Source organism: Chionomys nivalis, chromosome 18, assembly GCF_950005125.1.
Source record: "Chionomys nivalis chromosome 18, mChiNiv1.1, whole genome shotgun sequence".
In the NCBI taxonomy this organism is placed as follows: domain Eukaryota; kingdom Metazoa; phylum Chordata; class Mammalia; order Rodentia; family Cricetidae; genus Chionomys; species Chionomys nivalis.
The window spans coordinates 5718156-5840297 of NC_080103.1; the positions used below are offsets into that span (position 1 = coordinate 5718156).

At 43.5% G+C, this 122142-nt stretch overlaps 6 protein-coding genes and 1 non-coding gene across 47 annotated transcripts; 4 read left to right on the plus strand and 3 right to left on the minus strand.

Moving 5' to 3' along the window:
* Positions 1-1527: 1527 nt before the first annotated feature.
* Positions 1528-5848, minus strand: Hax1 (HCLS1 associated protein X-1). Of its 2 annotated transcripts, XM_057794101.1 has the most exons (8): positions 5576-5848; positions 5312-5423; positions 4795-5051; positions 4454-4641; positions 2486-2537; positions 2276-2382; positions 1914-2004; positions 1528-1792 (listed from the first exon to the last, which is right to left on the minus strand). In XM_057794101.1, the coding sequence occupies exons 2-8, from the start codon at positions 5317-5319 to the stop codon at positions 1707-1709; spliced, it is 789 nt and encodes a 262-aa protein (XP_057650084.1). In that variant the 5' UTR covers positions 5320-5423; positions 5576-5848; the 3' UTR covers positions 1528-1706. The 2 variants fall into 2 exon arrangements, with proteins under 2 accessions (XP_057650084.1, XP_057650083.1); XM_057794100.1 differs by lacking the exon at positions 5312-5423 and having other exon boundaries at positions 5576-5842.
* A 934-nt stretch (positions 5849-6782) lies between these two features.
* Ubap2l (ubiquitin associated protein 2 like) lies at positions 6783-65785 on the minus strand. Of its 28 annotated transcripts, none has more exons than XM_057794080.1 (29): positions 62219-62312; positions 61296-61425; positions 58315-58392; positions 57199-57309; positions 53072-53273; positions 52610-52705; positions 49327-49372; positions 48758-48870; positions 45107-45166; positions 42432-42484; positions 40529-40614; positions 37575-37746; positions 31042-31240; positions 28789-29066; positions 28438-28610; positions 26673-26862; positions 26001-26055; positions 23972-24146; positions 23496-23568; positions 22029-22224; positions 21856-21944; positions 19178-19231; positions 17077-17158; positions 16429-16646; positions 15648-15753; positions 10493-10560; positions 9173-9370; positions 8714-8764; positions 6783-7229 (listed from the first exon to the last, which is right to left on the minus strand). In XM_057794080.1, the coding sequence occupies exons 2-29, from the start codon at positions 61383-61385 to the stop codon at positions 7191-7193; spliced, it is 3351 nt and encodes a 1116-aa protein (XP_057650063.1). In that variant the 5' UTR covers positions 61386-61425; positions 62219-62312; the 3' UTR covers positions 6783-7190. The 28 variants fall into 28 exon arrangements, with proteins under 28 accessions (XP_057650063.1, XP_057650077.1, XP_057650069.1 ...); XM_057794083.1 differs by having other exon boundaries at positions 6878-7229; positions 53105-53273; XM_057794076.1 differs by lacking the exon at positions 6783-7229 and adding an exon at positions 7272-7905 and having other exon boundaries at positions 9173-9367.
* LOC130890261 (small nucleolar RNA SNORA58) lies at positions 17233-17368 on the minus strand. Its single transcript, XR_009058707.1, has one exon. It is a non-coding gene; the product is annotated as a small nucleolar RNA SNORA58 (small nucleolar RNA).
* Positions 33690-34110, plus strand: LOC130890118 (40S ribosomal protein S25-like). The gene has a single exon (XM_057794102.1). It carries the CDS (start codon positions 33690-33692, stop codon positions 34062-34064), a length of 375 nt encoding a protein of 124 aa, XP_057650085.1. The 3' UTR covers positions 34065-34110.
* Positions 65786-66074: 289 nt separating the features above from the next.
* C18H1orf43 (chromosome 18 C1orf43 homolog) lies at positions 66075-76155 on the plus strand. The gene is made up of 7 exons (XM_057794240.1): positions 66075-66351; positions 66674-66775; positions 70094-70211; positions 70417-70470; positions 72843-73009; positions 73093-73151; positions 75707-76155. The coding sequence occupies exons 1-7, from the start codon at positions 66286-66288 to the stop codon at positions 75900-75902; spliced, it is 762 nt and encodes a 253-aa protein (XP_057650223.1). The 5' UTR covers positions 66075-66285; the 3' UTR covers positions 75903-76155.
* A 1209-nt stretch (positions 76156-77364) lies between these two features.
* On the plus strand, positions 77365-81050 carry Cfap141 (cilia and flagella associated protein 141). Its single transcript, XM_057793813.1, has 4 exons — positions 77365-77462; positions 77918-77958; positions 79181-79310; positions 80737-81050. Exons 1-4 carry the CDS (start codon positions 77418-77420, stop codon positions 80836-80838), a joined length of 318 nt encoding a protein of 105 aa, XP_057649796.1. The 5' UTR covers positions 77365-77417; the 3' UTR covers positions 80839-81050.
* A 6336-nt stretch (positions 81051-87386) lies between these two features.
* On the plus strand, positions 87387-117729 carry Tpm3 (tropomyosin 3). 13 transcript variants are annotated; one of them, XM_057794152.1, is made up of 10 exons: positions 87387-87549; positions 88396-88521; positions 102556-102689; positions 103517-103634; positions 103729-103799; positions 105082-105157; positions 105803-105865; positions 105984-106053; positions 107234-107312; positions 116242-117729. In XM_057794152.1, exons 1-10 carry the CDS (start codon positions 87436-87438, stop codon positions 116243-116245), a joined length of 855 nt encoding a protein of 284 aa, XP_057650135.1. In that variant the 5' UTR covers positions 87387-87435; the 3' UTR covers positions 116246-117729. The 13 variants fall into 13 exon arrangements, with proteins under 13 accessions (XP_057650135.1, XP_057650134.1, XP_057650133.1 ...); XM_057794151.1 differs by lacking the exons at positions 105082-105157; positions 116242-117729 and adding exons at positions 104460-104535; positions 108450-110830; XM_057794150.1 differs by lacking the exons at positions 105082-105157; positions 107234-107312 and adding an exon at positions 104460-104535.
* The last annotated feature ends 4413 nt before the right edge of the window (positions 117730-122142 follow it).

Here is a 122142-nt window from a genome sequence, read left to right on the forward strand (position 1 = left end):
ACCTCATAATGCAGGCACCTTCACCCACACGGTACACAGAAGTTCACACAGGCACACATACACAAAATAAAGCTTTTTTAAAAAAAATTTTTCGAGACAGGGTTATGGGTTTTTTGAGACAGGGTTTCTCTACGCAGCCTTGACTGTCCTGGGATGACATAATTAGTTCTAGGACAGATGGGCCATAGTCTATAATCAGACCCTGTTTCAAAAAAAGTTAACAAGAAAAAGAAAGAAAAACTCAGCTTAGCTGTAACCCACCCAGCAGGTCCAGTTATTCCAGGGTCTTAAGGGGCACTACCTGAGAGAACATGGGCGAGAGAGGGAAAGAAGACCAAGCAAGCAAACAGGATTCTGTTCTCAATTTGTCAAGGTCTTCCTTTATTGAAGCAAGCTTTAGTCTTAAAAATACTCAGGGGGAACTGGGGATGGCAGCTAAGCAGGGCAGTTGCAAGGTCAGTGGCTAGAACACCTGCTGTTAGTGATAAGCAGCAAGCAATGAAGACTTTGTGGTGCTTTCCAGAGCTTGAGTCTCCAAGGTTAGCACGTAATGCTTTGGTTAACTTTAAGTTTTCTGTCTTAAAGTTTTTACTTCAAAGCCCTGTGAGATGTGAGAAAGGAGAAGCCTGAAATGGCTCCTGACACTTAGCTAAAAAGATTTTTTAAATTAAAAAATCTGTTTCTCCTAGTTATATTTTTAACATTAAAACCAATAAATAGTAATTACACAAGAAAAAATAATAAATTAAAACATAAAGAAATAAAAGCAGTCTGGAGAGATTTAAGAGATTTAAGATTTAAGATTGCTCTTCCAGAGGTGCTGAATTCAATTCCCAGCAACCACATGGTGGCTCATGCTCACAATCATCTATAATGAGAGCTGGTGTCCTCTTCTGGAGTGCAAGCATGCATGCAGGCAGAACAGTGCATACATAATAAGTAAATAAATAAATCTTAAAAAAAATTCCTAAGAGAGAGAGAGACAGACAGACAGACGTACACCTTTGATCCCAGCACTCAGGAAACAGCAGAAAATCTGAGTTCAAAGCCAACCTGGTCTACACAGGGCACTCCAGGCTGATCAGAAAAAACACAGTGAGACCTGTCTATCTCCCACAGAGTTGTTCAGCCGGTGGTCTTATACTTAAGGGAGAAGCTACCCTAGTTTCCTGCCAGCGCCTTTTGGCGGTCTGAGACACCGTTCTTCTAGAAATGTTATTGGAATTACCTCTAGTTATTTCCTTAGTCATAAAATCATTTTCTTCTTGCATCTAATTTATTAAGTCTTGATTTGGAAATGGAAAATATTTAAAAAATAATAAGGGCTAGAGAGACACCTCAGTGGGTGAGAATAACTGCTGCCGAGTCTGAGAACATACTGTGGAGAGAACTCAAATCCCACATGTAGTCTTGACTTCTACATGTGCACACCACTCCTGTGTAAACACACAATATAAAATTGTAAGTCAAGATAATTTTGGAAGCCCTGGATGGGTAAAGAAAGCAAAAGAACCTCGACAAAACCAAGACCTTTAGCATAAATAAAGGCTTTATTGGTTAGTTTGGATGAATGACAGACTGGCATGAGCTCAATGCATTGTTTCACTTACAACCCTTAGGATGACATACAAAGCTAAGCTTATTGGCAATGGGCAATTTGAAGGGAGTGGAAAGGACCTGAAGACTTCTGAAGGTTATTAACAAAGCTACCGGGACCGAAACCAACGTCCAAGGAGCAAATCCAGGATGGAAAAGGGATCATCAAGAGCTGAAGATCTTTCAGAAACTGGATCTGAGGAAGAAACCACACATATTGACAGAATAAACAAGACAGAGGAAAAGTATCAGTAAGTAGGCATAGCCTTTCCCCAAGGAGTTAAGAGGTGGGCCTTTCGGAGTCACTCTTAACGTACCACTGCTGGAACTGTCATGTGCTTCGTGGTGGGTCACTGTGGTCTCGTTCCGTCCCTCACTGTCCACCACAGTGCGGCGCTCCTCCACGGCCTGCAAGAAGGTCCGCATATCCACAACACCACTGTTGAGTCCTTCTTTTCAGAGCATTTTCTTTTTTTTTTTTTTTTGGTTTTTCGAGACAGGGTTTCTCTGTAGTTTTGGAGCCTGTCCTGGAACTAGCTCTTGTAGACCAGGCTGGTCTCGAACTCACAGAGATCCGCCTGCCTCTGCCTCCCGAGTGCTGGGATTAAAGGCATGCGCCACCACCGCCCGGCTCAGAGCATTTTCTAACCAGTTTTTTAACTCTTCTCTCTCAACTCACCCCATCTGGCTTAGTGATCTTGGTCACAGAGATGCTCCTGAAATAGGGTTTGGGCTGGGGTTGGAGAAGTGGACCGAGACCCTCCTGGGAAACCTGGGAGTCAAGATCTGAAAAGGCAGAGAGATAACAGCCGGGAGAGAGTGGGAGGAGGAGGCTCCTGAGAGAGCTGGAGGCAGAGGACATGGAAGTGTGCCCTCTCGCCAGACTCACCGTTGTCCTCTCTGGCTCTAGAACGGGGGGTGACAGGCCATATATCATCCAGCTGCAGAAGAATCCACACAGAGTTGGTAAAACTTGAAGGGTCAGAGGCCCAGACTCCTCCTAAGTTCCCAAACCCCAAACACTTCCATCTGGGCAGCATACGTTCACACACCTTCAGCAGTTCCATACGGACTTCTACCAACTGACTTCATGAAATACTTTCCTGCACCTTGCATCTTTAAGATCTTTTTTTTCAAGACAGAATTTCTCATCCTGGAACATACTTGATAGACCAGGCTGGCTTCGAACAAACACAGATCTGCCTGCCTCCACCTCCCTGGTGCTGGGATCAAAGGTGTGCACCACCATGTCCAACTCAAAATTCCTTTTTTTTTTTTAATATTTATTTATTATGTATACAATATTCTGTCTGTGTGCATGTCTGCAGGCCAGAAGAGGGCACCAGACCTCATTACAGATGGTTGTGAGCCACCATGTGGTTGCTGGGAATTGAACTCAGGACCTTTGGAAGAGCAGGCAATGCTCTTAACCACTGAGCTATCTCTCCAGCCCCCAACTCGAAATCCTTTTCCTCTCTTCCGTTCTTCTTCTTTCCTTCCTTCCTCCCTCCCTCCCTCCTTTCTTTCGTGTGTGTGTGTGTGTGTCTGTGTGTTTGTTTTCGAGGCAGGTTTTTTTTCTGTGTAGACCAGGATGGCCTTGAACTCACAGAAACTGGCTTGACTCTGTCTCAAGAGTGCTAGGATTAAAGGCATGCAATATCATGCCCAGCATCAAGACCCCTTTTTAACCAAGAATTAAAGAATTAAAACTAGTAATTAAAAAAAAAAAAAAAAAAACAGAGTCAGGTTCAAGGCCAGCCTGGTCTATAGAGTGAATTTCAGAACAGCCAGAATGACACGGAGAAACCTGTCTGGGGGGGGGGAGGGGGAATGGGCAGAATATTTCCATTTCCCCTTTGTATTCTATTCTCCCCTACCGCAAAAAGAAAATGGAAGCAACAGGCTGGAAAGATGGTCTCCATAGGTTACAGGCTGGAAAGATGGTCTCCATAGGTTAAGAACATTTGCTATTCTTCTACAGGATACCAGGCAGCTCAGAGCTCCAGGGGATTCAACACCTCATAATGCAGGCATCTTCACCCACACGGTACACAGAAGTTCACACAGGCACACATACACAAAATAAATAAAGCTTTTTCTTTTTTCATTTTTCGAGACAGGGTTCTTCAGTAGTTATGACTCCAGTTCTGGAACTCCCTCTGCAGACCAGGCTAGCCTAAAACTCAGAATTACGCCTGCCTCCGCCTTCTGAGAGCTGGGATTAAAGGCGTGCACCACCACCACCCAGCAAAAAAAACAAATCTTCAAAACAACAAACAGCAACAAAAAACCAAACTAACAAACATAAAGGTAGGCACATCCCTGAGTTTGAGTCCAGCATAATCTACACAGCAAGTTCCAGGATAGCTAAGGCTACAGAGAGACCCTGTCTCAAAATACATATATGTACTTACATACATACATATATACATACATAAAATAAAAGAGAGGGTAGGGAACACTCTTGCAGGAAACCACAGTTTATAGCTCCCAGTACCAGTATGGTGGCTCACAACCATCATAACTTGAGTTCCAGGGTATTCAATGCCCTCTTCTGACCTCTGTGAGCACCAGGCATATGTGGTACAAAGACAAACAAGCTGGCAAAACACTCATACGTATAAAACAAAATAAATAAGCCTCAGGCTAGGTGTGCTAGCACATTTTAACGAAGAGGCAGAGGCCAGTCTCTAAAGTTGAGGCCAGTCTAGTCTACACAGTGGGTCCCAAGACTCAAAACAAAAAGCCAACAAAGAAGAAAATTCAGATAAATGCACTAATTAAAGGAGCTAGAATTCCAACTCAGATTCCAGGAAAGGGTCTAGTCACTGCACTTTAGGTGCAGACGAGTACTCACCCAATGAAAAGGTCCCTGAGACCCCCAATCTGGAGCTGGTTTGGGGGATTCAGGTCTTGCATGACTCTCCAAGACCCCCTCAAAGATCCTGGGTTGGTGACTATCAGGGTACTTAAGCATTGAGTCCCGCAGCGTCTGCCCTTCCCGCAGTCTCTCACTAGGTGTTTCTGAGTCGGGACCTGGAAGTTCTGCAGAAAGTTGGGAGGTGATACTGGGATAGGAAAGCACTTAAGACACATTAAACCTTTGTGAAATCAGCTTTTGCACTCTCCATCCCCAACTACTGGGTCTGTATTTCACCCAGTAACCCAGTAAGTTCTCCCTCAGGGAAATCTACACACCAGGAGAGTGGGAAGGCAAGGTCCAGGCCCCCATCTCGCTGAAGATGCTATTGAAATCTCGTACTAGATCATCAAAGCCAAAGTTGTCGTGGAATCGCATCCCTCCTCCTGGGCTGAAGCTGAAACCGAATTCCTCCGGAGGCTGAGAACCATCAAACCTATAGCTCCCTCGACCCCACGTGCCTCTGTCTTCCTCCTCTTCGTCGTCATCATCGTCATCATCTCGAGTCATCCCTCCAAAAAAGGGATCTCTGTGGCTGCGAGTGGAGGCAGACAAGCCTGTCTAAGAAATAAAATCAACCCAAGGCCAGCAAAATGGGACAAGGGTAAGGGTCTAGGCAGTTGAAGAAAAACACCGGAGGGCTGGCTTCCAAGTCAAAACAACGCTGATGAATCTATTCGGGTTTTGTGTGTTTCTAATTAGAGCCTATCCCAACCTCCCGACATCTCGCAAACGCCTCCCTGGTTTTTCTTCAGTGTCCCACTGCCCACTCCTTTGGCCCAAGGTCCTGCTCACTTGCTCATTGTCCTCTTCCCCAGACCCCCATTGTCTTCTCCGCCCAGGTCCCTGTTGCATCACCCCACACTGGAGACTGGCACTGTTCCTCTCTTCAGAACCGCTTTGGTCACTGTGGCGAGGCGAGTACTCAAGGTAGAGATTTTTATCCTCACAGCAGGAGTTGAAGGGGGCGGGGAAGGAAGCTTTCCAAAAATACGGTGAAGGGGTCAAACATCCCCAAAGAACGCCCCTCCCTCATGTTCAGCCCAGAACTATGCTCACCTCCGAGGTCCACGAAAGCCGAAAAAGCCCCGGAAAAGGTCAAAGAAGCTCATTACCGTAGGGGCACTAGAAACTTTAAACTTCTGCAGGACATGAGCGAACACCCTGTCAGATACAGCTCGGGCTCAGCTGTCGCTGCCGGAAACCAAGACTGCGAGGCGGCATTGTCGTAAAAAGGCCGTAACACGGAGGAGGAAGAGGCGGGGTTGACGGCGCTCCTCAGACGCGAAGCTTCTTTCTCATAAGCCACCTTTCAGTTTTGAGTGAAGGTGGGCATGTGGAATCCCTAAGGCCCAAGATCGCATTCCTTCTAGGTGATTCTTCTTCCTGCCCATCTGCCAGGTCCCAACGGATGTTTCTGTTACTCTTTATGGTTCCGAGTAAGCCGCCAGAGGGAGCAGCCTGTCCCGAGCCCTGCCTCAGAAAACACCCCCACTTTGTGTTTCTAGACTGATGTTAAGTGACGTCCAACACTATTTGTTGAGCAGTGTTTTACCAAGCTCCTTCCAGAGCGATTTCCTTACTGCTCAACAGAGAAGAGGAAGGATATCAAGAACCTCTTGAGCTAGTAGGGAATTAGTTTTGGCCATAAAAAATTATTTTAAACGTGTTTATTCGACACACGGTTTCTCTGCGTGGCCCTGGCTGTTGGGAACTCTTTAGACCAGACTGGCCTCAAACTTAAGAGATCTGCCTGCTCTGCCTCCCTCACGCCTAGGCACTCTTTTAAACTTGAAAACAGACTGCAACCAACAAGGTAGGATTTCTACTAGGCAGGGAAGAGAAACTACTGAAGCACCCCCAAAAGGAAAGGAACAAAGAGTGTGTAAGACTCGGCACTACAGAGGCAGGCGGAACTATATGCGGCCTGGTGTACACAATTTCATGCCAGACTGAGTTACCTAGCGAGACCCTCACTCAAACACACACCCTCCCCACCCAAGCCAGGAGGATACTTGCAGTTTGCGAAGTCCGAGGCAGAATCTCTTGAATCCTTGGCAATATGAGTTTCAGGCTCTTATAAAGGAAATAAAACTCCCTTTCCCATGTAATTGAAGTTCCAAACGTTTTACCACACCATGCCCTCACCCCAGGTCTTGCTCTCCATCATCCACCCCTTTCCCAGAAACTGGGCATTTCTAAGCCACGTAAAATAGGCAAGGCAGACAGACCTCTGAAATTGAGACCAGCCTGGTCTCCATACAAGTTAGAGGTCAGTCAGGGTTACACAGTAAGACTGTCTGAAAAACAAAGTTCAGACAAGTACTGTAGTCTACCTCTATAGAGAAAAGGGCCTAAGCTTGAGTCGTGCCAGTCAGCAGCTACTGTTGGCTTCACACTGCAGCATCCTTTAAAAGCACGCTCGGGTTCCCAGTCCTTTCTCCTTTAAATGTTCTTACTCCTCCCGCTTCACTTCCTGAAACTTGCTGTAGATGAGACAGTTTCTAGGAGAAATGAAGATTTGTAGTGGTTCTTTCCAGTCACAGGGTATGAAAGGGAATCCCCTTAAGGGCAAAATGCTAGCACATTAAGGTGAGAGTTCTTAAAGGGAAAGATTTCACTTTATTCCACAGCCTTCGAGCCTGCTAGAGAGGCCCAGTTGGTACGATAATACTTATTCACCAAGCTGGTCATCGACGAGAGTGAGGATATCCTAGACGGAGCAAGAATGGGCAGAGGCTGAAGGTAGAGGTTTGGTTTTTTTTCTCCTTTTTTTTTTTATATATATATGTATATATATACAAGACACATTAATCCATTAAGTTTGAGGACACAGTACAAAAAAAACACTTCAACTAATTCATATGACAATGCTGTTCATATTTATGACGCCATTTTTTGTGTGTTGTTTGGTTTTCCTAATAATAAAGGAGAAGACTTAGGGCCGTTGGGCTGATATATATTTGGGGGGTACCTCCCTACCTCATCCATACACCACCAGGGTGAACAGGAAGAAGTGAAGGAAAGGCAGGGCCCAGAGCAAAGTTTCATAATCTTGAATGCAAAGAGGAAGGGGGTGGGGTGGGGAGAGAAAATACAAATCCTATAATACATACAACAGGGTGGGATGGTATAGGAATGGGACAGACATGAAGCTGAGGTGTGGGATGGGCCGCTGGGGTGTGGAGCAGCGGAATCGCCCCACATTCTTTTCTCTCTTTGATGCTGTTTCCATAGTTTCCAGGCTGAGAAGCCCTCTCAGAAGATGGGACCGGGAGAAGAGGGTCAGGGCCTCAGTTGGCCCCCCAGCTGTAGCTGTTGTAGGCAGACTTGTTGGTCTGGGGCTTCTGCGGGATGGAGCTGGTCTGGCTACGTTGCCCGCTGCCCGTCTGCAGGGATGGGAGGGTTATGGGGGAGGAGAAAGGTGTCTAGTTAGTGGGACCAAACTGTAACATCTTGACGTGGAAATGTGTAAAATAGTTCTACTCTCTCACTTCCTTTACTTAGAGCCGACTATGAAGCCAACATTTCAAGCATAGAAAATTGATTCTACATAGCTTCTTTTACAAGGCGACATTTTTCTTTTTAACCTTAAGGTACAGGAAAAATGAAAAGTGGACAAGAACACTTTGGAGATAATATGGTGAGTTGGTTCCATTTCTGTCAGTTGTCTTCCCCACTACCTATTGTCCTGGTCTAAACAAGGCAACTATGAGAATTCTGGCCTTTTTGAAGTGAGTGATCACAAGATGATTACATTCTCACTCATCTCTGTGAATGCCTCAATATGGAAAGCTTTATCTTTGAGAGCAAGAAAGTTGCCCAGCCACCTATGTTGGAGTTCTTAAGTGGTCTCTTTTACCACCATTCAGATCCACCCACCACCACACATTAATTAATGTGAAACCAATCAAACAAAGGAAAGACCTGAGGCACCAGGCTCCAGATGCTGCCCCTAGAATCTTTTCCATTGTGATAACCAAGTGTTTTCCAGAGTTGGGGAAGGATAGAAAGATAAAGAGGGTGTTGAAGAGGGAAGGAAGAGAGGATGGGGAGGCCAGAGAGCTTAGCATAGTGTTTCTGTTTGTGTATCCCGATTTGTGATTGGGTAGGCTTTTCAAGTTATCTGAGGCTGTGGAGGTGAAATGGGGACTAAAAAGAAGTTGGTTCAAGCATATTATCATTCAGTTTCATTACCTGCTCCTCCTGCTGGCGCTGGCAACAGAGAATCATCTGCAAATATGGTAGCTGAGGCAGAACCAGGATATATGGAAAATAAAGGGACAAACTTTTGACAATAGAACTCCACCATTAGAAGGGAAAGCTATAATGTCAGGGAAGGGAGAAGGCTGGGAGAGGTTACAAGGGAAGGTGTGACCCAGGTCTGACAGGATGAGGACAACTGTGCCACGGGAGGTGGAGAAAGGTACCAAAGGAACTGGGCAAAAGGGTTTCAATCTGGCCCATTCTCTCATGTTTCCTTTGCCAACTGCTCATGTTATGTGCGCTTGTGTCTGTATGTGCTGTGCCCCTGGCTGGCACTGGGAGGGCTGGGTGAAGGTGGTGGTAAGGAAGGGTAAGAAAAGGAAAAGGGAGGCAGTTTTAAGGGATAGGAAGGAAGATGAAGGGAAAGGAGAGAGGGGGAAGGGCTATTACCTGGCCATCCTGCTGTAGGTGATGATGAAGGATCTGAGAATGTGGCTGCTGATGGGGGGTCAGAATATGCATAAAGGGGGCAGGTGGGTAGGCAGCAGCTGTGGCAGGATTGATGGGCCCTCCACTTCCTAGGGCTGAAGGCAAGTTGAAGGAGGCAGCAGGAGTACCGGAATGAAACCCTTGTTTCTCAAAGGACTGCTATCCCAGGAGAACAGGAGGAGAAAGAGTAAAAGGATCATCAGAAAAACTTACTCAGCCCAAGTACCTCTATCCTCAAGAAAGCAGCATGGTCAGAAACAATAGCACACCTCAAGTCAAACATTCAAAAGTCTTAGTCCTAGCTCTTCTTTTTTTCATAGCTCCACGATCCTAGGCTAACTAACCACTCAGCCTCAGTTTCCTCAAAATAAAAGAGATAAATCAGGCAATGGTGGTGCAAACCTTTAATCCAGTACTCAGGAGGCAGAAGCAGGAGAATCTGAGTTCAAAGCCAGCCTAGTCTACAGAGGGAGTTTCTGGACAGCCAAGAACAACTAAAGCTACACAGAGAAAGTCTGCCTCAAAATAAACAAATACAGAGAGAGAGAGAGGGGGGGGGGGGGAGAGAGCGCTACTACTGACCTCTTGTCACAAGGATCAAGCAGAAAGATGACTGTCAAAGCACCCATAAAATCTTACATTAGTCAGGCATGACACTGCACACCTTAAATTATTTGGGAAGCAGATGAATCTCTGCAGTTTGAGACTAGCCTGATCTACACAGTGACTTCCAGGCTAGCCAGGACGAAGGAATAAAACCCTTCCTCAAAATAAATAAATAAAAATAAAATTGTACATTCCTGCCTCTGTGGCTTAGCATAAATTAAAACTTTGTAGATATCTCTGAAGAAATGAATAAAAAACTGAAGAGATATCTTGAGTATGAAAGGTTCTGGGACATAAAAATGAAAACAGACATACCTATAGATAACTCAGTAACAAACTACTCACTTCATTTCCACTCATGGTTATGAACTTACAAAGAATGAAACTAACTAGTTTCCCTTCATTTCCATATTTATTCTCTTGCAAAGTTATGAAAATACTGAGTGGGTAGGTCAAGGGGCCAAGACCATTTGCACAGTAAATAAATGACATTAAATTACAATTTACAACATTTGACCTTCCTATGACATTTCTCATAAAGTCCTAAAGAAACTGAAGTCTACAGATAACTCATTTAGAAAAGGTAGAATGGGTTTCAGACACCTCTCCTGAGGGTTGTTCTAACTACAACTCCACCTCCATCTCTTTCTACTTTCATCCACACCAGGCACCTACCTGGGTTTTGGAGTACACAGAACCCGAGATATCTGGCACGCCCGTGTTACTGGAGGTGACTGATACACCTAGGGGAGGAGGAAACGGAGAGGATTAGCTGTCTGCTATCAGCCTAGTCTCTGTTCCTAGGAAACGTGATGTCTGCAGCCTTTCTAGCTATGGCACTGCAAAAGAATTTTGGTATGTTTTTTCCACCATTACATCAGCTCTGAGATGTTAGAATTCATAACATAAATGCTGCCTAAGAGTTCTTTTGCCCTTTCTAGATAATATGTGTGGAATACATGTGTGAACCTCTTTTTGATGGGAGCACAAGGGGTATGAGCAAAATTTCAGTAGCATGATTTTAAAGCAAAAGGTTATTATAAATTTAATGTCCGCGGTGAATCAGTCTACTCAAACTCCACTTGGTTTTGGCTCTTACTGTTCTACATGACACTTCGGGGCTCAAAATCCTTAAACCTACATTGTTAAGTATTAGGGACAGTTCAATGCAGAGGCCCCAGTGCTTATTCTCAGAGCCTCAATTCACTTCATGAACCTCACTTCTCTGGTCGTACGAATACTAGGCTTATATCCGTGTGACTTAAAGGGCTTGCACAAGATGAATTTCTAGTTCTATAATTCTAGTGGTATGAGGGTGGAGCGGACACCTATATGAAACATAGATGCAATGTCATTTTCATTACTTCAGCTTGCTCACAAATAAGTTTTAATCCATATCTAACTCATGTTTCCTGTTGAAAATTTCCCTGCCACCACAGTTTAAAGTAGCCTATAGTAGTATAATCCATCTTAATTTGTTCTCAGGCTAAAATAAACATACTACTACACTCTTCCTTCCTAACAGTATTGGTCAATGAATCAAGAAGACAGAAGCCATGAGATAATCTAGCATGTCACCAGAGACATTTTAAACAAATGTGGAAAATAAGTTAAACTAGAAATTCACAATTGAAAAAGAAAACATTAGCGCCTATAAAAATAGAAATTATTAGCTCCTGTAAAAATAAAAAAGGAAATCAGAAAACTACATCTTATGCTTTTAGAGTCTTGCCTCCAGAAGTACATTATTCTTTTATTTGAGAAGCACTCTGACGGAGCTTTGTTTGGCTTTTTTTTTTTTTTAAAGAAGCGATATGTTAATAATAAAATCACAAGGAACCTTCCATTCACTCCATACAAATTCTAGAAACTCAAATTCTCCTAACCAATGCCTAAAAGAAAGGCACCCTTTAGGAGTTAAGCTCACAATCACGTTAGAAGATTTAGCCAGTGATTACGTGCTTCTCTAGCTAGCACAAGGATCAGGGTTTGACCACCAGCACCGAGAAAAAAATTAACGTTAAACCCTACCATATCCTAAGTCCAGATAGTACCCTTCAAAAGGAACAAATACAATTCTAGGGGAAGAAAAAGAAGCATAAAAATAAAGCATGAAAAAAATACTTCCTTATCTCCAAAGCCCTAACTGCATACTTCGAAGGCACAAAGTAAACAAAGGGAACAGTATATCAAACTCTTTCGGAGGTAGCAGAGATTTTTCTTCTTTTCAAACCCCAGATGCCTAGCTGAGAGAACAATGGGTTGCAGGCATAACTTTAAGTTCAGATATGGAAAGGACTAATGCTAGTGAGGTTTGATGGGGAAGGGAAATGAGCCAGGTTACAGAATATTTTCAAGACAAAACCAAAGAGACAATGAGTTATCTTTAATAGATAAGTGCCTACAGCTGACTTGGTTACTCTCTTGCCAAGAGAAGCTAGGGTATTTACACAGGGTGGGAGAAACTACTTAACTGGAGCCACGCTGGGTGGTAAGGAGAAATTAGGTTCTAGCAAGCTCCTACCTTGTTAATTTTTACATAAAAAGTTTAGTTCAAGTTTTCAACTGTATAGAAGAACCAGAAATGCAACAGGGAAAAAGAGAATCCTGTATAGTGGCTAAAATAGCCTCTATGTAAGTATTAGAAAACCTAAAAAATAGCAGGCTTTGATTTCCCTATTTTTACTAGCTATTACAGAGATCCTCAGACTAAAGTTTTGCTCTCCTTCCCATCCCACATGTCCTACCTACCCCAATTACCCAACAGTGATAAAAAAAAAAATTACAAAACAATGTAGGTGGTAGGCAGAAGAAAAAAAAACCCATTTCTTACTTAGCGTGGCAGCAACTTGGAAAACTGGTTAAACTCCATAGGACCAGAGGGGTAAGGAACTGTACTAAAGGAAAGTTGAGTATATGGTCTCTGATTAACCAAGGGTGGTTGTCTAATTGTTCAAACTTCTGCTATAAAGCAACAGCTGATGGTGTACTGGTTAGTGAGTGCATGGAGGACAAACTTCCCAACAGGATGTCTGACCAAACATCTCTCACATAGCTTTGGCTACATACACTAGTAAAAAGAAGACTAAAAATTCACAATCTCTGAAAAGCCATCAAAGGACCACGAACAGTGTTCCAGGCTAGCACAGTTTCCACAAAGCCCGAGCCATCAACTAAGTGATCACTAATAACCTGATGAGATATTAATCAGTCAACGTTGAGAACCAGATGTAGAAATTAAGCCTTGGATGATACTTCCCTAACAACAGCTTTAGCCTTTCACTATGACGTGACACTAACTTCTTGTCCCTTGCCCTCAGCTTGAGTCAGAGGCAAGGGGAGGATCTACATGAAAAAGTAAAGACATAAAAGCATGGGAAATCAGTTTTGTTGTTTTTATTTGTAATAGCTTTACCAACCAATCAACAGGCTGGAGACGGGCTGTTTTAACTATACTGAAACACTAACAGCTCTTTGGCTGTACTAGGGACTGACTGAAAAGACCGCCCTCCACCCTTTATCCACAATACAGCATTGGCTCCTAGTGTCCAGAAAGACATGCACGGAAAGAACGCAGAGTTAGCTAAAGAAATACCACAGTTTATTGAAGACTACAAATATTGTTTGTTACAAGTTGGAACTACATGCCTTCCAGAAATCAAAAGCAACAGCAGGCGTGTGCATCGATGCTTCGGGGGGTGCTGCACCACTCGACCTCGAAATGGGTAAGACAGGGTCAGACACATGGGGGGGGAAGGGAGATGGGGAGGGGGCAAGTTCAAAAGCCCAGAAGGTATCCACCAACTCATTTCCCCAAGCCACGCAGGCCATGGCCTCAGCTCAGCAGGCTCTCCTCAGTGGTCTGGTTTCTGAAACAAGACTTCAGTGCAAATTTATACACACACACAAAACATAGCCCCCAGGCTTGGACCAAATTAGCTCTCAGCCGTCCAGAAATGCTTGTAAGGGGGTGGATATTTTCTTCCTAAAAGGAATCAAATACATAAAAATAAATGAATTTAGAGGTTGATGAGGAGCAGAATGACAAGAGCCCTCTGTTGGGGGTTGGCAACTGGGGGTTCTCGAAAAGCTGCTATAGCAGATTTCTGAAATTTTAAGGTAGGTAAGAAGCTAAGAGTTTCAAAATCAGATTCCAATCTGATTCTGGACCACTTAGTACTTAAATCTAATGGTAAATTTGGGAGGTGAAGCCATTCTAAGTCAAAAAGCTTTTATCTCTATACTCAACCAAAGATTAGGGTAGGCCTTGGTCATTAAGAAAAGTTGCCATAAGGAGTATGGGCATTAAATCTCAGAGGTTCCTCAAGATTTTGAAAATGTGTATCATGACCCAGTTTTATAGGTCACAGTTCAAACCTCTATCTGTCTATTAATACCTAAGCCTATTTGTTGTCTTCTGTGCTCAGTTCTCTAATTACTATAAAGCTTGGCTATTTACCCACAGAGTCCACAGAAGAATGAAGAACACTTATTGGTAACTCTAAATCCCATAGAACTGTAACCAGGATGCAAGCTTTTAAAGACAACCCTCAAGTCCAACCCATTAGCAACTGCAGCAATCACCTCCCCAGATTCACCCGAAAGTCATTAAGAAAATTACATGGAATTCTTTCCAGTCCTCTCAGGTATGGTATATACCCCAGTGCTCAACAGTAGCAAAGACTGCTACAAATTAGAGGCAAGCCTGGGCTACATAGAGACCTTGTCTCAAAAGCAAAACAAAACAAGAAAACAAACAAGACAGATGTGATGGTGCACACTCTTAGTCCCAGCACTCTAGAGACAGAGTGGATTCCAGGCCAACCTAGTCTACATACTGAGAGTCAGGACAGATAGGGCTACATAAAGAGACCCTGTTTCAAAAAAACAAAAACAAAATCACATTTTAAAAACCCATAAAGTGGGACGGGAAAAAAAAACCCATAAAGTTAGGCTGGGCGGTGGTGGCACACGTCTTTAATCCTAGCACTCAGGAGGCAGAGGTAGGTGGATCTCTGGGAGTTCGAGACCAGCCTGGTCTACAAGAGCTAGTTCCAGGACAGGCTCCAAAGCCACAGAGAAACCCTGTCTCGAGAAAAGGAAAACAAACAAACAAACAAACAAAAAAAAAAAAACCACCTAAAGTTTAAAAAACCTACAAAAGCAAAATTTTCTCTTCATCTCCATCGTCCAAAAGAAAAGCAACAATGTCAGTTAGAGAAGCAAGGGCTAGGCTACATGTGTCCATAAAATCCCTACACTACTTCCCTGCTATCAGATGTGCGACAGGTCTGTGCAAGAAGACTAGCTAAACAAATGAAGAAGAAACCTAAGGGTTCAAGTCTCACTCCAAAGAGTAGTCAGTCGTGTCTACTCATTTTTCTCCACATTGTATGTAGATCTTCTAGCTAGGGAATTAAAAAAGGAAGTCATGTAACAAAATTAGTACTACAAACTCATGCCAAACCTATCATACATAGTCCGTTAGCTAGAAAGATAGCTAAACCTTCTCTTCAGTACTCTTCCACTCTTGGTGCCATGCATACTACCATTTTCCCCAGTGATATTTCAGTGAAATCTTGGGGCCCCTGCCATTTTTCACTCAAACTCAGATTAGCCGTTTGAGCATTCCCACTGTGAATAGTGGACACATGCCTGCCCTAGTACAAGCTCTTTGTTGGTACTGTTCTTGGACCTCTAAGACAACCAAACAATTAACAATCATGTGGAGGGTTAGCTTATCTCAATGACCCACTTTCAAATACCAAGTCTTTCTCCCACCTAGTAATATCCCACACAGACCACTGAACAAGGGCCAAAGGGAACTTACCAGTGTTGTATCCGTGAGACCCATATCCACTTGGCTGTTGGAAAGGGGTGGCCGAGGCATTCACACTGACATTCACACCATGCTGCTTGGAAGAGGTAGGAGCCACCTGAAGAACAAAAGGACAGAAAAAGAATGAAACAGCAACAGACAATATCTGTCTCACTTGTTCTACTCCAAAGATTGGACATTTAGATAGTTATTATCCTAAAGTATGTTGGCCAGCGGTTGATCCTTACTGATTGTGGTTGAATGAGAAATGCTTGAGAAGGTTATAGAATCTTCAGGAGGTGGAGCCTTACTGAGGGAAGAACATGAGTGGGATAGGATCTGAGAGTGGATCCCATGTTCCTGTTCTCTCCACCTCCTATTCCTGGCACCACGCCATTATGGACTCTCCCCAAAACTTAACTTTTTCTTGTGTGAGTACTTTTGGTCATGTTATTTTAAAATGACAACAAAAAAATAACTAGAACACTAATGTCTTCAGAACTGACCTGAGCAGTTAAGAGATAGTTTGTAGGGGGAAAAAAAAAAGACAATGGTAGCAGAGAAAGGAGGAGGTAGCTAAGATATAATGTATCACAATCCTCCTCTGGCTAACTCTAAGATCAGGTAATCCTTGTTCCAATTAAAATCCCACACCCCTTCTTCCTAAACCAGAAATAGGCCAAAAGTACAAGTTGTTCCTCATTTATTACTAAGGGGTCATTTAGCCTTGAAAGCAGTTAGAATGATGCCCAGAAGTGGGATCCTTCGCAACAAGACCAGTCAGTTTACTCACAGGGAACACAGCAGGCCCATACTGGAAGGTGCTGGGGAGGCCCGGGACCCCTGTATAGTATGGCAGGCTGGTGTAACTGTAGCCAGGAGGCAGCGCCGGGTTCAGGAATGTCTGCTGCGTGGTGTGATGAGTCTGCGTCTGGTTCTGTTGGGGTTGGGCCAAGGTTGTGGCTGGGGCTGGGGAGGAGGCATCCCCGCGGCCGAACTTGGTGAGGTCACCTAAGAAAAGAAGGGCTGGCTGCATACTCTATAATGTGCAAAGGGATCCCCAAATGAAAAATCCCCATCTTCCCCTGCCAACTTGTTTTCTTTAATCTCCATCCCATCCTTTTCCTACACCTTGCTTCTCCAAGGGCTTGAAGGACAACAATAGTTAAGGGAAGATGAGAAGACAATGATCAGTTATACATAAACAAAAAGCTAAGGACTAGCAAGGCAATGAGAGTACCACTGTACATAGGGCAAAGTGGCACAAGGGAATCAGAAGAGCAGTTCAATCAAACTTCCTAGAAAAAGGTGGAGACTAACAGATACCCCACCCCCACAAAAATCACACTTCTGCTAAAAATCTTAATTATGGAACTCTTCTTGCTACTAAACACATTTCTATCTACACATCTCCCTGTATTCAGCTCTATTCCAATCCTACCAGAATAAGGGTTGCTGGCCAGGCTACCATCCCTCCCAGTAAGTGGAGTGGTGGGTGTGGGAAACGGGATACTGTAGTAATCCTAGAACCAAAATAAAAGAGTAGAGATTAAATTCCACTCATTCCCCAGCATGGAAACCACAAGAGGAAGCAAGAGAATGTTTGAGTACTGCAATTTATCACGTTACTGATTAAACAGGTTAGTGATCACATGAACACCAATTAATCTTGCATACACTGTCCCCCCTGCCTGGCCATGAGTAAGAGTCAGACAAGGTCTACGGATATGCTTGTTGGAATACACATCAAGGTCTAGCAGGACAAACATGGTTTAACCTTACACAGATCCTTCTGGCTAATTTTGAGAAAACAGGTTCTTCTTTCTGCCCAAAATGCTTAAGCTGAGTGTGGGGCCAGAGAAATTGGCTTAGTAGGTAAGAGTGCTTGCTACTTTGACCTCCAGCATCTATGAAAAAGCCATGGCTATGATCATGGACATGCCCGTAATACTAACATGGATGGTACATGGATGGGTCAGAACAGAAAGCAGGATATACAAAAGATCCTCCTCTGGCACCTGCATGCACATATACTCTTAAAAAGGTGATGCACAGGCAAGTGGCTCTCTAGAGTTTTTTGAAATCAGCCTCTACATAACAAGTTCTAGGCCAGCTAAGGCTATATAGTCCTAACTACAGAGAATGAATGCTGGGAATAAAAGCATGTGCCAGCACACCCAGCCTACTGTCGAAAAACAAAAGCTGCATGTGGTGGTGCTCCCGTAATTCCAGCATTTGAAGATTTGGAAGGCTGAAGCAGGACAATCACCAAGGCCAGACTAAACTACATAACCTACAGTGAGATTCTGTCTCAAAACAACAAAGCTGGATCTGTTAACACAAGCCTGTAATTTAACTACTTGGAGACACAGTCAAGTCTAGAGCTCAACACCAGCCTGAGCAATTTAGTGAAACTAAAGGCTCCGAAATATAGTATTTGTCAAAATACAAGAGGCCCTAGGTATGATCCCAAGAACTACAAAAAATCTTAAGACATTAAAAATATCCTGACCATCTGAATAAGCTGGTTAGAGCTCCCACTAAATTCCAATTACTCTTGTAAACTGCCTAAGACAATAAATGCTTAAAGTACCCCATTCTGGGGATTCTGGGAAAGTCGTTAGTAAAAAAGAAAAAGAGATGACACAGAGAAACAAAAAAATGAAGAAAAGCCAGGGAGGTTGGGTGTGGTGGTGAATGCCTTTGAGTCCAATACTCCATATACACAGCTAGGACTACGTAGAAAGATCTTGACTCAACACCAAAAACAAAAAAGCCAGGGGTAATGATAGATGTCAGTGACAGTCCTAGATACTTGGGAAATAGAGGCAGGAGAACACGAGGTCCAGTAGTTTGAGGCTAGCCTGAAAAACAGGGTGAGATACTCTTCCATTATTAAAATGAAACAGGAGGAATACAGTTCAGCAGTATTCAGCCTAACACACGTAAAGTATTACTTTCAATCATAAGGGAATCAAACAATTAAAAAAAAGCAGAACAGAAAATTGATGTTGACATAAAGTATGCTAATAGTTTTATTAGTCCATCTGAGCTGCAGCTATGTAGCATGTATTTTAATTCAAATTACCAGTGTGTATGTATATATATGGTAAAGTATATGGGGAAAAAGACTGAGAAAAGGCTAGGATATTGAACATCAGAAAATTCATTTATCAATTTTGTTTGGCTTTTTTTTTCCCCCCAAAGAAAGGAGCTAATGTAGTCAAGCTGGCCTTGAACTCACTATATAGGCAAGCCATGTTTTGAACTCCCAGTTTTCCTGCCTCCACTTCTCATATGCTGGGATTACAGACAAGAGCCACAACTGATTTTAACATTAATTTTAATGTCTTTTGCTGGGCAGTAATGGCATATGCTTTGACTCGCACTCAGGAGGCAGAGGCAGGCAGATCTCTGTGAGTTTGAGGCCAGCCTGGTCTAGGGTGTAAGTTCCAGGACAGGGTAGTCTATATAGTGAAAACCGATCTCAAAAATCCGTAAGTTTAGTGTTCTTTTTCCAGATTTCAATCCCGCATACTCACCAATGGAAATCTTGTCTGGAGCATTTGTAAATCATCATAGCCATATACTTGTGGCTGCAAGAAAGACATTTAACAACATTAAGAGGAACTAGTCATGATGGCATAGTAAAAGACAAGAAAAAATTTAAAATAACATTCTCATTCTCAAGACAGATTATTTCCTTCTGTTTTCTTTATGTGGAAAGCAATAAAGTACAAAGAGATTAAATGATTCATGAAAGGTCTTAAAGCATCCCTTAAACTACATGCTATATATATGTAATGACTAGACTGTCATTAGGGAACTGGTAAGAATTAATAGATTTAAGTACCTGAACAGCGGATTTTTTAGCTTTTTATTTCTATTGAGCAAGTACTATCTCTGGCAGACCTTAAAGCTTAGACTGAAATTTATCTTTTCTAGGACTCACATTTTTTGTTTATTTACCCATATTTCCAGTAAACGTTAAAAAGTATGCCAAAAAAAAATTTTTTTAATAGTTAAGAGCACTGGCTACTCTTCCAGGACCCAGGTTTGATTCCCAGAACCCACAAAGTGGTGTACATTCATCTGTAATACAAGTTCCAGGGAATCCAATGACCTTTTTCTGGCCTCCAGAAGAAAAAGTACCAAGTACACACATAGGAACATAAATACACCCAGGCAAAACATTCATACAAATAAAAATAAACAGACACACAGACACAAACACACTTAAGTATGCAGTGTGGGACTGGAGAGATGGCTCAGTAATTAAGAGCAATAATTGCTCTTCTAGAGGATCTGAGTTCAGTTCCCAGCACCAGCATTACTATGAGTAACTCCTAGTTACAAGGGACCAGATGCTCTCTTTTAACCTCCATAAGTATCTACCTCTGCATGGCACACATATACAAATGTAAGCAAAACATTTATACACCTTAAAAAATGTTTTAAAAGTATACAATGAAGGGGTTAAGTTAAAAGCGCTGTTTGCACTTTCAGAGGTGCTGAGTTCAATTCCGAGCAACCATGTAGTTGCTTACAACTACATTAGAGCTCTACAATGAGATTTGTCATATAGGCATATATGCAAACAGAGCCCTCATATACATAAAATAAATGAATAAATTAAGTATTCTTTAAAAAAGTATACAATGTAAAAAAGATATTTAAGAAGAAGGGGGAAGTGTTGGGAAGAAGGGGAGTTTAAGAAGGAATAATAAGGGGCTAAAAGAGATGGCTCAGCAGTTAAGAACATTGGCAACTCTTTTCAGAGGTTCCAAGTTCAATTCCCAGCAACCATATGGTAGTTCACAAGCATCTATAATGAGATCTGGCGCTCTTCTCTCCTAGCATATAGGCTCTATGCATAGATAGAATAACCACATTTAAAAAAAAAAAGAATGACAATTTAAAAAATGGAAGGGTGGTATGACCGAAATATATTAAACCCATGTATGAAATTGCCAACTAATAAAAGTTATTAAAACAAACAATAAAAGAAAACTTTTAAAAGCAGTCAAGCCTGGAGGCCTTTAAACCAAACACTCAGAAAACAGAGACAGATCTCTAAGAGTTGCAGGCCAGCTACACAGTGAGACTCTAACTCAAAAGACTAAAAAGTTTAAGAGTGCGATTTGGATATATCTATTATCTAAACTTCTTTCCTAAAGTAGAAATAGGTAGGTGGCTTTTTGTTTTGTTGTTTTGAGACAGGGTCTCATTGTATAGTGTTGGCTGGCCTAGAACTCAGATCTACTTGTCTCTACATCCATAATGCTGAGATTAAATGTATTTATTACCACACCCGACCCAAGAATAGGTAGTTTTTTCCTTTGAGTTGATTTAGTTTTTCAAGACAGGGTTCTCTGTGTAACAGTCCTAGCTGTCCTGAAACTCATTATGTGGACCAGGCAGGCCTCAAACTCACAGAGATCCACTTGCTTCTGCCTCCCCAAGTACCAGGATTAAAGGCATTCATCAACACACCCAGAAAAGATAGGTGTTTTTTAATAGAATTTTTATAACTAATTTCCATCTCGGTGAGTACTGACTACTTGAAGGTGACAGAACACACTAGAGAAAATACTACTATTGTCACTCATTTATTTTCAGGTAGTTCTAGATTTGAATTGTAAAAGAAAAGATCAAAGAAAGCAAAGAACTATGGAGGTAGGGAATCAAAAGCATGTGAAATAACATATACTACACATTCTGGCTGTTGATGCTCAAGATCCAGAAACCATATTTCACGTAGAACAAATGATCAGCAAAGGGCCTTGTCAAAGTTCAGCCCTTCCTCTACAAAAACTACTACATTTGGAGGGTAGGGCCTAGAGAAGTATCTCAAAGGATACTTCCAAAGGAGCCAAGTTTGTTTCCCACGGGGGTGCTTACAGCTGCCACTACAGACACCAGGCATACTTTGGTTTATAGACATACATGTAAACAAAAACCCTGTTACTTTTCTTGGCTAGTGATTGCCACCCAACCATGCAAGCCTAACTTGAACCTGCATAAAGGTGAAAAGGAGAACAAACTCCAGTTCCTTCGGATCTTAGCACATAGCAGGTACACACACTAATTAAAAACCTGTTTGCCTGTATGTGGATACCATTTATTCTGCTTTAATTATTGTACTCCATCTGAAACTGAAGCTACAAAGAATAGTCACACCGTCCTGGCTTTGTAGAGAAGATCCTTCAGCCCCACTTACCGGGTAGGCATGTAACAGCCCTGGAGCCATAATATATGGATTAGGCAACAATGGCGGGACTCCAGGAGGAAGGTTGGGTGGAGCTTTTCCTAAAAAAGAACATTTTTATGTTGTCATACAATTTATTATCACCTCCACCCCAGAGGAAATGCCACCCACCTATGCAAAGCTACCTGAAGTTGTAGCAACTGAGCTTCGAGTTGAGGCTGTGACAGTAGAGTTGCTGCCCAGGCTAAGGCCTAGACTACTGCCACTATTCAGACTGGAGGAGACACTGACCACTGGGGGAGGTGCAGAGACAGTGCTGGACGTGGTAGAGAAAGTGCTGGAGGAAGAATGGAGACTCGCTTCACTCTCCACACTTGTGTGCTTCAACGGGGAGCAGTGGGAAGACAGAAGGAAACAACATTAGCAACAGATGGGAAAGATAAGGATCTATGATCTTCTCATCAAATTTGCAATTAAAAAAGCCAACCCAAGGTACAATTCTCTCTGCCAATGCAAAAGGAAATCTCTAGCTACATGCTCCTTGCAACTGCCTGCTGACCAACATCAACCTGTTCAGAAAAACAGCAAAGTAAGTGAGGGCATAAATTCCATAGGGACCAACATCTGTTAGTAGGGGGATAAAGCTTAGAACTAAAAGTGTATCACAGTCTTCTTTTCCACACTTTGATTCACTAGTTCAACTTATAAGACTAATTCATTTGCTAGAAGAAAGTACAGACTCTGACTTAAACTGATATTGTGTAATTTTTAAGACTTGTAAGAAAGTCTGGACTCCTGTAACCCTAGCTCCCTTAGGCTCCCTAGGTAACCCTAGGATAATTCCACACAAAAGAAGTTATAACCATAAAGTAATTCCTTGACCATGAGGTCTCATCTGAATACACTTTGATAACCATGTCCTGCTTCTTTACCACACTTTGATTTTTATATTCAGCATTTCCCAGGCTAAGAATTATTCTACCAATTAAAATAGATGATTTTTTGTGTTATGTTGCTAGCTTTTTTTCTCCCCCACGCTTTTATAGTTCTAGAAATCTAACATAGGGCCTTCTGCATGCTAATGATGTAATTTATCACTGAGTTATACCCCCAAACTGCCCTGCCTGTCTTAGAACTCTCTGCAGACCAGGATATCCTTGAATACAGAGACCCGCCTGCCTCTACCTCCCAAGTGCTGGAATTAAAGGTGTGTGCCACCACTGGCTGTGAGTATACTTCCATTTTTAAAAAAGGTGTATGTTCTTCTACACTTATTAGAGAACACAAAGCCCCAGCCTATTTTCAGTGGAAAAAAAAAATGAGACTTTTAATTATGTTTCATTAGTGCAAAACGTCTGGATTCTTTTGGCTTCTCAATATCCTTTTACTACTTTTCCTACAACCTCAGTTAAGTTCTGAAGAAAATTCCTAGAATTCCCTACTCAGTGAGCCAGGTGCGCTAAACGCAACCCTGTAATCCCAACACTAGGCAAGGGAAACTCCCCATGAATTTGAGGTCACATAGGGCTACATAGCAAGACCTGTCTTGAGAGAGGGAAAATCAATCAAACAAAAAAACTATATAACTTCCTCTTGGGGAAATCTTATGTTTAGAAATCTAAGTTTTTATTTCTCTCAAGCATCATACTTACTAAAAGAGTGGATGTCGAAGTACGCCCAGAAGATGTTGATGAAGAAAGGGTATTCTGCTGTGTAGATAACGCACTATAATGGGAGAAAGGTTGGCATTAACAGAATGCTATGGTTACGCAACCTGGAGCTTGAGTTATGAAACACACACACACAAAGCAGAATATAGAAGCAAGACTGAGACCATATTGACATGTTTAATAGCCAGTTTCTCTCTCTCTCTTACACACACACACACACACACACACACACAAAGCAGAATACAAGAGCAAGATTATTGTAAAATGGCCAGTTTTCAGAGTTGTGAACAATCATAGCAAGAGCAGATGGGAAAAGCAGAAAGTACGTTTCCTTTGTCTTTACTTCCCACAAAAGCAGGACTGTTATAGTCTCGACAAGTTGGGATTAAGATAAGACAAGACAGCTAGCTCAACTACTGAAACTCACAATCCCAACTGAAAATTTCACCCCAAATCACCTGCTGTGTTGTGTGGTGGTAGTATTTGGAATCTCCTCACTGTGGCTCAAGCCACTTAAGGAAGATGAATGTTGATTGGCTGTCGTCAGTAAGGAAGCTGCAGGTACTGTTTCACTGAGAGAGGGTATACTAGAAGTGGAAGGTGAATCGGATTTCACTGCAGAGCCTGTAGCACCTAGAAATAAGAAAAGATTTCCCTTAATCAGAAAACAGGGACACTATCTATGAGTAAAGAAAAACTACAATTTTTACAGCTCTCAATTACGTTAAAAAAAAAAAAAGAGTTATTCACTAAGAATAACTTTTTAATTTCAGGCAATTAACAACACAAACTTCGTTTGCCCAGTGAAGAATATTAGTGGATTTATCTTTTTTTTTAATATTTATTTATTTATTTATTATGTATACAATATTCTCTGTGTGTGTTTATGCCAGTTGGCCAGAAGAGGGCACCAGACCCATTACAGATGGCTGTGAGCCACCATGTGGTTGCTGGGAATTGAACTCAGGACCTTTGGAAGAACAGGCAATGCTCTTAACCACTGAGTCATTCCTCCAGCCCTGGATTTATCATTTTTAAGGGGGAAAGGAAAAAAGTTAACCAAAAACTTTGGGCTGGAGAGATACCTCAGTAGTAGAGTGCTTTCTTAATCATAAATCAGGCCTTGGGTACCATTCTTAGCACCACATAACCATCTGATGGCCCGAGACCCCACTGGGATATGAAGAAAAAAAAAAGACTCCTGAAAGTTATCTGGCATCCACAAGTGCTGTGGCATATGCATGCTTAGGTTCACAACACACTAAAAATAAGTTTAATCCTAGCTTTTTAAAAATACCAAAAGAGAACTTGCTATGTATGGTGGATCATGTCTATAATCTAGCTCATGGCAACCTAACATAGAAGAATCACCATGATTATAAGGATAGTGGTGATTACAGTGTGAAAATGTGTTTCAAAAACCCAAAGACAGCACTTGGGAGGCAGAGGCAGGCGGATCTCTGTGAGTTCGAGACCAGCCTGGTCTACAAGAGCTAGTTCCAGGACAGGCTCCAAAACCACAGAGAAACCCTGTCTCGAAAAAACAAAACAAAACAAAACAAAAAAACCAAAGACAGGGGCTGGAGAGATGGTTCAACAATTAAAAACCAAGGATACTCTTCCAGAGGATCTGGGCTTGATTCCCAGCACCCACATTCAGTTGTGGGGGGATCTGGCACCTTTACACAAACATAAATGCAGGCTAAAAATCCAATGCACATAAAAATTAATTTTAAATCGGGCGGTGGTGGTGCACATCTTTAATCCTAGACCTTGAGAGGCGGAGGCAGGAGGATCTCTGAGTTCAAGGCAAGCACAAAAAGGAAAAGAAACAAAGACATGGGGCTAAAGAGATGGTTCAGTGGTTAAGAGCATTCAGTTCTTGCAGACGAACTATTCCCAACAAGCCACATAGCATCTGCAACCAGTTCCAGGGGCTCTGACACCCTCTTCTGACCTTTTCAGGCACCAGGCAGCTGGTAAACAGTCAGCCATACAGGAAAAAAATCCATATGCATAAAAAAAAAAAAACTCATAGAGAAACTGAAAGCTATGATCCCAGCATTTATGGTACTCAAGGTCAGTTTGTTTTACAGGAAACAAGACTTCATAAATTATAAAAAGGGAATAGAGAAATGGCTCAGAGGGTAACAAGGGTTTCTCTTGGCTTTCATGATGGTTTACAACTGTCTGCAATATCGGGTCTAGAACATCCAATTTCTATTCTGGCATCTTAATAGCAACAGGTACACGTGGTGCACATGTACACATGCCAGGAAAACAATACACACAAGCTGGGTGCAAGTGGCACAAGGTTTTAATCCCAGCACTTAGGAGAAGAGGGTAGATCTCTTGTGAATTAGAGGCCAGCTTGGTCTACACAGCAGGGCCCTGTCTTACCAAAAAACAAAACAAAACAAAACAAATCCACATTAGCATTGAGAAAAACCACCGAAACCAAAACGAAAAAGCCTGGAAAACGCTTACCTTCAACAGATTGCGTGTTCTGCAACTGCGTGGCCTGCACAGAACTGAAACCATTCTGGAGCAAGAAATGAGCAAGAACAGACAAACTTGTAAAAGAGACTTTTTCAGTCAGTTTAATTTTGGTCAAACATATATTAGGGAAACTGGAAAGATAACTCATCTGAGTACCTGAGCTCAATGCCCAGCACACATGCTGGACAGATAACAATCACCTGGAACTCCGGCTCCAGAGGCATTTGCCTCTGGCTTCTGCATTCATAACCACTCCCTTTACCCAGTAATTTAAAATAAACCCTTAAGACCTATCCTGCTGGACAGGTACTCCGCACCACCTTTGATATATGCTATCCCTTTCACCAGAGGAAGGTAGATTTACTAATATATATGCACCCTGAATTCTAGCAATCAGATCTTCCATGAGAAAAGGACAGGTATTTGAGACAGTTTTTGCTATAACCAACAAATCTTTATTGCAAAGACAAATGTTTTGGTTCTTCACTTGCTGAAAGGAACTTTTAGTTTCCCAATCACAGAAATGTGCTTTTGTCAGCATCTCAGTCAGCACCTTCAAGATTTTGTAGCACCATTTCCAGAAAAGTGAAACAGTAATATTCAAGGGACTTTTACCCACTACTTTGCTAACCAAGGCCCAGGGAATCATTAAGCTACTACCTTAGCCTGAGTCAGGTCCTTTTGGGGTGATGAAGAAATGGAGCTGGGATACCGCCGCGTCTGAGTGGATCTCTGTTCATATAGAGGGCCCTGAGCATTATTTTGGGAGGTATAAGTTGTTGACTGAATTGGGCCACTCTGATAGCCAGACTCCTGACTCTGGTTAGATGAAACTGTAGATGAAGACTCACTGTGGGAAATGAAAAGAAAATCCTTAGGAAATGGTGGAGATCTACTACTACTGGAATAAAATAATTTGAATTAAAACAAAACTAGAGAGAGATTAATAAGGAAGTAATAAGTAAGTTAATTTCTAAAATCAGGCACTCCATCTTTTGATAATTTAAGCTATTGTGAGTTTTAGAATCCTCACAACCTTATCAAAGATTATTGGTAGATTTTTTTTCCAGAGGGGAAAATAAACATTATGTTATTATATTTTATGTTTATCAGTGTTTGGCTCACATGCATGCCCAAATGTCATGTGTCTTGGAAGTAGGGTTATGGATGATTGTGGGTGCTGAGCACTGAACGCAGGCCTATATATGACCAACAAGTGATCTTAACCACTAGACCATTCTCCAGACCCCTTTCAGCGGCAGGATGTCACTAGATAGCTCTGGTTGGCTTTAAACTTACAGAGATGAACTTGCCTCCTGAGTGCTGGGATTAAATGTGCACACCACCATGCCCAGCCTTTCTTTCTTGAAAGTTTATTTTCAATTGAATTGTTTTTATTCCAACAGCAGACCTTCACTATTCCCTGTACCATAGCACCTGCTCTATCATAAAACCTCCCCTTCTCCACTTTTTGAACCACAACTGTCTCCCAGAGAAAATTTAAATAAAATTTCACATGCATTATGTGAAATTATGACTCAGTTGATCTGGACCAAAGTCAGATAGTTGTGTTTTTAAATTCCAAGGATTAAGGAAAAAATGTTTGTTCCTTTCATATTCCTCTAAGATTGTGTGTAAGACTGCTTTCCTTTCCTTGATTACTGCCAGGAGATAGAAACGGTCCTTTTTGTTTCCTCTTATGGTTACTTGTAATTTTAAATTAATGCTTCCTGAGTTCATTATTTTTCTTTTCGCAGGCAAAGTCCCATAGTACTTTTCAGTGTGGCATATGCCAAGGTACTGTTAGAGGTGCCCTATCGTATCATTCAAAACCAACAAAGACTGAGGATCTAGGGAGATGGCTCAGTTAGTACAGCATTAGCCATGTAACAGTAAAGGCCTGATCTAATACTGAGCACCCACATAAAAGCTGGGAAGAAGACAGCATATATTCTCAGTACACTGGGTAATTAGAGACATGAAATTTCCTGGCACTTACTAGCCAGCCAATTTGGGCTAGTGAGCTCTAGGTTCAGTGACAGATCCTGATTTAGAAAATAAAGTGGTGAGTTATTGAAGTTATTGAGAGAGACACCTGATGTGGACCCCTAGCCTCTAGGTAGGATGTATGAGTGAGTAAGTGAATGAGTGTGTGTGACAGAGAGAACACATGCACATGAGAGAGTGCACATGCACACATGAAAAAACTTGAGTTTGACCATTCAAGAAGTACCTAAATAGCATTTAGCTAAATGTTTGAAGTCATAGATAATCTTATAGTAAGAATGTATTTCTTTAAAAGCGCACAACAAAATGGTATGATTGACTACTTTTATCCAGTCAAAGAGATATGGCCTCTCCAGATGAAGAAATAAGCACAAAACTAAGCTACCAAAAGAGGTCTTCTGGGTGATGATTCCTCTACCTGGCCGTGCTGGTATACAGGCTACTGGGAGCCTGGCTTGAAGAGGCGCTCGTGGTGGGGGTGGACTCATAATCAGAAAGGACAGGCTCTGACCCAAACTGCAATGCCCCAAACTGCAGATTTAGCCCTGAGATATCTGCTGAGCCAGGCATCTCCACAGCCAGAGCAGGAATCTACAAAGAAAGGTGGGGGGGGAAGGGGGAGGGAGGTGATGTAATTGTTTAATACCATCTTTTTGTAGAATAAAAATTATTTCTTACAATTTTAAATTTCCAAACACACCCTTAGACTGTATTTCCTTAAATCCCATAACTTCCCTGCCTTAAAACAATCTCTGAAAAGCTTAAGTACCTTAGATGTCAAGGAGGTTTTCTTCTTTTGTTGTTTCAGTTTCTGTTGAGCCGGCTGAGGGCTGGAGGATTGGTTGTCTGAAGACCCCGGAGACATCTGTGGAGCCGAGGTGGATTTGCTTGGCAGAGGAGAAGAGGGAGGGGGAGGTGCAGCTGTGGAGGTAGCCACTGCAGGTGGCTTCTCCTGAAGGAACACCTCCATCATGGTTGAAGATGGGGTGAATGCCTGGCGTTTTGAAAAAGGGCTGTGCACTGTTGAATCACTTGCACTCTTCAAATCTGCAAGAAGAAATCCAAATAAGAGGCCAGAGATATTGTTCTATACTAGTTCTAGGAATAAGACCTTCAGGTTTCAAGACTCCAGCTAGCAAAATGGCTCAGTTCAAAAAGAGTCTAGCCACTTGACATAAGCTAGAGTTATGTTGGAAGAACCTCAGTTGAGAAAATATCTCCATCAGACTGACTGTTGGCAAGTCTGTAGAGCATTTTCTTAAAAACCAAAAATAAGGATTTACTTATTGTATGCGTATAGATACATGTCTATGGTTTCCTCTGAGACCCTGGGGCTGCAATTACCTATTGTTGTGAGCCACTATGTGGGTGCTAGAATTGAATTTAGATCATCTGAAACAGTCACTGTTCTTAGTTACTGAGCCACCTCTCCAGACAATGCATTTTCTCTCATGCGCTCTCCTTTTCTTCTTCTTTTTGAGACTGGGTCTCTTTGTAGCACTGACTGTCCTAAAACTCCTAGTATAGACCATGCTGTCCCAGCCTTGAACGTAAAAGGATCCACGTGCCTCTGTGTCTGAGATTAAAGGCATGCATCATACCTGGTCCACATTTTCTTAATAACTGACGTGAGAGGGTAGTGTAAGAAAGCAGGCTAAAGAAGCTATGAGGAGCAAGTCAGTAAGCAGTGTTCCTAGACGGTCTCTGTTTTAGTTCCAACTTTCAAGTTACTGCATTGGCTTCCTCAGGAAGCCATGATCAGGACATTTAAGTCAAGTAAACTCTCTTTCAAAATTTACTTTTGGTCGTGTCTTTATCACACCAACAAAAGCAAACTAAGACATGTACCATGGCACATACACACCCCAAATCTGTCCATCTACCCACTAACCCACTCAAATTGCATATAATCAGGAACTTTTAGGACAGAATCTCATTTTACTTCTACAGGTGATTATCACTGAGTTTTCAATAATGTAGTACATCCAATAAAATCAATAGCTAGGGGGCTGGAGTGATGGCTCAGAGGTTAAGAGTATTGCCTGCTTTTCCAAAGGTCCTGAGTTCAATACCCAGCAACCACATGGTGGCTCACAACCATCTGTAATGGGTCTGGTGCCCTCTTCTGGTCTGCAGACATACACACAGAATATTGTATATATAATAAATAAATAAATATTTTTAAAAAAATCAATAGCTAGGCGGTGGGGGCACATGCCTTTACTCTCAACACTCGTGAGTCAGAGCTCTGAGTTTGAGGTCAGTCTGGTCTACAGATCAAGTCGCAAGACACCCAGGGCTACACAGAGAAACCCTGTCTTGAAAAACACACAGGGGAAAAAAAAAACCGATACCATTGTTCTGCCTGTTTAATTATAGACGTGTATAGAGCCACACGTACAAATCATCCAAGTTTGAAGTATAAAATTTTAAGACAATCAAAGCCATGAGAACAAAAGAAATATTACTTTCAAAACTGAAGAGAAATCTAAGAAGAATTTAGGGCTGGGTAAGCAGTCTCAGTCAGTAAAGTACTGTGCAAGTATATGGACCTGAATTCAACTCCTAGTAGTCATGTAAATAGGATGGGCACAGTGTCACACGTCTATGATCCTAGTGCTGGGGAAGCAGACACAAAAGCATCTTCAGGGTTTGCTGGCTTTTCAGCTGAAACAAGGTTCAAGTTCCTTAAGAGACCACCTGAACACAATAGGAGGCTCTGGGGCAGTCAGCCTTTAATCCCAGGAGGCAGAAGGCAGAAAGAAGAAGATCTCTGTGAATTGGAAGCCACCCTGGTCTATGCAAGAAATTCTAGACCAGTCAGAGCCATCACAAAAACACAAACTCTAAAGAGAATTCTCTCAAAATCACAGGTCAATAAAGAAACACAGAGCTAAAGCTAAACTCGATATATAGCCTCAAATTTTATTACCATGTAATTTTCCAGAATGTATTAAACAGTCCCCTGCTACGTTCTAGACAACAAATTTATGTGTAAAAGATTTGTCACTCATCATCTTACCATACTGCACCAGTGATGGCGATTGTGTTGTTGAGCCCATATCCCAAGAGGAGGTGGTGTTGCTTCCAGATTGAGAATGTTGAGCTGCCAGCTGAGCCAGGGCCTGTGCAGTTTTAAATTGCTCCAAGAACTGGGAGCCGGTTGTACTGCCACCTTTAGCTTCCCCAACATCACCAAATCCTTTCCCCAACATGCTCACCTGTATATCAACAAAGAGATTAGAAGTTTATAGTAGTAATCTTGCTCACCTTACACAAAGACAGACCAAAAGCCCATAGTTCAAATAAAGAATGCTACCAAGCAAAGGAGGATGGCAAATACCTATAGTCTCAGCTAATAAGAGTTTAAGATCAGCCATGTACAAGACAGTATGATGCTGCCAAAACAAACAAACAAAACAAAACAAAAAAACCTTAAGAGCTACCAGACCAAGTATGCTGCATTATTATTATTATTATTATGAGCACACATTCTAGAGTCACAACACCTATATCCAAATTCTGAGTTTGTCTTTTTGGGGAAATTACTCATAAACTAAAATAGGAATAAAAGTAATACACATCATAAAGTTGTAGGAAGATGGAACATTTGTATTAAATATAGCATACACGGTACACAATAAGCACTAAAAAATGTAGTTCATATATCAGTTACAAAATAAATCTAAGGCCGGGCGGTGGTGGCGCACGCCTTTAATCCCAGCACTTGGGAGGCAGAGGCAGGCGGATCTTTGTGAGTTCGAGACCAGCCTGGTCTACAAGAGCTAGTTCCAGGACAGGCTCCAAAACCACAGAGAAACCCTGTCTCGAAAAAACCAAAAAAAAATAAATAAATAAAAAATAAATAAATGAATGAATGAATAAATCTAAAGAAAAGCATGGTGGTATATGTCTGAAATTAAATAACTCAAAAAAAATCCTGAGGCAGAAGGAACACACAATACAGAGCAGTACCCCATCCGAAAAAATAAAAAAAAAAAAGAAATCTCAGCACTTGGGAGGTAAGAGGATAATGAGCTTGTAGCCAGTGTGAGATACATAGACAAAATGAATGAGAGCCATTAAAACCTATTACCACCATACTACCAGTAGGGATAAACCTTGGTAAGTGGAGAATATTCCAAACTTTCACATTTTCAAATCAACCAATACTTGAGTATTATATTAACATGAAGGTGGCCTAAGTATATGCCCCAGGTGTAACAGTGCACAAAGCCCTGGAAATGGACTCCAGCACTGCATAAACCAAGTACATGCTTGGAATACTAACACTTGAAAGCTAAGAAGCCGGAGATCAGTAGTTCAAGGTCCTCAGGCATGATGACATATACTGCCTTTAATCCCAGCACATGGGAAGCAGAGGCAAGAGAATATTTGTGAATTTCAGGCTATCCAGGTCTTTACAATGAGACCCTGTCTCAAAAACAAAACAAACATACAAAAAACAAAAACAAAAAAAACCGTCCAAGGTCAACCTCAGCTATACCACCCGGTGAGTTCAGGCTACCTTGGACTGTGAGACCTTGATTCAAAAAAGAAAAAAGGTAACTATAAATCAAAGGCACAAGGGGAAGAACAACTGTCACGCTAAATGGATATACTGTGCCTATCAATTTTTCTTTCTAAAGAACTGTACAGGTAGATGGTGGTGGTGGTGCGCGCCTTTAATACCAGCACTTGGGAGGTGAGTTGGTAGACAGCCTGGCCTACAGAGTCAATTCCAGGACAGGTTCCAAAGCTACACAGAGAAACCTTGTCTCTAAAAAACAAATAGACAAAATAAAGAACTTTATGTGTGCTATCAGTTTTAGTGAGAGAAGTATCCTGCAATGGGGGATGGTAAAAGACATGAAAGAAGAGTTAAAAAAAAAGTTAAAAAAAGGAAAGAGTGATGTGGGAGTGTCATATCAATCTGTTGATTTCATTGGTTAAGTAATAAAGAAACTGCTTGACCCTCATAGGTTAAAACATAGGTGGGTGGAGTAAACAGAACAGAATGCTGGGAGGAAGAGGAAGTGAGCTCAGACTCGACAGCTCTGCTCTCTGGAGCAGACACCATGCTCCCCTCTCCCCGGCAGAGGCGATGAAGCTCCGACCCAGGATGGACATAGGCTAGAATCTTCCCGGCAAGCGCTCCTTGGGGTGCTACACACATGAATAGAAATGGGTCAAGCAGTGTTGAAAAGAATACAGTTTGTGTGTCATTATTTGGGGGCATAAGCTAGCCAGGCGACCATGAGCTGGGGCGGCAGGAACACAGCCCACAGCTCCTACTACAAAAGAGAATAGACAAAGGGGTGAGGGTGGGGAGGTGCATATCTTCCATCTGAGCACTCAGAGCACGCATCAAAAACCAGCATGGTTTACATAGTAAGAACCAACACAGCCAGGGCTAAATAAAATGATAAAAAAACAAAAACAAAAACAAAAAACAAAAAAAATGGGCATGGTGGGCACACCTTTAATCTCAGCAGGAGGCAGGGATCAGAAGTAAAAGAATCTCAGTAAGTTTGAGGACAGTCAGGTCTACATAGGGAGTTCCAGTATAGTCAGAACTATATAGAGAGCTCAAATAAAAAATGGAAGAGGGCTTTTTTTTCCCCGACATCTTAGGGAGGCTGCAGTGGTCGTCGCCACTCTCCGAACATCATGCCGCCCAAGGATGACAAGAAGAAGAAAGATGCCGGAAAGTCGGCCAAAAAAGACAAAGACCCAGTAAATAAGTCCGGTGGCAAGGCCAAAAAGAAGTGGTCCAAAGGCAAAGTTCGGGACAAGCTCAACAATCTAGTCCTGTTTGACAAGGCTACATACGACAAACTCTGTAAGGAAGTTCCCAACTATAAACTTATTACTCCAGCCGTGGTCTCTGAGAGACTGAAGATTCGCGGTTCCTTGGCCAGGGCAGCTCTTCAGGAGCTCCTTAGTAAAGGGCTTATCAAGCTGGTTTCAAAGCACAGAGCCCAAGTAATTTACACCAGAAACACAAAGGGTAGAGATGCCCCAGCTGCTGGTGAAGATGCATGAACAGGTTCAATCAGCTGTACATTTGGAAAAATAAAACTTTATTAAATCAAAAAAAAAAAAATGGAAGAGGGTGAATAAGAGGGGGTCAAGAGAAAGGAAGGGAACAAATATAACCAAAACTAATTATACATATGTAAATGTCAAAGTCTACAATGTAAGTTGATATACGATAGTAACATTTAAAAATAAAATCAATATTCATTAAACAACAATCAAAACTAACCAACTAGAACCTTGTTTGAATATTATTAACTAACTAAGACAAAAGAGGGGTCATCCCAAATTTTGCACTAGACGATCATCATGTCCACACAACTTGGCCTGTTTTGGGTGTGTATAATGAATGCATGATATAGTGCTTCATGGTTTCTCTTTCTTTATTTTTATTCCAGGTATATTGATGTTTTGTCCGCATTTATGTCTGTGTGAGGGTGTCAGATCTCTGAGAACTGAAGTTAGTGAGCTGTCATGTAGGTGCTGGGTCCTCTGGAAGAGAAGCCAAGCCAGTGTTCTTCACCGTGGAGCCAGCTCTACAGCTCCCACACAATTTATTCTAAACAGTTCTCTCCAATCCCCACAGCAAAGCCAACCAACCAACTACAGATGGAACCCTCTGAGATGACAAGCCAGAATAAAATTAGCCTCCATTAAGTTGATTTAGTCAGGTATTCTGTGAAAGCAAAAATGTATGACTAACACAAGAAAAAGTATTTGTTTCCCACTATATCAAGACTGCAAACAAAAATCTCAGAAGTTGGGCTGTTGAGATGGCTCCCTAGTAGTGTTTACTGATGACTTGAGTTTGACTCCACGACTCTCATGGATGCCACAAGTTGTCCTTTTACTTCCACATAATGGTATATGTGCAGATGCAAATTCACAAACAACAAATAAGCACAGTCTTTTTTGAAAAAAAAAAAAAATGTAGAAAACCCCTCAAAAATCTATTTGAAAGTAAGAAACTGTGGAAAAGAGATGGCTTCACACAACTAATTATTATCAAACTTTTCTGAAAAATAATTATTTTTATTTTTAGTTATATACATTTGTATGTGTAAGTGAATACCTTCGATGTGGGAGTCCACAGAACCTAAGAAAGAACAACTGAACCCTTGGAGCTGAACTTACCGGAAGCTTACAGTGCCAGGAACTGAACGCTGGTTCCTGTGGAAGAGTAACAAGCACTCTTGCCTACTAAACCATCACTTCAACTCTCCAGAAACATTCTTCAAATAGAAAGCATCAAAAACACAAAAGAATGCCAGGCACGTCTCACATCTGTAACTACAGCACTCTCATAGCAGAAGTAGGAGGAATTTTAAAATTAGGTTCAGGACCAGACCGTGCATATGCACATACACACACACAGGTATGCGCGTGCGCACACGCACATACACACACGGTAAGAAAGTAAGACTAAGAAAAATGAACAAAAAAAAGAAAGTATGTGTATATGTAGATCTTTCTTTAAGAAATCAAAAACTCCAGTTCTCATAACCTATCCCTTCCTTTTCTGATATCAGTACACACAACAAATAAAATAAACAAAAGCCTATGATACAAATCTATTAAATTTTGTGGGTTTTTTGCTTGTTTTAGACAGGGTCTCTCTGTGTATCCTTGGCTGTCCTGGAACTTACTCTGTAGAGCAGGCTGGCGTCAGAGAATCACCTGCCTCTGCCTCCTAAATGCTGGGACTAAAGATGTGTGCCACCACTGCCCAGCTAAGACTTATTAAATTTTAAGGAAAATTGGTCCTTTAACACGTATTCTCAATGAAAAATAAGGAGGCTAGCTCAGTTGCTAGAATGCTTACCAAGCACACACAAGCACTGTGTATTACCATCAGCAGTATATAAAACAGGCTGTGTTGGCTATAATGGTCTGTAATCCCATTCCCCAGGAGGCAGAGGTAAGAGATCATCCTCGACTATACAACTATAATAACAATATTATTATATTATATACAACGTCTGAGGACAGCCGGAAACATTAAAGACCATGCCACAGTAAATAAGCAAAGATTCAAAAGCAGCAATAAAAGAAAATAAATTAGGGTGGCCATGGTGCACATGCCTCTAATCCAACTGTTTCAGGTTTGAAGTCACGTGGGATATGCAGTAAGTTTTAGGACAGTCAGAGCTACATTAAGAGAAGCTGTCTCAAAAAACAATGAACAGCTAGCTACTGGTATCTATTACCTTACTCATTTTCCTAAGGCCTAACAAGATAGGACAAGCAAACACTCTCATTTCCATTTAAAGGTCAAGTGGAGACTATACATATACTAATGGGCAGATCTGGAAAGACCTTAGGTTTTTGGAAGTCTGGTCTGCAAATGTATAATGTAAGTAAAGATATGATGCAATTTTCTAGCAATAGGAAACTGCTACAATTTCATGTGTTTAGTGAGGACTGCAAAAAGAACACAAACTTGTTGACAGGTTTAACACCACTTTCTGTTGAGGGAGTAATAGGAGGAAAAGGTTCAGTACTATAAATATTCAATAAATATACCTCAATCCATAAAGCAATTCAGCCATGTTCACCTAGAGCTAGACCACCTATTAGCCAACATCATCTCTATCCATGAAGCTGTTTTTAAGGGTAACAAAGAGACTTTATCCTGCTATAAACGTTGGCTACTTTTGAAAATGTTATGCACCCAGTTAGATCACACCAAAAATCAAAATTTATTCTAAGTTCCCAAGTTTTCAACTGAAAGTAAATTATCCTTAAACCTGAAAAATCAGAGGAATCAAGTCTCCTAAGCAGGGTGATTTTGAGTAGTACAATAATCAAGTTCCTTAGCATGAACCCTTCTGTAGAAAAAGAACAGGTTAAATTACTTTTCTATTCTTCTGTCTACTGAACTCATAAGGAAAATTACTTCAAAAGGACAAATGTTTTTTTTTTCTGTTATTGTTCTACTTTTATTTTGTGGGGGGGGATTCCCAAGAAATGGTTTCTCTGTGTAGCCCTGAAACTCACTTTGTAGACCAGGCTGGGCTTGAACTCACAGTAATCTGCCTGCGATGCCTCCAAACTGCTGGGATTAGAGATGTGACCACCACTGACCAGCCTATTTATATTTTTATCGGTCCCTTTCTGTATATAAAACACCCTTTTTCATGGCATCATGATATACCTGTGGTCCCAGCACCCAGTAGAGAGGAGGCTCACCATAATCTGGAAGCATGACTGAGTTCTGCTGAGTATAAGGGCAGCCTGCCTACTAAGAAAGACTGCCTCAAAAATTCAAACAAACCCAGAAACTTTGCTTGGAATATTGGAATGTTTATTCCCATTTTAGGGAATGAAGTACTTACTATACGACCTAAGGATTGAAAATAAGGCAAGCAGCTGGGCATAGTGCTCATGTTTGTAACCTGAGAGGCAGACAGACCTCTCCTCAGCCTACACAGTGAGAATATAAAATAAGTACTTGACAAAGGAATGATTGTGTATGTGATTTTGGGGGGTTACTGTGATGGTTTATTTCCTACTTACCATACTATGATGAGAAAATGTATTTCCTGAAGCAGGCTGTGATATGGCATTCTGCTTCGAATTACTGAACACCAGAGGCTGCGCCAAGGAAGGAGCCTGAGATGGATCCAGATTAGAGGAATCATTCTCCATTGAAGACGGTGTCTTCCCCAACAGAACAGCAAGGTCAATTCTAATTTGGGAGAGAAAGGGATCTTTATGAATAATGACTGAACATTCTGACATTTCCTGCATGAATCATGGTTATATCAATATGAAGGTTATTTTCTGATGCTAGAGTCTCAAAAGTTTTAATATGTTATGTTAACCAAAATAACTGAGGTATAAGGAGCCACTACAGCATTCAGGGAAATCCTACTAGTGCTTCCAATAACAAAAGTTAAACATTTAATTTACTGATAGCATTAATTAAATGAAATAGCAATCTTCAGAATTTGGTTTTTCTTTTTTCCTTTTGAAAAAGGGTCTCACTATATAGTCAGGCTTGCCTCAGTATCCCAAGTGTTGAGATTATAAGCATGGGCCAAGATATATATCCAGCTGCATTTTTGTTGTTGTTCTGTTTTTATTTTATTTTTTTGAGATAAAAATTTGAGATGTAGCTCTGATTGGCCTCAAACTTAAGAGATATACCTGCATTTGCCTCCTAGTACTCGGGAGGCAGAGGCAGGCACATTGCTGTCATTTTGAGGCCAGCCTGGTCTACAGAGTTCCAGGACAGGCTCCAAAGCTACACAGAGAAACCCTGTCTCAAAAAAACAAACAAAAAACATAAACAGGCCGGGCGGTGGTGGCGCACGCCTTTAATCCCAGCACTTGGGAGGCAGAGGCAGGCGGATCTCTGTGAGTTCGAGACCAGCCTGGTCTACAGAGCTAGTTCCAGGACAGGATCCAAAACCACAGAGAAACCCTGTCTCGAAAAACCAAAAAAAAAAAAAAAACAAAAAAAAAAAAACAAAAAACAACAACAAACAAAAAAAATACCAAAACAAAACAAAAAAAAAGAAAAAAGAAAAGAAAAAACTCAAGACACTATCCAAGAAGCTTCTTTCAATAGCACCTGAGTTTATGCTCAAGTAGTGACCCAGGAAAATGTAAAGATAAGTATGACCACTAGAAAACTAAAATTGAAAGACAGAATATTCAGCTTATCCAAGTTCTATCCACGTCCTAGGGAGGAGAATGAGCTATAAATTAAAATACCAATGGCCAATGGCATAGCAAATTCTACTTAAATTAGTTAAACATCTATTAAAAACTCAAAAATAGATTTAGAGAGTTTCTAGAAGTCTGAAGAGATGCTTGTTTGCACCACCAGACACACACACAAACATGCTTACACATTCATTCTGTCTTTCACTGCCCTGTATAGTATTTCTCCATTTGGTTATTTCTGAGATTGTAATAAAATAGTGAATAAGTAAAACATTTTACTGAGTTGAGTCATGACAGTGAATTATCAAACCTGAGAAAGATCATGGGAACCTGAGTTTGTAACTGGCAAGTAGACTACTGAGGCTCAAAGGTATGTCAGTCTTAAAGGGCAGAGACCTCAAGCTTTTTGGTCTATATAAACTCTGGCTAGTTACAAACTAAAACTCCTGAATACAGAACAAGTATCAGAGATTTGCACAATTGTTGGGAGTAATAACATGCATTTGATTACAGAAAAAAATACAGTATTATTTCTTTTGATGACATTCCCAACATTCTATTCCTCTTATCCTTCTCTCTTTATATTTGTGTACAATATGCATACCCAGTGCCCACAGAAGTCAAAAGAGTGCTTCAGAGACCCTGGAACTGGAGTATAGGTGATTGGAGTATAGGTGGTTGTGAACAAGCCCTCAAGAGCTTTTAACCAATGAGCCATCTCTCTCTCCAGTCCTGTTAAACTTTTTTGTTTATCGTTGCTGTTTTGAAGACAGCTCTGTGGACCAGGCTGGCCTCTAACTCAGAACTCTGCCTACCTCTGCCTCCCAAGCACTGGAATTAAAGACAAGTACCACCACACAGCTCTCTAACAATTTGATTACTTATAATGTCTAATGAAGTGTGCATATGTTCAATGCAGATATGGCTCTTTTTCATTTCTCTTTTTCTTTCTGGAGACAAGGTTTCTTTGTGTAGCCCTGGCTGTCCTGGAACTCACTCTGTAAACTAGTTTGCCCTCAAACTCAGAGATCCACCTGCCTCTGCCTCCCAAAGGCTGGATTAAAGGCGTGTGCCACCCTGCCCAGCCATCTCCGTATTCTGAAACTATGGTTAGTTGACAACATGAAGAACCCACAAATACAGAGCTTGAACTGTTCTTAATGACCTGAGTAGATAAAGAGAATTATTGTAAGCTACTAAATACTGCTGCAAAATTCAAAATTACATTAAAAAAATTCCTTAACTCTTCTTTCCCTGGTTTACTTCAAAACAAGTTACATACTCAAAGCTGGTTATAAGACTGACTGATCCAACACTCGGGAGGCAGAGGCAGGCGGATCTCTGGGAGTTCGAAACCAGCCTGGTCTACAAGAGCTAGTTCCAGGACAGGCTCCAAAGCTACAGAGAAACCCTGTCTCGAAAAACCAAAAAAAAAAAAAAAAAGACTGATCTATGTAATTGAAGAACTATTTTAGGTTGGCGGCTATAAAGATGGCTCAGTGGTTAAGTAAAAGCAGTTGATGCTTTTTTAGGACTCAAGTTCAGTTCACTGCACCTGTATCTTACAGCTCAAAACCAATTATATCTCCAACTATAAGGGAAATCTGGTACCCGTTCTGGCCTCCATAAACACCCACATATGTGGCATACACATGTAAAGATAAAATTAACTATTTTAGGGATGAACCAAGTTTGATACTACAGCATATGAACTTCTATTTAGTACACTAAAAACTCTTAAATCCAACAAAAGGAACCTATGTGTTTTAAAAAGGTACTCAATTTTACTACACACTTGCCTCTGACCAGCAGTGATTGTCACATTCTCCGTAGGCAGAGGTACTGAAGACACATTAGAGGCAGTAAAGATCTTGGTTTCAGAAAGCTGGAAAGAGAGTAATCAGTTACTTCTGGTGTCAGAAAAGTTAAAGGCAGAAATTTGCCGCAGGTAATGTAAATTCAACACCAAGAAAAAGGGAAAAACTGTACAAAAGACTATCTACCCTAAGGAATCCTGAATGAATTGCTATCAAGTCTACTTGACAGCTTTATCCAAGCAAAGAACAGAATAAAGAAATGCAATTAAGACATAGTCACATCATACACATACTCAACTCACAGGAAGGATCTCTGTGCTAGTAAAATATATTGAGAAAATTTCTTTTTATTTTTTTCATTACAAATCCCAATTCCTACCTCTACCCAAAGGACATTTATCTTCCACCATTTTCTCTCTCTCATTGAAAGGAAAAGCATGACCAAGACGAAGAAAGAAATAAGATTAATTGCTGGCTATTAAGAGTTCAGGTCCAAGTGTTGGTCAAGAAATATCTTTTCAGGAATTTGAACTATATTCAACTTTTGCATTGACTATATTAGACTTCTGAGGACTATAATTAGGTAATCAATTACAGGGGATGACTCTTCCTCCTAAGAGTTGACTCAGGTTTATTTGGATTCCTGATTTTAAATCTCTAATAAACAGAAAACCCACTGTTTCCCAAATATAACTCTTACTAACATAACCAAATTTTAGAAAATAGAACTTGTTCATATTCACAGAGCAGATTAGCACAGCTATAAAGACAGGTAGATCTCTATGAGTTCTGGGAGAGCCTGGTTTACAGTGAAGGTCTGCCTTAAAAAAATAACAACAACAACAACAACAACAAATTATATATATCCATCCATCCATCCAGGCAGTGGTGGCACATGCCTTTAATCCAAGCACTTGGGAGGCAGAAGTAGGTGGACCTCTGAGTCTCTGAGTTCAAGGCCAGCCATGGCTACACAGAGAAACCTTGACTCGAAAAAACAAAAATAAAAACAAAAAAGAAAAATCATTAACCTTTGATGCTGTTAACACTGGAATTTTTAGGAACCTAAGACTGACAATCAAAATAATCTGACAAAGCTACCTTACCTACCAATATAAAGGGAAGCAGATTTAAAATATGAAAATAAGTTTATCCATAATCACTGAAAACAATTTCCAAGTAAAAGTTTGACTGTGACCAGAAAACAAAATTCGTTTACTTAGGTAACACTAATGAAAATTCTTTACAAACCAATCATCTGCGAGTTTTCCAAGTTGAGTCAAGCTGGCAATAAGTTAACTGGATAGTCATTTCAATTGCAGAATTAGAGTCTCATGGTCAATGAACAGACTGAATGCTTGAGGCTTAGATACCATAAATCTCTATTTGTTGCCAATTCATTAATAATAATAATAACAAATAATACAATTTCAAATAGGTTGTATGCCATCAGCAGCTGTTACTCAATGTACTACCTACTATCTGCCTAACTAAAAACAATTTTTTGCAGTGATGGGATTTGAATGCAAGATTTCACGCATACTTGTCAAGCATTCTACCACTTAGCTTGTTCCCAGTCCTAATTCCATTGTTGGTACCCTACCCAACCACTCTATCTTCCTGGGTCAATCTGAGAATCAGGTATTGGACTTACACACCTGAACTTGCCCTTTCCATAGTGTGGTTCCAGAGTCCTGTCCATGCCCAGTCTCCTTCATATAACATATGTGAAATGTTCTGGCTCAGAACACTATTTTGGATGTAAAAGTTTTAGGTCAGAATCTTAGAAGTGCATTTTACAAAGTAGAATCACATCCATTTTCTATCCCTAAACATGACTTAGGGATAGAACATAGTAGGTCAGGCACAGACCAGGAATACCTACATCTTCATTCCAATCTTCAGTTCCCCACTCTTCTGTTGCAGTTCTCCATGCACCTAGGAATTTTTTTTTTAAAAAAAGGCAAAATAAATTTAAGTGTCAGTATAAAACATGTTCAGACAACACTACTACATTAACATTTTGACAAGCAATAGTATGATTAGAATTTAGTAATCAGAAAGAATTTGTTGACTTCAGAAGTAGGGAAAGACTACATAGAAAACACCAAAGTAAAAAGGGCTTTAATAAGATTATGATGATTATTCCATAGCCACTTTCAGTTGGGTTACAGAACTGCAACAGGAGTTGAAGAAACAGATAAAAGAACATACTATAAATACACATACATACACACACACATCTAAGACCCTTTCCTACCTCCATCCCGCAAGATTCAGCATGCCATGCAGTATCTTTAAGAACCTCAGCTTTGTCTTAGTGGCCATTTAATGAGATGGTTGTAACTAATCCAAACCAGAACATGCAAGCTACATCTATTTATTTTGTATAAAACAAACAAATAACAACAAAAACCAAGGTAATCTGAAGAGAAATGATACCAATGGTAGAGAACTATAAAAGATTGACATATGTGTAGTGAAAGGGGAATGAGTAGGTTTGAAAGCTGAACATAAGACACACAAAAAGACCTATCTGCTACTAGAAATGAACAACAACAGCTCAATCATCTCAAGTTCTTAAGCCAAATTACTGGTTTAAACCAAATTAACTCTAGGGAACTCTACATAGAGTTGCTTCTTTGGGAGATACAAGACAAAATTAAATCAAACATGTACATCAGTTACTGTCCTAATCCTACTTGTAGAGACTATAGAATTTGATCTGCCAAGGTCATTGTACATTTTCCTCTTATTTTAAGCTGAAAGTTTGCACTGAAAATTTCTATGTACAATCAACCCACTTCCGTATACTTTACCTGGCACCTCTGTTGTGTTTTGGGGTGTGTGTGTGTGTGTGTGTGTGCATTGTGTCTATGTTCACATATGTAAACACGTTTGTGCTGGTAGGTGTTCAGATGAATGTGGAAGCTAGAAGTTGATTTCAGGTATCTTTCCCTATCACTTTGTTTTACTAAGGCAGGGTTTCTAGTTCGACCAGAAGCTGAGCATGTTGGGTAGTCCAGCTTAAGCTTGCACTGGGGAGCCCACCTCTTCCTCTCAAGTTCTGGGTTATATGCAGGCCTCTACATCTGCCTGATTTTTAAGTGGGTGGTGGAGATCCAAACGCCAGTTCTCATGTTTGAAAAGCAAGAGCGTTATATATTCTCTAACACTCCTTATCCTCAGAATTTTTGTCTCACATATAATCTGAGAAAAAAAATATGACATTTTTGAAAAATAGGATTCTTCCCTTCTACTAAAAGACTAATGTAAGAATTTATCTGTACCAGAAACTAGAACTTACTCTTTAAAAAAAAAAAAAACTCTAGAACTCAAAATATATAGAGTAAGTCTAGTAAGTCTTGAAGCCTATCTAAAGAAAGTTTCTATAAGAACTAACAAGTAATTGCTGGACATGATGGCAAATTCCTTTAATATCACAAGTCAGGAGGTTGAGAATCTTTTTAAGTTCTAGGGCAGTCTATTCTACATAGCAAATTCCAGGCCAGCCCAAGCTGCACAGTAAGACCCTGTCTCAATAAAATAAAAATTTCAAGCTAAAAATAAGAAATAATTAATAGTTGAGTATGCCTCCTCCTGGTACACGGACGGTGATGCAAGGACATCCAAAACTGGACGGTATGAGGCAAGGAAAGATGATAAAGTCTTTTTATGCAAGCATGAGAACCTGAGTTCAATTATCAACAACTACATAGAAGTTGGGTACAGGGTTGGCATTTGGCTCAATGGGAGCATGATTTGCTTAACATCACAAAAACAAAACCAAGCATGAGACTAATGCTGTAGCAGGGAGGCAAAAAATAATTACTAGAGCTTGCTGGACAGCGACAGAATGAAGAAGAACCCAACAGTGACCTCCGGGTTTCATGTGCACATGTTTACACATGCAGACAGACAAGAATGTGTATACACACAACAGTTTTGAGGTCAATCTGGTCTACATAGTAAAATTCCACCTTATTAAGGGGAAAAAAAAGAAAAAAATAGTGACACTAGGAAAAAAAACCTAAAAATTTCAAAGCACTTAATAATCTTCTACAGAGAAATACAAATCACAAATCATATCCTCTCACTCGGTGGTTCTTTTCTTTCTCCTCATTGACACCTGTGCTAACCCAAAGGAGTTAGCACTTAACGTAATCCTGACTAAAAAGTTGCCTAAACTAGATGCTTTGTGCAAGAATTTTCTTTCTACGCTCTGGTTACTTGATGTGATAGGAAACATACAAAAACTAGTGCTTGATGCTTGCTTGTACTGGAAGTGTGATCATGGATAAGGGAGCCAGGAACAGCAAGATGAAATGTTCTACAAAGATTCAAGTTTGCACTCTCACAGCACAAAGCTCGGGCAATGTAAATGCCAAATATTTATGAAACAAATATATTTTGGGGAGGGAAAAGTGAGCACAGAAAATGAAAGAAAAAGGCAGAAAGAAAAAAAGCAGAAAGACAGAAAAATGACATATCCACAGATATTTCAGTTCATAAAAATCTATAAAAATATCCGGGGCAATTAGGCGCCTGGATGTATCATACCAGGAGCAGTCTCAAATTTTCGGGGATAATTTGACCCCTCAACCCCAATGAAATCAAGTCCTGAAACAAAAAAGAAAAGAAAAGAAAAACAACCAGTGAAATTTTGCTTGTGAATGAGAACATCTGCCCCCAATACATAAGTCCCATTGTACCTGTGGATATTTTAAGGGTAGATTTGAATTATTTCTTAAATTAAAAAAGGAATTTGAAGTTTGTTCTATGAAAACATAAAAGAGATCATGCATAAAGGTATGTCACATCATGAAGTTGACAAAAGGAGCTTACGAAGCTACCACCAATTCTTTGCACCAAGATGACAGTGGCATCGCCGACCATTTCATTCTATCCACACATAATTATGACTCCAGACTTCAAAACTCTGACCTTTTCTAATCATTACAACAGTCCTTGTTTACTAACCAGATTCTTAGTTAAAGATAGCTATGGATAATGACTGGGAATCATTTCTTCCTCACCCCAGTCCCTGATACACACACACACACACACACACACACACACACACACACACACACCCCTCTCTAAGTTTTCTATTCTAAACTAAAAGACAGTCACTTCATTTCAACTATCTCTTCTTCCCAAGATTAAAAAGCTAAATATTCAAGAATACACTATAACTAAAAACGAGGAATGTTTTTTTCTATTTAGACAGCTACCAGTGCCTCTACAAAACTAATAAATGAATAAAGAACAATTCTAAAGTCTATACAATGTATTAAGTGAAAACATCATTTTATAGTCAATTGATAGGAAAACCTAATAAGATGACCACAATTTTTCAATACCTCAACTTTGACTTCGCCCATGGTAAATATTAAAACTTTTTTAAAAGTCTGGAAGATGCCCCCATGACTAAGAACACTGGCCTCTTCCAGAGGACCAAGGTTCAATTTCCAGCACCCACATAGCAGTAAATAACTATCCAATCTCCAGTTCTAAGAGATCTAACTAACACCCTTTTCTGGACTCTACAGGCAAAAAACACACATACTGTATACAGACATACATACAAACAAAACACTCAAAACATTTATATGTATATGCATATATATGTATGCATATATGTATGTGTGTATACACATATACACACACATATGGTAAAATTTTTAAATTTTAATGGTAACATGTCAACAAACAAATTTCAGGCCCCTGTTAAACCGAGACCTCTTTTTTTTTTTTTTTTTTTTTTTTTTGGTTTTTGGAGACAGGGTTTCTCTGTGGTTTTGGAGCCTGTCCTGGAACTAGCTCTTGTAGGCTCTTGTGGACCAGGCTGGTCTCGGAACTCACAGAGATCCGCCTGCCTCTGCCTCCCGAGTGCTGGGATTAAAGGCGTGCATCACCACCGCCAGGCACTTTTTTTTTTTTTTTTTTTTTTTTGGTTTTTCGAGGCAGGGTTTCTCTGTAGCTTTGGTGCCTGTCCCGGAACTAGCTCTTGTAGACCAGGCTGGCCTCGAACTCAAGAGATCTACTCTTCCTCCTGAATGCTGGGACTAATGGCGTGTGCCACCATCACACGCCTGGACCTTTTTATAAACAGGAAAAACAACAAGCTCTCATGTGTCAGCTCAGACAGGAAAAGTTAGATGACATCAAAAAAAAAAAAAAAAAAAAAAAAGAAGGCACTCTAGAGGCCAAGGACAGTGCTCTTGTTGAGCATGAACACTCCCCCGGTTCAATCCCCAGCACCATGAAGATATCAAACAAAAGCTAAAACCTTCTTAAAGATTCTGGAACCGGACGGTGGTGGCGCACGCCTTTAATCCCAGCACTCGGGAGGCAGAGGCAGGCAGATCTCTGTGAGTTCGAGACCAGCCTGGTCTACGAGAGCTAGTTCCAGGACGGGCTCCAAAACCATAGAGAAAAACCCTGTCTCGGAAAAAAAAAAAAAAACAACAACAACAACAACAAAAAAAAAACCCACAAGATTCTGGAGCTGCTCTCATTAAACAGCACATTGTCTTTAGCCATTGAACATAACTTGGTGTATCCCATAAGCCTAAACATATCATTAAACATTTACATGATACCTAGATGAGGTACAAAAGTCAGCCAGAAAAATGTGGTTTTATTCAAATCCTATAAATACTCTAACAAGTGACCACTTAATGGAAAACTAGAGTACTACTCTTCTTGATATGATACTAAGATACATCAAAAAATGAATTTTTTTTTTTTTTAAAAGAAGGACATTCCAAACTGGATATTTTGGTACACACTTTTAATCCCAGCACTCTGGAGGCAGAGACAGGCGGATCTCTGTGAGACGAGACTAGTCTACAGGGTGAGTTCCAGGACAGCCAAGGCTACACAGAGAAACCCGGTCTCAAAAAACAAAAAACAAATAAAACCTGAGGGGAAATAAGGAAATATTTCTATTTTATTATCAGAAAACAAATCAATAGTGTTGACTTTGATTCTGAGTCCTGTTGATCTTGACGATAAGTAACTTAATTGGTTTAATTATACACAAAAGATGAAACTACTCTAATAAAGAACACTAAAGGAAATACATTCAGAGATAGAAGTAGCCATATGAAATAATGCAAAGAATATAAAGTTTTAGAGTCAAATAGTTCTGAATTCAAATACAAGTAAATTCATTATCTCTTTTTCAGTCTTAAGCTTTATCATTAAGATGGTGATGATAAAGTCTCTTTTAAAGCCAGTTATAGTGTATGCACCTATATATAATTCCTGGACAGGTGGAGGCAGGAAGACCAGGAGTTCATTCAAAGCCATCCTCAGGCCGGGCGGTGGTGGCCCACGCCTTTAATCCCAGCACTTGGGAGGCAGAGGCAGGCGGATCTCTGTGAGTTCGAGACCAGCCTGGTCTACAAGAGCTAGTTCCAGGACAGGCTCCAAAGCCACAGAGAAACCCTGTCTCGAAAAAACCAAAAAAAAAAAAAAAAAAAAAAAGCCATCCTCAGTTACATAGTTTATAACAGGAGATCTAGTCTTGTCAATAACAAAATGCACAAAATTTTCTTAAGCGAGGACTGATATAAGGTCAGGTGTATTGATTGACACACCTCTATCATGCCAGCACTTAGGAAGCGAAATCAAAAAAATGAGTTCCAGGCCAGCTTGCAAGTATGTTAAAAACAAAACAATAATAAGGGGGAAGAGGAAGCACAACACCATGCTGGCTACTTCATAAAACAGTGATCAAGATACGTTAACAAAACCATGGCTAAGCAAAAATATACACATTAACATTTATATATCTCTTCATCCCTATATCATCATCTCTATATCAGGTCTTAAAAATTACACTTCGAGTTTTTTGGTTTTGTTTTTTCTATTTTGCTTTTTTAGACACGGTTTCTCTGTTCATCCCTGGCTGTGCTGGTAATCGTTATGTGGACCAGGCTGGCCTTAAACTCAAGAGATCTACCTGCTCCTGCCTCTAGAGTGCTGGAATTAAAGGGGTGTGTACCACCACTGTCTGGGTGCTCTCTGCCTTTAAATCTAAGTATAACCTTAAAATAAGATAACAGAAATGATTCAAACAAAGTTATTTCCAGGACTGAGTACATCTCCATGGTAGAGCATTTACCTATTATGCACAGCCCCTGATTTTTGAATCCACAGCACCATGCCAAAAAAAATCCCAAAGACAGAAAAGTCACTCACTTGTTCCATCATCTGGTTCAAAGTGGCCAGTGTTGTTCCACGTATTGCCACTACTATTGCCATAGTTATCATCAGTATTGGTTGGCTCTGCATAATCAGCTGGGTTAAAGGTTCTGGGGGGAAAAAAGAAAGCTTTTGAATTTCTAACTGCATTAGCAGATTCAACAAATGTTAACTCAAATAAAACAATCAGAATAAAACTATTTCCTTCCTAAGGGAGATGAGTTAGTCACTGCCCCTTCTATAATCTCACATGCTTGTTTTTCTTATCAGCCAATGCAAAATGGCAAAGCTAAGCTATACACAAGTGACTCAGATGGTAAATGCCTGAATCTAAGAAAAGAGCACAAATCTACACTTTTTTATTCATCTACAAATCAACCAGGTATCATAGTATACCTCTATAATACCACCATTTGGGAGGCTGAGGCAAAGAGGACTGTGAGCTTAAAGCCAGCTCAGGTTAGTAAGAAAGCAGAGCTCTCTTCAAAAAACAAGTCTACAAACATTCTGATCTCATTTTGGCTAAGATTCTTAAGAGTGAAAAATTAGAAATCAATGAAATTTACCCCATTCCTTGAGCAGAAAACCTTCCTCCTCTCCTACCAGAGCTACCTGCAGAAAAAATAGGCATATTTTAAAAGTTGATACTGAACACCTAACCAGCCCAGACACTTATGAATAGCAAGTGATTGCTACCAAATTTTCTTTCATTCAGTCCTATGGAACACACCAGTTAATTTAACCCGGGACAATTATTACTGTCAACAGCTGTTTATTTGCTGCTTAAGTCTTTGACTGCTGAGTCTTAGGCTAGGGAGACCTAACAAAGTGTTTGACATCCACGCATAAGAACCTCAGTCTGATGGATCCCTGGGATTCACTGACCAGTCAAACAGACTACTAGTGAGCTCCAGGCCAATGAAATCCTGTATCAAAAAACCAAACAAACAAACAAAAAAAGGCCAAGGTGCTAGATGCATTCTTCGATTGGTCCAGCAAAAAAAGCAAGAAAAATTCTGTGTCACTTTTGGCTGATAGGAGCTGTTCCTTTAACTGGGTTTATGAAATTGCAACTGACAATTCAGAATCAGTGGGTCTGAATGTACAGGAGAGATGAGAAACAGTGCTAATCACCCCACCACCTTGAGTCCTTTGTGGACTCTCCATTATCAATGAAGTACTAAGACTAAATATGCTGTGTACATATGTTGTGAAGTGTACATAGAGAACAACTTCCCAAATAACTTTGCAAACTTTTCAAAAAGTAGAAAATTCACCCAAAATACAAAGTAGGACTGTTTAAGATCAAGGAACAGTAAGAGAAAAAAAAGGGAGAAAGAAGCCAATTAAAACCAGAGCTTCCCACCAAAGCTTACTAGAGCCAAACTTAGAGCAAATACATATGTAACAATTAATCTTGAACCCAAAGTTGTTTTGGTCTTCTGTTTGTTCGTTGGTTTTTGTGCAAATTTTCTCCTACAATGTCTCATTAACAGATAACATAATTGATGTTATTTAGAAAAAAATGGCCAGAGGTGGCTGACAACAGCACTGAATACCTTAAGAAGCAATTTTGAAATCCCATCTGACCCGGCCAGAGAGAAAGACTCTTAGTAAAAGTGTAGACTACCCTTTCCCTTGGCACTCTCGCTGTTGTTCTGTACAAAGCATTTAGGGCTTTTTGTTGGTGGTGGTGTTTTGGTCAAAATCTGGTAAAATAAGCAGACTGCCATGCTTATCCATGAATGTGAATTTAGTCAAACTTTTTGTTTTGGATAAATACTGCACTTTCCCACCTCAGTGCAAGGTATCAAACCCAATGCATGCGATGCATGCTAGGCCAGCCTTGCCATTAAGCCGAATGACCAACCATCCAGGTGACTTTTTTGACTGCTTAAAAAAAAATATTTAGGGCTGGAGAGATGGCTCAGAGGTTAAGAGAACTGACTGCTGTTCCAGGGGTCCTGAGTTCAATTCCCAGCAACCACATGATGGCTCACACCCATCTATAATGAGATCTGGTACCCAGAACCCTATATATATAATACATTTAAAAATATATTTATTTTTATTTGATTATTCTTCAGAAACATGGTCTCACTATACACATACAGCCTTGCCAGGATTGAACATGCTATGTAAATGGAACACCATTCCAAAGATTTTTATATGTGCATCACGCAAGTGCGAGAAGAGCTTGAGAAGGTCAAAGCAAGCATGAGATCTCCCAAAACAGGAGTTACAAATGGTTGTGAGGCACTATGTGGATGCTGGAACCAAAACCCAAGTTCTCTGGTGGTGTGGGAGGTTCTTCTATGTGTTTCTTTGACTGGCTAATGAATAAAGGCTTTGGGCCTATAGCAGAGCTATAGGGAAACAGAGCTAGGAGGGGAAAACTCAACAGAATGCTGGGAGGAAGAAGGCAGAGTCAAGAGATACCATGGATCTGTGGCCAGAATTAGATGCGCTGAAACTTTGCTGGTAGGCCATGACCTCATGGTGATATACAGATTAATAGAAATGGGTTAAATTAAGATGTAAGAGTTAGCCATTAAGAAGCGAGAGCTAATGGACCAAGCAGTGATTTAATGAATACAGTTTAGTTTCTGTGTGATTATTTTGGGGCTGGGTGGCCAGGACAAAAAAATCAGCCTTCATGTTACACTATGCAAGAACAGCAAACACATATATGCACACAAAATAAAAATGTAATTAAGTGATTTTATATTACTTAACATGGGGATAAGATGGTTGGGCAGACCTTGAGCTGGGAAGTAATGGAGTAACATTTACCAGCATTTCCCAGCCACAAGGAAAAAATGTCTTAAAGCCATATGCATTTTAAGTCACTTTTTCAACACTATCCTAAATAAATAAATAATCATTCACTTAAAATTTATGGATTGGTTAAAATGGTACTTTGAAGTCCAGGAACTGATGGTGCATGCCTTTAATCTCAGCACTCAGGAGGGAAAGGCAGACAGATCTCTGAGTTCAAGACCAGCTTGATCTACAAAGTAAATTCAAAGCTACACAGAGAAATCCTGCCTCGAAAAGCCAAGTAAATAAAGACAAAATAATGCTACTTTTAACATTAAATGGAAATTGTTCAGTGGTTAAGAGTGCTTCCTGCCCTTATAGAAGATCTGGGTTTGGTTTCCAGAACCTATAGTAGTTCCTATCAGTCTGTAATTCTAAATCTAGATCAGATGCCCTCTACTGTGGTTATAACTCAAGGTTAGAGTTCTTGCCCAGCATATACAAGCAAAATAAAAAAAACAGAAAAACAAACAAAAAACCCTTTAGTCATCTCTCAGAAACTTTGAACAGAGTCAAGGAAATGGGTAGGAGGAAGGAGTGAAAAAAGAAATTTAGAATCCCTGAACGCACTGTTTATCATCATGCAAATATAATCTTTCTTGGGGAGGGGGGAGAAAGGTCTAATAAAGGCCTAAATTGAAAGACAAGACCTCCTGAGTAAATTGGGAGTGTGGGGGGCAGGAGGGAGAGTGTAAGAGGAGAGGGAAGAGAGAGAAGGGAGTAGGGAAAAATGCATAGCTCATTTAAAAACAATAAATAAAATAACACTAAAAAAATGAAAAACTAGAAAATAAAAAGCACTCGGGGAACACTGTCACCTAAGGTTGACCTCTGGTTCCCCATCCACCAACAAACACACACACAATATGCTCACACACACTGCTGAATCTTCAAACAAGTGTATTACATAGCAAGACTAACTACTTTCTTTCCCATCCTACCCAGCATAAATATATACACTAGTACATATCTGCCTGTTAACCATACTAAGGTAAATGCCTACTTATCACCTCCCCACCAAACTGTCACCTCTGCCTCGGCCACGGCCTCTTCTGCCTCTGTCTGCACCTCTTCCAGAAGGTCCTCCACTCTTGGTGCCATCCAATCCATTTTCCTGGCCCCGAACTGAAATATAAAACATACACAGCCAGAACAAGGTCAATGAAGATACATACTTTATATTGATATATATATAATACTGAATACAGTGTCAAGGAGACAAAACTAAGAGAGCATGACTTGGTAGGATGGAACATGAAGGTTACTAAAGAAAGAGTGATGAGACACACAGAGAGCTGAGTCAAGTGACTTTACTAATGACTACATGGTTTTTTTAGGAACATATTAGTGACTGTTATAAGAAAGGCTACATGCAAAAGATGTCAAGACCTTAATAGATGGGTGGGAAGAAAAACAAACAGGTGACATAACAGTTCCAGGGTCCTGCCTAGCAGGGGCCTGACATATCCCTGGAGTCTAGACATTACTGACCCACAGCTGGTTTTGATAAAGCCCCATGCATACACTCTCGTCCACGGCTGGCACCTCTCCCCCGTCTTGGTGGCCCACCACGTCGCCGACTATAGTCTCTGTCACGGTCTCGATTTTCTTTTCCTTCTTCATTTGATTCAGTTTGTCCACCATCCTTCTGTCCTGAGACTCCTTTCTTCTTCCCAACCATCTCCCAGGAATGCTGAAGAAAGGTAGAGCACTCGTGACTGATCGATATGGACTACAAGTAGTACACCAGAGGTGAAAGCTGGTACAATTATTTTCTCAGGATCAACAGCTTAAGAAATTTTGTGCTGGGCAGTAGTGGCCCACACCTTTAATCCCAGAACTCAGGAAGCAGGTGAAGGCAGAGCTCTGAGTTCAAGGCCAAACTGGTCTACATCATGAGTTCCAGAACATCCAGGGCTACACAAGAGAAACCCTGTCTCAAAAAAAGAAATCTGTGTGTCTATTAGCTTCGGGCACCAGACTGAGTTCTGTAAGGAAAAAGAATTACTACTCATTACTACTCTGATCATCTTTAGACACTGGTTTTTATGATCTCGTCCACTAAAAAATATTCAACGCCACCAGCACTGACTCCCCATTTGATTTATTATTGTAGCTGATTTAAATATGCCCTAAGCTTATATTCTGTAGCTTGTTTTCCCTTTTTGATATAGTGAGATCAGGTTTACAGCACTAGACAAAAGCCACAAGGTGAGAGAAAATAAGCAAAATATAATTTCTATAAAGAAAATGTAAGAACTTTTAAAAGGCATGAGGACAACCAGTGAGAAAGCTCCCAGGTAAGAAGACTTGCCTTGAAAACCAACCCGACTGCTAGACTTCCATATGCACATACCCCTACACATATCACACAACCAAAAAAGAAATCAGTAAATTTTTTAAAAACATAAAATAATAGTAAAACAAGACTATCCATAAACAAAAGTAAGTATTTTAAGCCAGACATGGTGCATGGTGGTCTACACTTGTAATCCCAGCACCAGGGAGTGATGGCGGTGGGAATTGAAGCAGGAACGTATCAAGTTTGAGATTTACATTTCACTCCTGTAAATGTACAGGGCTCGAGAGATAGCAAGTTGATGTGCGATTCACCTTTGTAATGCTGTGAATATGTTTTATTACCATTGGTAATAAAGAAGTTGTTCTGGCCAATGGCTTAGCAGAGTAAAGCCAAGTGGGAAATCCGAACAAAGACAGAGAGAGAGAGTAGGTACAGTCAATAAGACACCATGTAGCTACCAAAGGAGATGACCATGGGAATCTTACTTGGTAAGTCACAGCCTCGTGATGATACACAGAATAATAGAAATGGGTTATTTTAATATTTAAGAGCTAGGCAATAAGAAGCCTGAGCTAATAGGTCAAACGGTGTTGTAATTAATATAGCTTCTGTGTGATTATTCAGGTCTGGGCTGCCGGGAGCAAACAAACAGTCTCCATTTTACAACAAGTAGTTAAAGTGCTTGGCCACACAAGTATGAGAACCTGAGTTTGAGCCCTAGTATTCACATTAAAAGTCCAACATGGTAGCATATACTTGTAATCCTAGTACTGGTGAGGCGGAGACAGGAAGATCCCTGGTGCTTGTCTAATTGAGTTCCAGATCTTCTGAGAGAGCCCCTTGTCTCAAAAAATACAACAGACGGGAGGTAGTGGCGCCCTTAATCACAGTACTTGGGAGGCAGAGAAAGGTGAATCTCGATGAGTTTAATTACATCATGGTCTACACAGAGTTCCAGGACTCCAAAGCTACAGAGAAACCCTGTCTTAATAATCTTTTTTTTTTTTTTTCCGAGACAGGGTTTCTCTGTAGCTACGGAGCCTGGCCTGGAACTAGCTCTTTTAGACCAGGCTGGCCTCGAACTCACAAAGATTCGCCTGTCTCTGCCTCCCAAGTGCTGGGATTAAAGGCATGCGCCACCACCGCCCGGCTTAATAATCTTAATAATACAAAATAAATGGCTGAGGAACAACACTGGAGGTTACTCTCTAGTCTCACACACTTGTACCTGCCCCACCACACATATGAACACACACTAAAAACACTAATACTCAGGAGATTACGGCAGAAGATTGATTTAAGGCTAAAACGGTTACACACACACACACACACACACACACACACACGCTAAAACCCTCTTACACCCACAGGAAGGAAGGAAGGGAGGGAGGGAGGGAGGGAGGGAGGGAGGGAGGGAGGGAGGGAGGGAGGGAGGGAAAGCAACAAAATGAACAGGGTATTAAACTGAGTTCTAAATATTTACTTTTCTTTTTTTGTGACAAGATCTATACATCCCTAGCTATTTTTTTTAAATATTTTTTTATTTATTATGTATACAATATTCTGTCTGCATGTGTGCCTGTGGGCCAGAAGAGGGTACCAGACCTCATTACAGATGGTTGTGAGCCACGATGTGGTTCCTGGGAATTGAACTCAGGACCTTTGGGAAAGCAGGCAATGCTCTTAACCGATGAGACATCTCTCCAGTCCCAGCCCTAGCTATTTTTGAACTCACTATGTAGACCAAACTGGCCTAGAACCTACAGATAACTGTCTGCCTCTGTCTACCCAGTGCTGGGATTAAAACATGCATCACATTAAGCTCTAAACAAATTCTTTTTTTCTTTTTGTTGTGAGCAATATTTGATAGACTCATTAATTGATCACAGTGGTAAGAATAAGTAAATGCTGAATACTTAGCCCAAGTAGGGTATCTACAGCACCCCTCCCAAGACTGAGGGAGAATGTCAGAATATGGCTGAAAGAATGTAAAAGCCAGAGAAGATAGGAAGGAGTGCTGTGAAAAGCATCTTCTGGATATGACATGGCGAGTACACCATTAACTCCTATCAGCAGTGGTGACTTGGCACAATACTAGGTCCATCAACATTCCATCATGGATGGGAGAAGGGCTCAAAAGGCCCCATTCCTGCCTAAAGAGATACAGGCAGTTAATGGTTGCTGGAAGAGAGGGAATCATATTACTGATGTAGCACTGAAAAATAACCCTTGCTCAAGTAAGCAACTCCCAACCCATTTTCACACACCCAAGTCTAATTAAAGGTACACACATAAGCAGTAAAATAGGAGCAAGACATGTTGGAAAGAAGTTTGGCAGGAGGCAGAAGAAGATAAGAAAGGCTAATGGGGGAAATATGATCAAATATACTATATGTAAAGAAATTGTGAGACAGTAAGTAAAAATTAAAAATAAAAGTAAACCCATTTCCTACTACTTGCTTTTATCCTAAGAAACTAATAATTTTGTAGTGGCTTGCTGACAGTTGATATCTTTAAACAGTTGAGTCGGGTGGTGGTGATGCATGCCTTTAATCCCAGCATTCTAGAGGCAGAGGCAGGTGGATCTCTGAATTCAAGGCCAGCCTGGTCTACAGAATGAGTTCCAGGACAGCCAGGAATACCGAGAAACCATATCTCAAAAAAAAAACAAATGAACATCTTTAATTGATATATTAAGGGATGAAATCTATCCCAATAAAAAATCCTCAATGTAAGACCAATATAGTGAAAATGTTTCAAAATGATCTTCTCACATAAAAGTTCTCTAGTGCTGTAGCAATATCGCAAATGTGATAGTGTTCTGTTGTTAAATTAAAAACATGACAAACACAAAAAGAAAAAGTCTTACTAGTGGGAAGGAGATATGAGAGCAGTTAGTCTAAATTCCAACACAAGTGATGTTTGTCCTCTATTTAGAATCTAGCAATTTGTGACTCTTTATCAGCAACTAAAATGAACAGAAATCTTCCATGATTAGTAATCAAGACTGTAAGTAATACAGCTAATTCAAAGTAACCCAAGCCTCATAAGCCTTGAAATCAGTCTTCTGGAATGAATAACTTATTCCAGACTTCACTTGCTTTCCTATGATTCTCATGTATACATAAAGTATAATATTTGTAATTTACCACAAAAAGTATAACATTTGTAATTTACCACAATCTCCATGGAAGTTTATTATTCTATTTAGCGAAAGGATACATTGGTTTAAGATCATCTGCCCACTGGATGTTTTTAGAATTACTAGATTCCCAACCCAGGACCCCACTCTATAAACACTTTATTAGCACTCTACCGTATCTGGATTTCCTTCCAGAAGAACATTGATGGCTCTATTGACATCTCCATTGCAGTCATGTAAAGCAATCACACATTCATCCTGGTTTTTGCCTGTGATATCAATCAACTGAAAGAGAAAAATCAGTAACCATAAGCAAGTTATACTCCATAAAAGAAACCAGATGAAGGGAGGAAACACCAGCTACAATTTAAAGAAACAAGATTAAAAAGCAACATATATAAAACATAATTATACTTTCAAAAGAAAAACTTTTAAGGTCTAAGAGATGGCTAAGCAGGTAAGGGTACTTCAAACTAAGTCAGACAACTGGAGTTCAATCCCTAGGACCTACAGATAGGAAGAGAAAACCAACCCCCACAGATTATCATATTGCCTCCACACTGAGTACCATAACATGAAACCTACAAACATATCCAAATGTTATGAAAAGCAAAAATTTAACACTCGTGGCTTAGGGATGAGGTAAAAAAATATTCAAAGTAATTAAACATCAAATGGAGAATCAAGCTATAACACACAAGCTTCTGTTCTATATATCATTTTTCACACTTCATAGATCCAATTTAGTATTCACAAGATTCTGTGTGCATCAGAACACACACACAGAATAAAACTGTTAGGATAAAACTTTTTGGACAAGGTTAATTATTCAAAGGGATGCAGTATATAAGCAATGAAAACAATTATTTAATGGTCTAAGCTAACACTGAATGTAATTATTTTTCCGTGTGTGCATATGTACTTAAATTTCTATGTATGTAGCAGGAGTGGAGGTTAGAGGACAGCCTTAGTGTCAGTCCTACATTTCCATCTTCAGACGGCCTGTCTTTGGTTGTTCACCATTGTATAAAAAGCTCAGATTTTCCTATCTCCACTTCCCATCTCACAGTAAAGCACTGGGATTACAGATATGTGCTCCTATAAATGGTTTACCAGGTTTTATGGGATTCAAAGCCTGGTTCTTAAGCACTTTCCCCACTGAGCCATCTCCCTACCCAGGATAATTATACTCAATGTATATACACTTATTCAATATAAGCATCAATGACATTTAATACTACTTCCATTCTGATATTTTCTTAGCTTAAAGAAAACTAGTTGGATACTCACTTGTTTCACCTTCTCCTCAAAGTCAGCATCATTATGGTCCGAAATCATCTGTGCAAGCCGAATTTGCTCTGCAGTAGCCTTGGAATTGAGATAGAATCAAGAAACTTTAATTAAGAGATAAGAAATTAACTAAGAGGGACCTAAGTAGTAAATTTTTACTCTCTAGCATCCTAGCTTCTTTTTTCTTATAATAAAAAAAAAAAGGAAATAAAATAAAAGAGCCAGGCAGTGGTAGCATGTCTTTAATCCCAGAGGCAGAGGCAGTTGGATCTCTGTGAGTTTGAGGCCAGCCTGGTCTACAGATTGAATTCTAGGACAGCTAGAACTGTAAACACTGAGAAACCCTGTCTCAACACCCCCCCAACCCCGCCAAAAAGCAGTAAACTGTAAATGTAGCTCAGCAGTAAAGCACTTGCCTAGCAAGTAGCTAGGTTCAACTGGTAGCTCTGGGTTCAATCCTCAGCAATGCAAGTTCCCCTGCAAAAAAAGGTGGTCTGTTGATTCAAGTCTGTAATCCCAGTTACTTGAGAGGTGAAGGCAAGAAAATAAGAGCTCAGGGCTGACCTGGACTACAGAATGAGTTCAAGGCCAGTCTAGACAACTTTATGAGATCCTGTCTCAAAATTTCAAAAACAGTAAATAAAAACAAGGCTGGGGAGACAGCCCAATGAATCTCTTCACCCAGACTACTCAAAGCTGTAGGATCAATTCTCAGCACCACAAAAACTTACATAAAAAATTAAACAAGACAGGGTAGTAGTGACATACACCTTTAATCCCAATACTTGAGAGGAAAAGGCAGGCCGACCTCGATAAGTTCAAGACCAGCCTAGTCTACAAATGAGAAACCCTCTCTCCAAAAACAAAAAACTAAACAAAGATCAGTGATGGTGCACACATTTAATCCCAGCACTCAGGAGGCAGAAACAGACTGATCTGAGACTATGGCCAGCCTAGTCTACAAAGTGTGTTCCAGGACAGCCAGGGATAGAGAAACCCTACCTAAAAAAACCAAAATAATAAAGTAATGCTTAAGATACTTAAAAAGAATGGCAAATACAGAGTGAAGTGCTATTTTATAACTCGAAAGGCAATGAACTTTAACAATGTTTCATAGTTTGAGGGAATTTCATCTTGAAATTACATTACCACTTTGAAATACCTGGACATTAATTCACATTCAAGTATTTGGGTTTCTCTCTTCTACTCTAATTTAATTTTTTATTTTTTGGTTTTTCAAGACAGGGTTTCTCTGTGTAACAGCCCTAGCTGTCCTGGAATTCGCTTGGTAGACCAGGCTAGCCTCAAACTCATTGAGATCCACCTGCCTCGCCTCCCAAGTGCTGGGATTAAAAGTGTGTACCACAACCACCCAGTTTTTTTTGTTGTTGTTGTTTTTTGAAGTAGGGCTTCTCTGTGTAACAGTCCCAGCAGTCCTGAAACTCTTGTAGACTAGGAGGGCCTCAAACTCAGAGATCTGCCCGCCTCCGTCAGTTCAAGGCCATACAGGGCAACACAGAGAAACCCAGTCTCTGAAAAAGAAAAAAAGGAGAAAAAAATAAAATAAAAGGAGTTTATTTATTTATTTAGAGAAAAGAGGGAGCAGATCGTGATGACGGCACATGTCTAAGCTGAGACACAAGAGATTCCAAGTTTGAGGTCCCTGGAATACATAGTTGAGTCTCAAGACAGTGAAGGCTACATAGCAAGACTGGAAGAAAGCCAGGAAACAGAAAAGGGACAGGGGAAAAAGAAAGTCAAGGAACATATGGGGAAACCTTCAATTTAGTCTCATGTATTCAATATATTTGGAAAATAGCTCAATTTAAGTAATTAACTCACATTGGTACCAACACACATAACACTAATTATGGATTTTGTGATTTATAGCACATCTAAATCAAACTTAATACCCAAGGTTAATTTATTTTTTTAAGACTTACTATGGTCTATGGCAGTGGTTCTCAACCTGTGGGTCCTGCCCCTTTGGGTGTGGAATGACCCTTTCACAGTGGTTGAATACCAGATATCTTGCATATCAGATATTTACATTACAATTCATAACAGCAGCAAAATTAGTTATGAAATAGCAATGAAAATATTTTTATGGTTAGTTCCCCACAACATGGCAGCTCACAACTACCTCTAATTCCAAGATCTGACACTCTCACACAGGCATACATGCAGGCAAAATACCAATGCAAATGAAATAAAATTACAAAAAAAAAAAAAAGAAAGAAAGAAAGAAAAAAAAACAAAACAAAAAACTCCACTGCTCTATGGTGTCTCGTTTGTTAATTTAGAAGGTTATAGTGAAAGTCCTAGCTTCTCATGGAAAAGGAAAACTCAGGTAGGGTCTCAAGACCTTAGAAGAAAATAAGAGCATAAGTCAAAATCTTTGAGGTAAAAAGTATTGGCTGGGCAGTGGTGGCGCACGCCTTTAATCCCAGCACTCGGGAGGCAGAGGCAGGCGGATCTCTGTGAGTTCAATGCCAGCCTGGGCTACAAGAACTAGTTCCAGGACAGCTAGAGCTGTTACACAGAGAAACCCTGTCTCAAAAAACCAAAAAAAAAAAAAAAAAAAAAAGAAAGAAAAAAAAAAGAAAAAAAAGAAAGAAAACCACACACACAAAAAAAAAATCATGATATCATGATAGATACATTTGGAAATCACAACATAGGACCAAAAAATAAGTAATAAGTAATGTACTACTTAATTAGCTCAGATCCAAATGAAAAACACTATTAGACATACCTAACACAGTACTCAAAATGAAGCCCTAAGCCACACAATATTAAGCAACGAAAAAGTAAATGTGCTATATCATAGTATGTCACAGGCCTGAAACAAAAAGAGCCAAGGAATAGATAAATAGATTAAGGGATCTAAATAACCAGTCCAAAGTACAGAATGATGCTACATTTCATGGGAACCACAACAGCTAGCTAGTATTCAGGGAGTCACATCCTTGGTTCATTACCTGTGGCCGCTGCTTGTGCTGTGTCTGGTTTTGGTTTTGAGGTTGTTCCCAGTTTCCCCGGGCTCGGTTAGTGCCCACCGACGTCATCATTTACAGTATATACAAATAACAGTATTTACAAGGAAGAATACTGAAGAAGAAGAAAAAAGAGATGGTTAAATGTAGGTAAAATGTTTTTAATTCTGTTTTATGAGAACCTTACCACCAATCACTTTATTTTTCTCAAAGGAACAAACCAAGGAAATTCACTTTTTTTTTTAACCCACTCTGAATTTCAGTTCTATTGGTGCTGAGAAATCAGAATCAGGCCTTTTTATATGCTAGGCAAGCTCTCTACCACTCAGCTACATTCTCAACTCAAGATTCCCCTTCTTGAGATACATTTTCGGTTTTAGTTTGATCTGGTCTCAAACACAATGTAGCAATGCTGACCTTGAAAACCTAATCTTTCCTCTACACTCCAAGTGCTGTAACTACAGGTGAGTACCACTGAGACATTTTATGTTGCTGTTTAAATATGGCTGTTAATCCATTTTTTTTGTGTGTGCCTCAGTGATAAAACATATGTTTTGCATACATAAGGTCTAAGATTAGATCAACAAATCCTGAATCCAAAAATGTATATAAAGCATGTGTAATGTTTGTTCGAAGACAGTCTCACTATGTAGCCTTGGCTGGCCTCAAACTCAAGGCAATCCTCCTGTCTCTGCCTACCAAGTGCTGGCCTGTGTCACTATTTTTAAAAAGATATTAAGAACATAATTTGGTTACTGTTATCTTGCAAATTAGCAAAAACATCATCAATATTAAAAAGCTTTCCATACATATGAAAGTTACTGAAGTGTCTTTGACAAAAAAAAAAAAAAGATAATTAACGAACCCTAGAAAATAAATGCCTTCCAGGAGTTGGGCACAGTACATACCTGTAATCCCAGCACTTGGAAAGCTCACCAGAGAGGATTGCAAATTTGAGGCCAGCCTGGGCAACACAGTAAGATCCTGTCACAAAAGACAAGACAGACATGAAAGAAGGAAGGGTGGGAGGAAGGGAGAAATGGGGCTAGGGAAGGAATGAGGAAAAGGGAGGGAGGAAGAAAAGAAGGGGAAGCCTTCTAGGTTAGTCTATAAGTCAAAGTAATTACAATTTAAAATATTTTAAGAGCTGTGGGCATGACTCAGTTAAGGACCTTGGTTTATAACTGTTAACAGGGAGCTAAGAGAAAAACAATATACCCAGCATACATTAAAAGCCATAGCCTTACCTGCCCTACAACTGTTATGTGTGACTTCTACTACTTGGGAAAAGTCAAATTCATAACTAGCCTTTTCTTTCCAGTTTCAGCTCTTCATGACTCTACTAGGGCATCTGTTAGTCCTACTGACTACCCAGAATCCATTTTCTAGATAATTCCAACACATGCCTTTGCAGCTGCTTCAGTTGGTCTCCCATACACTTTCAAGTAAACAGAATGGCAATTACTCTCCACCACTCACCTTAATACAAAGAGAATCCCAAATCTGCCCCCAATCAAATGCACCTATCACCAAGTTTTATTAGAAAGGGCTTCTAGGAAATGACTTTTGAGTTACTATTTGCAGAATCATCTCACTCTTTAAAGAAACATAGAACACAAGAACCTTCCCAAAACTAGACATAAGTTTCTGTCGTTTCTATCAAGTTAAGTGTTCTACTAAATTCAAGTTCCCTTTATTCATATAGTTTTATAATATAATCTCAGCGGCTGCTTTGAGTAAACAAAGAAAACATTCATCACCATGATAGAGAGCTCAAAATCAGGTTACTTTTCATGGTTTTATTCCTTTCCAAAGGAGACAAATTAGCCTGCTCTACATTTTTTCACTAGTGAAAACACTACTTAGGGTAATTTCAGGTTGCCTAGATGACACAAGATTTTGAAGTCATGAAAGTTCTAAAGAAACATGCAAAGACTAGCTATTAGAAACATAACCTCACCTATTTCCTGGATAACACAGAGAAAGAGGACTTTCCTGAGGATAAATCCTTCACCGAGTAGTGTCAACAGATTGCACAGATCTTTGTTTTTCATGTGATCAAGAACAAAGACTTCTACTACATTCCTTATCATCAACATAAGGCTTTTTAAATTTTATATTTTAAAATTGGCTGTAAGATAATGCCAACCTACTCCTGTAGCTTAAAAATGTTGAATGATTTCTACTCCATGTATATCAATTTTTGAGAATTACACCATAAATACAAGCTGTAAGACTAGCTGTATAAACCACTGCACATTACAAGCTAGATGCAAATATATTACAAAGTCATACTAAAAAATATGTAACTAAGCAGGAAAAAAAATCCTTATCATTCTTGCTTTTAATTTTCATTTCCCTCTTTGGTAATACACCGAAATGTGAAACTAAGAATATAAGAATATTTTACCTCCTTATTAGTAACAATGAGCAACAGGTCAAAAGTAAATCATCTGGGCAGACCACTTAAGGGCACAGAATTAATGGCTTTTTAATAGCAAACAAAGACAAACACCCAGAGTTATACAGTGGGAGTGAGTGACCATGTTTAACTCAAAAAAAAAAAAAAAAAAAGAAAAAAAAGAAAGGACTTAAGGGAAATAGGATGAGAAAGAAGTATTGGAAACCAAGAGAACACTACAGGAACAAGTACAGGGTTCAACAAAGAAGTGCCCTTGACTATATTTTGAAAGCCAGCTACTTGAAAAAATAGCCAGAGAAATTTTACTGAAAAAAATAAACAATAAGTATTTATTGAGTATCTACTATGTGTCCAATACTTCAAGAAATACAAAAGCATTGTGACTTAGTTGCTGCTCTCAGGGAGCTTACAATCTAATTTGAGAAACAGTTCAGACATTCTGAAGTTGGACTGGGATGGGTTAGGTTTACCACCTCTAACAGAGCAACTAATCCCTAGATGCTTAGTTGCAAAGACTTGTGTCCCATTCCCCAACCACCTTCACTCTAATAAGGAGGCTTCCGGAGTTAGAAACACTTGGGGGCGGGGAGCAGTACATTTGGCCCTTAGTCACTATTTTACAGGACAGCGGTGTCTCCCATTCACAACAGAAACAATCATTGGGATAATCTAATAATTAAAAACAACGGTGTAGGACCACAACACAGTTTCATCAACAGATACACATCCAAAATGTTTTAATCTCTAGTAATGCTGGTTGTCAAACTGACCCACATCCCCTCCCAGCAATCACATCAGATATCCCCAACGCAGAATATGGGAGGTAGAGACAAAAAGGGATTTCTCCAATTAATAATCACAGCGAGTCAAAGGCAAAAAAACAAAAACGTTAACAACAAAATCGCCTTTTACTGTGGTGTCTTTCCACAACACCAGAGGTGGCTAAATTTTAAGAATCGTGGAAAAGCAGTCTCTTGTTTGTGACATCACTTTGCACAGCAATTTAGGGGCTGTCCAGCAGGTGAAGGGTCTCAAGAAATCTGGAATTCCATTCCCATTATGAGAAGGATGAACAAATGCCCAGTGATTTAGTGACGTCCCTCGGGCGGAATACAACCCATGGGGGCCTCTATGCCCAGCTTCCCAAATAATATAATGGCTGGGGTACCCAAAACTACACTAAAGACAACAGGGAGCTAAAGACAGCCGCTAAACATATATTCCATGATGAGGGTCGGTAAGAAAGAAGGCAGGGGAGGAAGAGGAGCTGACAAAGAGGCTGGAAACGAACAGGACAGAAGCCCACGCGCGGAGGATGGGAGCCTCACCCCCCTCCGCGCCACATCAAGAGCCCATGGGGCCATTCGCCTCTCTACCTCCCACCCGGAACAAATTAATCCTCCGCACTCCAAACTGAGGGCCACATGGGGGAGTTTAGGGCAGCTCCACCCCATCGCCCCCCCTCCGCGCCCCCAGACCAGGCCGGATCCGGATCAGAGGCCCACAGAGGACTGGGAACGAAGGAGGTTTTCTCCGCAGACACTGGCCCTAGTAGAGAACCCTACCTCAGGCTGGGCCCGGGCCTCGCTCGCCCGCGCTCTTTCTCGCTCTCCCCCTTCAGGTTCTAGCCGCATGCCCCCCCCCTCCGGCTGCCCCAAGCCCCGCCCCGGCCACGCTCCCAAATCGAGGCCCCGGCTCTGGCGCGGCCCAGTAGGCCGCGAACCCAACTATAAACAAAACCTCCGGCGGCCAACACAGGGGGTGGGGGGGAGGCTGGACGCCCGGGTTCGCAAAACTAGAAGGGTGTACAGCGGGGAGACACACGGCGTGGGGGGGCCTACCGCGGGAGGGGGTACGGAGGGGACAGGGCCGAGGGAGGGAGGGGAGAAGGGGATCGCGGATTTAAAGGGGCCGCGGACAATACCCGGCCCCGCCGCGTTGCCGCTGCCGCCGCCGCCGCCGCCAACGCCGCTGCGCTCCCAACTTTACCTCAGTCTCCTCCACACTGACACCCCGGGCCGCGCCGCCCCTGTCACGTGATCGAAGATTCCCTCCTCCCCACCCCCTCCCTCCTTTTCCCTCTCGCGCTCGCTCTCGCGCCTTCCCCCTCCCACTTGCCTTCCTGCGTCCCTCAGCACGTGACGCGAAAGGACCGTGCACGTCAGCGTGCGCGCGCCGCCACGCCACGAAACACAGCTCCGGAGTTCCGCGCGCCCGGCCCGCCCCCGCCCCGTACGGCTCCTCCTGCATCACGTGACTCCCGGACGGCCTCGGCTTCCTCTTACTGGCGTAATTCCGCGTCTCTCCACCCGGCACTCCCAGGTTTCCTTGCGGACGGGGGTCACGTGACGGGGGTGGAGCGGACAGGCGTTGTGCTTAACTAGCGCCCCCCATCCACCATGTTTTCTGGCCGTTTCTAGTTTGATTTGTCCCCAAAACCAAATGGAAATGGCCGGGAGCTCCAAGGATCATAGGCGCCCTGACTGAGGCTGAGGCTGGGCTAACGCGCAAGTGCGGCGGGAATATCCTAGCAGGTCTTCGCGGAGAGAGACGATGGCGTCTAGCAGTAACTGGCTGTCCGGAGTGAATGTTGTGCTTGTGATGGCATACGGGAGCCTGGTGAGGAGATCCCCATTCCATTCCTGCTGTGGCGTCTGTCCCAGCCGAGACCCTCGTGAGCTGTTCCTTGGTTCCATTCCTCAGCCACTTGCTCGGTATCTAGGCTTTTGCCTGGTGTCCTTAGACTGCACGCCCCTGACTGAAAAACCCTCTTAAATTCTAGGGCCAGATGTCACGCCTCCTTGTTATTTGCCTTACACCCACCCTATCCTCAGCGACCTGGCTTTGCATTCTGCTCTGAGAGCCTGAGCCCAGGCATTTTAGAATGTTTTTTTACTTAATTATTGTTGTTATTAAAGATGATTCTAATCTTTTGGTTCAGGTTTTTGTACTGCTGTTTATTTTTGTGAAGAGACAAATCATGCGCTTCGCAATGAAATCTAGAAGGGGACCTCATGTCCCTGTGGGACACAATGCTCCCAAGGTAGGTAAACCTGATTCTTTTGCTATTTAGTCACAAGGAGACTTGCTCTGACTTTAAGAGATGACTTAATTCATATATTTTTATGTCCAGTTCATTTTCCCAAAACTAACTGCGGGATTGGCTCCCTTGCTCACTGCTGCTGCACATGTCAAAGAGCTAAGTCAATTCAACTGTAAAATGTATCTCAAGTTACCAAGTGTTTTGTGTTGCTTTCTTTTAGCGTGATGTTGGAAATGGTTACAGTTCACTGCTGCTGTAGAATCGTTGTTGCCTTTGCAGAATCTGAAAGATGCCCATTGTGCTTGCCTAGAACACATAAGTCTCTGGGTTTGATCCCTGACACTAGGAAAAGGAAGAGGGCAAACATTAATAACCCCGCATCTCCTCTGAAGTCTTTTTCTTGGTGGTTGGTGGATCTCCTGTATATTGGTCTAGAGCTGGTTATCTAAGTAAACGTGGCGTTGAGCTCCTGATCCTCCCGCTTCCAGTCACCAAGTGCAGATATTATATAGGTGGCCACCACCACTCCCGGTTTAGGTGGTGCTGGAGGTTGAACCCAGGATCTGGCGCATGATTGACAAGTGCCCTCTCCCAACTGAGCTAACATCCCCAGCTCTAAACCAGAATCCCTGGTACCCCGTTGGCATCCTCGTACTTTTCAGTCTTTCACTTTGTAGTCGAGACAGCTGACTTTACCAGCTTCCTTCTCTGACTCTCTCCATTACCAGCATCAAGCTCTACTTCCTGAATCTCATAACTTTGCACACACTGTCACTGACCTGAAATGTCTTCACTTGGCTGCCCATTCACTCCTTTGTGGTTATTTTGAGACTCCTTTGTGGTTATTTTGAGACCTCCAGAACTCACTATGTAGTCAAAGTTGCCTTGAAGTCCTGAGTGCTGGAATTACAGCATGCATGGCACTACCCAACTCCTTAGGTTAGATCTCAGTTTAAAAGTTATTTACTCAGCCGGGCGGTGGTGGCTCACGCCTTTAATCCCAGCACTTGGGAGGCAGAGGCAGGCGGATCTCTGTGAGTTCGAGACCAGCCTGGTCTACAAGAGCTAGTTCCAGGACAGGCTCCAAAACCACAGAGAAACCCTGTCTCAAAAAACAAACAAAAAAAAAAAAAAAAAAAGTTATTTACTCAAAGCCGGGCGATGGTGGCGCACGCCTTTAATCCCAGCACTTGGGAGGCAGAGGCAGGCGGATCTCTGTGAGTTCGAGACCAGCCTGGTCTACAGAGCTAGTTCCAGGACAGGCTCCAAAGCCACAGAGAAACCCTGTCTCAAAAAAAAAAAAAAAAAAAAAAAAAAAAAAAAAAAGTTATTTACTCAAAAGAAGAATGCATTTTGCATATTTTTATTTTGTTTTTGTTTTTCTGAGCCGGGGTTTCTCTGTGTAACAGCCCTGGCTATCCTGGAACTTGCTTTATATTGACCAGACCAGCCTTGAACTTGGAAGAGATCCACCTACCTCTACCTCCCAAAGTGCTGAGTTTAAGGGCCTGAAACACCACAACCAACACATTACATATTTTAATGCAAGCTTCTTTGTATTCTTATGGTACTTTGAATTTCTTATAACAGCTTGCCCTTTATGTTGGTTAAAACGTGCTTTCTTTGTTGATATAAATCTTAAGGTTTCTGACACATTGGAGGTGTATCTCAGTCACACTAGGTTCTATAAATAGAAGGTAGTGAATAAATTTTTATTTAGTAAAAAAAATAGGTAATAGTAGAACTAATGCTAACACATGATTTCTTTAATCCTAGAGTGTGTTCATTCCTTAACAATACTATTTCCCATGTGCTTATTCTGGCACAGTGGAAAGTCTGAAGAAAGATGCAGTGGACTGCAATGTCAACAAGACTCTTTCCACTTGGCCATATGAAAGAGCACAGGGGTTGGTTTCTAGCACATGATGGCCAGTTAAAACTTAGCTATTTAGTAACCTCTAGACTATGTAATGTCAAAATTCTTTTAATTTATCCATGTATGTATAGGTACATATATAGAGAGAGAATAAAAAAGAAAATCTAGTTCCAGGACAGGCTCCAAAACCACAGAGAAACCCTGTCTCAAAAAACCAAAAAAAAGAAAAAAGAAAATCTAAGTTTTTATCTACTGGTATTGAAAGCATAGATTAATAAAAATCTCTTGGGGAAATGGTTGGGCATGATGTAATAAGAATGTACATATATGCCGGGTGGTAGTGGCACACACCTTTAATCCCAGCACTCGGGGGCAGAGGCAGGCAGATCTCTGAGTTCGAGGCCAACCTGGTCTACAAGAGCTAGTTCCAGGACAGGCTCCAAAGCTACAGAGAAACCCTGTCTCAAAAAACAAAACCAGAATGTACATATAGCTGTCTAATCCTTGGCCTAAGATTCTGTCCTACAATAGAACAAATTTCTTTGGACTCTGGCCTCCCCTAAGGTTAGATGGGTTCAAAACTGATAATGGTGGTTACTTCTAAATGTGTGGGACTGCCACGTTAAAATAATTTTTAGTACCTTTTTTCCTTTTTCTTGACAAGGTCTTATGCTGTAGCCCGGATTGGAACTGGACCTAGGCCACGCTGACCTTGAACTTGGAGCAGCCCTCCCACTTTAACTCTCAAAGTTTTTCTGACACACCATGTGGGATAAAGTTCTTTACAACAAGATTCTTCTTAGTCTGACTTAAAATCAGAAATCACGTTGGTGTTCAGCCTAAAGAAATTCTGACAAGTTAAAAAAGGTCTGGCTTAGAAGCCGATGAGGTGCTCACTGGTTAAGACCTCTTGCTGGAGTTTTGGCCCAACACATATGTTAGAAACCAGGGGTCCCTGTACCCTTGTAACCCCAGCTCTGAAGGTGGCAAAGACTTAAAGGATTGCTGGGGCTTGCTGACTTAGCGCCTCCGTGAGAAAACCCAAGCCCTTGGGCTGGGAAGAGTGATAGAGGACACGATGCGTGCATAACCATTCAGGTGCATGTACAACTCACACACATACACAGACACACTAGTCTTCAAAAGAGACGAGCCAGGTGAGGTGGCATGTTTCTTTAATCCCAGAATTCCAGAGGCAGATGATTCTTTGTGAATTTGAGGTCAACCTGGTCTACATAATGGGCTTCAGGGCAACCAAGCTACATAGACCATATCTGAAAAATCAGAGATTGAGATTTGCTTGGAGCTGTATGACAGGGGATCCCAAAGCTATTCTTAGATTTCTTTGTTTCATCTTAGTTTACATGCTCTGGATCTGTTACAGATTGTTAGGGAGCAGAATACAAGATAATGATGCTGTCTTGTTTCTTCTGAATGCACAGGACTTAAAAGAGGAGATCGATATTCGACTGTCCAGGGTTCAGGACATCAAGTATGAACCCCAGCTCCTTGCAGATGATGATACGAGACTACTGCAGCTAGAATCCCAGGGGAATCAAAGTATGTGACAAGCTCCTGGTGGGTTTTCAGCACAGAGATATCCACAGCTTTAGACCCTCTACTGTTAGAACCCTCAGCACCTCAGTTATCAAATATGTGCCAGATACAAGGAGACAGTTCGCTAATTTACTATAAACTGGGGTGTTTTGAGAGTAATAGCTGAGACTGGTTTTTTTTTGTTGTTTTTTTTTTTTTTTTCCAACAGGTTGCTACAACTATCTGTACAGGATGAAAGCTCTAGATGCCATCCGTGCCTCAGGTAAGTTAGCTGATAAGACATACTCTAGAATCTAAACCTACGGAACAGAGTAATGAGCCACCTTGTTAAGATGTGCACATATATACAGGAGTGGTGGTGCACACCTCTAATCTCATCATAACTCAGGAGACAGAGACAAGCAGAGCTTTGTGAGTTAAAGACTAGCCTGGTCTACAGCAGAGTTCCAGGACATCCAGGGATAGCCACGAAGAGAGACGGTGTTTTAAAAGAGATAAATCACCTTGGATGGTTAATTATTGAATTTTCAAGACAGGGTTTCTCTTAGTGGTCCTGGCTGACCTGGAATTCATTCTGTAGACCACGCTGGCCTCAAACTCAGAGATTCACCTACCTCTGTCTCCCAGATGCTGGCATGAAAGGGGCGTGCCACCACCACCCAGTGGTAAATTATTTCTTCTCCCAAGAGTCTGACTTATTTTGGTTTGGGTTTTTGGTTAATTTTTTTAAAGTTGGAGATAGTTGCAAACTTACTGTGTTTCCACCTTGAACTTCTGAGCCTCCTGCTTCTACTTCCCAGTGCTAGATTGTGGGCATTTTGCTACCACACCCAGTTTATTTGGTGCTAAGTACCAAAGCCAGAGCTTCTGGTACGCTAAGCAAACAATTGAACTACATCCCCGGATCAGTTTATAGTTTCTTTCTTTCATTTTAGTTTTTGTTTGTTTGGGGGAACTGTTGGTTTGTTTGGATTTTTAAGAGAGGATCTCAATATTAGCCCTGGCAGGCCTCCAACTCACAGAACTCCCCCCTACCTCTGTCTCCCCAGAACTGGACAAAGGCATACACACCACACTCTGCCGTTAATTACTATTTTTATGCTGTGTATTATGTGCCTGCATGAGTTTATATGTACTGTGTGCGCGCAGGGGGACCAAAGAGGGTATCAGATGTCGTGAAACTAGAATTACGGGTGGTTGTAAACCTCTAAACCCAGGTCTACTACAGTCATAGTCAGGTTGTTAGGTGCTGAGCTATCATCTCTCTAATCCCCGGCGTATGGTTGTGGGTTTGAAGTTTATTTGTGTTTGTTTGAGACAGGTTGTAGCTCAGATTGGCCTTGAACTCAGCATCCACCTGCCTTAGCCTCCCAAATGCTGGGGTTATCAGTATGTGCCAATATACTACACCTAGCATTTATGCTTTTAAGTTTTTTTTACTGAGATCTCGAGTTTCATGAATTGAGTGATGATAATTGTTTTCTCACGAAAGAATCTGCTTTTTCACTAAGTTCACAAGAGATAGTTAAAGGGTTTTTTCACATTATGTGACTACTTGCATGTTCTTATCTTGAAGTTTATATCTTATATCTTAAAGCCAGATGGCCAAGTAGAACAGTATAAAAGAATGTTAATGCATAGAGCTTAGAATTATGTAGCCACTACCAAATGACCACTTGAACATAGCTGTGTTCCTCAGATCTTAATGCTATTAGAAACTTTTTCAACTCATTCATGTCATTAGACGTTGTCTTTTTATTAGTGTATATTAACTTTGCAAGATAGGTTTCATGATAGGGCTGGAGAGATGGCTCAGAGGTTAAGAGCACTGGCGACTCTTCCAGAGGTCCTGAGTTGGATTCCCAGCAACCACATGGTGGCTCTCAACCATCTGTACTGAGATCTGGTGCCCTCTTCTGGCCTGCAGGCATACATGCAGATAGAACACTTTATACAAAATAAATAAGTAAATCTTTTTTTTTTTTTTTTTTTTAAGGTTTCATGATGGTAAATTGAAAATGTTTTTGTTTTTCAACTTTGTGGGGTGGTTTTGGGAATTTTGGGGGTTTTTTTTGGTTTTTAGTTCAGTTAGTTGGGGTTTTTTGTTTTTGTTGTCTTTTTTTTCTTTCAAGACAGGGTTTCACTATGTCACTTGGAGTCTGTCTTGGAACTCACTCTGGTTTTTTTTTTTGTTTTTCAAGACAGGGTTTCTCTGTGGTTTTGGAGCCTGTCCTGGAACTAGCTCTTGTAGACCAGGCTGATCTCGAACTCACAGAGATCCACTTGCCTCTGCCTCCCGAGTGCTGGGATTAAAGGCATGCGCCACCACCGCCCGGCTTGGAACTCACTCTGTAGGCAAGGCTGGCCTCGGACTCAGAGATGCACCTGCCTCTGCCTCCCAAGTGCTGGGATTAAAGACATGTGCCTCCACCACCCAGCTATTTTTTGTTTTTTGGGACAGGGTTTCTCTATAGCTCTGAGTGTTCTGGAACTTGAACCAAGCAGGCTTTGAACTCAGATCTGTCTGACTCTGCCTTCACACCAGACTTAATAAAAGTTATTTCTAAGTTTGGAAAATTAACTAGAAAAAAAAAGACAGGAAGAAGAGGTATCCTAATGCTGTTGTCTTCTCAGAGATCCCATTTCATGCTGAAGGCCGGCACCCCTGTTCTTTAATGGGTAAGAATTTCCGCTCCTACTTGCTCGATCTGCGAAACACTAGCACTCCTTTCAAGGGTGTCCGCAAGGCCCTTATTGATACCCTCCTGGATGGATATGAGACCGCCCGTTACGGGACAGGGGTAAGTTGGACAGTTTTCCCTTCTGAGAACTAAAGGATGGAATGCTCCAGGCAGAGACTGATTTTTCCTTTCTCTTTCCTAAGGTCTTTGGCCAGAGTGAGTATTTGCGGTATCAGGAGGCCTTGAGTGAGCTAGCCACTGTGTGAGTAGTACGATGGGGCATGTCATGTTTTGTGTTTTGTTTTTTTGTATAACCCACTAAAATGTCAAAATGATCTGATCATGGTGGTGCAGGCCTTTAACACCTGCACTTAGCAAATCTCTATAGGTTTGATAGAAACCTGGTCTGCATAGCTAATTTCTTGACACCCAGGGCTACATAGAGGAAATTCATTCTCAAAAACAAAAGGTATGGAGAGATGACTCAGGTTAAGAACAGCAGCTGCTCCTGCAGATGACCAGGGTTCAGTCCCAGCATCCACATGAGACCTCACAACCATTTGCAGCTCCTGTTCCAGTGGGAGCTGAAGCTCTCTTCTGGCCTCCATAGGAACCTGGCATTTCTGTAGAGCACAGACATCCATACACACTACATAAAAATAAGTCTTAAAAAAAATGGTATAGCTAGCAAAGGAATGAAGATTTCCAGCACCTTTCTACATGCAGACAGAATACTGAGAATACTGTATACATAATAAATAAATCTTAAAAAAGAAAAAAAAAGCCTAGAAAAGAACATTTGGTTTAGGCAAGGAGTCTGGAGAGATGGCTCAGCATTTATAAGAGTGCTTGCTACTCTTCTGGAGGCGCAGAGTTTAGTTTCCAGCATCCATGTTAGATAGTCATAACTCCCTGTAACTTAAGCTCCAGATGATCCAACACCTATTCTGGCCTACACACAGGTAGCCTACATTCACACAGACATACACACATAAAGCAAAATTTAAAATAAACCTTTAGGAGCTGGAGAGATGTTTAGCGATAAAGAGAACTTCTCTTCTGGAGTGCCTGGCTTGTTTTCTATCACTCACATCGGGTGGCTCACAGTGGCCAATCCAGGGGATACAATGCCAGCTTCTAATGTCTTTGGGCTCCTGTACATGTGTGGTGCACATACACTTGTAAACACATACACACAAATAAAAAATCTTGAAAGAAGCTAGGAAGGAAACCTGATAAAATTTCACTTGAGTTGGGTGAGTTGGTATATGCTGTAATCCCAACACTCAGGAGGCAGAGACAGGCAGATCTGTTAGTTTGAACTAGTCTGATCTACAGAGTAAAGCTTTGGGATAGCCAAAGCTACACAGAGAAACTTTGTCTCCAAAAAAGAAAAGAGAAAGAAAGAAAGGAAGGAGGGAGGGAGGGAAGGAAGGAAGAAAAGAAATCACTTGAAAGATAAATGCTGATTTCACTTACATGGTCTAAGTAGTCAGACTCTGGTGTAGGAGGTTTTTCTATCTGTGTTGCTTAATAAAGAAACTGCTTGGCCTGATAGGTCAGAACATAGGTAGGTGGGGTAGACAGAACTGAATTCTGGGAGGAAGAAAGCAGGGTCAGAGATTGCCGCCATGGAGCCAGCCGCCAGGTCAGACATACTGAATCTTTCCCGGTAAGCCCCGACCTCGTGGTGACATACAGATTTAATAGAAATGGTTAGTCAAGATGTGAGAGTTGGCCAAGAACTGGTTAGATATAATGGGCCAGGCAGTAATTAAATTAATATAATTTCTTTGTGGCTATTTTGGGGGTTAAGCTAGCCGGGCAGCGGGATGCAGCCTGCTCTTCCATACTACAAGACTCGGGATGTAGAATGGTAGTTGCTAGGACCTGAGAAAATAAGCATTATTTAATCAACATAAACATTAGTTATGTGAAATGCAAAACATTTTGAAGGTTGGCAGTACAACACTGTGATTGTACTTAACAGTATCAAAGCTTACAGTTTAAAATAGTCCACCTGTTTCTCCAGCCATCGTGGTGGAGCACATATTTAACCCCAGCACTCAGGAGGCAGAGGCAAGCGGACCTGTGAATTTAAGACCAGCTTGGTCTGCGGAATGAGTTTCAAAACAGCCAGGGTCACATAGAGAAACCCTGTATGGGAAACGTTTCCTGTGTGTTTCATTTGATATTTTGTTGTTGAAGCTGGGTGTGATGGCCTACTTTCCTGTAAGGCCAGCCTAGCCTGTATAATAGTTAAGACCTTTTCTGTCCCCTCTTCCTCCACACACATCAAAAAAGAAAAGATTATAATGGAAATAAGGACTTGAAATTTGTTTTTCCTGTCATACCTAAATCATCAAATGATTTTAGTAATGAGTTGTTTGGGTTTTTGGTGTGGTTTTTGTTTGTTTGGCAGTGGAGGTGGGTCATGGGAGGGATATAACAGACGGACAAACAGCATTAGACCAGACTGACCTTGAACTTATAATAATCCTGCCTCTTGGAATTGCAAGTGTATGCCTCCATGCCTGGTTTAGTAACTGGTAATATCAGAGACCATTATAGCTGCATGTTGTAGGTGGAATAATTTCTGTATTGTATTCTGTTTTTTGCTTGTTTTTAAAGATTAGTTTTATTAGTTTTAATTATGTGTACACTGGCCTAAAGCTAGAGTTATAGGCACCTGACATGGTTGCCAGGAATTGAACTCTGGGCTCTGGAAGAGCAGTATATGCTCTTAACCACTGAGTCATCTCTCCAGCCCCTTTTTGCTAGCTCTCATTCTGTCCATGTCTTCTGTGTGTTCTTCAGGGTCAAAGCACGAATTGGGAGCTCTCAGAAACAACACCAATCGGCAGCCAAAGACCTAACTCAGTCACCTGAAATGTCGCCAACAACCATCCAGGTCACATACCTCCCCTCCAGTCAGAAGAGCAAACGTCCTAAGCACTTCCTCGAACTGAAGAGCTTTAAAGACAACTACAACACGCTGGAGAGTACTCTGTGACGGAGCTGCAGGCGCCACCTGTGCAGCCTTCATGTCCTCTGGCTCAGCAGGCCCAGACTTTGCCAGCCAAAGCTTCTGTTGAAGCCAGAGTTCTTTCAGAACTGTGTCTGAAGGGTCATTCCCCAGTCCTTTCTTAGAGGCATTTTCAAATACTGGCTAAGACCTCATTATCTCCCAAAAGCACTTTTTCTGGATTTGAATTCAGATGTCATTAATGTTTCTGTCAAAACTTCCTTAAAAATCTCCACTTGTTTTTTTTGTTTGTTTGTTTTTTTGGGTTTTTTTTTTAAGATTTATTTATTTATTGTGTACACAGTGTTGAGCCTCCTTGTATGCCTGCAGGCCAGAAGACAGCACCAGATCTCATTACAGACGGTTGTGAGCCACCATGTGGTTGCTGGGAATTGAATGGACTCAGGACCTCCAGGAGATCAGCCAGAGTGCTCTTAACCTCCGAGCCACCTCTCCAGCCCCTCCACTTGTTTTTGGCTATAATTCACCTACGCTGTTCAATGTTGTTTAGTCCCAAAGATGTAAACTGAGGTCTAGCCTATTGCACTCAGTTGAATAGAAATATTTGGGTTTAGAGCATCTTGGATTTGATTGGTGGAAGTCAGGCAGGACCTCATGAGAAAAAGGAAATGAGAAAGTGGGTAGAATGTCCTCTGGAATTTTGGTGCTTCATTTAAAAAGGTGTATTAAGACATGAACATGACTTTCCTAAAGTGGAGGGATCTGTCCCGCCGTCACCTAATACTATTATGACAGATGGAACATTCTGGCACTTGGCATAACCAAGTTGGTGAGATGTGAAGTGGTTTCTTCTAATGTCAGTGTATTAGTCTCAGTTCACAAATTAATAAAATTAACTACTAAATGTGATTTTTTATTATTATTCTATTGGTGGGTTTCTCCGGTTTTTTGTTTTGTTTTGTTTTTTTTATTTTGTTTTTTGAGATAGGGTTTCCTTGTAGCTTTGGAGCCTGTCCTGGAACTAGCTCTTGTAGACCAGGCTGACCTCAAACTCACAGAGATCCACCTGCCTCTGCTTCCTGAGTGCTGGGATTAAAGGTGTGTGCCACCACCCTCCAGCTGGAGGGTTTCTCTTTGTAGAGACTGGCTGTCCTGCAATGCGCTTTGTAGACCAGGCTGGCCTTGAACTCATGGACATCCAGTGCTGCAATTAAAGGCATGCACCACCCCCTCCCGGCGGTGAGTCATCTCTTTAGAGTGAACTTTAGAACAGTAAGCATTTGATGTGTCTGGATCTAGACTTTGCAGCAGAAATCCTAACAGAAATAGGGACTGTGTAGTTCATGTTTATAGCCTGATCTGTTTCCTAATAGAATGCTGGAGAACCAGGATTCCCTTTAGGTCACTAGGGCAACAGACCAAGTAACCACTCCAGGACCAGGGTCATTGTTGGATGCCTGAATGTTGCTATAACTACTGAAACCTTGGTGACCAAACTAAACAGAAAGGAGAGCCTTCCCAGTAGCCTCAGAAACACCAAACATGTCTATAGATATGTCTGCGGAAAAGATGACAAAAATAGAAGAGGTGTGCGGGGGGGGGGGGGGGAGCGGAAGTGTGCGGGAGAGGTGTGCAGTCGGGAGTGGGGGGCGGCGGGAGAGGTGTGCGGTCGGGAGTGGGGGGCGGCGGGAGAGGTGTGCGGTCGGGAGTCGGGGGCGGCGGGAGAGGTGTGCAGTTAGGAGGGGGGGCGGAGAGGTGTGCAGTCAGGAGTGGGAGGAGTTTCCCTTAATGTGGTTTCCAGGTGGGTTTACCCGAAGTTTACCTGAGAGAGGCCCTTGGAAGAGGACAGGAGAGTAGGCAAAGACAGGGAACCATGTCTCAAACAATAGCTGTTCACATACGTCCACTCTGGCCTCTATATTTTCTCAGTTTATTCTGAGAAATGAAGAACTTTCTCACTTTCCCATAGGAAAACTCAGAGTAGGTGCTGACGGTCAGATTCTAGTAATCAAGGCAAATCAACGGAACTCCTTTTCTTGCAGAATTTGCAAAGAGCCGTGGCACTTAAGAAGATGGTCAACAGGTAATCTGTGTTTCCATCTTCTCCCATCCATTGGTCTTTTCGGCTCTCCTCTCCGGAGCCACCGCCCAGATCAGCTCTCCTTTGGGGACTCACTCCAAGAAAGAAAGAAATGGGGCAGACGGGGCAGCCTTGCTGTGGAGCAATCCATGCTCCAAGAGGAGTGTGTAGTAGATGGGCCTGTTTCTCTCTGCCTGCTTCCCAGGCTCTGGAAAAGGCACAATACTGTCTGTTCCTGCCTGCCTCAGTACTAATTACGTAGCAGGTATTTGGTGAACGAGTGACAGGATACCCACAAGACTGGACTGCACATTTCACCTGCTGAGAGTTTCATTCTGGGTGTTGAATCCAGGGCTTTGTGCACGGAGGTGCTCCACCACCAGCTATACCACCAACCCTAAGCTTTTTTTCTAAATTCTGGCAGAAGCAGGGCATGGGGACTCACACCTATAATCCCAGTACTCGAATGAGCATGAGTCTAAGGCCAGCCTAGGTTACAGGTATGATTGGTGCACTCTTTAAAACTCCCAGAGGGAAACCCAATATGGTGCATATGCTTTTAATCTCAACACTAGAGAGAGCAGAGTCAAGTGGGTCTCTTGAGTTTGAGCCCGGGCTAGTCTGCACACTTCCACAGGGTTATATAGTAAGATTATTGAAGGGAGCTGGCAAAGGTAGCTCACTGGTAGACTGCTTGTCTAGATGCACAGAGCTTAGGTTTATTTCCCAGCATTCAGGGGATACAGACAGGAGTATTCAAGTCAGTTGGAGACCAGCCTATGCCTTATGAAACTGTCTTTTAAGAAAGGTAGCTGGGCGATGGGACACACTTTTAATCTCAGCACTCAGGAGGCAGAGGCAGGCAGATCTCTGAGTACAAGGCCAGCCAGAGCTACACAGAGAAACAAAGGGAAAAGGGGAAAAAAGGCACCGGTTAGGAAGAGTGAACTGAGACCCAGTTCTAAATGACCTCGATGACACTGCTTTGCATTGCCTTTTGTGTGTGCTGAAACAGCCAGCAGCACTGCCTCTGTTCGTGCTGTGCTGTGATTTCAGTAACAGTGCACTTAACACCCTAGATTCTGTGTTAGTTCTGGCCACCCTTTCAAGAACTGCAGTCTTCTGACAGTGGCAGAGGTTCTGGTCACAAAGGAACTGTTTTAGTAAGGATTTACCTCTCCTCCTGACTCTCACCTGCTTAATCTCCACCCTAAACCTGGGACAGGTGGCAGAATTCACATACTCACTGTATGTGGCAGATGACATTAAGCCAGCGGAGGAACCTGTATGCTACGCTAAGGATGCAGGGCGATGTGGATCAGGAGTTAGCCCTGTGCAACAAGCAGCTGCTGACGGTGAGTTCTAGGAGGGCAGCCCGGAGTCTCCCCTTCCGGCTGTGTCCCTGCTCTGTCACGACTTAACCATATTGTTTACATCTGAGATTTTCATCAGAACATATCAAATGTCAAAGCTCTTTTTCAGGAAGTGAGTTTTGTAAATTTTCACATTGTTTGCATTGTTTAGATGGGGTTTAACGAAGTTTTGTTTTCTTGGGTTCCTTGGGTTGGGTTGGATTTTGTTTGAAACAGAGTCTCACTTTGTACCCCTAGATGACCTAGAACTTGCTATGTAGACCAGGTTGGCTTCCCTGAACTCAGAGATCTACCTGCCTCTGCCTCCCACATGCTGGGATTAAAGTGCACCACCACCACCCAGCCAGGGGATTATTTTATGTTTAATTTTTTTGGCATCTTATTTTTTAATTTATTTTTATTTTATTGAGCTATACATTTTTCTCTGCTCCCCTCCCTGCCTCTCCCCTCCCCCTTCAACCCTCTCCCAAGGTGCCCATGCTCCCAATTTACTCGAAGATCTTATATTTACTACTTCCCATGTAGATTAGATCCATGTATGTCTCTCTTGGGGTCCTCATTGTTATCTAGGTTCTCTGGGATTGTGATTTGTAGGCTGGTTTTCTTTGCTTTATGTTTAAAAACCACATATACCTTCCTTAAGACCCAGCAATACCACTTTTGGGTATATATCCAAAGGATACTCAATCGTGCCACAAGGACATGTGCTCAACTATGTTCATAGCAGCATTGTTTGTCATAGCCAGAACCTGGAAACAACCTAAATGCCCCTCGACTGAAGAATGGATAAGGAAAATGTGGTACATTTACACAATGGAGTACTACACAGCAGAGAAAAATAATGACCTCTTGAAATTTGCAGGCAAATGGATGGAGCTAGAAAACATCATATTGAGTGAGGTAACCCAGACCCAGAAAGACAATTATCACATGTACTCACTCATATGTGTTTATTTTTGAAACAAAGTCTTGCTCTATATCACAAGATGGCCTGGAACTTGCAAACATTCTGTCTTAGCTTCCTTTATGCTGAAATTATAGCCATGTCTCATCACCCAGCTGCAGCTGACACATTTCCAGTTCCCAATGCATTACTTTGTTCTTTTCATCCAGGTGAGACCCTTCTCCACCTGAGGTGCCAATTGCTGTGTCACCTCTTAGTATCTTGAGTACCTGGCAGATTTCCTAGTTCATGGTGCATTCTCAGCAAAATATTTGTTAACAATGAGTCTTGGCCCAAGGGTGGGGAAATTAGATAGGCTTCCCTCCGCTGATTTACTCTCTTCTACCTCCTTTTTATGTCCCTACTAAGGCCAGGTCCAAGGGAACCCAGGGACGGGGAAGGCAACCGGAGACTGAGAAGGAGCATTAACTACCCAATACCACACTTTACCGCCTTCCCTGCCAGGTCCGTCAAGATGCCTTACACCAACTGTTTGCAAAGGAGCATCAGCAGTACCAGCAGGAGCTCAGTCAGCTGGGCAAAGCTTTTTATGAGGAGAGACTGTGACGCTGCCCAGACACTGCTCTTCGTCATGCCTGCCAACCCGCCTCTAATCTCTACCACAAGCTTCCCAAAACACGTCTGGACCTGGGACTGTTGCCTCTGAAAACAAGAGCGACACCTTGTGGTCATGGTGGGATATGCAGGTTGTAAGAGGAGAGAACGCACAATGTCTGGTTTAAAGAAATCCTGATTTGGTGTAACAAATAAAGATTTAGATTTAGACCACAGGGTTTAGTATCAGCCCTGAGTCTTGGTTTGTTCTTGGCTGCCTTAATTTTACTTCCTAGATTCTGAGCACTGTTTCTCTTCTGGCTGGTTTTGTGTGTCAACTTGACACAAGCTATAGTTATCAGAGAGGAAGGAGCCTCAGGTGAGGAAATGCCCCCATGAGATCCAACTGTAAGACATTTTCTCAACTAGTGATCCACGGGGAAGGGCCCAGCCCATGGTGGGTGGTGCCTTCCCTAGGCTGGTGGTCCTGGGTTCTATGAGAAAGCCATAGGGAGCAAGCCAGAAAGCAGCACCCTTCCATGGCCTCTGCATGAGCTCCTGCCCTGTTGGAGTGCCTGTGCTGACTTCCTTTGTGATGAACAGCGATGCTGAAGTGTAAGCTGAACAAACCCTTTGTTCTCCAACTTGCTCTTTGGCCATGGTGTTTGGTCCCAGCGAAAGAAGTAAGCCAGCCTCGGACCTCGGTTTCTCTGGTCTTTCCTGAGTTCGTGGACAAATAGCATTAAACATGGTTATTAATGGATAGGCACTGTGGTGCTTGAGTTATTGTGAAAACATGGATAGCTTGTTATTAGCTTGTTCTAGGCCTGAGTTCCTACTCTACAAAACAGAGATTCCAGGCTCCCATCCCTCCAGGCACTGGGTGTGCACTGTAGCGGGTGTGAAGTATCAAATGCCTGCTCTCAAGGTACTGGACACTATAAATTCTACCAAGTAACAGCATGTGCATCTGTAGGCCGCAGGGATCCCCATTTCACAGCTGCTGGGAGAATATGTCCTCTGATGTGATTTCTAGTAGTTTCCCCTAAACGCTCACCTTTCAGCAGCAGCCACTGGCCCCTCATCTGTGCCACAGGATCGCTTCCTACTGCAGAACTCATTGTCTCTCCTCCAGCCCATCTCCATCCTTGGTCTCTTACCAAAGCCTGCATTTTTTATTTAGCTGCCGGAAACTGCTACCTTCAGCCCCTCCACATCCCACCCAGGAAGACCATGGAGAGGCAGCAGGTACAGAGGGTCAGGTATGGGGTCACAGGATCGGACCCTCTTCTAGAGAGGACTGACCCACCGGCTGTGGTCAGGATTAACCGGATACGGAGGAGAGCACAAGCCCAGAGACTGGCCTAAAATAGCCCTGTCTTGGTGTCCTGTAGCTAACCCACACACAGTTCCCTCTTCACCCGCCCTCGTCATTAGTAACCAGCCATAAATACTCACTTCAGATGAAATGGCGCTCCCAGGCTGGTGGGGAAAACAGGCTGCGAACAGTAATTCAAGGTGCAGTGTGAGTTCTGTAGGAGATAAAGCCACAAACACCTCACTTGGATTTGACACCAAACAAGACTGAATTTCCATTTCTTCTGTCTTCCTGGCCTGTGTTACTCCGGTCTGTACCATCCACATCTCTCTCAGCTTCCTTCCTTCTTACCTGTCTCCCAGGCCACTGTTATTCACAGGCACTGTGGCCTAGAGGAGAGAACAGTGGACAGGTCTGGTTCTCAGTCTTCGTCCTGCCATTTCCTGGGTGTTTGGTCGGGTGCACATTTAATATTGGGGGCTGGGGTGGGTAGTTTGCTGGAGAGATGGCTACTCTTGCAGAGAACCCAGACTGGAGTCCTAGCATCCATATGGCATCTCACAATTGTCTATAACTCTAGTTCCAGAGGATCCTCTGTAGGTACCAGGCATGCACATGGTACACAGACAGACATGCAGAACAAAATGCCTATGCACATAAAATATTTAAGTCTGAGTTTTGGTTGCCTATTTATAAAATGAAAACAATCTCTACCTTATCGGGTTGCTGTGGGAATTAAATAAGTCACTTAGAAGAAATCACACTTAATATGTAATGTAAACAGGAAGCCATGATGCTGTCTTGCTGCTCCAGGATACTTTCTCTCTTCCACTCCCACTACTCTCTGTAACCAACCTCTTTGGTTTCTCTGTTCATTTGGACTCGCTGGATGCCCTATCCCCTCTGCATGAATCTCTGACCTTGGCCTATTACCTCAGGGCTCGTCACTGCCAGGCTGGCTCTATTATTGGCAGGTTGGCCCACTATAGCACCCATGTTCCCTGGCCCTCCCTGCCGATGCTGTGTGCTCTCATGACATCACTCAATTGTGCCCCTCCAGCCCCTGATGCCGCTATAACTGATGTTACACCCTGCTCTTGTGGCTTAGAAGAACTTAGATCTATTTTAAATAGAGGAAGAAAAAAAAAAAAAAAACCACCCACACCCAGAGCTCAGTGAGATGGCTCAGTGGGTAAAGGTACTTGCCTGATGACCTGAGTTCGAAGCTAAACTCCACATAGTTAAAGGAGGGGAAAGACCTTCACAGAAGCACAATGACACAACCACACACAAAAATATAAAGTGTGGGCTGAGAGATGGCTCAGAGGTTAAAAGCACTGCCTGCTCTTCCAAAGGTCCTGAGTTTGATTCCTAGCAACCATGGTGGCTCACAACCATCTATGATGAGATCTGATGCCCTCTTCTGGCTTGCAGGCATACATGCAAGCAGAACACTGTATATATAATAAATAAATCTTGCCGGGCGGTGGTGGCGCACGCCTTTAATCCCAGCACTTGGGAGGCAGAGGCAGGCGGATCTCTGTGAGTTCGAGACCAGCCTGGTCTACAAGAGCTAGTTCCAGGACAGGCTCCAAAACCACAGAGAAACCCTGTCTCGAAAAACCAAAAAAAAAAAAAAAATAATAATAATAATAAATAAATCTTAAAAATAATAATATATATAAGTGTAGTTTTTTAAAAAGGGAATACTAAAGTGACTTTATCAGGCTTGCTGTGTCTTCCCAGACAGCCACATCTCATGTACCAACAATCCCAGGCTTCTTTGCTCCTCTATACCCTAAACACTAGTGTTTTCAATTCTTTTTGATTTTTGGCTTTTTGAGACAGAGTCTCTGTGTAGTCCTACTGTCCTGGAGCTCACTATGTAGACCTGGATACCTCAAACTCAAAGACCCATCTGCCTCTGCTTCCTAAGTACTGGGATTAAAGGTGTGAATCACCACCGCTTTTGGCAAGTCTTCCATTCTTTCTAGTCCCTGTCCAGCTCTTTCCTTCCTCCTGTTTTCCCATTGTGACCAAGGCTTCAGAAAAAAACAAACAAACAACAAACAAAACAAAAAACAGAACTTGGTGAGAGCAGAGTGAGCCGAGGGCAAGGACGGAATACTCTGTATTCACCACACAAACGTGGGGACACCGAAGAGAAGAGATGGCCACGCACGCCTATCGGGGCCCCAGGCCCAGTCGTTAGTCTTTCCCTGGAAGGCAAGTGCCACACGATAGGAATTGACTGGGTGATGGGACAAGCTATCGATCTAGATCAAAGTCACTGTGGAGTGCGTGTGTGGGGGAGGGAGATGTCAGGATTGATCGGAGCAAGGACACATGGAACATGCCTGGGGACTGATAGAAACTGTCCTCCCACCCTCCATACAGCTATAACTTGGGCTAGCTTCTACGACAGTGAATGAAACATCTGCCTGCCAAATGATGCTGCATAGACCCAATTCTCTCCAAAAGGAAAACAAAACAAAACAAAACAAAAAAACAAAAAACGAGAAAATCAGGTTGAATTCTTGTGAAGGAATAGCCTTGAAGAAACCAGCCCAGAAGCTCTGGTGATAACAAAGAAAGGAGGAAGAAAGGAAGGAAGAAAGGAAGAAAAAGAAAGAAAGAAAGAAAGAAAGAAAGAAAGAAAGAAAGAAAGAAAGAAAGAGAAAAGAAAGAAACTGCAGAAAAATGGGGGTCCTGAGGGATGCAGGCCACTTCCTGGCAGAAGCAACTCCCTCTTACTCTTGATCTATAAGCCTTAGTTTCAATTTAACCAGGCAAGAGAAGCTGTTAGTCTTCTTGTGTGGAGCCCAGACTGAAGCCTGCGAGTGAAACGACTTTTCTGTTCTGGACACCCAATGATAACTTGAAGAAGGTTGCCTAAAGGACATGAGAAGGAGACAAGGTACGAGAGATGGAAAGTAGCAGCACAGACTGTCAGAAGTTCCCGTGGCTACTGCTCACAGCACTAGAAGCTGTGCAGTTGGAGTCCCCTGAGAAGACTGAGCAGTCTTGTGGGAGAGATCTGGGGCGGTTAGAAGTTTGCTTGGAAGGGGAGAGAATAGCATTTGCAAACCCCTAGCCCTACCCCCCGAAGGTCCTGGGCAGCTCAGATGGCACTGAGGGGCAGGTGGCAGAGCCACTGAGGAGCTGTTGACACTGGTGATCCTCTGGAAGCTGGTGCTGTCACAGAACAGCGTGAAGCTTCATATGGGAGCTTAAGGAAGTGGTGAGTGCCCAGATAGGAGTCTGTGCCCAGTGTTCTTGCTGTAGGCAAACATGATCCGGCAGACACCGGACACGGTGGAAGAGGGGTTGTGGCAGGGATGGCATGAAGGACGGAGGAGCGAGGACGTGTTCTGGGAGGGAAAGAGCGAGGGTGCCCTTGAAGAAGATGGGCTCCCATCCGTACATGACTGGGCTCTGGTTTGTCTTCCCTGACCTTTCTTCACTGTGGGGAGAAAGGCGAATCACTATGGAAGCTCACCTACCTGCTTCTGTGTGATATGTTTGATATTGGGTTGTTAAATCAGGAACCAACTAAATGTCAAACATTCTCACAGCAGTGAGGAGACGTGGCATCACCCCCTCTGCTACTCCAGTCCCTGGAGTTCTCAGACTTTTGCCTGTCTCCTCCTCCTCCTCCTCCTCCTCCTCCTCCTCCTCCTCCTCCTCCTCCTCCTTCTTCTTCTGACAGGGTCTCTATGTAGCTCTGACTGTCCTAGAACTCACTATGTAGACCAGGATGGCCTTGAACCCACAGAGATTCTCCTGCCTCTGCTTCCAGGTATAAAGGCATGTGCTACCATGCCCTGTGCCTATTGCCTTTTGTTTTTTGGGTTGTTTTGTTTCTTGAAATGTTGGCAATTGGGCCTGAGGACCCACAGAGTCTAGATAAGTGCTCTACCACTAAGCTGTAGCCATAGCTTGTCTGTCTGTCTGTTTACCGAATTTCTCTCCACAATTCCCCTGGAAGAGAAATAACTGGCGCCCATGTTAATCTTTTCCTGGTTCTTTTTGTTCCCTATCCCCTTTCCTTGATTGGCCTCGGAAGTAGGAGTGCTTAACTTCCTTGCTTTTCTCCAACAGTTAGCAGATGATCTATGGAGCAGTCTGCTCCTAATGTGGAGGCTCCCAGGAGTGAGACAGCTCTGCCCTGCCCCGACCCTGATGCTTGACTCAGTTACCACATGGCTGTGGTTTAACCTTGACACTAACTGTCCTTGACATTATGAGCTAATTAGAGAGAACCATTTCTATTTTCCCCTCACTAGCTCTGGTCACCTTGAACAGTGTCCACTTCTCTGGCATATCTGGGTATATGGCAACTGTGTATGGGATCAATTGCCACCTGTCGATAACAAGAGTCCAAGTGGAATTATGAACATGGCTGGCACTACACTTGGGAAAATAGAGCTGGGGGGATGATTATAACGGCATGGTGGGCAGTAGGCTGGGCAGGGCTTTACAAAGGCAGCAATTGAAAAGAAGGAGCAGAAAGCAGCACAGACTTTGATGCACGCGGGTATGAAAGCTCTAGTTTAAGAGCATTATGAGAAACAGAAGTTGTGATCTTGTACCGTGACCCTCCTTATTTCTCATCCCACTCGAAGCCCCAGGAGAGCCTTTCAGATCCCAAGCCTTCTGCGCTGTCCTATGGCTCCTACGGCTGATGTCTCCCCACCAATTAGAGAACCCCAAAATAGCACAGCAATTCCAACTGGCAATCTCGGGGAATTGTCAAGGGCCATGAGTGACCTCCTCTCTTCACTGTTGCTCACACTCCTTAAATACCAGGAATTAAAAGATGAAGCTCAACCAGTAGAGTCTGGTCCATATCCAATACAGTCCAGGGCAGGAAGGGAGAGCTGAAGACACTAGGACCCTCTGCTGGCTAGAGCTGCCTAGGAATTCTTTCATTCGGCATTCTCCCTCCTGTCCCTCCGCTTTTGAAAGTCCCACAGAGCTGCCAAGAATGAGTGGAAAGTTTCAAGGTCAGCCTCCCACCACCCCCACTTTCCATTGTCTAAAATCAGCCTCAGCTGTCCCTCAATATTTTTTTCTTGCTGGTGATGTCAGTCTATCAATGCGTGTGACCCTGGGCTCCCCCACGGGAACAACGATGGGGCAGCAGGGAGCTAGAAAGACCATGTTAGGAATTGGAGGAGGAGCCATGACAACAGATAAATGTCCAAACTTGGGGAGCATCTCATCACTCGGGTGGCAGCCCCTCCATCCTTCAGTGCTCACAGGTGAGCCTACAACAGCCACAGCTCAGGATGGAGGCCATCAAGAAGAAGATGCAGATGCTCAAGTTAGACAAGGAGAATGTTCTGGACCGGGCTGAGCAAGCTGAAGCTGAGCAGAAGCAAGCAGAAGAAAGAAGCAAACAGGTGGGCACTGGCATGGTCCTTTCTCACTGGTTACAAAACAGAGGTGAGCATTTAACCCCGCACTCAGGAGGCAGAGACCAGCCTGATCTACATAGCAAATTCCAGAACAGCCAGAGAGAGAAAGAACGAGAGCGAGGGAGGGAGGGAGGGAGGGAGGGAGGGAGGGAGGGAGGGAGGGAGGGAGGGAGGGAGGGAGAGACAGAGGGGGGGGAGGGAGAGAGTGGTTTGTTTTCATGGAAAAATGGAGGGGCAGAAAACATCTAGGCAGTGATTCTCAACCAGCAGTGGCTCAGGACCCTGTTGGATTTCAGAGGGGCTGCCTAAGACCATCAGAAAACGCATTACCATTCATAACGGCAGCAGAAAAATTTGTGGCTATGAAGTTGCAATAAAATAATTTTATGGTTGAGGGTCACCATGACATGAGGAACTGCATTAAAGGTTGAGAACCACTACTCTAGGGTGTCCACCTTAGACTGTCCACATGACCTTGAGAAAGCCGGTGGCCTCTTCGGTGCCACAGTGTGTCTGCTGACTTAAGCAGAAGTAGACCATGTTTTTGAAGAATGTGTAACTTCTAGAGGGAAAGGTAAGCATATTCCATTTTTTCTCCTCTTTTCAATAGCATCACTGACATCTTCCCCGCTAGATGTTTACCATCCAACAGACTTGGTCATCTTAGGGCCAGCGTCTGACATCAAGCCACAGCCTAACACACGGAACAGTGGCTGCAGAAAGTGTGTCTCTCTGGGGGGAATGATAACATGGAGGCCGAGCTCAGAGGTCTTAGGAGTCCAAGCATGCATGGTTATGTTTATGTCTCTGTTACTGTTTGGGCTACTGCAGCTAGAGGATGAATTAGCAACCATGCAGAAGAAGCTGAAAGGAACAGAAGATGAGCTGGACAAGTATTCTGAAGCTTTAAAAGATGCCCAGGAGAAGCTGGAGCTAGCAGAGAAGAAGGCGGCTGATGTAAGTTTTTTTTTCTTTTTTCTTTTTCTTTCTTTTTTTTTTTTTTTTTTTTTGGTTTTTCGAGACAGGGTTTCTCTGTGGCTTTGGAGCCTGTCCTGGAACTAGCTCTGTAGACCAGGCTGGTCTCGAACTCACAGAGATCCGCCTGCCTCTGCCTCCCGCCACCATCGCCCGGCCTGATGTAAGTTTTTATGGACTTGGCTTCCTTACGGGTTCACAGGCTGTGGATGCATAGCCAGCATGATGCTTTTCCATGTACTGCATGCTGGCATGCTCTTATGTTGGAATATACTTTCTTACTCAAAGGCATTTTGAAGCTGAGAGCATAGTTCAATGATAATACTGCTTTCCTAATATGTATGAATCCCTGGGTTCTATGTCAAGCACTGAAAAAAAAAGAGATATATGAAGTCTCATTTCTGCACTACCCAACCCCCTCCCCAGTAATCTAATGACCTTTCCTAGGACCTGGACCAAGGGAGGGGCTCCCATGTCCCGATGCATGCTATCAGGTATCCACTTCCTCCCCCATGCCACATTGTTAGCTTTTGTGTACAAGGCTTGGCATGTGCGTGTGTGTATTAATAGGGAAGCTCTCATCTCTCAATTACCCAACAAAGGCAGCTTCGATTTCACAATAGGAAATGGAGGTCACATTGACCCTGACCCTATATGGGTTCATTTGTCCTGGTCAAGGTGGGCGCCTGCCCTTACGCCACAGAGATGCTACAGGGAACGCTGATCATCGGAGAGCAGTGAGGTATCAAGGGTGGATTAGACCAGAAATTAGGAAGCAGGCAAATATATTTTCCTAGACCTTATTTCATGGCCCTGAATAAATCACATAGTTCTTCAGGGCTTTCCCCTCTTAAAATTGGAATTAGCTGCCTTCACTCACTGCCTATCTCGTTCAGCACCTACTTTCCTTCATCCTCAACCTTGATGTCCTCTGCATGGAAACGAGAAGACTACAGAGGACATCTGTTTTGAAGAAAAGTAGCAGAGGACTGTCTACTTATTTATTATATTTGGTTTTTCGAGACAGGGTTTCTCTGTAGCTTTAGAGCCTGCCCTGGAACTAGCTCTTGTAGACCAGACTGGCCTCAAACTCACAGAGATCTGGCTGCCTCTGCCTCCCGAGTGCTGGGATTAAAGGCGTGCGCCACCACTGCCCAGCTATTATTTTTTATTTCTTATTTGGGGTGCTGGGGATTAAATTCAGTGCCCACCAACGCTGACCTAGCTCATGGGGATCTTGGAAGTCATGAAAGAGTATGTCAGTCACACAGGCATTTCTCAGCATCTGGCAAGGAGAAAAATAGAAGCCGATCTTGTTTAAAATCACATTTGCTGTTGGAAAAGAGCTTAAAGGACAGAAATGGATCGCTTACAAATGCGTTTAGATCTTCACATTCAGTCTCTGCCTGAGGCAAGCCCTCTTCCCTTTGGCTCTTCACTTCCAAAGGCTCAGACATAGTGAGTGTTGAGCACATGACACCAGAGACTGGTGGTGTGAGCAGGGTGATGCGCACTGTATAGTCACAGTGTCTGAAGTGACACCAGAGACTGGTGGTGTGAGCAGGGTGATGTACAGTCGCAGTATCTGAAGTGACACCAGAGACTGGTGGTGTGAGCAGGATGATGCGCACTGTATAGTCACAGTGTCTGAAGTGACATCAGAGGCTGGTGGTGTGAGCAGGGTGATGTACAGTTGCGGTGTCTAAGTCTTGTCCCTTACACACTGCTATGTCTGTTTTAGGAAAACTGGAAAAACAACAGTATGTTGTCTCCAGGATTGAGCAAGGACCTGAAGGCCTGCTTGAATCACTTAGCCTAGCTTACAGGTACAGACGGATAGATCTCTCTGATCCTAAGTCTGGAGGCAGAAGGACAGACGTTTTCACAAACTAGCACTATGACAGACAGGTTAGCAGCAATTTTGTTAGATGGTAAGTAACCTCCCTGGGGAGGTCCTGAGCCAGAAAGACACAGCTCAGAACAAGGACAAGAGGTCAGTGGGATGCAAAACTGGGGAGAAGGAGAGGGAGGAGTCCCAGAAAGTATGCCAATATAGTCAGAGGATAATGGAATTCCCTAGGGGTGAATGTTGCCGATTTTAGGATGTTTTGCACCCAGGAGCACAGCACACACACACACACACAAACACTCACACTCACACGCTATACAAACCCTGTCTTACCACTATATTTATATAGGAATCCATAAAATATTAGGTTGTTGAGAGAGGGTTTCCCTGTGTAGCTCTGAATGTTCTAGAACTCACTGTAGACCACACTGTCCTCAAACTCAGAGATCCACTTGCCTCTGTCTCCTGAGTATTGGGATTAAAGACCTGTGCCACCACTGCCTGCCTAAAATTCTTAAATAGCCGGGCGGTGGTGGCGCACGCCTTTAATCCCAGCACTCGGGAGGCAGAGGCAGGCGGATCTCTGTGAGTTCGAGACCAGCCTGGTCTACAGAGCTAGTTCCAGGACAGGCTCCAAAACCACAGAGAAACCCTGTCTCAAAAAAAAAAAAATAGTGGACTAAAATTCTTAAATATGTAAAATGTTTTAAAATTTAAAATCCTCAACCTAACCCTGTACCCTTTGTTACCTTTCTTACACAGTCAGTGAGTGCCCCTCGTAGATATGTACAAGAACAAGAAATAGGCTAGGCATGGTGACATATGCCTTTAATCCCAGTACATCGAAGGCAAAGGCAGGAGGATCTCTATGAGTGTGAGGTCAGCTTAGTCTACATGGTAAGTTCTGGGACAACCAGGGGCCATTTAGAGAAACCTTATTTCAAACAAATCAAAAAAAGAGTGTGTGGGGGGAATTGTTGAGACAGAAGCAGGAAGAAAAGTATCTTTTCCCAAAGTTCCCTCTGCGGGTATAGCCCTGCCACAGCCTGGTTCTGTAAGAAGAGTTTTATTAGAACACACCCATGCTCTTTCATTTACACATTGTCTAGTGGTTTTCTCCCTCCAATATAACAATTGCTGCGAAGTTCGTATGACCTGCAAAGCCGGAAGTTCTATCTGGCCCCTTACTGAAAACCTGCTGACTCTTCATTTTAAGTACAAGAAAGTAAGTAGGGTGTCTATAGGAACTGGGAAGAGACTGAGATTTCAGTAGAGAGCAAGGATCATAAGGTGCTCATCTTTGTGGAGAGGGTGCTTTGTCTAACACAGAAAAGGCTCACAGCTCAGCTTCTGACCTCGAGATTAATAAATAAGTAAGCAGCATACTATCTTGATGTGACTGTATAAGGGAGAGAGAGAGCCAATAACCCCATGTTTACACTGGTACTTTTAGTTATCTGAGGAAACTTTCTGAGTGTATAGGATTTTCTAGGGCTGCTTGGATAAAGAAAGGGCAAAGATGTGGCAAGGTCAGCCCAATCTTGTGGGTTTTCTTTCCAGAGCAGTGGTGGTGCACACCTTTAACCCCAGCCCTCGGCAGCCGTAGGTGTCTATTTACATTTTTCTGCAACCATGTGTAATATTGTTTGGTGCATGTATGGATGTGTATGTGAGAGTGTGGAGGCAGAGTCTCTCACTGAACCCAGAGTTCACTGATTAGCTAGGCTAGCGGGCCAAGCCTAGGATCTACCTGTTTCTGTCCCCCAGCTCTGGGACGGCAGATGCACAGAGCCACACCTGGCTTTAGTGGGTGCTGTGGAACTGCATTCAGCTCTTCATGCTTGTATAGCACATCATCTTTCCAACCCATAAGATCCTCTTAATCCAAGATGAAATCAGAAGCTGTTTAGGGAGAAACAAGAGGAAAGAGGAATGCAACGGGTAGGACTTAGGACATGAGAGTCATAACACCCTTTTTTTAGGAACACATGTTGGGAGGGAGGAGGAAAGAGGAGAACAGGGATGGACAGAGACACCTGTTGGTAGGTTGTATTGTTTGTCACCAGGAAAACAATAGCACTGTTTGGTCTCCCTCCTGCCAGTCCGTCATGCCTTTAAAAGCTATGGGGAATCTACCCATCTGCTTCCCTGGATCAAGAGATTATCTGTACACGCCTCAGGAACGCAGTGCAGTGCTAGTTCAACTTTTTGGTTTGCCTAGGATGAGGTCTAAGGGTTCAGGGAGGTTAACAGTGCCGCCTGCTGGTCAGCACTCAGATGATAAACTTTTCACCAGCAACTCCGCTGAAGAGACTTAAAACAAGCTTAAGAAATACTTAGGTCAGCCGGGCGGTGGTGGCGCACGCCTTTAATCCCAGCACTCGGGAGGCAGAGGCAGGCGGATCTCTGTGAGTTCGAGGCCAGCCTGGTCTACAGAGCTAGTTCCAGGACAGGCTCCAAAGCTACAGAGAAACCCTGTCTGGAAAAACCAAAAAAAAAAAAAAAAAAAAAAAAAAAAAAAAAAAAAATAGGTCATCAAGACCGCGTGTCAGAACCGGGCTTCTCGGTGGGAATCGACTGTACAGGAGATACTCTGCTGAGAAAATCACCGTTCGTCCAAGTTGTTTCTTCTGCACAGTTTCATTGTCAAGCGGTCTTCTTTTCTTTCCAAAAAGAAGGGAGGTACCTGAGAACCAGATCGTGCAGAGAGAGCAGTTAAGTGACTTGCTGAGCCCAGAGCCTCCCCGGGGCTAATTCCCCAAGCCCATGTTAACAGTTTTAGTTCCAAGTCCTACTCCATACCCCATTTCTCAAGGGAAGAGAAGAGTTCTATCAGAGCAGGAATTTATGGTTATTTCTTTCCAAGAAGTCAGGAGAAATAAAGATAGGCTGTGATAGTCCACACCTGGAAGTTCAGCACTTAGGAAGCTGATGAAGAAGGCTCCAGAGCCTAAGACCAACCAGGGCTACAAAAATGACGTGAAGCCAACCAGGACTCCCTGAACCGTCATCTCACAAAAACGAAAACAAAGCAAGCAAGCAAAGAAACAAAACAAATAAAATCTAGAATAGCAAAGAGAAAATAAAGTAAACCTCTTTACTGTGTGTCCAGAGACCCTGTAGGTAGGGCCTGTAGACGCAGAGTTTAGTTGATAAACTGAGAGCTGGATAAAACTGGTGAAAGGGGTTATAGTTTAGAGGTTAAATTCCACAATGGTTTCCCGGATATTTATAACTTACTGTTGCGCCAAGGACATAATGGGGGAACAATAATAAGGAATTTTTATGATAGAATAGAGACATAAATAATCTTGTCTACAAAAAGGGGTTGTAACTGGTCGTGCAGACAGATGCTCAAAGGCAGCAGGAGCCGGACGGTGGTGGCGCACACCTTTAATCCAAGCACTCGGGAGGCAGAGGCAAGCGGATCTCTGAGTTTGAGGCCAGCCTGGTCTACAGAGCGAGTTCCAGGACAGGCTCCAAAGCTACTGGGAACTATGCCTGTCTTAAAAAAAAAAAAAAAAAAAAAAAAAGGCAACAGGAAACAAGACTGGTATTCTTAACAGAACACTAAAATTCACACCTGACCTTATAGAATGCCAGCTTGCCCTTCTCTCCCGCCCCTATAGTTCCTTTATAGTTCCTTTATTGACTTCCAGGAGATGGGAGAGATTTTTATCTGCACAGTTTTGGGTTTTGTTTCGAGACAGGATTTTAGGTAGCTCAAACTAGCCTTGAATTCACCACTTAGCCAAGGATGACCTTGAATTTTGTATCTTTCTGTCTCCACCCCCTCTTTCTGCCCGGCAGTCCTGAGGTTACAGATACTCGCCACTGCTATTCCACTTTCCACGCTTCTGGAGCTCGAGCCCAGGGCTTCGTGCGTGCTCGGCTAGTGCTCTACAAACTGAGCAATAGCCACAGACCCTCTGAACAGACTTTTAAGGGAGTTCCCTGGGATTCTTTGCAGGATGAAGTCTAGAGTCTTTTGGCTTTTCCCAGAACCTGGTTTTGGAGTCTGTCGTTGAGTGAGTAAGATGAAAGCATGTGGGCTATTTTATATTGCAGAGAGGACACACAGAAGAGAGGGCTCAACTGCGGAAGTATAAAGACAGCACCATACTTGTAAATGGGCCAACCAGGAGGCAGCCTGGTGGGTGAGGCTAGACCACAGCGCCTCTCAGTTACTATGGTAGCCTTACCCAACCCCGCCCCCCTTTACTGGTGTGAGGAAAGACCGCCCTGAGTGGTCACCTAGGGCGACTGGGAGGCTCCACCCTCACTTTGGCCCGCGCCCCTCGAGTGGACTGCCTTCCCGCCGGCTTGGCAGGGGAGGTGGGGAACGCGCGGTGGCAGGCGTCACATCCGGGCGGGTGGGTGAGTTCCGGTATTTCAGGGCGGAGCAGGCGGAAGTAGGGTGAGGAGCGGCTACAACGCCGAGCGGAGGAGGTAGGACCCCGAATTCCAGAAGCAGCTGGGTGGGCACCATGGCCGGCATCACCACCATCGAGGCGGTGAAGCGCAAGATCCAGGTTCTGCAGCAGCAGGCGGATGATGCCGAGGAGAGGGCCGAGCGCCTCCAGCGGGAAGTGGAGGGAGAAAGGCGGGCCCGGGAGCAGGTACGCGGAGGGCGAGGCGCAGCAGGGAAGGGACTGGCGCCCCTCGGCTGTGGAGCTGAGCTCCACATCGTTCTGGAGGCCCGGGCTAGGCGCGGAACCCCGAGGTTGGGTGGGACTTGATTACGATGACCCGGTAAGCGAGCACGGAGGAAACTAGGTGCTCACGCGAGCTGGCTGCACCCTGGAAAGAGCGGAGCCCCGCACGGCGCGGGCTGCCCTTCCTCCCCCCCCCCCCCCCCCAGCTCATTCATTCGGTCCCTCGGCGCCGGGTGCGGCTAGGGGAGGGGCTCAGCGGCCTTTCCCTCCCCCCACCCCATCTTCTCCGCAAAGGGTGGGGACCCTTTGCTCTCGTTTGAGGTTTCCGGCCAGAGGGGTAGAAGTAAGTGTGTGCTCCTCTGGCCCGGGAGGGGCCGAGCCTAACCTGTGAAAGATGAGGGTGGGAGGTGGGAACCGCCGGAAAGCCCCCGACTGGCCTGCTGGCAGCTTTTCCGCTCCCTCCTCCTGCTCAGGAAATGAGCCAGCAGTTGGCTGAGAGGAAGCGCGGTTCCCTCCCTCACTGGCGGAGCTTAAGGCCGCCGCGCCACCTCCCGTCCTCGAGCTTGGGGACCTTTTGTAACTAACTGGTACTCCCGCCCCTCAGTCGTTGTGAAGTGGGAGAGGAGATGATATTCCTCCCGACGTTGGCAAATGTGGGAGCCAGCAAACTTACTAGGCCCTGCCCATCATGACCTGAAAGGCAGGAACTTCTGCCAGATTCAGGCCTGAAGTGTGAACAGTGCAAACTTGACTTACGGAGAACATTTCTCCTGAGCAGGGCTGATAAGGGAGTGTATAGCAGAGAGTCAAATGCCAGGCCAGTCTTAAGGTTCCTGATTGATCTGAACACTGTGGAGGGTGAAAGTAGATTAGTGAGTGGCCATGGTGCTGGGGGGCGGGGAGGGGCTGCTTTCTCGGTTATCCTGTACAGTGGTTTTTGGGATGAATGGATTCTTGCCAAAGACATAATGAAAACAACTTTTGTGGCTTATTGGTGTTCTCCATTGCTCTTCCTTTTGGTGTCTTGCTTCCCCTTTGCTGCTTGTTTGGGGAGAAACTTAGAATGTTTTTGAGGGCCAGAAGGAGTGAGCATAGCTCCCTTCTAAGTTGATGTTTAGAGGTTATTAAAATACTTTTATGAATGGGCATGGAGATGCCAGGGCTTGTCTTCACCATCACCGTTTCCTAGGCATCCAGTATGATTGTTTGAGACTGGGTGTCCTTTTGTATTCCCAGCAGTCCTCCTGCCTGACCCTGACCCTCCCAAGTGCTGGAATTACAGGCTAGGTTGACCACTCCTGACATGCTTGCAACTTCTCCTGATCAAATCTAGTGAGATTGTTCTAGAGATGAGAAAGTCTTCAAAAGGAGAAATGCAGAGTATGGTGGAAGGAATTGGCAGCGTGCTACGAAGTCTTAGGCTGATACCCTGGGAGTGGCTCTAGGGTAGGTAGGGTGTGTCTGTCTGTCCCAGAATCTGGCCATTTTCCTTGTAGGGAAAATTGGACTCTCCTTCCTTCTGCAGGCTGACTCTGGGATGATAAGCATCAGCATGAGCATTTGCAGGGGTGCAGAGCTTACCAAATGTGCACATTTCACGGAAGTCTCCTGAGGAAGTCCTTAGAATGGGGAAGTGGGCTGTAGTTAAATATTGATGAGACTAGTATTTTCTTTGTGAACTTTTGGCTTAATGCACCTGTGAACTTTGAGCCCCGACCGTGTAGTCATAGTGGGAAGAGGGCCCTTTGGGTCAGCTGTTCTCTTGGGTCACTGTGGAATGCCGGCTTTTGCCAGCACTGCCTGGTGGGAGCCTATGCTGTTATATTAGTGGACCGTCAGGTCTTTTTCTGGTTCCTTTGTAGGGGCACCTAGCCTGCCCCTGTTACGCCGGATGAGGCCAGAGCTCAGAGGCAAGTTCTGAGGTCAGTCGTTCCCATTCTTGGCCTGGAGACAGGCTTTTACAGTATAGCTCCTGCTAAATCTCACTTTCAGTTTTTTTATTTAGTAAGGGTTTTTTACTGCTTGGCTTTTTAGGTGGTGCTGGGATCAGACCTAGGGCCTTGTGCTAGGCAGGCTTTCTACCACTGAGCCACACCCTCCGCTCTGTCCCGTCTAAAACAGGTGTGTTTATTGTAAGTGATAAAAATGCCTATCTATAGCATAAAATTTTGCTTGTTCAGGCTGACCTTGAAGTGCTGGACTCAAGTGATTCTTTTGCTTTTAGCCTTTGGGATATTCTCTGGTGTTCACTGCTATGCCAGGATCTCCATTGTAACCTTTTTTATTACTATTTTTATTTATGTGCATGTATGTGTGTCTGACCCCTGGAGCTGGAATTACAGACAGTTATGAACACTGTCCCCCAATTTCACCATATAGGTACTAGGTGGGGGCCAAAGTCTGCAAAAGCAGCCAGTGTTCTCTGTCTGCTGAGCCATCTCTATAACCCATTGTAAACATTTTTTTTTTTTTTATTTTTTATTTTTTGAGACAGAGTTTCTCTGTGGTTTTGGAGCCTGTCCTGGAACTAGCTCTTGTAGACCAGGCTGGTCTCGAACTCACAGAGATCCGCCTGCCTCTGCCTCCCAAGTGCTGGGATTGAAGGCGTGCGCCACCACCGCCCAGCCATTGTAAACATTTTTAAGTGTATGGCTCATCTTATCCTTTGAAACTATCTCTCTTCAAATTTCCCATGGTATTTCTCATTTTGTTCTGGTCCAAAACGGAAGTCCTGTTGAGGGAAGGAGAGTGGGCTTGGATTGTGGTTCTGGCCAGAAGCCCAGATTCTTGGTCTCTGAGGGGGTTAGCGCGTTTGGCACTAGTTCAGTATGTTTGTGTGTTGGGTGGACACGTAACAAACTTAGAGGTTTGGACTGGTCTGTATGTGCCCCCCTGTTTCAGAGCACACTCCTACAGAAGAGGCAAACAGCCTTTTGTTCTAAGTGCCTCTGCTTAGACTCTTTGTTGACTCTGGGGCGGACAGATTGCTCTTTCCGGAGCTTAGCAGTCCTGACTCTTCCAGTCTCTCTCTACTGGAATTTACACCTGCGACTTATCTAAGAAGAGAAACCCCAGGGTGGGCTGCCGAGGGCCAGATTGAGACTTATCTCCTCCGTCCTTGGCCCTGCTCCTGACTACCTGCTCCCCATCCACTTCTCACTTTAAGGAATGTGGTATGCATGGGTCTCTTTACATTTTTTAAGTTATCTTGTTATTACTGAGTATGCATATAATGTATGTGTGCCAGCATGCATTCCATAATGTGTGTGGAGCCAAGTACAACTTGGTGGCGTCTTCTCTGGCCATTACATAAATTCGGGGTATCAAGCTCAGACCGTCAGTCTTGTGTTGACGGGAGGCAGTCATCTTTACCCGCTGAGCCGCGTGGACAGCCCAGGGTAGCACGTGAACTAAACTGTGTCATGGTCAAAGCTTTTTTCTTTTTCATTTCTTTTTGGTTTCTCTGTGTAGTCCTGGCTCTTGACTGTCTTGGAACTCACTCTGTAGACCAGACTGTCCTCGAACTCCCGACGACTGGGATTAAAGGCATGCACTAGCCGTCTTTTAAGTTGACCAAATGACTGCACTTCTCACCACCAGGATTTTGCTTCCTGAATGGTGGAAAATCCTATTATTGTTTTTTTTTGTTTGTTTTTGTTTTTGTTTTTTTGGTTTTTCGAGACAGGGTTTCTCTGTGGCTTTGGAGCCCGTCCTGGAACTAGCTCTTGTAGACCAGGCTGGCCTCGAACTCACAGAGATCCACCTGCCTCTGCCTCCCGAGTGCTGGGATTAAAGGCGTGCGCCACCACCGCCCGGCAAATCCTATTATTGTTGAGTGGAAGACCGCACACTGTATCCTCCAAGTTTCAGGGAGGTAGGGAGTATCTGCTGGGCTTTCAGGTAAATTTAGGATTAATTGAAAAAATATTTATTAAGTGTAGTATTTCTCTGGATCAGGCTAGTCTGCGTAAGGACTTGGTGTTGACCTGAGTGATGTGTGTAAGCTCTTGCTTAAAGGAAAAGTCAGGTTATCTTCCTTATTCCTTTAAATGGAGTACCAGGGCTAGATTTTGCAGCCTTTTGTTGTAAAGAGACTTGATCTGCTGCGGGCCAAGAGGAGTGTCCTGTCCTGGACTTGCTGCCCTCTGGTCTGTCTGCCTGAAGCTTTTGCAGGGACTCCCTTGTCTTTGGTTCTGGTTTTAAAACAGACTTGCTATTATAAGAGCACCAAGATGTATTTTCTCTTCCTCCTTTTTCACCCTTGTGGAATTCAATTGTAAATGCTGTTTTGTAGGAGAAAGTGCCAGAGCCAGCCTGTTGCCATGGAAACTATACCCTGCCCCCATAGCCTGTTATCTTTTTCCAGTTTGAGTAACTAGGAGCTGGGTGGGGACTTACATTTCATGTGCTTCCTACAAATCCAGCTGCGTTTTTCTTTTCTTTAGTTTTTTTTTTTTTTTTTTTTTAGATTTATTTTATGTATATGGATGTTTTACCTGTGTGTATTGTATATATGTGTGCCGTGAGTGTGCCTGGTGCCCGTGGAAGTCAGAAGAGAGCTTTGGAGCCTCGGGCACTGTAATTATGAATGGTTATGAACCACCATGTGGGTGCTAGGAATTAAACCTGGGTTCTCTGCAACAGAAACAAGAGCTCTTCACTGCTGAGCCATCGCTGCAGCCCAGCCTGCTGCATTTTTTTCATGTTTCCGTTTTAGGCATCTGAAGGGGGTAAGTACTGTATATAGTATTGTGGTGTTTCCGAGCCCCATCTTGATAGCCTGGCTTGTCCTTGACTGCTTGGCCTGGTTGGGTTTGTGTGGAGAAGTCTGTGCTGTCCTGACTCCAGGACATCTGTTTTCCTGGAAGAGGCAACTAGAGAATGCTTGTCTTTGTGGGACTCTGAGAGTGGTACAGTTAGGAATTTCAATTTCTGTAGACTTCTGTTCCTATAGCCTGGCCTCCTGCCTACTTTCCCAGTCTTGTGAATCTCCTGTGTTTATATGTGGAAATTTTTGTTCCTCTCCTGATTGTTAGCAGGAGTCCTGTCCGGTTATATCCCTCCCCATAGGGCTAATGGCCTAGATTCCTCAGCTGCCACCCCCTTGCCTGTTAAGAGGAAACCAGGTAATAGGATTCAGGCACAGTCTGGGCTGGAGAAGAGAGCTAGAATTCACCAGGATATAAGCATCTGAACATGATCGTGTGCAGCAGAGACCTTACAGCTGGTTTGCTTGTTGAAACACAGCCTCCCTAGGTAGCCCAAAAGTTAGCCTTGAACTCAGTCTGCCTCTTGGTCTCCAGAGGGTTCGGATTACGGCCATGCACTGTCACACCTATGAAGATGCTTTCCATATAACCTACATCTTTTTGTTTGTTTCTCATTTATAGCCGGTTCATGGCTTACTTGAACTTGAGCTTCTACATTACTGTGTGGAATACAGGAAATTACTGTTGTGAATTGTACGGAAGTCCAGTAAAGTTTAGGAGGTTGTTAGAGTAAGAGAACGGCGGTTTGGACTGCCAGAGGAGAGGCAGAAGGTGGAAGCTCGGTTTCTTGTTTGTTGTTTTTATATTGTTATCAAAGTGTACTATTTTGCCGGGCGGTGGTGGCGCATGCCTTTAATCCCAGCACTTGGGAGGCAGAGGCAGGCGTATCTCTGAGTTCGAGGCCAGCCTGGTCTACAAGAGCTAGTCCCGGGACAGGCTCCAAAACCACAGAGAAACCCTGTCTCGAAAAACAACAACAACAAAAAAAGTGTACTATTTTTCTTAAGGGAATAAGGGAACGTTGAAGGGCTGGGGTGGGGGAAAGATATCCCAGTTTGTTTTTTTAAAATGGGTGAATCTGAGTGTATGGGCAACAGCGGGTGTGTGTGGAGGTCAGAAGACAACTTATGGAAACTGCTTCTCTCTACTGATTGGTCTTGGCATCTGGTGTCGTCAAGTTTCAGATACCCCAATCTTGCATTCTTTTGCTTTCCTATCAGGACAGCTGTTCCAGAAGGCATTAGTTGGTCATCCTCCTGATGTGTTAGGGTGAGGTGATCAGAAGGTTACCAACTTAAGCTACAAAGTTAATTAATTAATTAATTTTTAAAGATTTATTTATTTATTATGTGTACAGCATTCCTTCCATGTGTGCCCGCATGCCAGAAGGGGGCACCAGGTCTCATAGATGGTTGTGAGCCACCATGTGGTTGCTGGGAATTGAACTCAGGACCTCTGGAAGAGCAGTCAGTGCTCTTAACCACTGAGCAATCTCTCCAGCCCTAAATTAATTTATAGAGAAATATTTTTTAAAATATTTATTATGTATATAATATTCTGTCTGCATGTGTGCCTGCAGGCCAGAAGAGGGCACCAGACCCCATTACAGATGGTTGTGAGCCACCATGTAGTTGCTGGGAATTGAACTCAGGACCTTTGGAAGAGCAGGCAATGCTCTTAACCTCTGAGCCATCTCTCCAGCCCCTATAGAGAAATATTATAAAATGATATAAATACTAGCCAGGCGGTGGTGGCACATACCTTTAATCCCAGCACTCTGGAGGCAGAGGCAGGCGGATCTCCATGAGTTCGAGGTTAGTCTGGTCTACAAAGCAAGTTCCAGGTCAGACTCCAAAGCTACACAGAAAAACCCTGTCTCGGGGAAAACAAAAACAAACAAACAAAAAATTGTGTGTGTGTGAGAACGAGAGGATCCGGAGTTGAAATCTAGAGTCAGGTATCAATTTGTTGAGCATGAGACAGAAGATAACTGTCTTCTTGGGCAGCTTTTTAAAGACAGGCTCCTCACCACGTAGATCAGGTTGGCCTCAGACTCACAGAGACTCACCTACCTCTGCCTCCTGCATGCTGGGATTGAAGGTGTGTATCATTATACCTGGCTTTGTTGACTTTTATAGGTTCTGGAATTTGAAGTGAGTCCAGAAGAGAGAGGATAATACTGTCTGTACAAAGAACTGAACCCTAAAACACTCTCAGGGTTGTTAAAGCACCTTCTAACATGCACGAGTCCTAGCTTTCATTGCTAGCGTAGCATAACTGGACCTCTCAGTACATGACTAATCCCAGCAGAGGCAGCTTTGGACACATGAGATTGGTTCACACAAACATTTCATGTAGTACAAATGGGAGTTCTTAGATAGAAAGGAAGAAATTGGTTTATTCTCCTGTGTGTTAGATCTGTTAGGCATTTGAGCCAAGACAGGATCTTTATTTTTTTTTTAATATTTATTTATTATGTATACAATATTCTTTCTGCGTGTATGCCTGAAGGCCAGAAGAGGGCACCAGACCTCATTACAGATGGTTGTGAGCCACCATGTGGTTGCTGGGAATTGAACTCAGGACCTTTGGAAGAGCAGGCAATGCTCTTAACCGTTGAGCCATCTCTCCAGCCCGACAGGATCTTTATTAACTGACTCTGGCTTCTCTGTATTAGTAAATTCCCGCTTCTGTTGTGTTGGTTCTTTTCACCCAATCTCTTTCCTTTCCCCACTGACTTAAGGCTGAAGCCGAGGTGGCCTCCTTGAACCGTAGGATCCAGCTGGTTGAAGAGGAGCTGGACCGTGCTCAGGAGCGCCTTGCCACTGCTCTGCAAAAGCTAGAGGAAGCAGAAAAGGCTGCTGATGAGAGCGAGAGGTATATGGGGGTGTGGATTCCATAAGCATCTGCCAGCGGGTAGCTGAGGGGTGGAGCATCAGCTACTGGCCAGAGATGTCCTAGGTTCCATTCCCAGCCCTGCAGACAGAGTAGTTGATTGTGGCTCTCTCTTAGATCTGTTCACTCTAGATCTGTTTTTTGTTTTGTTTGGGTTTTTCTTTTGAGACATGCATGGTCTCTTGTAGCTCAGACTGGCTTTAGACTCTTGATCCTCCCACTTCCACTTTCCAAGTGCTGGTATGACAGGCCTGTGCTACCACATCCTGTTCTAAACTCGTTTTTGTTTTTGCAGCTTGAACCCAGCATCTCCCTTACATGCTAAGCACGTCCTCTAGCACTGAGTTGTATTCCCAGTCCCGAGGTCTACTTTTAAATGGTAGTGATTTGTGTGTTACTAGTATCTGCTTCATGCAGGAGTTGAACTGGACCTTGTACTTGCTAGGCACCTGCTTTTTTGTGAAGTCCTTTGCATTATCTTTTGGATTTTTTTGTTGTTGTTGTTGGGTTTTTTTTGTTTTGTTTTATAAGAAAAAAATTTTAACCAGGCAGTGGTGGCAAATGCCTTTAATCTCAGCACTGAGGGCAGAGGCAGTTGGATCTCTGAATTTAAGGGCAGCCAGGACTACACAGAGAAAACCTGAAAAGAAAAAAAATTAAATTAAATGGCACAGGCACTCAAGTGCTATTAAATTTCCATTTGGGTGGCAAACAGACATGGACTTTAAAAAGGTGTGATTTTTGAGTTGTTGGCACGGAGCTGGACACACACCTCGGTGTCATTGCTGTGCTCATCCTGTTTCTGGCAGAGGTATGAAGGTGATTGAAAACCGAGCTCTAAAAGATGAAGAGAAGATGGAACTTCAGGAGATCCAGCTAAAGGAAGCAAAGCACATTGCCGAAGAGGCAGACAGGAAGTATGAAGAGGTGAGGCGCTCTGCAGTGACTCGCAGCCTCTGCAAAGACAATCCGGAAAGGTATTGCCCTTGCTCGCTTGAGCTGTACCAGTCTCTTCTTACAGGTGGCTCGTAAGTTGGTGATTATTGAAGGAGACTTGGAACGCACAGAGGAACGGGCCGAGCTGGCAGAGTCGTGAGTATTTTGTCTCCAGATCTTGTCAGACTGTTCTCCCTGCTTGGGCACTAATTTGAGTAAACTAGCACTCTTCGACCTTGTTAGACAGGCCTGGTGGGGTGGGGCGCAGCTCGTGCTTCAGCCTCTAAGAGTGGCTTTGGGCTTTCTCTCCTCTTGACTGGTAACAAGGCTTGCTTATTCTTGGGAAGATTCTCACATTGAGGGGAGCTTGAGAATAATATGGCATACAGCTAATAGGAAGATCCTGTTGGGTCCTTCCACCTGCAGTCTCTTCTCCATTGGCCTGTACTGACTTCAGACCTGGTCTCTGTTTTTATCACTTTGCCAATCTGCCTGGGAACTTGAGAGCAAAGGCTTTAGAGAAATCACCTTCTGCCCATTGTTACCAGCTTGGCCTTGTGTAACAAAGTCAGCGTGGATGAGTATATGTTTGTGCTTGCCTTGCTTCTCCTCTTCCAGACATGACATATCACGACATATCACGACATATCATGACATATCATGACATATCGTGAGCATGGTGGTGTTTTCTTCCCATTTGTTTGTTTATTTTTACCCACTCCCACACCCCATTTTGCGGCTTGTTTTCTTGCTGTTCCTTTTTTAACCTTTTCCCCACAACCTGGCTTGTGCCATTCCCGTGACTGTCACTAACAGCCGTTGCCGAGAGATGGATGAGCAGATCAGACTGATGGACCAGAACCTGAAGTGTCTGAGTGCTGCTGAGGAAAAGGTACTAACCACGAGCCCACGGAGCGGCTCCGGGCGTGTGTATCGGTTTTGAGTTTGGTTTCGTTCTGCAGCTGCCTCCCCTCCGCCAGCTGAATTGTTGAGTGCTTTCTCGTCTTCATGGAATGCTCCATTCCTTCCTTCCCACTTACCTGCATCTCTTACCTCTTCTTTCCTAGCTGCTTCACTGCCTCCCCCAAGGGTCTCTGCCTCCCTTGGGTGACTTGGGGGGGCGTTTGGGTTGGGCGTCTGTCCCCACCTCCACACCCAAGGAGCAGATGTAACTTGTTCCGGTAGTGAGTGATTTCTCTCAAGTGATGTTTCTTTCCTAAAGCCACACCTTGTGAGCACAGAAGGGCCAGCTCCTGCTGTACGTGTTCCATGGTAGAGGGAGGTGGGCTGACGCTTGCTCAGGTTTCCCAGAAACCTTCTTCCTTGATATGCAGTCCAACTCTCTACACATAGGTTCAATTCACATCTGTGTGTCTCTCTCCTTTTTTATTTCTTCCTCTTCCCCTTTCCTCTCCTGCGGTATTTAAAATATTCACAGTAAGTGTTCTGAGCTGGAGGAGGAGCTGAAGAATGTCACCAACAACCTCAAGTCTCTTGAGGCTCAGGCGGAGAAGGTAGGGGCTGGTTTGTGAAGATGACAGGCTTGGGGCCTGGGCCCAGCCCTGCCCTTAGTGAACGAGTAGACACACCCATTCCTTATAAACCTGTGACGTGTTTCTCCCTACCTCTGTCCATCCAGATTGTAGGTTTAATGCTAATTCCCATCTACCTCCATTGCTTAGGTTCAAATAACTTTGTGGTCTGGTGTGGGCCTGGAGTCATGTGCTCCTCCAACCAATAGTGCTGTGCTAAAAGGCAGTTAAAGGGGCTGTGTGCACTTTGAAGAATGAGGTGAGGTCAGCAGAGCACCAGCTCTCAAGACCTACCTAGCAGCAGTCAGGACAGATGGCTGCCGTGCAGCATCCTGGGGGAATGTTTCAGCCGTGGATTCCTGCTGGTTAAGTTGGACAAAGGCAAACACTTTGGGATGGTAGAAATAAGATCAACGTTAGGTCTCAACAAAAAACGATCCTGGCAGAGTTCACTCTGCCTGTTTTATGTGTGGAAATGGCTGGGTCTTGAGACCCATTGTTAAACACTGGTCCTGGAGCATTTGTACATCAAGTCTAGGAGAATGTTTGTGACTGATACAAGATTAACATGGCTGCTGTCTGTGAGACCCTTTCTGCTCTGACATTTGTATCTACTTCTCTTCACAGTACTCTCAGAAAGAAGACAAGTATGAAGAAGAGATAAAGATTCTTACTGACAAACTCAAGGAGGTGAGCTGAGGAAGGGAGAAGGCATTACCTTACAGTAATAAGTAGCCTTGCTGGCTGGGCTCTCGGTGGCCTGCGGGTGTGACCATCTTCCCTTCTGACTGATCTTCTGTTTCCTCAGGCAGAGACCCGTGCCGAGTTTGCTGAAAGATCGGTAGCCAAACTGGAAAAGACCATTGATGACTTGGAAGGTATGGAGCATGGGAGGGAAGGAGGAAGAGGAAGGTCTGGCCCGTTAATTTGAGACTTCTCTCCATTCGTCCGAGGGAAATGGTAGTGACTTGGAAGCTGTGATGTGTCCTGTCCTATGTCATAGCAGCTAGGCAAAGTGGTCAAACTTGAGAGTTGGGTTTTTAATCTTTTCCTTTAATAAGACTTTACCTATTTCTGGAATCTGCTGTCTCTCCTTTGAAAAGATTGAAGGACTATCTTTATCTCTAGTTTAGTAGTCTTAAATCTTGAGTCTTAGTTGAAATGGAAGCCATGAATTTTTCAGGAGATAGTGAAGGCCTGTATGTCACCCTGTGGCCACTTTTGGGAGCTCTTTTTATCACTCAAGTTGTAGGACACTTGTCCAGGACTAATCTCAAAGCTTCTTGTTGACGTTCGGCAGCTTGTCCAAACCGCTTTAACAGGGGAACAGGTCTTTTCTGTTGAGAACTCCCTGGATACGCTCTTAGTAACTGGCTGTTTTTTGGAAGGGCTCGAGGAGGCGGCCTGTGGAGCAAAGGGCCCATGAATAATGATCACATTGAGTAAACAGAGAAGTGGCCCTGTGCATGTGCCTGCTCCCTTGTCTGTCTTCCTTCAGTGTTATCGCTGGTTCGGAACTGGGTGGGAGCAGTCTCTGGGAGCCCTCTGACTTGCGCTCGGGCTCTCCGTTCTTGATACACTCACTTGGAGACGGCAGGAAGAACTGTTGGCTGTTGAGGAAAAGTAGACTGAATGTCATGTAATTAAAGGAAGTTCATGAGAGCCCATAATTAAGGATAACATGTTTATTGGGGAACACTCACAATAAGAAGGCCGCTGCATTCCTCTGCTCTGTGGGCACTAGGAGCTACCAGCCGAACCATCAAACTCGGACCACCAACCAAGCCAAAAGGCATAAGGGACAATCCTGTCTGTGCTTATAGTACCTTAGGCCATGCCCTAATGGGCGGTTATCTAAAAGGCTATTGGCTGAATGAATTCCCACACAACTGAAAATGGCCCGTCACAGCTGCCAGAATAGTTTTGTCTTTTTCCTTCCTGGTTTTAGACCCACAGTCACATTTTTTCCTATTTTCTATTGATTCCCTTTCTTCATCTGCTTCTGATACCTTTCACTTTGTCCCCTCCATCATCCCCGTGGTTCCTGTGCCTATCCAGACGAGCTCTATGCCCAGAAACTGAAGTACAAGGCCATTAGCGACGAGCTGGACCACGCCCTCAATGACATGACCTCTATGTAACTATCAGGCAGCAGTGTGGGGTTGGCTTCCTGGCTCGGGTGAGGGTGCAGGCTGCTGCGCAGAGTGTGCTTGGGTTTGCCCTTGAATCGCAACTTCCGCCCACTTAAAAAACGTTGGTGCTGCTTACTTGTTTGGCAGAACCTGGGGAGGCATCTAATCTTGGATATAATTTGTGTTCTCTCATTCGCCCGTCTAGTTCTAACAGGGTCTAATTCTGAAAACCACCTTAACCTCAAACTCAATTCTTCTGACTTACCCTTACCGCTAAGATCACAGCCATGTGCCATTGTGCCCAGCTCTCCCTACCGCTAAGATCACAGCCATTGTGCCCCGCTCTCCTTACCGCTAAGATCACAGCCATGTGCCATTGTGCCCAGCTCTCCCTACCGCTAAGATCACAGCCATTGTGCCCAGCTCTCCCTACTGCTAAGATCACAGCCATGTGCCATTGTGCAGTTTTCCTTTGCACTGCATTTTCACTTCTTTTCTCAGTGCTAGGTGTGGTGGCACACAACTGTAACCTTTGCAATGAAGATGCTAAGGCAGAAGGATTGATGCAGGTTCAAGGCCACCTAATGCTGCCCGGCAAGACAGCAAAACACTGAATGGATGTGGTGGCGTGAACTTTTAATCCTGGCATAGGCAAATTTCTGAGTTCTAGGACAGCCTGGTCTACATAGTAAGTTCCAAGACAGCCAGGGTTACATAGAGACCCTATCTCAACAAACAAGAACACATACACACAGCCGGGCGGTGGTGGCGCACGCCTTTAATCCCAGCTCTTGGGAGGCTGAGGCAGGCGGATCTCTGTGAGTTCGAGACCAGCCTGGTCTACAAGAGCTAGTTCCAGGACAGGCTCCAAAACCACAGAGAAACCCTGTCTCGAAAAACCTAAAAAAAAAAAAAAAAAAAAAAAAAAGAATTGAGATAAGTCCCTAAGCAAGCCAACCAGTGAACAGCACCAAAGGTTTTGGGGGACTTTATCTGATCCCTAATGCTAATCTGCCTCTTCTGCCCACTAACCCAGAAGTAGCTGAGTATTGCACCCTGAAGCATCTGGCTCTCCACTGTTCTTTACCTTTTCTTTCTCCTGAGCTGAGCCCTTCTCACCTGGAGTGTCCTTTTTCACGCAGATAAACTGTCACCGGTTCTGTTCTGCTCTGGATCTAACCCCTTTCCTTGGGGAACCCAACACCCCACTCGCTCTGGATTCCATTTGGGTCAGCCTGGCTGGTTCCCAAAGCCTTAGGGCTGGGGGTGGGGGGACAAAGCAATTTACATATTTGCTTTCACCCCCATCCCAAATTAAAATGTTGAGCTGCCAGAAGCCTCATGCCCTCCTGCACTTGTTATTGCCAGAGCTGTTCAGGAGCCCTGCGGGTGTGATGAAGGACATTCTGATTGATGTTCAGGAGCCCTGCGGGTGTGATGGAAGGGCATTCTGATGATGTATAATCAAAGCTACATTTGTGCGTGTGTTTCTTCCTGAGACTTAAACTTACTGACTGGAGTCTTGTCAGTGCTGAACTGGTAAAGGTTCCTCGTGGTAGGAAGTCTAATGTTACTCCTTATGGCCATCTCACGCCTTTGACTTCCGAGTTCTTAAACAGTCGATCTGGAGCATTTTCACCTCTTTAGGCCCCTTTCCCATGTAGTATGGTCAGCAGACCAATGAATTATTTCCTAATAAGCCACCCTTTTGCTAAAGATTCAGACATTACATCCTCAGAGCACATGTGTGTTCTGTGTGATCCATTCTTTCATTTAAACATGTAACAGGCCGGGTTGAATTGTCAGTAGATGACCTTTCATCTTTAAGCCTCTCGCACTTATTTGAGCTGCTACCATTTGTTCAGCTTTGTCTTCTAATGGGAGATCACCAGGACACACATAGACGATTGGAAAAATGAAGACAGTCACGTACACATGGGGATAATGACTTACTATTAAATTTCCACTAGAGAAATTCTGGGTATTTGTTGTAGAATTGAATGTCAGCACTTCAGAGTTCGTTCTGTACAGCAGATACATTTGACATTATAGATAAATGTTGCATAGTATTTCAGTTCCTTATCAAAATAGGATTAGAAACTTACTTTTCTTCTTAGTATCCAGTGCGATTGATGCGGCACAGCGGGAGAACACTCACTCAGTGTGCGCGAAGCTGAGTTTGAACCCCAGTACCACAAAGAAAGAGGGGAGGGAAGGAAGAGAAAGGAAAGATAGCGCCAGGTGGAGAAGTGTTCCCTAGTCTAAGTCTCTAGCGAAGCACACCCCATTGCCTATACTGTCTTCCTGCCACATGGCCTTGGAGAGTGAGGTGGAGGTTGGCTTAGTCAAGCAGGTGCTGACTTTGTCTAGCTGCCCTATTCCGGTGGCGAATAACATCAGATGGGGAACTGCCTGCATGCTCTCTAAGGAGAGAGGACAAGCTCAAAGTCGAAGCTGCTGGGTGAGCTGCAGATAGGAGAGTTTGGGAGCTAAGTGGGAGGGGCACTGACTGATTCCATGATTGCTCCCAAATTGGCATTTTTGAGATAGTTTTGCACTAGCCCAGGCTGTCCTAGAACAGTATGTGCCCAAACTGCTCTTGGGCTCCTGGCGGTCCTGCCTCTGCCCTTCCAAGACCTGCACCACCACTGTGCCAGTTTTAGATGAGATTTGTTCGTGTTGTCTGGGTGATAAAGAATTCTGAACACAGCCTTTACCTCTGAACTACATCACCAGCCTCAAGACTGATTTATATATAATGAGCAGAAATAAGCTTCAACACACACACACACAGAGTTAAGGAAAGACACAGCAACTGCGAAGGGAGATTTGGGAGGCAGATTTGCTAAAAGTGCTGCTGGGAAGCTTTGTGGTTGGACAGGAGATGGAAATGCCACGGTGGTGTGTGAATATGTGTGTACCTCCCTCCTAAGAAGAGTTCATCTGAAAGCTAGGAGAAGATTGAATCTGGGCAAGTCTGTAATCCCAGCACACCAGAGGAAGGCAGATCTCTGTGAGTTCAAAGCCAGCCTGAATGAGTTTCTGGACAGCCAGTACTACACAGAGAAATCCTATCTCTGAAAAAACAAACAAAAAAAGACCAAATCTATTAAAATGGGTTGGAGAGATGGCTCAGTGGGTAAGAGTACTGACTGCTCTTCCAGAGAACTGGGTTCACTCCCCAGCACCCTTGTGGCAGTAACACAGACGTACCTGCAGGCAAAACACCAATGCACAAACAGATAAATAAATAAAGGAGGCTTCAAGGCCGCATCAAACTATGTAACAAGACCCTCAATCAAAATCCACAGGGTGGGGTGGAGTGTTATATACCTTTAATCCCAGCAGTGGATCTCTGGTGAGACTCTGTCTTTAAAAACAAAGACTAGGCCGGGCGGTGGTGGCGCACGCCTTTAATCCCAGCACTTGGGAGGCAGAGGCAGGCGGATCTCTGTGAGTTCGAGACCAGCCTGGTCTACAAGAGCTAGTTCCGGGACAGGCTCCAAAACCACAGAGAAACCCTGTCTCGAAAAACCAAAAAAAAAAAAAAAAAAAAAAATTAGTGTATTTGTGTTTCTATATGTGTGTGGGTATATTGCAGTGAGAACACATTAGCAGCATGTGCCGGCCCCAAGTTGCAGGCATTTGCATACCATTTTCTGTGGTCGCTGTCACGTTGGCCTGTTACCCATGTTCTCTTCAAAGTCACTCTTGGAGCATGTGTTCTTTAAAGTCCACGCAGGCATGCTATGAGTGCACACACCATTAGCCATGGATATGCCATGCTTTAGGAAGTACTAGGTGAGGCTGCAGTGACTGGGGTGACTGGGACTTGTGCTCCGGTGGTAATGGGAGGAAGGTGACACCGAAGCTGCTTTCTTACTCATCTGCTAGCATCTCAACCGTCCTCGGATGCTGGGTTCCAGGCATGTGCAGCCCTGCTGGTGAGGTGGACACTTCAGGGCCTGACAGCTGAGTGTGTGGAAGTAAAGTTCAGTTACTGAGTTTGGTACCAAAAAACTGATGGTGTTGAAGGCACAAGGAGGTGACATCCTGGTTCAGGGGTGACCCCGAAATGTGCGCAGGTGCAAACAAGATCCCGAAGCTGGAAGGAGAGGAGTTGATAGGAGAGATTTTGGAATGCAGAGGGATTATAGCTTAAGTAATACACCTCACAACCATAAAGAACATGTACAGGTGCCAGTCATAGCACACACCTTTCAAATCCCCGCACTCAGGCAGAGGCAGGAGGATCTCCGTGAGTTTGAGGACAGCCTGGGCTCCATAGAGAGACCCTGTCTCGCACAAAAAAAAAAACCAAAAAAAAAAAAAAAAAACCCGAATAACAGAATCAACAACTGCAGGTGTGGCCGGGCGGTGGTGGCGCACGCCTTTAATCCCAGCACTTGGGAGGCAGAGGCAGGCGGATCTCTGTGAGTTCGAGACCAGCCTGGTCTACAAGAGCTAGTTCCAGGACAGGCTCCAAAACCACAGAGAAACCCTGTCTCGAAAAACCAAAAAAAAAAAAAAAAAAAAAAAAAAAACAACTGCAGGTGTGAAAAGGAATAAATAAAGAGAGGCTTGGCCAGTCTGTGGAGTGAGTTCCAGGACTGCCAGAAAAACCCCCACATGGGGGTGTGGGGAAGCTTAGCTGGCAGGAAGCCAAGTGAACTTGTTTGTTCTGTAGGAGGAAGGAGAGTGGCTCAGGGATGCTGGCTTTTGACCTTCAGCAGACAGACCTAGAAGGATGGTAACCCTGCTGCTTTAGGAATTTGAGGGTCTGTTTTGAGCTGGTCAAGGGCAAGGAGATAACATATTCAAGAGACAGGAGAGAATGTTTAGTATTTGGGCACTGATGTACAGTGTGATAGTCACTTGCTTCTTTGACTCTTAAACATGTCTTGTGGAAAGGCTAGGAGTCCAGTTTTAATATTTGTAACTAAATAAAATTCATTTCCATTCAAGTCATTCGAGTGATGGGATAATTATTGCTCAGGAGTTATAGACATTTAGTATGGGACAGAAGTATCAGACCAGGCTGAGAATGTAGTGAGACTTGTTTCAGAATAAGTTAAAAGCAGGCTGGGGCTTATTTAGTGTACCACTAAATAGTAGATTGTTTGCCTAGTGTGCCTGCAGGATCCTAGAATCGACCCCAAGCACCATTTAAAGAGCAGAAGAGTGAGCTAGGGACAGCAGGGACTGAGAAAGAGGGAACTGTTCTCTGCTTCCTGCTGGCTCCTGCCTCACCCCATTGGTGGGTTCTTTCTACAAGAAAAGTGAGGCTATCTTCATGTGCTAGGTTGGTTCCTTTCTTTCAAAGTCTCGTGTCACAGCTCTCATCCTGGTTCTTGCTGGGGCCAAGGAAGAAATGACTTGGGCAGTGGGCAGTTGGTTTACTCCTCCCTTGCTGCCACTGTTAAGTGAGGAACAAATGTGCTTGGGCTCCTGTCACCTAGTGGTGGATGTCATTCTTCCTTAGGAATAGCCACACTGCAGCTCCCTGGGATAAATCACATGCACTATATGAGTGGGTACTGCGGGCATGATGTGACATACAGGCATATGCAGATACAGAGGTCAGAGGACGACTGGTAGGCACTGCCCCTCTTTCCCAAGCCAGGTGTGGGACTCAATGTAGGAAGGGAAATACACGTAGTAAAACAGCTTGAGAGGTGAGAGCTTTTGGGTTGGAGGGCTTGCTACTTGTCAGGTGAATCAGACACCAACACCAAGCCTCGTGGAGCCTATTGACCACTCCTTTTCTGTCACATAGGGTAATTGTACACAGGAAGATGATGTGGGAATGACCGGCCCGCCATTCATTACAACAGGAAGATTCTGCACGTTAGCATATTGCTGCCCTCTTACCATACATACCTTTAGAACCTTCTGTCACTATCAGTCAAAAATTCTGCATAGCCAGGCATAGAGGCACACATCTATAATTAAAAATATACATGAATTTTTTTAAATTCAAATTAATTAAAAGTAATTGGAAGGCAGAGGGGGGAGGAGCACACAAGTTTGAAGCCAGTCTGAAATACAGTCTTAGCAAAACAGAGCCTTTGAAACATACCTGTACACATTCCCACGCTTCCTGGGAGGGAGGAGGGACAGTGCAGCTTTCTAAGACCCTCTGCTTTGGCTGAGCACTTCATCCACACAGTCACTCCCAGCAAGAGAGCAAGGCCTGTTTCTAAACTAAGACCTTGTCTCACATCGAAACAGGAAGTTGAACTTAGAATTTGGAACTTCTGAGCCAGGCATGGTGGCACACACCTTTAATCCTAGCACTCAGGAGGCAGAGGCATGCAGATCTGAGTTTGAGGCCAGCCTGGTCTACATGGTGAGTTCCAGGACAGCCAGGGCTGCATAGTGAGACTCTGTCTCAGAAGAAAATAAAAATAAATAAAATAAAATAACCTGAACTTCAGAGACTGATAGAAGGGTGGCCCAAGAATAATTTAGCTTTCGTATTGCCAAACTTTTGTTACCTGTGTTTAAGATGCATCTATAACTTGGGGCAGGGGTGCGCACACCTTTAATCCCAGTCACTTGGGAGGTCACAGCTGCAAGATCAAGTTTGAGGCAAACCAGTGAGCAAAATCTTTTCTCCTAGGCTGGGCGGTGGTGGCGCACACCTTTAATCCCAGCATTTGGGAGGCAGAGGCAGGCGGATCTCTGTGAGTTCGAGACCAGCCTGGTCTACAAGAGCTAGTTCCAGGACAGGCTCCAAAACCACAGAGAAACCCTGTCTCGAAAAACCAAAAAAAAAAAAAAAACTTTTCTCCTTAGGGGGGTGGAGTGGGGACGAAAATCTTCATTTCTTCCTTAAGATGTACTCTGAGCACTGGTTAAGTGTTTACCTGAGTAAACACAGCAGCTAAGGAGTCTAGCCACTGATGGGTAGCTGTAGCCTATGAAAACTAGAGTTTCTTTGTTTTCTTAAGATTGAAATACATAGCGCTGGACTTCACATTCATATTCAAAGCAAGATGGAAAGCTAAAATTTTCTCCCTAGCCTAGGCTTCCCCCCCCCTTTTCACTGGCCTGAATTAGAATCATGACCACCCTGAGCAAGGAGACAGCGTAATTATTCTTTAAATTAATTGTAACTTACTACTTTGTGTGGGTGTTTTGCCTGCCTGTATGTGTGTGTGCCACATGCATGCCTGGTGCCTGCAGAGGCCGGATAAGGGCATTGGATTCCCTGGAATCTAGGTTGTTGTGAGCTGCCATGTGGGTGCTGGGTTCCAAAGAAACCCAGGTCCTTTGGAAGAGCAGCCTCTGCAGTAGTTATAATTGGCTGATGTCCTTTTGACTGCTGCATATACTGGTGACCCTAATAGGCCAAATTTCTTATATAAAAGGGAGACCTGAACGTGAGTTGGGGACGACTTGAGTATGTGTCTGGTAAATAACACGACAGTAAGAAGCATTTGAAAATAAAGGATTGACTGGGTGAGATCGTTAAGCATGGTGTTGTGTTGAATCCTCTGACCTGGGAAAGTTGAGGTATTGCCATTGGTTTTTCCAACCCCTCGTGGCTGAATGGCTCTTTGTAAGCTCACTATATCTGCCTGTGACTGTCTTAGCCCAGGGGACAAATCATGGGAAGGGATTGTTTTCACATTCAGAATGCCCTACAGCTGGTCTTTCCACCAACTGCCTGCCTTCCTGCCGAGTCCCCATGCCTCCTGCCACTCGGTGCATGTTCCATAGACCACCTAGCAGAAAGACACACTTGCCTCGGCCTTGTACTAACCTCCCCTTTTCTCTCTCTCCTCCTGTTCCTCCTTTCCTCTTCCCTCTTCTCTGTTGCTGCTGCAGAGCGTCTCTACAGCCAACTTGAGCGAAACCGCCTGCTTTCTAATGAACTGAAGCTAACGCTGCATGATCTGTGTGACTGATGGGCAGGGCTCCCTGTGCCCAGTAAACCCACACCACTGACCTGGACCCCAGCAAAAAGCTGATTGTCTTTTTTAAAAGTTATTGTTTTGCCCTAAGCAAGTTAGTTTTTATTGAGGGCAGTTAGAATACTGTTCGTTTCCTGACACCCCCATGAAACTGCAATTCTCTATTTTAGGAGAAATTGTAGATGATGAAGGAAGGGGCCTGGAAATTTAGTGGGGAACTTGGGAAGCCTTAGCTGCAGCCTTCTCACCTGTGCACCCGCTTTAGGGTTGACACTTTTGCATGGATATTTTCTAACAATAAAAAGACTGACTTGACAAGATGTTGTAGCTGCTTCATCTTCAGGCCCAGAGATGGGCTCTTCTGACTGGGTGGAAACGGGTGGGAAGGAAGGGTGTGTAGCGTGAACGTCACTGATCTGCGAGTTTTCCTCCCTTCCGTGAAGCGCCATAGTTACCTACAGGTTAACTGCTTGGTGTCCTTTCTTCCTATAGTTTCCTTCTTGCTGCTTTTGGGTTTAGTTGTATATCACTGTCTGGGGCCTACTCTGTTGATGCCTTGCTGAAATCTCGATGGGGCTTTGCTCGCAAAAATGTGTCTGGGTAGTATTCTTGACTTAAACCTGAGGACCCCTGTCTCCCTGCTCTGTGGAGAAAGTACCTACCGCAGGGGGATCTTCCTGTGCTCTTTACTGAGGTATTGGTGTTTGTCCTCATCCGCAGCAGTCATGCTCTAGTGTGACATTTCAAGGAGAAACTGACCTGTGGGCAGAGTGGGTGCCTGGTGCTTTCGCCTGATTCTGTGGAGACCTGTGGGAGGGAGAGGGAATGGCCGACAAGCCCCAGTTCCCTCTCCCAGGCAGCAGAGAAATGCCTCTGCTTCAGTAGGTATGCCAGAGTCCCCACAGAACCCAGGGATGCCATAGCTGCCTTCTATAGCTTCCTTGTGACTGGCTCAAGTCTCAGAATAGGGAGCGCTTGAAACTGACTTTGTGTAATTCCTCTCTGTTCCCACTAGATAAGCTGAAGTGCACCAAAGAGGAACACCTCTGTACACAAAGGATGCTGGACCAGACCCTGCTGGACCTGAACGAGATGTAGAGCACCCCCTAGTCCCCGCCCTGCCACCGCTCCTCCCTCTGACCCTGACTCCGCCTGAGGCCAGCCTGCCCGAAGCTGACCTTGAAACCGAGGGCTGATCTTTTTAACTGAAGGCTGCTTTCCCTCCTGCCCCCCTCCACCCTTCATGTCTTTTTCATAAAACTGTGTCAGCCTCTTCCCAGAGTTCCCAGCTGGAGGGGCTGAGCACCTTTGGGAACAATACTTAAGGGAGTGTGAGCACAATGCATTTGTCTTCAGTGCACTTGATCTGCACATTGTGATTCCTTTTGTCTTAGCGACCATTGTAACATTCCAAGCGCTTCCACAGCTTGGAGCAGCAGCCCAGTTCCTTGTCACTGTTGGAAGGTGACATGCCGACCTAATGGATACTGCTCTCTCCATAGAGGACAGCCAGCAGAGCCCAGCAGGCTCCACTGTGGGACACCTCAGTTCTCTGCACCAAGTCCTAGCCAAACAACAGGGAATTCTAGGAAGTTAGCCAGAAGCAAAAAAAAACTCTTCCGGGCTGTGAAGGTTCCATCTTTGATATCTTTGAACAACTTTAACCTTGTTTTTTGTTTTTTTGTTTTTGTTTTTTGTTTTTGGTTTTTCGAGACAGGGTTTCTCTGGTTTTGGGCCTGTCCTGGAACTAGCTCTTGTAGACCAGGCTGGTCTCAAACTCACAGAGATCCGCCTGCCTCTGCCTCCCAAGTGCTGGGATTAAAGGCGTGCGCCACCACCGCCCGGCTTTAACCTTGTTTTTTATGTTTCACTTTTTCTATCAGTCGTGACCAAATGAGTTGGTGAGGCGTCTGCAATGCCCCACCCCCAGGCCTTGTGCATGCCAGGCAAGCATGCTACTGCGCGGGCCCCAGCCCCAGCCCCACTGGTCTCCCCTCCGCCCCTTCCTAACTGCTTACAGGGATCATGCTGACCCTTAGTATTCACCTGCCCCGAGGGAGAAAGAAAAGGAAGATTATGTTCGTGCCACTGATTTAGCCGTGTGGACGCCATCTCACTGCCGTTCCCGAAGCTGCTGTCTCTTAAAGTGCCATCTCATTGTGCTTCGTATCAGCCAGAGCTGGAGGAATCTTGAATAGCTTATGTAAAAAACTTTTTAAATTTTATATTATTTTGAAATTTTGCTTTTGGGGACTTGGGTTATCTTGGTCAACCCATTGGCTGTGAGAATCCTTTGCGGTCTGTGGGCTGGCGCTGTGCCGACCTTTCAAGTATCCCCACCCAGTCGCCGTGTTCAGGCAGTCTCTTCAAGGCCTGTTCCAGGTGGACACGCTGCAGCTTACTGGCTTGTTTGTACTCCTGTCCAGAGAGAACCCCATAGTGCAACTGTTTTGATACTGAATATCAACACGTGACATTTTGAAATAAAGAACCAGTCCTTCAACCCTCAGACCGACTTGACTCTGTTAAACCAAGTGTGCTTTCTCCTCCACAGGGCTCCACAGACCGGGCTAAAAGTCAGGTCTTCGTGCCTGAAAGCCTCAGGATTTAACACAGCACACACACTGGAAACAGACAAAAGTAAAAACAGGCTCAGAGCGTGACTGGGATTAGGGAGGTGGTACCCATGGGAGAGCGCTCTCCTAGGTGTGAGGACTTCAGCTCTGGTGCATCATCCACAGTCCCAGCCCACCAGCCAGGCAGAGACAGGAACATCCCTAGGTCATGCTGGCCAGCCAGTGGCCAAATCAATAAGCTTCAAGTTCAGTTTAGACCCTGTCTCAAATGGTCAGACATGGTGTTATGTGCCTTTAGTTCTAGTACTCAAGAGGCAGAGACGGTTGGATCTCTTGAATTTCAGGCCAGCCTGGTCTATAGAACAAGTTACTGGACAGTCAGGACTACACAGAAACCCTATCTTGAAAAAAATACTCATCTCCAAAAACACAATGTGCTGTAGAGGTGGCTTGGGAATTGGGAGCATCTGCTTGGGCGGGGGGGGGGGGCGGCTGGAGGGGGTCGCCAGCATCAGTGGTGACTTGACTCTGTCACTCCAGTTCCAGGTGTCCGAGGGCTTCTGCACGTGTGTTCCACTTACACTCGGAAAGCTCACACACAGACATAATTTGTAAAATTATTTTAAGCTTATCGGTGGTGCATACCTTTAAATCTCAGCACTCAAGAGGCAGGCAGATTTTTGAGTTTGTGGTAGCCTGGTATAGAGTGAGTTCCAGGATAGCCAGGGCTACAGAGAAATCCTGTCTTCAAAAACCAAAAGAAAAAGAAAAATTCCATTTTGTTTCATGAGACAGGGTTTCTATAAATAGGCCTGGTTATCCTGAAACTCAAAAACTCACTATGTACACAAGGCTGACCTCAAAAGTTCTGCCTGTAGCCAGGGCGGTGGTGGCACACGCCTTTAATCTCAGTATTCCGGAGGCAGAGGCAGGCGGATCTTTATGAGTTCCAGGCCAGTCTGGTCTATAAGAGCTAGCTTCAGGACAGGCTCCAAAGCTACAGAGAAACCCTGTTTTGAAAAAACAAAAGTTTCACTTGCCTTTGCTGTTTCCCTGTGCTGGGATTAAAAGTGTGTGCTTCTCCAGAGAACCTAGACAACAATGAGGACCCTAAGAGACATACATGGATCTAATCTACATGGGAAGTAGAAAAAGGCAAGATCTCCTAAGTAAATTGAGAGCATGAGGACCTTGGGAGAGGGATGAAGGGGGAGGGGAGAGGCAGGGAGGGGAGCAGAGAAAAATGTAGAGCTCAATTAAAAAAAAAAAACCGAGTGGTGGAGGCGCACACCTTTAATCCCAGCACTTGGGAGGCAGAGACAGGTGGATCTCTATGAGTTCGAGACCAGCCTGGACAACAAGAGCTAGTTTCCAGGACAGGCTCCAAAGCTACAGAGAAATCCTGTCTCGAAAAAAACCAAAACAAAAAACTAGGCCACCCCCACGCCCCCAAGAAAAGTATGTGCCAAAAAAATTTTTTTTGCTAGGAGGTAGTGGTGCACACCTTTAATCCCAACACTCGGGAAGCAGAGGGAGGTGGATCTCCGTAAGTTTTGAGGCCAGCCTGGTCTAAAAAAATTTTTTAATTAAAGCATTTCAGGAAGATCTCCTAGGTTGATTTTTTTTTAAAGATTTATTTATTGGTTGATTATGTATACAACATTATGCTTCGATGTATGCCCACATGCCAGAAGAGGGCGCCAGGTCTCATTATATGGTTGTGAGCCACCATGTGGTTGCTGGGAATTGAACTCAGGACCTCTGGAAGAGCAGCCAGTGTTCTTAACCTCTGAACCATCTCTCCAGCCCGACGTTTTGACTTCTACATACTTGCAAATTTTGTTTGTTTTTGGGTGTCTTTTTTTGTGTGTGTGTGTTTTGAACTCACAGAGATCCACCTGCCTCTGCTTCCTGAGTGCTGGGATTAAAGGTGTGCGCCACCACCGCCCGGCTCACACACTCATTTTTTAACTTTTGTGTGTGATGGTCTCAGTATAGCCCTGGCTGGGCCAGTACTTAGAATACAAACCAGGCTGGCCTTGAACTCAAAGAGCCACCGGTGTCTGCTTCCCGAGTGCTGGGATTAGAAGTACAAGCTGTCATGCCCAGCTCTTTCTTTGTACATTGGTGTTTGACTACACGCTGTCTGTGAGGGGCTGGATCTCTGGAACTCAAGTTACAGACATTTGTGAGCTGCCGTGCAGGTGCTGAGAATTGAGCCCAGGTCCTCTGAAAGGGCAGCAAGAGCTTTTAACTGCTGAGCCATCTCTCCACACCCTTTTTTTTAAATTCCTTTGTTTGTTTTTCAAGACAGGGTTTCTCCGTAGCCCTGACTGTCCTGGAACTCACTCTGTAGACCAGGCTGGCCTCAAACTGAAGAGAAGAGATCCACCTGCTTCTGCTTCTTGAGTACTGGAATGAAAGGCGTGCACCAGTGCAGCCTGGCAATACTCAGTTTTTGTTTTTTTTTTTAAAGATTTATTTATTTTGTTTACAGTGTTCTGTCTGCGTGTGTGCCTGCAGGTCAGAAGAGGGCACCAGATTTCATTACAGGTGGTTGTGAGCCACCATGTGGTTGCTGGGGATTGAACTCAGGACCTCTGGAAGAACAATCAGTGCTCTTAACCTCTGAGCCATCTCTCCAGCCCCTCGCAATACTCAGTTTTAAAGTCATTCTCTTTCTCTATTTTATTTGGATTTTCAAGACAGGGTAGTCCTGATGGTGACTGACAGTTTTTCTGCATAGTCTTGACTGTCCTAGAACTCACTTTGTAGACCAGGCTGGCCTGCTTCTGAGTGCTACGATTAAAGGTGTGTGCCACCATGCCTGGCTCAAAATATTTACTAAACAAAAAAAAACTTAGCTCCTAAATTCTTGGGTACTCCAGACATGATGACTCATAACCATAATTCCAGTAAGGGTAGGTGGTCAGGGCAAAGCCTGAGGTTATTCTGGGACGTGTAGTAAGTTCCAGACTAGCCTGTACTACAAAGTGAAACAGCTTCACACCAAAGGGGACCAGGGAGATGGCTCAGTGGCTGGCCGAGCCTAAGGACATTGGTCCCCAGGTCTATGTAGTGAAGGAGAATTGACTCCTGCTGATGAGCTTCTGACCACCATGCCCATGCTGTGGACCCATGTGACAATGTGGACTCACAGGCACACCCAAATGTCTGGATGTAAATCCTTTAACATCATCACCTGTACAGTGGAGACAACGTGAAGACAGGTCACATAATCTAACAGACTGAACTACACTTACGTGATGACAACCACGTGAACTCCATAGACTTAGACTCCTTAATGCGTCATACTGCTTATACTCCTGACTACTCTTTTGAAAACTTGGAGAAAACAAGGGTTTTTTACATTTGTTTTGTTTTTGCTCTGGTGTGAGGGGATTTCGGAGGCCAGGGGCCAATGCCAGTTGCCTTCCTCAATCACAGTTCACTTGTTTTTGCGGTGTCGTCTCAGGTGAACCCATTGTTCACAGATCAGCTAGACTGCTGGGCACTCAAGTCCTTTCTGTCTTTGCCTCCCCAGTGTGCTGGGATGAGAGGCGTTCTGTGCCTCCACTTTTATCACTTTTATGTGGATGTTGGGAACTCAAGACAAGCACACCAGCTTCTTTTTTTTTTTTTGGTTTTTCGAGACAGGGTTTCTCTGTAGCTTTTTTGGTTCCTGTCCTGGAACTAGCTCTGTAGACCAGGCTGGTCTCGAACTCACAGAGATCCGCCTGCCTCTGCCTCCCGAGTGCTGGGATTAAAGGCGTGCGCCACCACCGCCCGGCACACCAGCTTCTTTGAAAGGGTTTATTTTGTAGACTAGGCATATGTGTGTGTGTGTGTGTGTGTGTATTTTATGTGCATTGGTGTGAAGGTGTTAGATCCCCTGGAACTGGAGTTCCAGGGAGCTGTTAGCTGCCATGCAGGTGCTGGGAATCAAATGTGGGTCCTCTGGAAGAGCAGCCAGTGCTCTTACTCTCTAGTCCCCTAAACTAAGCTTCTTGATCTTCCTGCCTCAGCCTCCTGCTTCCTGGGATTATGGATATGTGCCACCACAGCCCAGTAATGCACAAGTGTGCCCAGGGTTTCTATTCCCGAGTCAGGTTTTTTTTTTTTTTTTTTTTTGGTTTTTCGAGACAGGGTTTCTCTGTGGCTTTGGAGCCTGTCCTGGAACTAGCTCTTGTAGACCAGGCTGGTCTCGAACTCACAGAGATCCACCTGCTTCTGCCTCCCAAGTGCTGGGATTAAAGGCGTGCACCACCACCGCCCGGCCCGAGTCAGGTTTTGTGAGACAATGACTTTCTCAGTTGCTTCTGAGGCCAGCATCAGTTATT

Coding starts and splice junctions, on each gene's coding strand:
- Cfap141 (XM_057793813.1), top strand. CDS start 77,418: ATGTCTATAGATATGTCTGCGGAAAAGATGACAAAAATAGAAGAG. Junction 77,463..77,917: donor AGATGACAAAAATAGAAGAG/GTGTGCGGGGGG, acceptor CTTTTCTTGCAG/AATTTGCAAAGAGCCGTGGC. Junction 77,959..79,180: donor CTTAAGAAGATGGTCAACAG/GTAATCTGTGTT, acceptor AACCTGGGACAG/GTGGCAGAATTCACATACTC.
- C18H1orf43 (XM_057794240.1), top strand. CDS start 66,286: ATGGCGTCTAGCAGTAACTGGCTGTCCGGAGTGAATGTTGTGCTTGTG. Junction 70,471..72,842: donor AGATGCCATCCGTGCCTCAG/GTAAGTTAGCTG, acceptor TTGTCTTCTCAG/AGATCCCATTTCATGCTGAA. Junction 73,152..75,706: donor TTGAGTGAGCTAGCCACTGT/GTGAGTAGTACG, acceptor TGTGTTCTTCAG/GGTCAAAGCACGAATTGGGA.
- LOC130890118 (XM_057794102.1), top strand. CDS start 33,690: ATGCCGCCCAAGGATGACAAGAAGAAGAAAGATGCCGGAAAGTCGGCC.
- Ubap2l (XM_057794074.1), bottom strand. CDS start 61,385: ATGATGACGTCGGTGGGCACTAACCGAGCCCGGGGAAACTGGGAACAA. Junction 52,706..53,071: donor TTTATCAAAACCAGCTGTGG/GTCAGTAATGTC, acceptor TTTATATTTCAG/TTCGGGGCCAGGAAAATGGA. Junction 42,485..45,106: donor AAAATTTGAGACTGCTCCTG/GTATGATACATC, acceptor AAAAATTCCTAG/GTGCATGGAGAACTGCAACA.
- Hax1 (XM_057794100.1), bottom strand. CDS start 5,628: ATGAGCTTCTTTGACCTTTTCCGGGGCTTTTTCGGCTTTCGTGGACCT. Junction 4,642..4,794: donor CTTGCCTTCCCACTCTCCTG/GTGTGTAGATTT, acceptor AACTTTCTGCAG/AACTTCCAGGTCCCGACTCA. Junction 2,383..2,485: donor TAGAGCCAGAGAGGACAACG/GTGAGTCTGGCG, acceptor CTGCCTTTTCAG/ATCTTGACTCCCAGGTTTCC.
- Tpm3 (XM_057794150.1), top strand. CDS start 87,436: ATGGAGGCCATCAAGAAGAAGATGCAGATGCTCAAGTTAGACAAGGAG. Junction 103,800..104,459: donor CGGGCCGAGCTGGCAGAGTC/GTGAGTATTTTG, acceptor TGTCACTAACAG/CCGTTGCCGAGAGATGGATG. Junction 104,536..105,802: donor TGAGTGCTGCTGAGGAAAAG/GTACTAACCACG, acceptor TTCTCTTCACAG/TACTCTCAGAAAGAAGACAA.